The 112,675-nt window shown below is 43.3% G+C and overlaps 6 protein-coding genes across 10 annotated transcripts; 1 reads left to right on the top strand and 5 right to left on the bottom strand.

The window, feature by feature from the left end:
• Positions 1-35,010: 35,010 nt before the first annotated feature.
• Positions 35,011-36,623, bottom strand: gadd45ga (growth arrest and DNA-damage-inducible, gamma a). The gene is made up of 4 exons (XM_041936986.1): positions 36,502-36,623; positions 36,285-36,386; positions 35,970-36,180; positions 35,011-35,812 (listed from the first exon to the last, which is right to left on the bottom strand). Exons 1-4 carry the CDS (start codon positions 36,552-36,554, stop codon positions 35,699-35,701), a joined length of 480 nt encoding a protein of 159 aa, XP_041792920.1. The 5' UTR covers positions 36,555-36,623; the 3' UTR covers positions 35,011-35,698.
• A 2,656-nt stretch (positions 36,624-39,279) lies between these two features.
• Positions 39,280-45,629, bottom strand: creb3l3l (cAMP responsive element binding protein 3-like 3 like). The gene is made up of 10 exons (XM_041937312.1): positions 45,505-45,629; positions 44,322-44,462; positions 43,619-44,012; positions 43,295-43,407; positions 43,076-43,168; positions 42,540-42,646; positions 41,669-41,737; positions 41,471-41,555; positions 41,260-41,353; positions 39,280-40,990 (listed from the first exon to the last, which is right to left on the bottom strand). The coding sequence occupies exons 2-10, from the start codon at positions 44,460-44,462 to the stop codon at positions 40,584-40,586; spliced, it is 1,503 nt and encodes a 500-aa protein (XP_041793246.1). The 5' UTR covers positions 45,505-45,629; the 3' UTR covers positions 39,280-40,583.
• Positions 45,630-47,208: 1,579 nt separating this feature from the next.
• Positions 47,209-52,177, bottom strand: nim1ka (NIM1 serine/threonine protein kinase a). Its single transcript, XM_041937802.1, has 6 exons — positions 52,039-52,177; positions 51,186-51,554; positions 50,850-50,962; positions 49,304-49,425; positions 49,044-49,190; positions 47,209-47,967 (listed from the first exon to the last, which is right to left on the bottom strand). The coding sequence occupies exons 2-6, from the start codon at positions 51,494-51,496 to the stop codon at positions 47,209-47,211; spliced, it is 1,452 nt and encodes a 483-aa protein (XP_041793736.1). The 5' UTR covers positions 51,497-51,554; positions 52,039-52,177.
• Positions 52,178-58,836: 6,659 nt separating this feature from the next.
• znf131 (zinc finger protein 131) lies at positions 58,837-65,325 on the bottom strand. Of its 3 annotated transcripts, none has more exons than XM_041937149.1 (9): positions 65,211-65,325; positions 64,016-64,163; positions 63,822-63,923; positions 62,942-63,086; positions 62,653-62,761; positions 62,285-62,476; positions 61,768-62,143; positions 61,504-61,634; positions 58,837-61,257 (listed from the first exon to the last, which is right to left on the bottom strand). In XM_041937149.1, exons 2-9 carry the CDS (start codon positions 64,143-64,145, stop codon positions 60,730-60,732), a joined length of 1,713 nt encoding a protein of 570 aa, XP_041793083.1. In that variant the 5' UTR covers positions 64,146-64,163; positions 65,211-65,325; the 3' UTR covers positions 58,837-60,729. The 3 variants fall into 3 exon arrangements, with proteins under 3 accessions (XP_041793083.1, XP_041793081.1, XP_041793082.1); XM_041937147.1 differs by having other exon boundaries at positions 61,768-62,146; XM_041937148.1 differs by lacking the exon at positions 65,211-65,325 and adding an exon at positions 64,978-65,092 and having other exon boundaries at positions 61,768-62,146.
• A 2,907-nt stretch (positions 65,326-68,232) lies between these two features.
• On the top strand, positions 68,233-71,822 carry LOC121606567 (selenoprotein P). 3 transcript variants are annotated; one of them, XM_041936954.1, is made up of 5 exons: positions 68,233-68,338; positions 68,968-69,198; positions 69,558-69,770; positions 69,852-69,969; positions 70,100-71,822. In XM_041936954.1, exons 2-5 carry the CDS (start codon positions 68,996-68,998, stop codon positions 70,775-70,777), a joined length of 1,212 nt encoding a protein of 403 aa, XP_041792888.1. In that variant the 5' UTR covers positions 68,233-68,338; positions 68,968-68,995; the 3' UTR covers positions 70,778-71,822. The 3 variants fall into 3 exon arrangements, with proteins under 3 accessions (XP_041792888.1, XP_041792891.1, XP_041792889.1); XM_041936957.1 differs by having other exon boundaries at positions 70,100-70,753; XM_041936955.1 differs by having other exon boundaries at positions 68,242-68,338; positions 68,965-69,198.
• Positions 71,823-73,942: 2,120 nt separating this feature from the next.
• ghra (growth hormone receptor a) lies at positions 73,943-103,989 on the bottom strand. The gene is made up of 10 exons (XM_041936290.1): positions 103,754-103,989; positions 94,041-94,174; positions 83,690-83,819; positions 83,372-83,541; positions 82,076-82,254; positions 81,268-81,421; positions 81,015-81,105; positions 80,724-80,793; positions 79,428-79,663; positions 73,943-79,336 (listed from the first exon to the last, which is right to left on the bottom strand). The coding sequence occupies exons 2-10, from the start codon at positions 94,168-94,170 to the stop codon at positions 78,577-78,579; spliced, it is 1,920 nt and encodes a 639-aa protein (XP_041792224.1). The 5' UTR covers positions 94,171-94,174; positions 103,754-103,989; the 3' UTR covers positions 73,943-78,576.
• Between the last annotated feature and the right edge of the window lie 8,686 nt (positions 103,990-112,675).

Raw genomic sequence — 112,675 nt, forward strand, 5'->3', positions numbered from 1 at the left:
TCTCACTATCTCTTCTTTTTTCTTCTCTTTTTACCGTCGCTATACCTGCACCGCGTTGGCTTCTTTTCATCCCATTCTTTCCACCTCTCCTTTACAGTTTTCCTACTCTTGCCTCCCATATGCCGCCGTCATGTAGCCTAGGGGTGCGAACCTGCGTGCACTCCAAAGACGGGGTGGAAGGAAAGAAAGGAAGAGAGAAAAAAAAGAGAGTCAGGCTAGACCGGGTGAGTTGTTTTGAAGAACAAAGGTTGTCATTAGCTGCTTTGTAACGTGCAGAGAAACTCAGCAGCTGTGTGCAAAGCTGAATCAGAGTAAATCTCATCCGGACATGAACAGTGAAGCAGGTATGTAGTCACACAGGTCAGTTTCTGCTTTCTGCATCGGCTGTGAATCAACATATGCTAACATCAATGTTATATGAAGCAGTCACGACGCAATATATAAAGTCAAAGGGTTGTGTACATAGCAAGAATCATCTGAGCCCATCCTCTAATCAAGTATTGCAGAGGTCAAAGGATTACATTTTCCTCGAAGCAATACGTGTATCATTCATATGCAGTGAAACCAGGTCAGTGTGTCAAGCAGCATGTAGTGCCTCCTTTGTGAGCCAGAGCCACCCAGCTTATTGTGGCCTCACTCTAAAAGGCACCCCTGTTTTTGGGTTTTTTTTTTTTAGCCAGTCAGTTAGCAGCATCTCAGGTCTCATTAACTCTCAGCCAACAGGTGAGAGCACAGCTGCAAAAATCTGCATACATCTGTCACCGCAGAGCGGCCAGTCAGAGGCAGAGGGAGGGGAGAGCAGAGAGGGAGGGAGTCATAAGTGACACAGCTGTCCTCATAAACACGAACTGTTTATACGTACGGCAGATAGATAAATGTTTGACAAGTCGTGTCATTTGTGAAAAGCGGCATGCAGTAGCCCTGGTGTCCATGTTGACGGACTGAGCTCAAGGTGTAGGTTTAAGTTTGAGTAAATAAGTAAACAATTATGTGCAAGTTGTTGTTTTTTCTGGTCTGTTTCTAGAATGTGACAAATTAGAGCACATGTCATGATCAAAAGATCAGCATTACAGTTTTTGTTATAAAGGAGACAGTAAAGTCACTTCCACATCATGCTAATGCGACTTGTTGTCATTACCTATTGGTGTTACACAGCACACACAGTTGCACACACAAAACACGAACGCACACATTATAAAACCCCCCCCGCGGTTGCCGCTCTCCTCACCCTCAACCAACACCGTTTCTGGGGTCCCCGGTGTTTCGGCTGATAAGTGAGGCCTAATCGTACCACTTCCTCCTTCACCTTGATTGATGGCTCACTATCAGGCCCTGGGACCAACCACAGCTGAGCATGCAGGTCATGGGTCAAAACAAGGGAGATAACCACCTGCCGGAGCAGTTCAGTGCCCCTGCATATATCACATGCTCTGTATGGCGTGGGCGTGGCCAGGTAAGCGTGTTGACGTGTGCGTGTTCGTCGTCAGGAAGTTCCTTGAAGGTTGCCTTTGTTCTAGTGGTGGAAAACAAGCCAACAGATGTTTCAGTTTAGTACGATGACCAGTAACTGCTTTTAAACATAATGAGAACAAAAGCGAGCATTGAAATATGATGTGAGCAGAACAGAGTTGTGTTACCAAAGAGTCAACAAGTGCTTTACCCCACTGTGGATGATGTGGACGGGGCAAACAGCACAGAAAAACAGCCACTCCTTTAAGACGTTTGCAGAGTAATTAGCAGCCATTGTGTTAACTAGGTATGATTTTCAGTGCGTTTTTGCTAAAGCCTGTTGGATGGTTTCATTAGGGATCCCAGACGCGCTACATCTGTGTTAATCACCACCTTTGCCTTCGTCAGCTCCACCCATTCAGTCAGCATTACAGCACAAGTGACACCTTTCTAACAGTGATCATGGATCACCCGCCCAGATAAACACAGGAAGTGGGTGTAACAGAGAAGATAGAAGGCTCCAGGACGGGAGGCCGTTTTAAAGGAACTCCTGCGGTGAGCTGACAAAAGAGGACAGCTTCCACCTTGTTAATACAAATGACCAAAAGCAAACCCACCCTGCTTAAATTCAAACAAATAGCCTAACTGTTAATCTGCTTCACATAATTAAATTGTCAAGTCTGGTGCTCCTGCAAAGCAAAGGATGAAACGCACGCAGGACTTTTGTAGTCTTTCTATTGTGCCTCTCTGGAGCAATAATTATATAGCACTAAAGTGTTTTCAGCTCTGCACCTCTGCACACCTGCGTTCTGTGCAGACACATTATGTACAGGCCGCAAATCACTGGCTGTGTAACAGTGTGAGGAGGGAAGGTAATTTCACAGTGATTTGAAGGTGGTGACAATCCCTCTCATTAGATGTTCAAAATATCTTATGAAATCTTGTGAGTGATAAAGTCGAATTGAAAAATCAATTTTAGGGTGAAATCGCACAGAGTAAAGACAACTTACCTCTTTAATGCTTTAATGAGAAGAGTTCAGCCATATTAAATAAACTGATTCCAGGGAGATTATTGTCTGTACTTCCTAGTCTTGCATAATTTTAAAGTTTGAACCGACCATGTGACCAGGTGACAGAGCACCCATTAGCACTGCCATTAGGTGGGTTAACGATACTGAAGGAATATTCAAGAATCTGCTCTGATTTATCCTCATTCTGTCTGTGGGATTATTTCTCTGCAAAGAGATCAGTTCATTGCATAAATTATAAAAAAGACAACCTGAAAGACCTGCACGCTCTTCTGAAATCCTTATAATCATGGAATTTTGCTCTTTTTCCCTTGAATGCCAAATAAAAATCCAGCGTCTGTTCATCAAAATTGAGCAAACTTGAGTGACCTTTTCTCACTATCTGCTATTAAACTCACATGTCCATGCGACCGTATTCACTCGCGTTAATCCTCCGGGGTGTGTGTGTTAACAAAGATAATGAGCTACTTATCAGATGGTTAGTTCTGGGATTAATTGCCTGGTCAGTGTTATTCAAACACGACACCCTGAAGACACCCTGAGGGCTGGCTGCACAACTAACTCATCTGTAATGCAGAGCAAGCTGTTATGAAGCTCATTACTGTGAGTGGGAGCACAGAGATAGAGTGCACACACACACAATCTGACATACACACTGAGCCCGTGATACACAGAAATGTTTCAGTCTTCATAGTTAAGGAGATTTACTGTAGAAAGGATTTTGCTGCTGTGACCAAAAACGCATCCAAACGAAAGAAGTGTAGCTGGAATTACTGTAAACTGTGACCCTCTGTGAGTGGTAAGTGCTGAAATTGCAGTTTGAGCCTCTTCTCTCCTGCAATATTAATAACTCTACACACACACACAGACATGACTCACAACACTTTCGGTCCTGCTGCTTTATGCAGCCTGTTACACAGCTGTCACTGTAGTTAGCAGGCAAATGTCTTTTTGAGAAAAATCTTTGTCTAAATCTGAAGATCTGACCCTGCTGTAGTCACTCTGTAGTCACTCTGCTCTGCTCACTGTACAAGTTGCTTCTCTCAGTCTCCCCCACCAACAAGCTCTTTGATTATGGAGGAGTCTCCACAGGAATGTTATGCTAAACTCCCCACTGCAGACGTCAGGCTTTCGGGGCTGAGGACGCATACCACTGATTCCATTCATTTTACACTGCACACATGCCCAGAGAGAGAGGGAGAGGGAGAGCGAGCGCTGAGGGAATCCCCATGGGGCCGTCTCTTTCGGTGCACACTAAATGCTTACAGCGACAGCTGCACACACAAGTGTGTGATGTTGGGGAAACCTGCTGCTGAACATCAAACCACCCAAAAAGCCCATTAGATCTGCATTTCACCAAGGTGGCGTGAACTCCCTCTGTACTTCAATGGAACTTGTGTCGGCTTTTTGTCCTGCGCACGTTTGAAGATGGAAATTCAAAAGTTTTTTGAAGGCCATGATCAGACCTGCATGAGATACTGGAGCTGAGTTGTACAGACAGTGCAGACGGGGGTGAAAAGCAACTGAGAACGATGACTCAGGCACAGTGCTCATGTAAAAAAAGTATGGAATTCAAGTATAGTACTTTTTACTCCACTACATTTATTTGACAGCTTTAGTAAAAAAAAAATACTTTTCAGACTGAAAATGTACATATTCACGTACAAAAAATGTGATTATCTTACAAAACATTTGTTAAAATTCGCACTACCTCAGCCAACTACAATGGTAAAACACTACTTAAAAGTTAATGTGTTCATAATAATTATTCAATAATTAAGTGTGTAATAAATTTAGAGTAATCCTAGCCATTCTTCTGCATATTTGGTGGTTCATGTTTTATACTACACATTTGACTAAAATGTCTGTACTTTCACTTAAAATACAGGATTTATACTTACAGTGGAGTATTTTCACATTGATTAATGGCTACTTGAATAGAGAATCTTAATACTTCTTTCACCAGTGAGTATAGATTATACAATCCCTTTGAATTTGTATTTGCTCTTGAAATTTGTGTGTTGCACTTCACACAACAAATAAAAACTGAACAGGGCCACCCTCGGGCTCACTCGCCTGCAGGTTTGTGGCTGGTGGGCATTGTTAATTTTAAGCTCCTGCGTGCGCTAATCTCCATACATTCATTATCTCTTCCTCTTTGGTTCAGCGAAAGATTACAACTCGAAAAAACAAAGGGGCGGTTCAGCTGCTGTTACAACCCAGCCTCGTTTCCAAACATCTCTCTGATGCAGAGACGCTGGCTCCGCTACGATGTGATTCCTCACGCAGCTGATTTTCCTGTGTTTTGGCTGTGTGTGGGGACAGAAAACTGTCTGCAAACACAGAAAGCAACAAAAGCAATCCTATTGTTCTGCCTTCAGATGTTTACCGTGACATGATCTGTTGCTTCCATATGGTTATCTATAAATGGCGACTCCCCCTCAAAGAGAAGGGATTGTAATCCCTCAATGTCAGATTAGTAAACACTTAAATTCCTTCTGCTATATATTACTATCATATTCCTGGTTGAAGGATGCAGAGATTGGGATGGGGTGGATGGGCAAGAAAAATGAGAGCAAGAAGGAAGAAAAGATGAGACAAGGAGACAAGGAAAAATAAAAGTTATGGCAGAGTAATGGAATCAATGTGGAAAAATAAAGGATAACAGCAGAGAAAAGGAGGAAGACAGACTGAACAACAGGGGAAGGTTCAATATGTTTGAGCAGACTTTTATAGAAACTTGACTGATGCGTAATGGTTCTGTTGAAGCGCAGAAGTGCAGAAGCAGCTCAACTGGCCTGTTCTTGGATTGGCCTCCTGGCCTTCGCTGGGACAATTTTGAATTGGGTGAAAAGGGACAATAAGGGAGACAAACGAGGTCACGTGATGTTCAAAAGAAAGACAGACTCCCTCCTACAAGACTGACAGAAAGTCAAAAAGAAGCTCTCATCATCTGCAAGTAGCATCAAACATTTTGATCTCCTCACCCATATTTATGCATGTTAAAACTAACCCCTCCAAACACACACTTCTGTCTATTCCAAACTCCGTCCCTCACACACACACACACATGCAAATCCTCAGGGGGCCGTTCAGCCGCTGGCTCTCGCTGTGAAAAACATCCCAGGGGGATTTTAGAGCACTGATCCTCTGAGATTGCGTATGTGTCAATATGTAAACATGTGTATCTGGATGCATTGCTCTGTTTTTGTTTTCAGGGATGTACTGTATTCTGACATGTGGCCTTTGATGTGGCGGCCGAGTTGTTGACGTCCACATGGTTACACCGTGGCCTTTTGGGGGCTGAATTTATTAAAGGATTGTTTGACTATGCAGAGCAGCGCGGGAGGATTATGACAAAGTCCAGTGTGTTTAAAAAAAAAACTACAATAATAACCATGTGTGATGTTTGCACAGTCTGATGTGTGGCATGTGCCAGCTGAACTTGGCACCAGCCTCTCAAAATGTACTTTAGCTGTTGTTATTGTATTAAGTGTAAGCAATAATTATTTCAGTAATTTCATGACAACGCTCAAGAAAACATAATCTTGCTGGCAATTAATCACATCAAATAATGTGTCTTAAACTCTTCATCTGATTAAACGTGAATGCTTAAACTGCTTAAAGTTTAGTTTTAATGAAGGCAAACTGTGCTTTTTTTCCCGACACGTCCTCATACCTGAACGGCTGAACAGTTTGAGTGCCAGTGACTCCTGAAACGACATACATGAACACCGGAGGATACCAGAGATACCACTCAATACCATCAACAGCCAGCTAGCTTAGCTTAGCATCAAGACTGGAAGCAGGGGGGAAACAGGTAGCTTTTCTTGTCTTTTTGTCCTCGTTGACGCTGCATGTCTGTTTTCCTAGCACGCTGAGTGCCGTGTTTAAAGAGTCAAATTCCTCGCATGTGCACACATACTCAGCCAATAAAGTTGATTATGATTCTGAATAACCAAAGCATAAAAAAAATGTTGTGGTTTTCCACTATTTCTTTTGGCTGAAGCACAATGACTTCCTGGAGTTTCCGCTGGTTCCCTCTCAAGTGCATCACAGAATAACTCTTGGCAAGAAAGAGAATAATCCTATTTCCCAAAACGAGGAGCTTTTCCCTTAATGTGTGGACAAATAAAGTATAAAGAGTTGGGGCTCATATATTTGCACGAGTTAGTAACACCACTTTTGACAGTTTTGTAAATCACTTTTAAAACTTGTTTCAGCGAATGTAATGTGAGTTTAGTCAAGGCGATTAGGGTCAGGTTACTCACTGTTTCCTGACACTACATGCATGTAGATTGAGCGCACGCGCCTGTTACTTTGTGCAGAATATTTTGAAGACACTCACATGCTGATCAGAAGGTGTGATCACAGACAGCCTGCCTCCTCTGCAGAAAGTAGCAAGTGACAGAATGTGTGGTTGCGTCCTGAATTTACCTCCACTAATCTCCTCATGTGACCCAGATTACATTACCCCACGTAGGCCTGTGGTCAGAAACGCTGCTGATCTTACAGTCCAGACTCCGCTGATACTGTGCAGCACTGTACACCCGGCATACAAAGACGGCTTTGTGCTGATGCAACAAAAGGCAATAGAGAACATCAAACACATCTGTAGAAGGAGCACCCCACTGGAGGCCAGAGGCAATTCCCCCTCCCTGGACCTAGCGTCCCTGTGTGGGCCCCACAGACAGATTGGCTGGGTCGTCCGGATAATCAGCTGGTGAAGGTCTTGATTAGCAGCGTAAACTTTGCCCGGCTTCAGCTGCCCAGTTATGGCCCTTTCTACGTCAGAGGACAGATACTCTGGACCCAGAACTGGTCCGACTACAAGGCCGTCTGGAGGGAGTCCAGAGCAATGAGTGGGCCTTGTTCACAGTTTGGTGTTTGCAGGGGGTATGAGTGACCCCCAAGAAGGAGAAATAATATCCCCCACACATACAGAGTTTGTTTGCTTTCAGGGTTCTCACAGTTCTGCCAGCTCTCTCCTCCTCCTCCTCCTCTTCCACCACCACCTCCTCCTCCTATTCTTCTTCTTACTCCCCCACCTCCTTTCTACTCTTCTAAATCTCCACAGTAAACAAAAGGCCTGTTGAAGAAGATTTCATTAGGATGGCAGATCCCACTTATACCATATAAACTGTATCGTTTTGTGCGCCTCAGTCAGGGGACCACCGGTATGAGCCCCAGCATTGCTGTCATGTGGGACCACAAGACAAAAGACAGCGTATGAGGGTGATGTTAGTCAGATGGTTCTGGAGAGGGACAGACACAGCGCTGAGAGGCTGAGCTGTCCTGTGGTGCTCACTGTGTGGTTCAGTGGTATGACAGCAAGATGAGGCAGCATGAAGTGGGCAGTGGTCACCACAAAGGATAAGAGGAGGGCAGTGGGAGGTTTAAGGGGGGATGAAGTAGGAGCAGCAGCACAGGTAGAAAAAGTTTGCAGTGTTGTGGATGTGTGTTTAAACATATCTGTGTTCTGTGATGTTTAAATGTAAAGCAGAGGGATAATGTGTGCATTTTAGCAGCCTGTTGTTTTTTGAGTTGCAGATTTTCAGCTTACCCAGAGAAAAACAAACGTATTGATAGATAGATCAATACACGTTTGTGTCTGAATGTATGTCAAATGGTGACATTATTATTCATTTGATTATCCATTTGCATGTTTAGGATCAGATATTATTAGAAAACACATTAGTCAGAAAAACAGGATTAAATAAACTCGAAATATGTTCTGAAACATGATGCAAATGTTTAGATTTCAGATGATAGTAAAAATAAGACAAACATTAATGCTCGCTGGTCGAATCTACTTTGTGTAGATTTCTTACATGATGAAATTAGTTTGATTGCTTATGTTTTTGGCGTGGCACGTCATGCATTGCTGTCAACGACGCTGTCTGTTTGATGGTGCCACTGGGGAAGCTGAGGTCAGAAGTTCCACCCTGGCTGGATGCTTCAACTCGATGCACCACTTCAAATTTGGTGCCGACATTCGGGCTAGTTTTTTCAGAATGGTCAGTCACAGTTTGCTGCACGAGCATTCCAATTTTCTTTTCCAGGATGGCAAATAAGCCTGCCTTACTCTGCCTCTGATTGGCCAGATTTGTTGCCGTCATTGGTTGTGTTGGTCAGGTTTAGGCATGAGGAGTGTGACTGGTTAGGTTTAGGGTAAGAATATCAGGGTAAGCCAATCAGAGGCAGTGTAGGGCGGGTCACGCCTTCGCCAACATCACGTAAAACACGACACTCCAGTTCATGTTCGCTTGTTGCAAGCTCATCGTTCACCAAAAACTGGAGCACATTCAATGATTGTGCACAATGCTGCATTCAAACTCCACAAAGAGGCATAAAAGCATCTATGACCTTATGTCACAAGTAGGAAAAATAACAAAACTCCCCTACAGCAAGCTGGTCTTTTATTAAACACATTTGTTTCCCCCTCCAGCAGAATCAGAGGAAATATCAAGAAGCAACACGCTGCCTTTATTCATAGCCAAAGCGTCCAAAAATAGACTCAGTATTTCGGGTGCTGATGAGTCACTGGAACTTCACACGTACCTGTTACATGTTCCCGTTTATTCCCTTTTTCCTGTATCAACAGCCACCATTTCAATCACAAATCTGCTTCTCACTTAGATTCACTCTAATTTTTTTATCACTTTTCAGTCAGCTAATTTCTCCCTGTGACTGGAGAAACACAGGAGAATATCTGTGTTATGTTATTGTTATCGTGTTCATGTGGCGCTGGTGCTATTTGCCCTCTGAATCAACATGAAGCGGATGCTTTGAATCAGAAGTTTACTGGCAACACACATGCATCTACAAATACAGCTGGGACTGCTGAATTTTGCATGCAGTTGTGATTTATGAATGTCAAGACTTAAAAAATACTCATACGTTTAAATGGTGCTTTAATATTTGCTCAGCCAACATCATGCAAATTGCGTGCTTCAGTAGTCTGATAAATATTAATGTAAAATGCTTTGAACACAAATCTTATATTTAAAAATGTTAATTTTTATATTTTCTTCAACCCACTGTTGCAGCTATGCAACCAAACTGTGAACAAAACTGAATTAGAGCTTGAACGCGGTCAGGTCATGTGAGTGCTACTCATTTTTCTGTGGTTTCTCTCTGCTTATGACAGGACGGGGACAATTGCTGGCCTCGATCTGCAGAACTATTTGCTTGGAGACAGATTGTTTTGCCCCACATTCTGTTTCCGGGACTATTTCAAGGCCGAAAAAAAAAACACATTTCATACAAACAAACAAACCGACCAGCCAACAAACACACGGAGCATTTGTCTAAAAAGCGAGTTGCCTAATATGGAAAACTTGCCCTGTAATAATGGAAGCAAAATGTATTGGATTTTTAAATATTCAGGAGGGAGTGTTGTTGGATTTAGTGAGGTAGCAAAGCATCCTGTCATGCTCTATATTGTCCATTTGTATCATCGCCAATGTCCAATGTACTTAATAGCTCCTGTGAGCTAGATTAATACACATTGCTGTCAGGGTATGTCATTAGGAGACATTTGAAAACAGAGCAGTCAGATGGACGTGGAAGCATAAATGTGAAGTGTGACTGTTTTTTGGAAGTGATGCAGCGTTTTCAAGGAAAAGAACAAAGCTTTTATGAGTAGAGCTGCCACACTCAGGCAAGAAAACAAAGGATTCATTGTCAATCAATGTGACTTAAGTGTGACATGTAACACTTAAGTCAAAGGCATATATTAAATATATGTTTATACAGCATGACAGGGTCGAGGTTAGGCCATCCTTAAGATAGAGAAACAGCTCATACTGTGAACAGCTGATGCAGATATTCATCAGCAGGGGATTTTTCTGCACATGTTGCAGGCAGGAGAGTCAGCAGCAGCACAGGGACTTTTGCTCAACATTGTTTTAACTTAGATCTTAACTACACGTACGGATGCACAAACATTTTCTCCCGTGTTTAGGTGTCTTGTTCGTATGCAAATTATGTTTAAGGTCACAAAAACTTTTTTTTTTATGCAGACTATTCGAAACTTGTGCATCTGTACTTAAAACAGAGCGTTTGGGAAATGGCAGTGTTGTCACCTTAATTCGCTTATGCCCATTGTTGTTTTGTGTGATGAGCATGCATCTGAAACAACAGGCTGGCTAGTTTCCATGCAGTTAGCGCTGCTGGGCCGTGTGCCAGAATGGTGTTCAATAATACAAATAAATAAATAAATAGCTAATGTTGTCTGTACCCTTGGTATTTGACGTATCGATGTAGACTCTATCGCCACCTACTGGCACGGCATGCTCAAATCATTCTTGCATTCCCATGTGTACAGAGATATTTTGAAACATGAAGTTCGTGTGGACAGAATGTTTTTTTGTAGTGGAAGGGGGAAAATATCTGTTTTTTTTATATATACATATATATCCGTGAGGTCAAGGCTTTAATATCAGAGGACATTATCACCAGTTTTCCTGATGTAATTCATGGTGAGCCTATGAGTGGCTACTGTTTCAGAAGATGATCATATCAAAAACACACCAACATAAACGCAAACAAAAACAGCACTGCATGCATGTAAGCTCGACCGAAGCCCACGCCACACACTTCTCCCTCTTTCTTTCCTCCTGTTGATGTGTGAATGAGCACATCAGGGAAGTTGTTACATGCGACAATGGAGCAGTGTTGCCCAGTGCAGATGCCATGTGACAGTTCAGGTTTCCTCTCTGTTGCCTCTACATGCGAGCATGCACAAACAGAGACTGCAGCACCCTCCCAAACAAACAGCATGATGTGTCCCTGTGCTCCCATAAAGTTACACAACCCTGGATCACACAGTGAAACGGTACACTGTGAACAGACAACAGCAAAACATGTGCTCTGCGCTGTGGTCATCAGAGCTGCAGGACCGGTGCCTTCTTATCCAAGCAGTTAGTTAATTGCATTCACCTGCCGTTCCAGGTGTAAATCAGTGCATGATCAGAAAGTCAGAACACAAGATAACCCAGCTGTAATGCACGCACAAAGCAGGGTTTATGGTGTTTCATAAGACAAACTGAGGGACAGCGCTCATAATGTTATGTAAGATTTAACGTGCTTTTACATGTTATGGAAGCACTTGGTACACCGCTCTTAAGATACAATGTCCTGAAAAGTGCATGCACGCGCGTACATTTACACTTATTTTCTCTCAGACTCACATAAAAACCACCCCAAACCGCATACAAATACCACGCTGCTCTTGAGCATATAATCTGACTGTCTTGTTTCAAATTGCAGTCACATGTGCAACCTCTTCGCCATGAATATGAAAAAATGTTGGGTTTGGAGCTTTCTTAAATGCCACCTTTGAACCTTATAGTGAGGCTTTACGTAACATTTAGCAAATCTTCCATATCAAAAACGTAAATTTTACAATTAAACACACACTTGCTCATTACAGTTCTTGCTGCTACAGCCTTCATTGGTCTGTCCTAACTTGTTACCTATGGTGGCTAATGTTTAGTAATGTTAGCAAACTTTATATATATTGCTGTGTAACTGACATTACAAAGTCATCTCACCATTTGTATTACTTGAATTTGCTTGTGATATTGTCACACAACATTTTGACATGTCACAAATAATCTGTATAAACTTTATGTTGAGATAACTTCATGCGCATAAAAAGCTTTCCAAGGCTCTGGGAAATAAGTTTTACCAATATTAATCCTTAATGCTTTAAAATGCATTTGTTGTCAAATACAAAGAGAAGTCCGGTCAAACCAGAAAGTGGTGAAGTGAAATCAGTCTGTCTAGAAGCTTGGTGACACTGACTGCTTGCAGAGCTGGTTGGCAATAGCTGGGGAGCTAATTGCTAACACACTAGCTAGATGTGGACACAGTTGCTCCCCAACCTGGCTAACTTTCAGACAGTTTAAGACCTATTTTTGCCAACTACTGTCTTGGCTGCAAAGTCTTTGGTGAAGCCGCTGACAAAGGAGGGTTAAATAAAAGCTCATTAGCCATGGTAGCCTGCCGTGCTACGTAGAGCTTGGGCTAGCGGCACGCAAGGATCAGCGACATAGTGTGATTGTTTACTACTGATCAGCGATTCACATAGATTCACACCCATAAGTGAATCCACTGATCACATCAGTTGTACTGAAATAAATTGATTCTGTTATTAGACATTTTAAATGCTGGTGTGACTGGGCCTTGATATGTCTGTGGGGAAAATGCTTTGTTTTTTGTTGAAGCACCATGGCTGCCCACAGGGACACAAGCGGTTGACCGTCCACTTGTGGCCACAGTGGTTGCTGTTCGGCTGGAATTACATAGTCTTGCTCTCAGGCTCAATATGCAAAAATTTGATTTTTGTGTCTTATTGTACAGTAAATTGTGTTATTTCCGTGGCATACAGTAAAGGATCCTCCCCCATGCATGTGTTACACCTTACATCATTAGCATGTAGCCTGATGATGAAACACATTCCTGTATGATGAACACATGCAACACAGAGACAATAAAGTCAACCTGTAGCTTTGCCTCTGATTCATAAGATAAAAATACTTTCCCTTACATACATCTGGAGGGTTTTTATATGTTTATTCCCATTTGATACAAAGCCCCGTGTGTGATACATGCTGTTGAGCATCACTCTTTATCTGAGAGACCATCCCAGATACAAGCATTCCTCTTCCCTTGACAATACTCTGCCCTGAGATAAATCTCAGAGTATAATATCCAATTCATGAGTGCAAATGGAGAAAAACAGGGAAACATGACATCATCTTCCTTTGGCAGCATCTGTTATCGCCCTCAACAGTAAACAGGAGATACAGAACAAACAGACAGGTCTTTCTTCAGAGATAGGTACTGTACAGCAGTCAGAGACAGCAGCTCTCCTTACATAAACCCTCACAGCTCGTCATCTCCCCATATGAATCAGCCACTATCTCACAACCAGACCAGTATTCTTAGACAAGAGCCTATTCTCCATGCGTCTTAGAGCGTGCTTATTGTTAAAGAAAAGGCCAGGCACTCACAGTCTGTGCAGACACTCAGTCTGTCTCGTGGAGGAGAGCAGATTAAGCTGCATGTGTGTATTGTGTTCATATCAGATGAGAATAATTGTGACAGCGACGAGCTCATGAGTTTGGTATGTTCAGCATCACCAGGAAGGCTCACCTCTTCTAACGCGTTTATAAACCATATCCTGTTTGACAGCAACTCCTTTTTTCTCCTTTATCACATCTGGGTCTAATCTTACAGACATAAAACATACATATATAGTGCAAAACATGATAATATGTGCAACAAACATAAAACATTGCAAACATGTTGAACTTTTTGCACATTCTCAACAAACCACGGTGTGTGAGCGTTACAGCATCATTACTGTTCTTTGGTGCCATATGTTTTTCTCTCTAAAGACCATGTTATTGAGTTCATAGAGGTTAGATAATGCTCCTCCTGTCCCTGACAGTCAAACTGCCCTTTCCTTGCTAGGGGGGCTGTGGAGGGGGTTAACAATTCCTGCTTTTTGCTGCACATCTATCATCAGCTGTACAAAAACCACCAGAAACCAGATCCTTTTTCAGGCAGCTGTCGCGTGCAGCTGGTAACCCGAGACCTGGCTCTCCAACAGGCTTTTAATTCCACACATGTGGCACTACCTGTCCAGTGTGGACTTGAAGATTTTATGCGCGTGGGGCAGCTGCTGTGGCTTGTAAGACTTGATAAGAAGGGGGAGCGAGAGACTGTAAAAGTGCCCCTCTTAGATCTTAACCGTATATCTCCATTCATATAGTACCGCTCTCCAACCGTTCATTTATCCCTCCATCCATTTCTGGTGAGTAGCCACATGTGTCTGCACATGTCAGGAAAAGGGAGAATGAGGAAAGTGGAAATCTGTCACCCCGAGTGTGTCTGTGTTTATGAAACTTTACCACCGACTGCTGCCACACAGTAGGCCCTCCAGAGACTGTGCACAGAAGGCTTAGTGAGCTGATGGCTGTGCACATGGGGGAGGAGGACAGAGAGGAGGGATAGCACAACACTGCAGATAGCTACTACAGTGCTAGTAAAAGAATGCATTGTTCAGTGCGACTACTGCGTGTACACTGTACAGCCTGTATGCGCATTACACGTATGAACATAGAAATCAGTCAGAGACAGATTGCACTTGGCTCTCTGAGATATCACCCTTTCTCTTTTGACTGTCTCTGCAGTGAGTTCTTGCAGTGAGTCGGAACATTCTGCTCTAAATGCTTTGGACACTCCACTTTCTTGAGGTTTATTCTGTGCTGCTGCTGTTAAATGCTTTGTACCAAATATGTCTGTTTCCTTCCCTTGAGTGCAGAGAGCGAGGGAAGTTGTTATGCACTCTCACACTGCAGAGTGGATGCACTGGACCTTTGTTGGCAGTAAATAACTGTGTAAACAGTCAAATAAAAAGAACTGAACAGCAGCTGAACTTGCATGGTTTTTTTATTTGACAGGAACATGCTGCTTATTTTGTTCCTCTACCACTGGAGGAAGGAGCCATGGAGTACTACTTGGAAAGCAAGAGACACTACCCAGAAAGAAACTGTATCCTCTTTGGGGCAGTGCTGGCTGTGAGTTCCCCTCTGTTTACAGGAATGAGGGCAACACTGCTGCACTGAACAGGTTTTCTCAGTAACACTGACATTGAATTCACCTCCTCTTATCTCTGACTACCTCTACTTACTGTAATTATTCTGTTTGGGAGGCCATGCATAATAGGCTACTTACCTCGTATTTGTTAGGGAGCACATAAAGTTTATGTGAGGAGGCCGGTTAAGACGCAGAGAGGCTGAGTGAATTTATGGAGCTACTGTGCAATTTCTGCTTCCGACCTCATTTTCTCAGCAGAACACTCACTCCGCGGCTGGGTGAAGGCTTCACTGTGCTGTATGTACTCAGCTGGACTCAACTTCCCCTGTCCTCCTTCTTCTTCAGCCCAGTTTACCACCAGGTCTGGCAGCCACTTCAAACAAACACTCCTGTCCACGTGCCAGTGAGGAGGTGAACGCAGGTGACTGAGGAAAAGATGCTTGATGCAGTTCTATCTCACTCGAGCGTTGCTCTTTAACGTGTTTGCCTGTGGTCACGGAACTCAGGTTGCACTGTGTAACCTTTGCTCACTTCAACACACTTCCTATATTCAACCTCTCTGACCTGATTCTCCTTTGTTGTTCACGTTCCCTTCTTCTTCTTTTTTTTTTTTTGCTTCATCAATTTGCTGTTCAAAGATGCTTTTTGGCATCAGATGTGAATGCTGTTGTCAATCTCTCCTCAGCCCTCCACTGTCTCCACATCAAAGACTTTGATTTAATGTAGACTTGCAGCATCACTGCAGTGAGGTCTTCATGAGTCCACCTGAGAACCTGGGACCTGTATGGGTTCAAATCCACGTTGTATAGCCCTGGTCGAGGTAGGGTCCCATTACTCATACTGTTATATAGCCACAGGTCCTGTCTGTATCACATTATGAGTAATACCCGAGAGAGCTGATCATGATGAAACTGGTGTGTGTGTGTGTGTGTGTCACCTGAGGGTAAGAAAGCATGGCTGGGAAACAAGGTGAAAAAAGCACATGTTATAACAAATTAGCAATGCTAATGTCAACCACCGTGGCAATGAACAAGCAGTCGTTATTATTGTTCGAAAGGGCAAACAAAGTTATCTTTATTATGCCACAGTAGATGCAGCTAAACTGCAAAGCTGACTCTAAATGAGTTGCGTTTGTCATCCGTCACCATGACAGCAATCAGACTTTAAAGATGAAATAACGAGTGCATTAGTCATGCTGTTTCGGTCAGCAAAAGAAGAATAACAGAAAGCCTGGATATATTTTACCAACATGCTTGGAAAGGAGCATGGATTGTGTGCGTCGTGGCCAGGCACAGAGGAGAAGACAACTAATGTTACATTGGAAAAGGCACAAAGCTTTGTTTTGTCAACTTGCAAATGAACATTAACTTATTAATAGCAATCAGCTGTGAAATCAGTGCTGATCAGGTCTGCGAGTGCCAGTGGAGGAGAACAGGATGTAGGTGAGTTCTGCTCTGCTGAGAACAGGGATGCCTGGCTCACATTAGGTGGTGCTTGAGTTCAGCGTGCACACTGCCGACGATCACATCAAAGTGATTTCGCATTAGCCAGAGCAATAAAAAAAACCCTTCAGTGACTTGTCTGGTTTTAAAGTGTTTATATTAGGATGCTGGGTGTTTTATTTTAAAGCAACACAGAATGAAATAATAACATGTGATGTCTTAAACTCACTAAAAGGAGGCTCATAATGTGTGATGATGTTCCAGCAACAGCGCCTCAAGATTATTTTGCTTTGTGAAGTGGGAGGGCATTTAGGGAGGTTAAGCTTATCTGCCCTTCTTATGTGATTAATCCTGCAGTAAATGTATCATTTGATAAAGGATTACTCTCTATCTCTTTGTTGTCTTTTCACTCAGGGAAGATCTTCCAAAGCTCAAATGCATCAACTAATCTATATCCAAAAGTGATCTGATGACAGAGCTGACTTTAGACAAAAGCACTGTATGCTACCGGTGCGCACTCAGATGACACCAGATCACTAAAGTTATTTTAACTCACTCATCTCTTTAACAAAGACCAAAACTCCCTGACACATGATCAAAGGATTTGTTCATCTTAAGATCCTTTTTTTCTCTCTCTGCGTCCCAGACTTCAAAGCCCTCGAACATCTTACACCCCTCTGCTGAACAAAAAAAGGAAAGGCTGTTTGGCCGAATGGTGAAAGCTGGCAGCTAACATGAACGCGACTCATAATACCTCAGCTGGATTGTCAGACTGTGTGCATGCAGCCGGTGTGCTTATTTCTGTCTGTCTTCCTGTCTGTCTGTCTTTCTCTTTCCCTTTCTCTCTCTCTCTCTCTCCCGCTGGGTCTCTGTTTTTGCAAAGGTGACAGCATGGTGAGTCAGCATGGACTTTCCAGCCTCTCCTCTGATCTCTCTAGACCTCATCTCTCAGTGCCTTTCCTGGTATCTGGTGCAAACACACACACATACACATACACACACGCACACGCACACACGCTCACACACGCGCGCGCACACACACACACACACACACACACACACACACACACATTTGTGTTTCCATCACTTTTGGGGCTATTGCATGGACTCACATTATCCTAACCCTAACTATAACCACCTAACCCTCAGCCAATACCTTAAACCAAGTCTTTACCATAAAATGTAATGATTTACATTATGGCGACCTACGTTTTGTCCCCAAAAGGAAGGCGAGTCCCCACAATGTGACAGTGAAAACAGATTTATGTCCTCACAACATGAGTAATGCACGTCCACACACACACACAGACACACACACACGACCAGTTCTCTCTTTTTCGCGAAAGGCCAAATTTCACACAGGTATTTAACATCTCACCTTCTCTCTTCTCCTCAACCTCGACTTCTTCCCTGAAGCAGGGGCTGCTTACCGGTCTAAAGGGTAAAGACCGCTGGAATCCCCCCTGGGTTGAGGATTAGGGCGCCTCCGAGACAGCCTCACGTCACAGAAGAGTGTGAGGCTGATCTTTCACCTTTTCTCTCCTCTGTCTCAGTTTCCATCACTGGGCTCTGGGTCTAGCCTGGGCCGGTTGAGTGTACTGTTACCTTGGTGTGAGAGTGTGCCAGTGCAGAGTCCGGTTTCACACATTAACCTGAACCCTATCCGAGAAATACTGAGTGTTTCTTAGATATGGCAGAGTAAACAAAACACCCGTACCTGAGTTGCAAGAAGTCAGCTCTTGGGGTTAACGAGAGGGTGTTGAATCCTTTGATGCACGTGTGCTGTGGTGCACACTTGCTAGAAACAAGTGCACAAGCAGATTGAAGCAGGAGCATGGTCGTGCAGATCTGAGGTACGCATCAAATGTTAAAAACAAAGAAAAAGCAAAGCAGTTCCGAGGAAGGTTGTGTTCAGATCATGTTACCTTAACGGCAACTGCTCTCACATTCCATGCAGAAAGTATTTTAATCTTTCCTGCTTCCAAAAACATATACAGGAATTCATATTTCACCAGGACTGATTGTGTAGATGTGCTAACCAGGACAGATGCAAGCTATTGCTCATTGCTCATTGCTCATTGCTGCTATATACACACTCGAGTCTCAGAGTGTTTATGCTGCTTCAGCCAGAGAAAGTTAAACTTGCACTTAGAATTTAGGTGAAGCAGTTCTTGTGATCAATATTTGCTTTTGAAACCATCCATCCCGACTGGCCCATAGAGTATTTTCAGTAAACTGTTAAAGGGCCACTGTCCATCTTACTCCTTATCTCCGCAGTGTGTTTAAAATGCAGCAGTGTATTGATTTTAGAGCAAGGTTCAGTATATGCACAGCTGGGTATTCTGTTCAGTGTTTGCACCAAGCATTCATACACCCATGACACACACACATGCAAACACGCACCTGTCTTTGTTGCAGCAAACTTACGGTAAAGAGTTTTATCACAAGACTCAATTGCTGCCTCAGGCCACTGTAAACTTGATAGCATTTCGGCTTTGTGTTTGTGCATCTTTGCGTGCATCTGCCTGTGCTCTGTTTTGCCTCCTTTTGTGATGCCTGCGAGCCTCGGAAAACAGCTGAACACATTAAGAACGTTTTTCAATGTATAATATATAAAGGTGCCAAGAACAACTTGAGGCTATATCTAGTGGGAAAAAATTACAGAGTGGGAGGTTTTTGTTGCAGGTTTTTTCAGGGTTATTGGGATTTTGTCAAGGGTGCAAACACGGCACAACACAAAGACACACATCACACATCATTAAGTGCATGTTTTGGTAAGTCTTAAGTAAAAGTCACTGCAGTCTATAAGTGCTCAGAATTTTCCATAGTAAGTTTCAAATCTGAAAAATGCTTTGTGTGTTCACAATAGGTATTTTTAGCTCATACACACCTTTGCAGACACGGTGGTTTGGACAGTGCTTCTGCACTCACAAAGCCATGAATTATATCAGAAGTGAGACAGTTGGATCAGATTAGATCAGCCAATCAGCGCACAGAGTCGACGGTGGATTGACGGGATCACAGACACAGGGACATACAGGAAAGGCATGTTCCCCTCCAAAAGCAATTACCCAATGTGTTGCTGTAAACATAAGGATGTGGTCTTAATAAACTTGTCTGGTTAAATCAGGGCTTTAGGAGTTGCAGACAGGTAGGATGACGATGGGGGGTGAAGCGGGGGGGTTGACAGGTAGATGCAGGTACGAGGTTAGATGGCGAGGTAGACAGATTGTTATCAGCCGTGCAGCAACGTGCGCTGTTGTAAGTGCAAACAGTCAAGATAGGGGAGAAAATTATACTCCTGGAAGTACAGTATATTCTCCTTGTTTTTACGCACATGCAAGACTCTGCATCCATATGTGTGTGTTTACATACACAACAGCAACAGCAGAAGCATGCCTTTTATTTGATGTGAACAGGTGTGTATCTGTGTGTGTGTGTGTTTTGCAGTATTTTTCCAATCTGTCATCTGGGTCAGATAACAATCTGACAAAGTATAGTAGAAACAGACAGAGAAGTGTGTCAGGAAAGCAGACCAGGTGCCCAAGTTCCTCTGTGTCAAAGGTCATCACAATCAGCTAATTGTTGATAATCATTCTGTGGTAAATAATGGCGTCCCAGGGATCTGCAGGGATCCTTTTCATCAGCATGCTGATGGAAATTTACTGAAAGTGTAAGCTAGCAAGGGTTTGCAGAGGGCTTATATTGTTATCAGCCATTTAGTGATTGATCATCAAGCAATTCATTGTGTGTTACATTAGCGGTTCTCACCATCTTTGGCTTGTAACGCCTTAAAAAAAGGAGTAAGTACTTGCAGCCGCCAGCTGAGGCGTGCATGTGGTCAACAGCAGAGTGATTTCTACTTTCAGCTTGTTTCAACAGATTATCAGAGGATGACTGAGGGTGAGAAAGCACAGGGTAAAAAGCCTGAAAAAGCTTTAGTAAAAACTGCATCGTACATAATATGCCATGGATTAATGAGTGCCAAAGTAAAGTGCTTTGACGTAAGACATGAGAGAGTATAACAAGTTCCAAAACTGTTGCATTACTGTTACATGGGTAAAAACAACATAATTAAATGATTAAAAATGAATGAAACTGAAAAATATTGCAACATTTCTGCTTGAGATCTTTGATCTCTCATGAATTGGCCTGTTAATGTAAATACAGCATAAGTGTCCTGTTAGAAGTATGAAGTGTTTATTTTAATACGATTCATCATGCAGCCCCAGCAAACACTCACTGAAACGTACAGCAACTTTTCATTCAGGTCCATGTGACTGAAGAGTGCTCACCTAAACCTCTTTTTTCCCTCTAGCTGTATCGAATAGCGTACTTCCTTGCTTTCAAATTTACCGATACACGTTATACACGCTGTGTTCTGTTTACTTTGTAATTACCTGCTGAATAGTTTCCGACTATATCTGCCAAATACGCAGAAGCTTCCCTGGCAGCTGAGGGTGGAATTACTCTCTGTTTACTAGTGTGTTTTCTGAGATTAACAGCAGTGGATGCAGCTGTTTATAAAATAAGAGTCATGGATTCAAAACCTCGATGTAGTCAAGGTCCAAACGTTTAAAACATTAAGCCCACGGTAAACTGTAATGTGATGACTCATAACTCATATCACCCAGGCGATTGAAAAAATGGATCCCTGTGCATTTTGTTGCGTAATATACTGTACAATATGTTACACTATGTAAGAGTAATGCATGAAATAATATTCACAGGATATGTGTCTTTATTTAGGTCACATCCCTTTGTTACATCAAGATGATGGATAAGTCATTAGATTTTTGGATTTTAAGTGCCACTTCCTGTAAATGCAGTCTTGCATCTGATCCCAGTCATCTTGTTTCTCCTCTGCTGGAGGTTTCCTTTCAGCTGATTGGCTCTCTGCTTGCAGGGAGACTTCAGATCTGATCAGGCACCCCAGGCAGTTGCTGCTGTTAAAATAACTTTGAACGCGTTCTCTGGCATCCTCTGAGTGAGCCATTCAGCCGGTCATTATCCTGATCTCACTGAGATCTAATACCCTGGTGTAACACATTTTCAAAATTAAAAAAAAAAAAAAAAAAAAAGAAGCATTGTTCTCTGTTTGCTTTTCCTGGCGAAGTTATGTTTTGAGACAAACGACTTTTTCGTTACGGCCAATAACAATGTGTGTAACAAACAAAGAGCTGACAAAGGCTCTGTAATTGAATCAACCGTCGTTCTAATTTCTGGGGCATCCCTCACCCTAATTAAGCGTTGCTCATTGGTTGTCATGGGTGACAATGACAACCTGAATAGAGCTGTCACTCTGGATCAGACTGACATGTTGCCTTGGCAACAAGGGTCAGTGGGTTTGCAATGCATGTGGATGTAAGATGGGAGGAGGGGGAGGAGGAGGACAGAAGTGTGGAGGGTGTAAAGAGAATCTAGATCCAAGAATCAGCTGGGAGTCAGTCTTGCATTAGCATTTGATGAAAGCAGTTAAACAAAGCACGGAGGCAGACTTTGCACAATTCTCTCTGAAGGTCAGTGTTGCATTAGATGTGTCATATATTTTCTTTCAGGTTAGACTTCACCTCATTTATCTTTTCTCCATAATTTATCTCCATTACCTGGATTTTGCAAACACATGACTCAACGCTCTTAGCGGCTTTTAACCTTCTGTTCTGTGTACCTTTCATGATGTTTCAAGGTAAAGGCTGGACCACACCAGAACGGGGCTTTTTGCTGAACGCATTTGCATGAGTTTCAGAGGCCTACGTCACTGTGCAAATATCATGTTGTTGTGGAGCTCTGAATGACTCCTCTGTGTCAACAAACTGCAGCCCCGTCCCGGGGATGCCATTGTGTCTAAATAAATCATCGCGGATGAAAACAAGGCTATAAACGGCTCTTTAGGTGGTGAAAGTCTGTCTGCCTCCCTCCCTCCTATCAGTCCAGCCAGAATGCTCTTTTTATTTGCAGAGAAATTTGGGTGAAGTGTGCCACTCTTTATGTCTTGGCAAAAGTCCACACCCATCTATTTCAAAAGCTCTTTATTTCTGCTCCTTCACACACACACTGCAGAAAAGTGGCCCCTCCATTCTTCATCACAGCCTTGTCTTCTGAAAGGGCCTGGCTCAGATATCCTATAGGCAGGAGTAACAGCTGTCGCTAAGCCACCATAGCTGGCCCCCACTCAGCACCCAGTGGGGACCCAAAACTCTCCATGTCTGTCGCTGTCTCCATCCCGCTGTCTAGCCTTTGGACTGGCTGTCGCTGGCTACTTTCACTGTCTCTGCCGCTGTCTCCCCTTCTCTGTCTGCTCCTTCTTTCCCTATAATTACATTGCATCCTAATTTTCCATTTAGGAAAAATGCACTTCCTTTAGTTTTTTGGGATTACACGAAACAGAAAAAGAAATGGAGAGGCTATGAAAAAGAAAATGACACAGGAGGTGGGACAAAGAAGGGGTGAGGTCCTCTCCTCCATTCATTGGGTTTGAGGCCACAGGCTGGGCCACACACACCCACACACACACACGCACGCACTCCACCCCACCTCAGCCACCCTCTAATCTGCACTGTTCCACCCTGAGGGCCTGAGGCTGGGGCAGCTGCTACTGATGGAGCCAGAGAGCCAGCTGTCCTCACACACACACACACACACACACCCCTCCACTCATTCATTTGGGACAATGGAGCCAGGACAGGAGTGTGCATGGCTCATGATTTTGGAGTGTGCCGTGGTCATGGGGAGGGGGGCCTTCACAGTCAGTAAAGTGGTTTTTATGTTCGCTTTGTGTCTCAGCAACAGTTGGCAGCACGTGTGACAATGACACGCCTCTCTGCTTTATTGTCCATGAAGTCTGAGGGTTTAGGGCGACCTGGGACAAACACACTGACACACTTATACAAACATAAAAGACATGCATATGCACAAACAAAGGAGCATGTGCAGATAGACAGTCAAGTACAGTCTCTTTTTTTTAAGTGTCAATCTGTCAAAAACAGAAAAAAACAGCTGTTTGCTCTGCCTATTTCTGCGATTTCATCATCTTGCAACATCTGCAACAGATCTCTGTTTTCCGTTTTTCAGTGTCCTTGAAAAAACATGGAAGGATTTGTTCTGTAACATGACAATCTGGTGTAAGTTTGGATTTCCCTGAGTATTAATAGCTACAAAGTTAGGATTACAAAATAAGGGCATTAACATCTTGCATGTTTGAGTGTAAAGGAAAAGTTTGGAGCAGAGCTTCAAAAACAACACTTCAATGGAATTAATTTCCAGGTTCTGATTGGTTTATCTCTATCTCTAACTGCTTCGGTCTCTGGCTCCTGCTGCTATTGGCTAGCCCTCTCTCTTTCCCCGATTGGCTCAGCGGCTGATTGCATTCAGCCACAGGCGTCTGATTGGTGGAATATCAGCCTAGGAATTGCTGTGATTTGCCCTCGGTTGCGAGTTTGCCAGTCGGGAGTGTTTTCTAAGTACTGCAGCTGCTTTGGAGACAGGGTGAAAGCGAGTGTGTGTTTGAACGGAGGTTGATTTGCTTGAGTGGGTGCATGAGGTGGGTTAGGTGTGTAGTTAGCAACTAAAAGGCCATATGGCTGATGACACATATACACACACACCTGATTGCTGCCTCACACCTGCTGCACTGTGTATGGTTGAGTAAGATCCAGATCAAAGGAAACAAGCCCCCGGGGACTTGTATGTGCGTGCATTTATGCGTGTGTGTGTTTCAAGAGACATTCACTGCTTCTGAATCAATGCCAACAAAGAGGATTTGTATTTGAATGAGAGACGACTCATGTCTGGCTTTGCTAAGATAGAGAGCTGAAAGGGTATGGCACGAACTCTCTGTGCTGCAGACTGCGCACACACACGCACACTTAATATAGACCACAGCACACTTACCTTGACAGGAACAGGAGGAGGATGGCAGTATGGGAGGAAAGTGGCAGGAGGGAGTGAAATTGCAAACTGCACTGTGTGTTGTGTGGGGGTATTGTTCACTTTAAAGTGTGTTGGAGATAGTGTGAAAAGGAGCCATGTGCGCTGAAGAAAGAAAGAAAAATCAGGGTTTATCATCATCTTAAATCAGGCAGTGGATCTCGGCATTATGACCTCATTAATAAGGCTGGAGATACCCTTTAATTTGCTGTAGGAATTACAGTTCCCTTACGTTGATACACACACCCACCCACCAACCTACACACAAACGCATTCGTGCGCAATCAAAGGCTGGGTTCTTTCGCTTCGCCCACAGAGGCAACAAAGTCCGTCTTTGTCACTTTCCGAGTCAGACGTCAGCGAGAGTTTGCCTTGCTCTGGGGCTGTGGATAAAGCTTGCCCACACGGAGCCCCCATGCACATCTGCATTTTGTTATGACCACCCACACGCACTTCTGCGCACAGTACAACGTACTGTACAAGAAATTATTAAAGGCGAACAGCAGATGCAGAACTTCCTAATTCCTCCTCCTCGTGAACACACAGCACATGCAGGCATGTGTGCAAAGGGCAGGCGCACGCTTTGATGCACAGAAAAGTCTCACACATTCATGCAAAAAACTGCAAAACTACAGATCCTTTTTCTCTCACCAAGAGAGAGCTTTTGTCTGTGGTCTGCGTCCATGTCTGTGAGCACACATGCATGTCTGTGTTTGTCTGCAGCGTAAACAGACTGGTTCCGTGTCGGTGTACAGTAGTTGCTGGGTAGAGTTGAGGAGTCTGCAGAAGATGTTGTGGTTGGCTAGCCCCTTTCTTTGTTTCATAAACTGTCTGTCTGGCAGTCTGTTGTTAGAACAGGGACAAAGGAGCCACTTTAGATGCAGACTAGGCTCAAGGAAGAAAAGGTTTGTCTGAGAAAAATGAATGTTTTCTAACTATGTCAGTGTGCTTTATGCTATAATGTTTTCTTCCACTTTATTTGTCTCACTCCTACAGATGCCATCCAACATGCTGGACCGGGGCTCAATCTCTCTGTCAGCCACCAGCTTTACTCCAGTATTACATTTAACTGTCCATGTTGCTGCTTTGGATGAACTGTCGCTCAATTACTACATCCCTGTTTTCCAGTGATTAGGCAAACATGATTGCACTCACATGCTTTGTGGGTTGTCCTGGAACAAAAAGGAAAAAAAATCATGGATTACTGATTAGATTCCCTCTCTCCTGCCCTGAGGGCAGATTCATCTGAGGAGCTGGCTGCGGATTTAAGACAGAGGGAACAAAGGACTGACAGGGACGACAGAAAAGAAGCTTTTTTAAGGAAATAAACAGTAAAAGACACACTCAGATACAGATGAACTCACTCACACACAATGAAACTACTGTTTACTTGCTGCAGCTGCATCCTGTGTGGCAGGTAACAGACATGCACATACTCACACACACAGAAACACAGACCACACTTACACTCTTTTCAATCTTTACACCTCTGCAAATAGAGGAAAGTGTTTGCAGCTCTCTGGTGCCATTAAACAATGACAAAAATCTTAAAGAGAAAAAGAGAAAACACTTAATGCAACTTACATAAAACTATAAAAAACTCAGAACGAATTGTAGGAAACGTGCAGGAAAATCGTAGCATCTATGTGTTTCTTGCATCAGTCCACATATAGCTTGAATTTAGCTTGTGTTCTAGTATGTGTGAAATTACCATATTTTATTATCGTCGAGAGTGATAAAGTGACTGTTAACTGGAACTGCAATGAGATCCTGACGGTAAACGGACCTAAAACAGGTGACAGAACCAGCAATCAGCCTCTGTCATAACATTAACAGCTGTATAAGTAAAATGTACACATGAGCACATGTACCCTCATGTGCGCAAACACAAAAACACACACTCAGGATACTACTTTTGGAGTGTCGGTTGCTCATACACAAAAACACGCATGGCCTCTAGACGACCCCGAGACCGAGAAATGAAAATGATGAAAACTGTGTCTGTCATATTGACAAAAAGAAGAGCATTCTTTATGAGCGCTTTCAGCATTTATCACGAACAAACCTGGCACACACTCAAACTCTCAGGCAGATGCACGCACATACACTCCTCACAGCCCTTCATCGGGAGATTAGACTGTTGATTTTTAATTGGCTTAGCAGCGTGTGCTTATTTGATCCTGGTATTATTGCCCAGTGTGTTTTCTTCCTTGAGTGAGCTGATTAAAAAATCTCCCCCTGTCAACACGCTGCCGGATAGATACCACTGTTTGATTAATTCACACACACAAACACACATGTCATAATCCCCGCCCTCCCATTGGCTGCTGTGGGAGCCCTGTTTCCAAAGCAACATTGGAATGCCGGGTGTGTGGCCCCGCCCCTTTCAGGAAGGAACCGCATGTAAACAAACCCGGCATGTGCAGCACTGGGTGCTCCGTCTGATTCTGTGGTAAACAGAGTGTGACTGGGTGCAGGCAGGTTGAGGCTGACCTCTAGGATTACATGTTTTTCTGTCGCCTGACTCTGCAGGCCTGGACATGTTGTTTGTGTCTGACTTCATGGCACGGAATCGAATCGGAACCAAAATTTGCACATAGAGAAAATACACATGAAAACAGGCGATGAAAATGTGTGTTAAACTGTATATTTGTATCTGTGCTTGGAAGCCAGAAGGTGTGCTGCAAGTCACCAACAGTCCCGCATCGGTGTGGGAAGCAGGTGCAGGTGCATCATGCACAACAACAGGGTCAGTGACCTGTCCTCCAGCGTCACATCTTTCCCCTGCACAAGTCATTTTTACGGGATGTGCAGCCCTTTGTGCTGCTCTGTGTGTTTACTTCTGCAGCCAAGATAGCACAGTATGGCCTTTCCTCCACAGGCCAGCAGCTAAAGGTAACCACAGTTCAGGAGGATTTAGCACTGAGCGGTGCATAACAGCTCAGACATTTCACTATGGTATGGCCTGAGCGGCTGGACCAAGTCCTCCTCTGTGAGTGGAAACAGAAGGGGGAAGAATAACAAGGTTATTAAAGAACACAACAGCAGATAAACAGATTCATAACAGTGATCAAAATACCCACACGCAGAGACACCTATCCCATTGAGCAAGAGCTCCCTACGACCAATCAAATTTCTGTTACCAACAGCAACAACCCGTGTTTATGCCTGCCTCTAGCTAATCCTGCCTTCTGATTGGCTGGTGCCCGGACCTTGGAGCGCAGCCCCTTCTTCCCCTCCCCCGTTCTCCCTCTGCCTGTCCCTCCATCCCTGCAGATTAAGTAACACCGGCAAAACAAAAAGAGCTTATTTTTGTTTTTCATCAATGACAGTGCACCCACACAAACACAGGGCTTGTTTAGATGCAAAGGTATCTGCTGCATGGTGGCAGAGAGAGATGTAGAGGTGCAGAGACAGGAGAGAGGGAGAGGAGGCGGGATAAACTGAACCACTGTTGCCATGCACCCTCAGTGTGTTACTAGGTTAAGTATGGTATGTTGCTATGAAAAAAAGCCAAGTGCAAGGAAGAGGGGCAATTGCATCATTCCCTTGAAAAGTCCTTGAAAAACATGTCTCCCTCTTTTTGTACCCTGTGCAAAATTCTAATTGCACTTTCAAATCATCCTCTGGGAGGAATTTCAAATTGAAATGCTGCACATGGTGCTGCAGTGTGCAAACTTAGAAATGTTGTCTCGTGCATGGAAGAGCCTCAAACTCTCCACAGTGATTTTGCTCATGACTTTAGCTCATTGTTCCTGGCTGATGTGTCCATCAGCTGTGCTAATTCTCATTGTTGCTTGTTGCTGCTGGCAGTTTTAATCTGTCAGTGCCTGTTCAGAGGCTGCTGTCGGAGTGGCGGCAGCATGAGATAAGATATGTTGCCAAGAACATGGTCAGTCAGTCCGGATCCTGATGTTATTATGCAATACCTTAGTGGTTCAAGGAGTATGTTTTTAGCTCATAACAAAACATGTTAGACCCACACAGGAAAACTGAAAACATGTTGTGGTCAATGTAATATGTAACCCTGTCACAAAGGTTATCACATGCCTTCGTCGTGGTGTGTACTTATATAACGTGTGTGTGTGTGCATGTGCGCAGTTTGAGATTCATAATCTACCGTTACACATTTACATGCACGCACACACTCTTTCAAAGAAAATCAACTTGTTTGTGTCTGTGCACGAGCTCCTGCATCATCATTCCCCTAATAACCCTGACCTGTAATCGAGTGACGACACAGCGCAGGCAAACAAGGCCATCGCCAGGGATCCTCCTCTCCCCCTTTCCTTTACTTCTCTATCTGTTCCTTCGTCACCTGACATCTTCCCTCACTCGTTGTCTCTTGTTCTCCCTGTGTCAAGGCAGGCCATGTCCCCAACTGACTGCTCAACCTCTCTCAAGGTTTCTAATTAGCATGTGCGCTGAAAGCAGAGAGACAGTCTGGCAGTCTCCCTGTTTGCTCTGTGCTAGTGCTCTCTCTCTCTGTGTATCTCTCTCTCTATCTGTTTCTGTCACCCTCTCTCTAAAAAAAATGTCATGCTGCCTTGACACCTTTCCACTGTGAATGTCCCTAAAAGCAAGAACATGGAGCTTGTTACTTGTATTGCCATGTTTTTCTTTCTTTCTTTGTACTGTTTGTTTCAGGCTTGCACAGAGTCATGAAAAAAACAATGAATGCTCAGCAGACAGTGTGTTCCTGTTTCTCTCCTTGTTTCTGTGTGTGTGTGTGTCTGCGGCACATGTGTTTATGCTCCAGCGCTGCTCTTGACTTCCCCATGAGTAAGAATGAGTGCTGCTATTTCAGATACTACTTTGTTTAGCCTGCAACAGTCTTACACATCAGCGTGATGGAATTTGGAATTTACGCCATCCATGCTATGTGTCTATCTCTTTCTACGCTCTTTCTATCTATCCTTCAATCAGCCCGGTCATCCAGTTTGCCGCCTCCGTCTGCACGCCAGGACAGAGCAGAGACTCTATTATCAGATGAGCAAATATCTTGCAACTTCCCTACATTTTGTTGGTGTGTGTGTATGTCTGTCTGTATCTCCACCCGTTCTCCAGGCTGCACTACTATGGTCATGCCTTCCGGCCCGCTGCTCTACATGAGGATTGCAGGCTATGAGAGGGAATTCCTGGCACGGCTTTGAGTACATGTGCTTCTGGAAGGATAAGCTCAGCTATGTCAGTAATGTGTCAGCCCCGCCGAGGTTGCAGGCTGCTCCCCATATTTGGCAAATCAGTTAGCATTGCCCCACCTCAGCCAGACTTGCAGCCACAGCAAACCAGAAAATATGAACAGAATCCAAAGGCAGACTGGCTCTGAGAAAAAAAGCATGGGTGAGGAATGTGATGCATTCATTTAATAATGTAGACTTTGGTGAATGACAACTCACTTGGAGGCCTACTTTTAAGATGTTTGGCTCGTTTTCTACTATCATTTTCTTCCCTCTTCTGTTCTTTACTGTGCCAGGACAAACCAGGTGAGACTGTAAGACTCTGAGGCTCTCTGAGCTGTTTCAGTTGTCCTGAAATAGCCTTTGCCTTTTACAGTCATCTCATTACAGCTCATGTAAAGAGGCAAGCCCAAAGGCTGTGCCTCATTTGCATCATATCGCTCTTTGTGGACGCTTCTTGTTGACTCATCTCAGGGTGTTTCTTGTTTTAAAGTATTTTGCATGTTTGAGGCGAGATCAAATGAGAAATCTGGCACTGGGACCATGTGATCAAACTTTAGCCTGCTGAGGTTCATATGAGGTCACTGCTATCATGGCTAATATACTATTTTTGATAACCCCACTGACCAGAGTTTCATTACATTAAGGCAATAAGGGCACACACATAATCGTGTTTGTGCGGCTGATACAGATATTGCGCTCGGAAATCACACAATTCATCCAGTCAGTCCATTCAGTTGCTACAGAACAAACACCCTGATGCAATCCCAGGGCAATTTTGCAGATGGACCAATTTGAAAACAAACATCCAAATGATTGCATCCTGCACAAATAGTGGAGGGAATTAAATCCATTCTCTCTGCCCAGCTCTTATATTACTAATATAACATATAATTGATATAATATTACTCATTATATTTAAGAAAACTGTCTCATTGGTTTTAACCGGAGAAGCAGAGAGTAGTATTTCACATTAACAGCAGTTAAGTGTGTGTCATGACCTCATCTGCAGGTGACCTGCTGTGTGTGTGTGTGTGTGTGTGTCACTGTACCCCCCGCAAGGGGACACAGTGGATCTCTAAGTGTAGGTCAGGTGTTTGTGTGTGAGTGTGTTTGTAACCTGGCCACCCTCCCCTTGGCTCACACACACACACAGCTGTTTTACTCAGATTGATTATAGGCTCTGTAGAAAGTCGACCGCGATCATTACTTCTGAACTGAGAGGTTTAAATCATGTGATCTCATCCCTCAGCGTGGTGCGGTCATCCCAGGTGCCCAGGTGTATGTGTGTGTTTGTGTGTGTGTGTGTGTGTGTGTGTGTATGCTTTAACATTTACAGCTACCTCAGCCCTAACCGCAACCACGGAACTCAAAAACCACCGTGTCAGGTCATACTGACAGACTCCTCACAGGCAGCAGCCTCAGTGTGTGTACATGTTGTTGTACAGGAATCACCTTGGCCACCGCAGCGATGAGAAATTCCCTGCCCCGTAAATGTGAGAGCTTCTGAAAGTTGTATATTGTGCTGGCTCACCACACGGCCTCCGACGAGTGAGCTCACTGTAAGCTGAGCAACAGCAGGGGCAGAAGCAGCAAGGGTGCAGCTCATTTCTCCAGTGAGTGACACATACTTAGATTAAAGACACCCAACACCGTCCATCCATCTATCTATCTGGCTCTGCTGCCTGCCAGAGCCAGCTGGGCCTTGAGCTCATGGTACCAATTTGGCCACACGAGAGAGAGAGAGCAAGAGAGAGCTGGGTGGGGTGAGAGGGGATGTTGCCTGCCAGCTCATGGTGTAATCTCATCTTGCTGTGGTTACTGTAAGTGAGATGGAGAAGGGGAATGGGAAGAAGGGACCACAGTTCCCCATGAAAGTAATGGCTCTGGGAAGGGCGGAGTATTACTCTACCAAACTCCCTTCAGCATTTACAGTTGAACCACAAGTCTGGGAATCACATCCCAATCTGGACACACATACTGTAACATTTCTCCAGGGTTTAAATAGTCAAATTATGCGGTATTATAACACCACGGGACACATTTTGTAGACGTTACCATTACCAGTGTCAGGCTTTTTATACAAAATATTCCTGACTTTGTTGTTTCCTCATTTTCTTTTTCTGGCGGGCTTGTTCAAGTGTTTTTCCTCCAACAAAGGGAGGGTGGGGAGGGGAGAAGTGTTTGGAAATTTCAGTGAAATTGTTTAAAACAAACCTGACAGTATAAGCGAGGAGGGGGGCATCTGCTTCAGTAGACCAGACAATGGACGAAAGCATTGCTCAGTTGCAAAATCGTGGACCTAAGTGACAGTGGCATTAATTCTGGGACTTTATTTCATTCATTTCAGTCTCTAAACTATAGACTAAAGTCTGATCAATATGAAGCTGTAGCAGCTTGAGTAAATGGTAAAACTTTGCATTTATATGGTGCTTTTCTAGCCTACTTTGACCACTTGAAGCTCTTTACAACACATGCCACATTCACGCACAGCATCAGGAGTAGTTCGGGGTTCAGTAACTTGCCCAAGGACCCCTCGACATGCAGACTGGAGGAGCTAGTAGCCAAGAATCGAACCACCAACCCTCTGATTGGTGGACAACCTCCTGAGCCACAGTCGCCCTGGTAGTCACGTTGTCACAGTGATGATTACTTTGTCTTTTTGAATAAATGGTGGATTTTGTCACCTCTGGGCAGAGCCAGCCTGCTTGCCTCTGTTACCAGTCTGTATGCTTAGATTAGATAATTGGCTGCAGGGTTCGTCTATTGACAGATATGAGTGTGATATCAGCCCTTTCATCTCTGCTGTGAATGAAAGTTATTTCCCAAATTGCTGGGCATTCCCTTGAAGAAGGTAAGTCATCATTTGAATACCCTTTAATCATCTTAAGTACTTTTTGTGTCTGTAGTCGAAGATCAATCAGGTATAAACTGGATATTTTGTTCTGGGGTTGTGGTCAGTGTGAAACAAAGCACCAGCACTTCAAGAAAACAGTCTGGAGAGCACCCTGGAGTAAACTACCGCTTGATGTTTACCATCTTTTTGTGCCACAGTTGAAAACACTAATGTTTCTAAGTCAGAGCACACATCTGTCTGGTCTTGCTCCCTCCCTTTCAGTCTATCATAGATCTCTGGCTCAGACCTCATGCAGACAGTCGGGCTGCCTCGACAGTCTGGAGAGTTGCTCCAGGCTTTGGCACCACAGCCAACACGGAGAGAAGATGTTTGTTAACTTCGTACAAATAGCAGCAGAGGCAAGAGGCAGCCCTTCCCACTTGTCTTTTTTGTTTTCTGCTGGCCCATATACACCTGAAGCCAAAAGGAACACAGCGTGAAAAACAGCCATGTTGTTTTGTAGTCTTGCACAGGGCTTGCATGAGTTGATGCTACAGAAATTAGAGCTGAGATGTGAGACTGAGGGATGCAGCCGTGGAGAGCACAAAGTAAAACATGATCTATTTGAAGACCACCAATCTATCTATCTATCTATCTATCTATCTATCTATCTATCTATCTATCTCTCTCTCTCTATATATATATATATATATACAAAGTAGGTCAAGGATTTAGTTGATAATACACTTAATTGTAACTGCCATACACTTAGCCAACGCTACTTTGTTTACTCAGAACAAATAACAAAATGGTCAGCATTTATATTCTTGAGAAAATGGGTCTTATCTAGGGCATTAAATATTGCCTTTTTCCAAAAACAGGTCAAGATTAGACACGATTGCCTCTGCTTTTGTCGCTGGTAGTGGGTTTTTTTTTCATGGTAGAAAAGAGAAAAGGCTGCCCGGAGAAAGCTGACCTGCATTGACAAAAATCCCTGAATGTTTTGGGTGCTTTTAAAAACATGTGCAAAATAGAAATAATGACCATAATATAAAAAAAAAAACTCTTCTCTTTTCTATCTGAATTTTTTGTCCCAGTCTATCCTCTGAGTTAGCTGGGACTTTCATAGGTAATTCTGACAAGATATTATTGAGTATACCAACCACAGACAAACAGTCATCACAAGCCACAATGGTCTTCACATCAGTGTCTCACAACACCCTTTAAATGCAATCTCGCTATAGTTTTGAGAGTGCAGGTAAGAAAATGACTAGTTTGTCAGCATTTATGATAATTTATTTGTGTCTCACATATGCCTTCCAGTGCAGTAATGCCCATGGAAAGTCCCTTTATTGCTTCTCTACAACTTGTTTTCTGTAGTTCTTTCTGAGTAAAGCTTCCTCTGTTCTTAGAACACTGACAATTACTTGCCATCAATCATTCAGCAGAGAGGAGCTGCCTCCTTTGCTGGTGTGTGGTTGCGAGCGCATAGTGTGTGAGCGTGCACATACGGTGTCCGCTCATGCTTGCGTGCACCCGTGCGTCCAGACGTGCACGCATGTCTATGCCGGCGGTTTGGCCGGAGGCAGAGGTGTTGCAGAGAAAAGCGAGGTGAGTTCCTTTGAAACCTGCTATCTCTTTGATGTGGGCCACCCTTTACTGACAGCTTCAGCTCACACCTGACCACAACACACTCACACACTTTCCCTTACCTGCCACTGATGATCTGTCTGACCCCCATCCTGCTACAGCTCAGCTCCAATTCCAGTCCATTTTCTATGGTATGATTGCATGTGTGTGTGTGCATGTGTGTACAGGAATACAAAATGCAAAACTTTCATCACTTTCCCCATGTGTGTTGCCTAATGGCTTGCATGAATTTTGTAAGCCATTGCAGGATTTATTAACCTGGACTTCCACACATTTATATGCAACAGTGCAGATTTCCCAACTGTGCATCTCTGATATATAGAGTTTAACCTCAGTGCTCTACAGCAGAGCATAGTTGGATTATTAATTGCATGCAGTGTCCCATTTCCACTTGGATGCACAAAACTTCAAACTTAACGGACTACTCACTGACATAAATACCTCTCTAGCCTCAGCTGCCTGTGCACAGAAAACAAAAGAAAGCTCCTTCCCTGCAAGCCCCCCGGCCTCGGCCTCGATTCTGGCTGCAGCGATTGTGCAAGCTGTCGCACAAGGCAGCTGGTCTACGAGCAGGAAAGTATCAGTGCCTGGAAAGAGCACATGTCACAAGTATCATTATGTTGCAACTACTCCACTCTCTCTTAATCCCTCACTCACAACCACCCAGCTTTTCATCTACCACCTACACGTTTCTTTTTCTTCTCTTTTCCTCGGTAGCTGATGTCATGCAACACTTCCTGATACTTCTATATCTGTGCAATCTGCTGTAATTTCCCACACTCTGCTGCAACTTCTCTAACCTAAGGCTTGGCGAGTGCCGGCGGTCTGCGAAGCTTACTGCGGGGAAAAGAGAAATGACATTTCTGACAAAGGAGGAGGAGTTTGATTTCAAACGTTTATTCACAAAGCATTAAAAATGAGTACAGTTCAGATGAATATTGCATTGCTTTGTCTGCATATTTGAAAAGTAAAAATAATAGTCCATGAATAAGTGTCACAGGTGCAGACACAGCTCAAATCAGGATTTGCAAGCAAAGTCTGTGCTTATTCCAAGAACTTCCTGATAGCTGCGCTAGGAAAAAAAAAAAAGTCCACTTAGACATTTTCAGACACCCTCTTCCAGACTTCTACATCTTCCTTGATCCTTTCTGATGCGATTCAGTCCAGCCTCCCCACTTTCATATGTCCATTTCCTGCACAGTCTCCATCTCTGTGACCCTCTCTGCTCAGTTCCCCACTGCCTTTTATCTAGGGCAATAACTGGGCCAAAACTTAGCATCTGTTCATGCACTATGCAGCGCAGTCCAAAATCCTTCTCAGTGTCCATCAGGCTTTCTGTCCACTCCACCTACACCCGACCTCTGAACTCGAACCCTTCCTCAGGGTAATCCAGAACCAACGTGCTGACCCAGAATGCACCGGAAGGTCGTGCAGGGGGGGGGGGGTTACAGCCATAGCCTCTTAATCCAGACATGTGAGGCAGAAAGGCTTTTGACACCCCCATCTGAAGCTCAGCTCCTTTACTTTCTTTTCATCATCTTCATCATCATGAAGCATCGTTGGTGGAGAGTCACTTCAGCGCTCTGGGAGTGTGATAGTGGGCACCCAGTCGTACATGCTGCGGCTCTCCTCGCAGAACAGACTCAGTTTATCCAGAGCAGGGTCTTTCCATGGGTTTGCACTGGGGCTCTGAAATAAAAAGGAATGACATGTTTAGAGTCAGAGCACTTGCCACAGCTACAGAGCATGCAGACATGTGGGAACTGGGTAGCGTGTGCAGAGGATTCAGACAGAGGAGTGATGCATGCATGATTCACTGGCTGAGTGGGTGCTCCCGGGGACGTACCGTGACAAGAATGCAGTGCGCGTCCTTAGGCTCGCCGGTCTCGTCTGCACCCACGAGGTCGGCCAGACGCTCGATGTCATTGATGCGCACCACGTTGATGTCGTTGTCGAAGCAGAAAGCCTGGATGAGGGTGAAGTGGATCTGAAGAGCGATGTCACACTCGTACTCCTCATCGGTGGCGAGGACGCAGAACGCCACGCTGTCTGGGTCACTGTGGAACAGACACGAAAGGCGGTCAGAACATATTCTCTCACGCGTATGCTTTTTTTTAAAAAGGCAACTGTAGTTAAACGTTAGATTAATTATAATACTTACACATTCATGACTTTAGCAGATTCATAAACTCCGACTGTCAGGTAGTCCTGCTTCTTAGCAGCGACCAGCAGCTCCTCCAGGGCTGCGCCTGCACTTTGCACCCTTTTCAAAGAAAAACACGCATCATCAGGTCACCGGGCACATTTCAGTTCACAGCAGTTGTACAGCATTAACCCAACAGCTTGAATAATGTCGAATCCGCTCGTGAAATATTTACCTATCTGCGTTTTCCATTGTGTTGTCTTGTCCGCGGATCTCTTCCAGAGTCATAGTTATAATCCAAGCGCGATCGGGATTTTGCAGTGAACAGAATCGGCTGCGTGCTTCTCCGTACGGTCTCTTGCGTTATTCTGAGCTCGGAACAGGCTGTGGGTGGATTTATAGCAGGTCAGCGTAGTTTCTCGGCAAGGGGCGGTCTTTTCCGCTCCTGCCTCCTACCATTGGCTCAGAGCAGCCGGGGGAAAGCAAAAGTCCCCGGGCAGTTACGCAGTGCGTGTTGACAACCCCACGTGGGGCAAGATTACAACCTTTCAAGAAATCCCCCCCACCCACCACCAGTTCTTACTTACCTTGTCAACATCCAGCATCACCACAATGAACACAAACTAAAAGTCCTGTTTACGATGGACTTTCGCAGTGACTGTACAACCGACGCGACAAAGCTTGAACCCACTGTGGCTTCAACCGGCCACCTAAATGCCACACAGTAAATAATATTTTGGCATGTGCTGACACTGACCTACATTTATAACGCGGACATGTAAACCGAATGACAGTACGCGCTTCTGAGGAATAAACAGATGCATGTGAAATCATTTTCAGCATCCTGTTTTTCGGATGCTGATCTGTCCTCTGATTGGTCACAGGTGGAGGTCATAGTTTATTCACCGTGTTATTTACCACTTCATCAGTGAGTACCAGGAAGCCTGCCTTGTGTTTTCTAGGTTATATAATTGTCATGCAACAAGCGGTGTTTTCTCAAGGCAGTTATAAAACCAGTGGGCATGGCGGCCTGCATCCCTACAGGTGACAATGGAACCGAGCGCGCGGATCCGTTTAAGGAAAACTGTGGCTGAAACAGCAGTGGAACCGGTAATGAAATGAATATCTATTCCATGATCGACTCCGGAACAATCTTCTAAGAAGTGGACTTCCCCAGCGTGGGGAATCACTGCTGCGTTAAATATAGCGCGTCCAAACTTTCCCTGAAGTCTGCCTGTGCCCTCGATAAACAGCTTGCTGAAGGCACACCTGCGTGCGCGTGCGGCCGATCAACCTGTTACCCAAGGTGCTGCTGTGTTCACGGTCTTCCCGGTAGTTACAGATCTGTCCCGGCGAGCGAGATCTGAAAGCCTGCCCTGACCCAAATACTGCGAGACTTTCTTGACGGCGTTTTTTCGGAGGGGCGGCCAGGACAGCTTGTGGCCGGCACACGCCAGTTTTTTTTTTTTTTTTTTGTTGCTCCCTCATTGAAAAGGAAGCTTATAATTGCCAGGCTGACTTGACGCGTGTCGCTTAAAAAAGGCGACTCTGTGTCACAACAATAATCACGTCCTCCACCTGCCCCCGGCCCTTTCATGGGGCTTGGGGGGATGTGAGCGTGTGTGTGCGTGTGTCCCGCATGCGCCCCGCACTCTTAATTGCCCCCCTCCTTCATTCAGTGCAGATGCCCAACAGATGCGCGTGGGCCCCTCACTCCCGCAAAGCGCCACGTGCTTTGCAGGAGTGTTTTCAGGCCAATTTATCTCATCAGCATGTTTACATTCAACATCGTTCGCGTTTCAGACAGATGCCGAAGGCTGTGCAGGTTTTCTTGTCTAAACTAAACGACAATAAGCATCCATTTGGAGCAGGCACGCGCATGAGTAAGTCAGGCAAATTCTAAAACCTCAAAGGCAATCATGCAGAAAATGTGCAGCCCCTAACAGACATTAATACCACAAAATAGCGATACAATTACCACTGGGCCCAATTACAGGAATAATGCACTTACTTATTCACTTGTAAATGATGAGTCAAACAGGCTGATAATACACTCTGACATTTGTTTGAATGCAAAGGACGGTGCCTGCATGATAAGTTGATGACCTTTAACCTAATCAACAGCGTCTACAGAGCTGCCCTGCACACAGCAGAGCGCTCAGTGTCACACATGTGGGCCGACATCGCCCTCTGGTGGTCATTCAGAGAGACTGACCTTTGCCCTTTGCGCGACTAGCCTCGACATGTTGAATAAGCTCATGACTCATGATTCCAGCCTTACGCTTGTGACTCACCAGCCAGTCCCTCTGTTGTTATTCCCCGACAGCTGAGGTTACGTCTAAAGTCAGACAAGTGTTGTTTTGCAGCCGTGGGCCATGGATGTGACCAGGGGAATACAAAACCAGACAGAAATTTGTTTATGAGAAAAGCAGCAAATCTGCTGTTTGAACTGAATTTAAAGCCCACACCTATTGAGAAATCCTGCATCATCACAATGTCCCTGTAGGATCCACACAGGTGCACTTACGTGTCTTTCATGTTAGTAAATCTAAACGCACTCTCTGACACGCTGGACAGATAAACAGCATTAAATAATCTTTTTATATCTGGAAGCTGTTGGAATTTTGTGGCTTTTATAACTCTGATTGCAGTCAGCAGTTTGGCTAAGAGGATGGGGGAAATCCCAGACTGGCTGTGAAAATCCCAATGCAGGATAAATTAGAAACAGTCACCCTACATGACCTTGTGCAAAGCACCTAACTCCCACAAACTGTAGCTGTTAAAAGCTGTGACAAACACTTCCAGATTGGGGTGGCAGCTCCTGAACGCTAATTCATCTGTGAAAAAAGGCTCTGCTGGATGGTTAAAGAAGACTTTTTATGTAAAGATTAGGGAAACTAATACAAACACACAAAACTTCTGGCCAATTGCATCTTTTGTAATGTTTCCCTTCAATGTAGGTCAACAGCCTCAAATTGAAAGATGCTCAAGGAAAAACTCTGAGTCATTCTGATTTATAAAAAGTTTATTATCATAGAGGTCCAGACATGTCTTATACATAAAGAGTTCAAATGTACAGAAGAGCTACAATCATTTAAGCCTATTTACATTCCCTTCTTGGACTACGTCAAATGTCAGTGCATTTGTTCAACATCATCAACATTTAAAATCTCACTGACGGTCGATTATAACAAAAAGCAGTTCCATTACCATTTAGATTTTATTTATTACTAACAGTAACATAAGAAATACACAAAAGATAACAAAAATGCCTCACTGACAAAACAGGTCATTACATTTTTGAGTATATTTTACTGCGACACGGTTTAAGGAGCAAATAATCAAACCCCTTATTCAGTGCACACTGGTGCGTCGGTAGTTCAGACAAGTTAAGAAAGGTAAGGACTGTCCCATGAAGTCTAAAAAGAGGAGACAGAGGGGTAGACTGGGGTTGGCAATCAATGAAAAAGTCAGGGGTTAATTGTTCGGCTCTATATTTTGCAGACATTTTTTCTTGCTTTACTGTACAACGTAAAAACGAAGCATTCCAAAATTAAAAGGAGCATGGATACCCTTGTTACAAGGGAAATACTAACAAACTTTACAAGTCTTCTAAATGGCCAAATGTCCTGCAATGGCTTAAGCATTACGGTGGTCAACCACTTTGATCAAGCTTAATGAGAAACAAGCAGCCTATCTTCTACTATGCAGTGGAGCTCTCTGGCTAGTTTGCCGTGGACTACTTCTTTTCACAATAATTTACTATGGCAGAGTCTTCAATGAGCAGCTTATGTGAACATCTAGTTCTGCTGGAGGTGAACAGATAGACTGGAGTCAGACAAAGCTCTCCCAATTATTTTAGCACTAAATAATCAAGTAATACTCCTCTTGGAGTAATGTAGTTCATTAGAAATTTTCCAGTGCCGGGGCCCACAAATTTCAGTCATTAGCACCACTTTGTTCGATAAGGTGAGAGCCCGCAGTGCTAAGGAGCATGTGGCCTCCAGCAATGCAATCATGTGTATTATCACTGTGGTGTCCCACTATTTAGGTAGTTTACACCGCAGGAATATGGAAATCTCTCTCCAGTTCTTTATGCCCGCTGGAACAAGGAAATTAGAACAAAGTGCAAATAAAGTAACAGTAGTACATCAGAGGGCTGTTAGAGGGGAAAAGAAGGGACAGACAGACTGATCATATATCTTGATAATCACTGGATAATCAGTTCCTCCTTGTTTAGGTTTAAGCTTCCCTCTGCAACCTAAAACAATGGGAATATGGCTCCCTCTGCTGGTTATACTGATCAACATCTCCATACTACATCTCATCTGAGCGGTGCTGCTGTAATATGACAGACGGGGGGTTCCGGTCTATCCAGTTATCCTTGGATCCTGTGACCTCATACGCCACAGCAGACGCCACTGCAGCATCAATGGATCCTTCCTTTAAGGCCCCTACCCCGCCAGGAGGCCCCGGTGCCATCTCTGCAGCCTGAGCGGGACTGGGGAAGTCTGCCGAGGAGTTGCTGTTGACTCCCGTTTCCGAGTCTGGCTGCTCCACCCTCTGGTAGTCGGGGGTGTGATTCTTCTGGCCGCCGGCGAAGATGGCTTTAACGTTCTCCACCTCTACTTGGGGCATCAGGTGGAACTCCTCCTCTTCATGCTCAGGGTAGGATATGGCATCAGTGCTCTCTGGTGGCACTGAGCGCAGGGTCCGGGAGATGACTGCAATAATGAAGGACAAACGGAAGCTGAGCCAACAAAGCCGAGTTGATAAAAAAAAAAAAGAAATTCCAGAAAACTGACAACTAAGATACAATAAAAAAAAAAAAAAAAACAGCGGTCCAGGAAGCTTTTCACAAGGATATTAAGGTGTTGTGATGCAGTCTGCTAGTACATGAGCAGACATGCTAAACCAACATATGTGTATCAAAAAGACACGGCAAGAAAGGCTGAAATATAACAGAGAGACTTTTTTTTTTCTAGTAACTTACTGGAAGAGGGTGTGTACAGTTCCTTCTGTTCTGTGTTTCTGCCAAATGGATTGACTGACGGGAAGATGATGAGGCAGAAAGAGAGCAGGAACACCTGGAGGATAAAGCCAAGGAGAGAGTGAGGATAAAATACTGCAGCATGACAAAGACCTTGCCACTCGACCTGAGAAGAATAATCCAGAGAGAAAAAGAAGTCAGTGAACAGATTTACCATAACACAAGTGCTGGTTGTGCTCGCCTTCATGGTCGACATCTTCAGCATTGCCTGGAGTTTCCTCAGCTGCTCTATCAAGGACCTGTGAGAACGAAGGGAACAGATTTACTGTGACAGCTGTCAGCAGATTCAGACACACTTTCACGATGCATGTTATAACGTAGGAGCGCAGATGCGATATGTCAGAGCTCTTACATGTTCTGTTTCTGAAGCATCTGGACTTTCTTCTGTAGTTCCAGGTTGTGTGCAGTGCAGATGGCAACCCTGCGATAGACATTCGGGAGTTAGCATATTTGTCTATATGTGCATAAGAGTATTTGACCAACCACAAAAACACATAAAATAAATCACTGCTGGTATGACTAGTCACAGAAAACTAAGGAGGCACTATTGTTGCTCAGTTCTTTAGATCTGTGTCCACCAAAGTGTTTTTTCCTGAGGTCAGCGTATTTTTTCAATTGTTTGCAATGGGAGTGTATTTACAGTATGGTACAAACGTCAGCGGCGTGCTTAGCTTCTATTCTGCGCTGAGCGTTAGGCATTTGTTTCTGGTTGACGAGAGTTCAAAAACGTTCAGCTTTGGGTAAAATGCTGCACTCGTCACTTTTCATCCAGTCATCCAAACACAGCGGAGGAGGGGCGGGACAAATAGAGCAACACTTCAAACCGCTGAAGTACTCCTTAAACCGGGCTCCATCCAGCTTCAGCTCCTGAACCAAATGACTGTGCTCACCGATACTGTTACTTCCACAGATGTTCAACCAAAACTAACCGGTGTTCCAGCTGAAAAAGGCTTTGGTGGACACAGTCCTTAAATCCTCCCTGCAGTGTGTGTTCTTGAGCTTGATTGAGTAACTACAACTCTTCATCTGAATAACTATCTGTTGACCGTAGCGCTGCAAAAATTAACAACGGAACTGGTCCCTGGAGTGAGTGGTTACACAGAGTAGTGTCGAGAAAGATCGCTATCCTACAAACAGATGTAGAAATTTCTCTGTATATGTTTAAGAATTTACAAGAGAGATTTCATCTCTCATTTGTAGAAATGCTGGTCTCTTCATCTCACCTGTTTTCCAGTCCATCAACATACACCTTCTTCTTCTTGCGGCTCTCCTGAGCAGACTGCTTGTTGCGGATCTTCCTCCTGACCCTCTTTAAGGTCCTCTCCTCTGCCTGTTAAACAGAGGGGAGGCTTTCACCAGAATGTTGACATGACAGATGACGATGTGTATATAACAGCCCTGCACAGCTGTGCGGAGGGCTGTTATATACACAAGACTAAACAAATCCATTTGACTGTTTGAGGGTAAGAAAAGCAAAATACAAAATAGCTATCATACCAGGATATAATACAAAAACATTCACATATGACCAAACAATAGCAATAAAAATATTCACACCGTTCAGGATTATTGTACGATAATTGCTACGAGAATGAACAATAATTCTGTTGAGTCAGCAGCATGCTGTTTGATTATTCTCATTATTATATAAACATTTCCAACACGGCAAATGTTCTTATCCAGAGCAGCTTACAGCGCCGCTAAGCATCGTGACAAGGCTGTCAGCTCACGTAAAAAAACATTTTTCAGCATCAATTACCTTTGTGAGAGGCATGTGTGTGGGAATAGTTGCTCCCTCTTTCGACAAAAGCCGCTTCTCCTCCTCGGTGAGGATGATCTCTTTAAACTGGAACTGCAGGGAGAAAAGATGAAGATGTTCAATCACCTGTTTCATCGGCGGTTGTAAGATGGAGAAGCAGCTCGCCAATCATGTCACAAACTGATATGAAGCATACCAAACTGAAACTTTGAGTCTGACCTGGTCTGTTTTCTTTGGTTCGGCTGAATTCTGTGTCGAGTCCTCTATGGCCAAAGTGCACGGCAGCTCGCTGATGATGTCGTCCTCCTCCATTTCCTCGCTCACCAAGTCGTCTGGCACAAGAGAAATGCATTTGAAATAAACTGAATCTGTCATTCCTATCTGCTAGGTAAGCAAGTGATCCTATTAGATTATGTATGCAGAAGTCCCTCCCACAAAATCTGAAGGGATTTAAGAGGATGTCAAGGGGTTGACTGGGTAACTTATAAAGCACATAAGGCTATAGAACTCATAAATGAAAGAGAGTTCTTGGACTACACATACCGAGATCAATGAAGACATCTGTATCGAGCTTCTCCGCCCTCACACTCTGCAGGACATCCATGTCACTGTCTCTGGTCTGCACCATGGAGTAGCTGTGATCCGCCTGGACTGTCAAGGCCTCCAGGCTCTCTGTCTGCACCTCACCAGGGGCCAGGGCAGGGTCAGAGGGCACCGGGCTGGGCTGGGAGTAGCCTGGACTGGGCACAACATCACTGTCACTGCCCTGCGGACTCAGGCATCCCTGAAGGTTGTTGTTTCCAGCTCCGGTGCTGCTGTCGTCAGAAATGCCGCTGTCGCTGCCCAAGGGAGAATGAGAGGGACAGAAAGCCCCCATGTTGTCCTCTCCCTCTAACAAGCTGGACAGAAAGTCTTCAGTATCCATACCTGTCAGCATCTGGGGAGAAAAAAAAAACTGTGTTACACTACAAAATTAGCTGCTCTATGGTGTTGATGTTATTGTGTCCAAACCATGAAAATCACAATAACAGTTTGTAGTTAGTCATATAACCATGTAAACAAATGAGGGAAAGTCCACTTCAAGCAAGAGCTTCACCACCAAGGTTACATAAAGGTTGAAAAGTCACAGTAGTAGCATTTTAAGTCATCCAAAAATAAAGAGGAACAATGTGGTTAAATGTTGTGTTTGACAGCAACGTAACCAGCTTCACGAGTTCATCTTTCTTTTCTGTAAATGAAGTCTTACATCTTGTTCGGAGAGCCAGGATTCGATGAGGCCGGTCTCATCGGGAAAAAAGGGCTCAGTGGACCCGTCCTCTCTACCGTGCAACAGCAGCCCTAACAGGTCTGCTCCATCCATGTCTGGAAGGTCCTCAGTGACGGACATCTGGAGCGGCACAGCATAAAATTAGTACAATGTTGAGATGACAAAAGCATGATGTCAGATTAAACATTGGTTGAGATGTTGAAATTTTGTGATATAGCTTTAATGTTATTTATTGCTCTAAAAAGGCTCTGCACATCAACCAACTATTTATTTATATGTATTAGGACATTAATCTGGCAAAAATATGTGGCTGCCGGAGCTCTTCTCTGTTTTATAACATGCTAAATTTACAGGGATATCTTTGTATTTTGCAATGTTGATTAGACAAAACAATTTAAAAGACGACCCCTTATGAAGTTGTGATGAAAATTTAAAAAAGCACTATTTGTGATGGTGTAGTGATAACTGAACAGAGAGGTACAACAAACACCACTTAGAGGTCTGACTTCATTCATGTGGAGGCTGCAGGTGCACGTGGACACTGTTCAGACTGTGAGGAGTTCAGTGACAGTCTGACTGGGATGGGTTAATAACACGTATACTAAAGTCCCATGTAAACAGCTCAATATTGCATCATTGCCACACTCCCATCATGACCTCATCTTATACCGAGCCCCGCCCCCGCGTGCCTTTGTCACGAGATCTGAATGCAATATCAAGTGTCAAAACAAAGATTTTTAACCTTCACTTAATTCCAGAAAAGGACGATTTCTGAGATGCATACCGTGCCGAGATAAAAAGGAAAAGACATGACTTCAGTCCGGGTGCAGAGTGTCTTTATTGTCTTGCATAATAAGAGTATTGTCTTGCATTATATCCATTTCAGTCAATCGACCTAGTTAACGTTGCAGCGAACACTATGAGCACTGTGATTCATGGGATTTGGTGTTAACAGGATGATGAACTCACTGCATTATGTAGTCCGACGGCAGAAAGAAAGAAATGTCTTAGGCCAACACCGACGAGCCAACCAGCTAAGCTAGTTAATGCTATTTTAATAATCCTGTCATGATTTCTAATGTCAAGAGGGCGTGGTCCCTCGTGACATTAAACCCACTGAAAAACATTCCATAACAGTCACTGTCGACATTAATGTTCTTACCGTTTGATGACAGGAGACAAAAGACCATTCAAGTGAGTGGCTCCAGTTGTCTTCTGGTTTTTCTACTCGGCGTTTCTTCTCTACTACCGTCTACGAGCTCAGCACTTCCTCCCGCAACCACCTTCCAACGAGGCAAAAAATGCGTCATCACGTAAAGCGGACATGAAAACGTGGCCTTCTGGGGGGTTCTGGGAAATGTAGTACAGTACCCCGCTATGTACGGTGCTCATGATTGTCCTGTTTTCAAGCACTTTAAGTGGCAGCAGTAAAATACGGAAATTACAATACAAGATGAAGCTGATCTTAAATTATTATCTTTACCATTATTACCATGTACATGGGTACTGTTGTGTAATACTTTGCTGTACAACACAATAAAAAAGCAATTAATGCAATGATTGCTCACAAAATAAAATGAATGCATATTTAAAGTGTATTTAGTTTTAACCCTCTACTGCACATGCTATGGTAGATTAGATGGGAGATTGGAGTTAATAATGGGGTCTGGCAATATATCATACATTACAACAACATCTACCAAGACCTTCATGTTAAATCACATGTAAACGTCAAGGTGTCCCTTCACTTGTCTTCCTGAGAGAAGCCCCCCCCCCCCCTCTTAATCCATCATACTCACTCCTGCACCTCCTTGGGTTGTTTACAAAGATATCATAACACATTGTCATGCATTGGAATGACAAAAAAAAAATGTTGAGGGACAGGTGAGGGTCAAAAATGTTTTCTGTTGCCTGAGGGCAATGCTATGCAGTACAGGGTAAAGATTATAAAACACACACAAACACAAAAACATGACCTGCTTCATAAAAAAGACTGATGTATTTCCATTTGAAATTTATTTTAATCAACACATGAGCATTAACATGGCATCAGGTAATTAAAAAAAACTAATTACTGAAACTCATACCGAGTCCAAACTGAAAATTGATTTTGCCACATGAGCAACTCCAACTTCAGTGGTATGTATGTTTGTATTTGTAGCTTAATCACATTTATTGGCTTTTTTCAGGCCACAAGGAAAATACATAGAGTGAGGTCATTCGGGTCAATCAGTCCAACATCTCACAGAGATACATCACATATGAAGGTGACGTGTGAAATCTCTATACCATCACAAACTTGAAACAGTATAATGAAACCGTCCTGTTAGATTTCATAACAAACTAAGGCATAAAAGAAAAGTGCAACTTAACATGAAAGACACACATGTCTTGACTGCATGTTTCACCACTTTATCACATCAGCAGAATGTAGTGGTTTTACTCTTTTCCATAATTTATGCTACATTGATTTCTCATAGGCTTATTGGTGTTCCAGCCTGCATGGCCCAAATAAACAAATATGTTATGTATGCCATCTAATCATCATTATGTTTACTGAAATAAATTATATTGTATCACATTTCCCAAATCTCATGAGGACTACAGGTCTCTGTCCCTGTCAAAAGAGGAGACAATAATGATTCACTGGCAACAACATTCTCACAGAGACTAATTGTACTTACTAGAAGAAAGATACTAAAGTAAGAAATCCCAGATTTCAGGAGCTGAGTGCGGTTATATGCCATGGTTTCAATTTAAACTGCTGGATTGAAAAGCAATTTTTATTTTATTTCTAATGAAATCCATGCAATCTCATCCCAGACTATAAAGTCACTTAATTTCCAGAACAAAGGAAAGCATTTCGTCACAGAATCACACAGAGTTTAGATGTGTGCCTTAAACTGCGGTACACTTTTAGTCGTTCCTTTTTACTCGATGTCGTTGGTCCGGCTACCTTTGTGACCGCAGGCAGACTCTCGACAGCCCGTCTCTTGTGAGCGCGGTGCAGCAGGATCCTATAGACCCCTGTGATGGAGCTCCTGCAGTCTTTCCCCTGGTTGTTAAGGATGTGTTCTGAGGTGATTCCTAGTGTCTCCAGTGCTGCCTTTACCTCCATCTCTTCCTCCCCGAGTTCAGATGGTTCGCTCTCCGCTAGGTAGGATGGGTCTAGTTTAAAGGGCTCCATGGCACGCGGGAAGTCCACAGGCAGCAGCCACTCGCAGCCCATCATCTGCTCCACCGTGCAGCGGTCCGATGGTATCGGCTGGAGGATTCCCCTGATCAGCCTCTGGCATGCCTCCGGCACCCACGAGGGCAGGACGTAGGCCCCCTCCAGGATGCATCGCTTCAGTTTGGCCACAGTGTCCGCCCTGAACGGCATGGTGCCCGTCACCATAAAGAACAGCATCACCCCCAGGGCCCAGATGTCTACAAAGATGCCGACATAATGCTCATCCCGAAAGAGCTCAGGCGCGGCGTAAGGCGGAGAGCCGCAGAATGTGTTGAGGGTCTCACTGCGGCGGCTCAGCGTGCTAAAGCCAAAGTCCCCCACCTTGACGCAAGAGCTGCTGGTGTAGAAGACGTTTTCTGCCTTCAGGTCGCGGTGGATGATGTTGTTTTCATGCTGTGGTAGAACAAGGACAAACTGCATTATGGAAGTGCCACCTACAGTCACGTTAATTCACTGCTGAGAGATGATCCAAACCATGCTTATATTAATAGGGGACCGTAACTGTGGCACATGTATTTGACACAATAAGGTTTAACAATAATACACACACAATAAGACTTTGGATACTGTGAAACTGGCACCCTTTCACTCAAACTGTTGTGTTTACTGTCATTTTATTCGCATGTTTGAGCTTCACTGTGCAGAGCATTGTTTATATTTGCCACTAGAAGGCTGTTTTCACATCCATCTGCTGAAGTTTGTCTGCTCATGACCTCATGACGTGTGTGTACAAGCAGGATTTTGTGACATCACAATGAGTTTGGAGGCCAATCATGATCCAGTATGCAACTTACACAAGTGTGATGTGGAAACCTGAAGCCTCCAACACTGAGAATGGACTTTTTAGAGAAGTGGGAGACATCTTGCGTGGAGCATTTTCATGTGTCTTAAAATATGCCCGGCTTTAAGGCTCACACGTGCAACCGTGTGACTACAGTAGATACGCAGTAGGTGCAGTAGAAATTAATGAGACATTCGGAATATTTGGGATTCCAAGAAGAATCAGTATGCTTTGCCCTTGTACTCCTCACAGTTGCTTTGTTTTGTGAGTTTGAAGTCTCGTCTATTGTACGTACTGTAAATTGGTCTTGATAAAGGGTGAATGTCTAAAAAGTAAATGTTGCATACACAGTTTAGATGTAAGGAATGACGAGTTCCACATGTGATGCATGAAAATCAGCATCGGGCTAATAGTCTGTGCTAACAGAAATTGTCCTATGTGATTAATGAGATTAGAAAATGGTAGCAGCAGAGAACAGGTGATAGATGATAGCTATATAGATATAGAGAGTAGTATGGGCTGTCATCTTAATGATCAATACTGAACTTATTTGACAATGAAGACCTGAATTAAATCTTTTTTTAATGAAGATTTTTATAAATCTTATATTTGTTACATTCCGATTGAGATTTTGCTTTCTCTTTTTTTACTAAAACCACCACTTCAATTTAAAGGTACATGCACTGACCATGTGTTTAACAGCAGAGAGGATCTGAGCGAAGACAATCTTGCTTTCGGTATCAGAGAGTTTCCCCTCTGTAGTAATCTTGGTGTAGAGCTCTCCTCCTCCTGCGTACTCCATCACCAAATGCAACCGCGACAGCGTCTCCACCACCTGAAGAAGATAGCGTACCGGATGTCACCTGGATGTTGCGATCACTGAGAAAGCCCCTTGGGCTCAGATGATGTTCGCGTATAAATCAATACGAGAGTGTGCACGAGTCAAACCTCATAGAGGCGTATGATGTTGGGATGGTGCAGTTTCTCCATGCTGGAGATCTCTCTGGACAGCAGCCTCTGGGTCTTCTGATCCAGCTTGGTTTTGTCGAGGATCTTTATGGCCACTTTGTCTGGTGATGCAGAGGAAGAAGATTACAGTCAGTGATAGCTGAGAAATGGCACATTTCTTCAGAGGAGTCAGTTGTACAGATCATTAAAAAGCGTGCACTGTTGTTAATTTTTTAAAAACCAAAGTGTTTCCATTGTGTCTATCATCATGAAGATATTACTGTTAGATAAATCTTATGTAAGCAAAGGATGTGAGCCTGGTTACAAACACAGAATTGCCCCTGAAGTGACCAAGCCTGATGCTCTGATGTAGATAATCTGATGGAGGATTAACTGTCCTCAGAAACCAATTTTGTTGATTATGTTCTCCCAGGGGGTCAATTCTCACTTTCAGCCCAATGATACAAGGACATTTGCTTTTGTAAATAAAGGAAAATGGCTCTTTTGCTGTCATACTGCGGTGCATTCAGGTCTGGGCAGTATGGAAGGGCAAGTCAGGGTGGAGGTTAAATATGACACAAAGTGCGGAGTTAGCAACATCGTTCTGGAGTCAAATCTAACTCATCACCTCTGAAAACGCATTGAGAGGAAAATACACTGCACATTTCAAAACGTACACAATTTAATAGCCAGTAAAGATCAAAATACTTTGCATATATCAAGTTCAAACAACTGATATCTTTACTGTATATCTGTTAAATGATTCATAAAGCCAAGTAAAATAGGCCTCATGTAACTGAATACAGAAAAGTTCTTAAGCAGCAAAATGGTGTTGAGATATCTGATTGTGCGTCAGTATGCATTATTCAGGCGGGCATTGGGCTCCCTTTCAACTGTGACAGCTCTCAATAGGAGCATTCAAAATGCATCGCAGCTCATACTGTTTTTGGAGGACTAAATGATACCACTTACATGCACGAACACACACAGCGTGGCACACAGGCATAGGGTAAAGTACATATTGCCCTAAAAACATTGCGCACGCACTCACACACACACACACACAGAGCTACACACTCATTCTCCTCCCTCTCTTTAGCCTTTGATGAGGCATGCAGCAATCTTAGCCGTTGCTAAGGAAACTGGAGATCTCTAATCAATCCATCTGTTCAAGGGCAGCAGACAGTCTGTCTCTCTGTGGCTGAATCAGCCCCCTGGCCAGGCACACATCACCTTGTTAGTGAATTGCTACATAAGGACACACTTGTTAGTGTTGCAGGCCATTGATGGAAACAGCTCATCAGCCAAATTATCACTTAAATCTAATAAAAAGGCAGAGCAGAGAGCAAATGGGATCTTACCTAAGATTTTTATCTTTAAAGATGGATGTGTTTAGACTTCTAGTCGTGGCAAATAAGTCAAACTGTTGATCGCTATCTAAAAGCTCTACAGTCAGTGTGACTGCCACTCCTCAGTTGATGTTGTCCTTTGCTCGATTGCAGGCGTTTCAACAGCTGCATTTCGCTGATGTCTTGTAGATTCGTACCTTTGGTGAGGGCATGAATTCCGAGCTTGACATGGGAGAAGTTCCCACAGCCGATCTCTCCTCGAATTTTGTAGAAGCCGATCCTTCGGCCCACCGTTAGCTCACGGACCACCCTGTGACCAGATTACATAATGGAAGATGAAGCACTAGATATTCTTTATGAATACGACACCACAGCGGAGTCACCATAGCAAGAATTTCACCTCCTGATAGGAAAAAATAGAAACACCAGAAATCTTGATAAAATAATGATTATTGCTTCATCTTCCCTGCTGTGGGATTAATTAAAGATTATCCTATTTTATCTCTTATCTTAATTTATCTCTTGACCCCCACCTTTCATCCTGGCACATATCCAGGTTCAGCCTTTCCAGCGGGGTGAGGCGGCGGATGGTGGCTCCCTCGTCGTCTGTGTTGATGTCTGAGCTGTCCTGTTGGCTCCAGCGGATATACCGCTGGCCACCACTGACCACAGCTGTGCCTACGACGGAACCTCCGACAGAATCTACATTAGACTCCGCGGTCTCTGCCCCAGAAACAGCGATGCTCCCAGCGGTGCCCGCTGCCCCCGACCCCCTGGAGCCTGCCGTCCCGGCCCCAGCTTCAGCCCCTTCTGGGCTGCTCTCGGAGGGGCAGACAGCAGTCATCCTGCAAGGGATGCCCAGGTTGGCATGGGCTTAGCTCATGACTGGGAGCAGCAGAGGGCTGGGTGTACAATAAATAAAAAACTGTATTATCTTTATAGTTCATTCCTAGCTACATTTTTTCAGGCAGATTATTTCTTGACAGCATTTCGTAAAAGGTAAAAAATGGTGCTCCTACATTATGTGAGTGACTGTCTCATAAAACTAAAATTAATAGGCATGATCAAAAGAAATCAAATTGCTTTAGTCATATATTTGGTGCTGCTTCTATTTAACTACAATATCATATCTTATCTTATCTTATCATTTATTTTCTTCATATCAGATTAACTATATCTTCACTGTGTTATAAAATAAGCAATTAGCCCCCATTTTTACAATGTGCACACAGTGGCTACAGTATTAACCCGCACACACATACAGAGACACAATCCACATGATGTGAAATAAAGATGCAGCTAAAGAGCTAGCAGCAAGACATTCATGGCACATTACTGTGGTACTATCATAGATCTGGTTTAAAATTTGACAAAACCTCGACTTACCTTCAGATGTGTGAGCCATTTAGAGGTCTAAATTCTTTCAGTGTCATTGTCCACATCACATAACTATTTAGACAAGTGAGTCAACGAACAAATGTTATGAATGAAGGTTTTCCTGTGTTTCAGTGTGAGAGCACAGAACCTCCTGTCCATGGACCAAAGCGCACGCCCCATCCAAAATTTCCCAAATCCGCTGCAGTTGCAAACCGTCCTTGCCACAGCGGAAGATCAGGGGCAATTTGTCACCTGGGGCTTAATGTTGTTGTTGTCTTGTTGCATCTCAAGAATTTCCAGTGGTCGAAGCCTTAGCTCTCCTTATTTGTGGCTGCTGAAGGAAAGGTGAAGAGGCTGGAGATCAGATGGACCACATGCTATCGGATTCATGCTCACTGCTCTCCCTTGCTGAAGAGGTCTGCGGAGCTTTAATGGGCTCTTTTGAGTCTCCCGGGTATAAATAGGCCACAGGTTGAGGAGGAGGGGAAGAGGAGCTGGATGGGGGGGTTGGAGGAAAGAGGTTGAACAGATGATAGTGTCAGGGTACATCCATGGGGCGTTTCACGACACCAACCTGGAATGAAGCACAAGAGAGAGACAAAAATAGTGTCATTTAGGTTTTGGTGCACATGGCAGCCCTCCATTTCATTTTAATTGTCTAATTCTTGTATTTTAATCTGTTTTCTTCTCATCAGTTTTCACCAACTTGCAGCACATTTTCTAGGTGTTTTTATGAGTCAAGCATCTGTGCAAAACCATGGTAAACAGTACACGTGTTTACACCCTGCATGGGAGTTTGTGAGCAAAGCAAGTGTGCCTATCCACTTGAGTTTCCGTTAATGCGTATTGTAATCCGTACTTAATTTAGTGCTCGAGTCCTGCTCCAAGGACGATGCCGGCTGAGGTTGCCATGAGAGCCAAAATAAACAAATCAGAGATAGTAAGCACTTTCTACTAAGAAGATACTTCCAAGCAGGCAAACCTTTTTCATTTGTAGTGAGAATATGAGTGATATTACTCCCTTATGTGTGTGTGTGTGTGTGTGTGTGGTGCAGTGCGTGCGGGTGGACAAATCTGTAATTAAGTGATAATTGCATGCTGCTCACAAAACAAAGCTCTAACAATGTCCCGTGAGCGGCAACAGAAAAGGTGAATCTGAGGTTAATGTGAACCCTGATTTTTACAGAAATGTCTTACATTTCAAATCAGATGAGCAAAATCAACAAATTATGGTGTTTAAGTTCTTAGAATACTTTTTCATCGCCACAGTTTCTGGCAAAAGCTGAGCCCACATTTGACTTGATGGTTTTGTCTCTGGCAGTGATTTGTTTTATTGTACAACCTGTTATCTGAACACAACTGGACTGGCTTGGAATGGATTGACTGGTTCTCCATCAGCTCCACATAGTAGTGTTTGACACAGTAATAAGAGCGCACACTTAATACTTTAAGTCAGCTGCTCTTCATTCATCTGCCAAGCGTTGCCATGCTCACACTTTGAACACATGTGGCTACTGAGCTGTCTGATGTTGCATTAAAGGATAACATTCTATATTGTTATTCTTAATCAACAGAACCCATGCAAAGCTCAAAACCAATACAAATGAATTGATCCTACCAATAAGAATTACTTGTGTTGCTATAGCCTGATAAAGCTCTTTCCTTTATTTTTGTCCAAAATTTTTTAAAAGCACATAAATCAGGTGATGTGAAAGCAAATACATTGTTTTCTGAGGTGATTATGTCAAATGGCCATAGTGACATAAATACTGATCTTGGATTTAAATTCAAAATTTAATTTGGAAAAGCAGATAGTACAGAGCTTCACTTCTCGATACAATTTATTGTCCACATCAGCGTTGTGGATGCAGGATCGTTAAATGCTAATCCAGGTTTTTAATAACGTAACAGAACAAATATAACATGTGGGCGGGAGTGAGGGAAACCAATCGCGCTTGGATTTTTAAGTATTAATTAATTAAAAAAAGAAATTACACTTTATTTTCTACACACTGCCATTTGCTGTAGATAGAGTACTCATGGTTTCAGAGTTTGGGTGTTCAGAGGAACACATGGCAACTCATGGCAAACACGGTGTGTGTGTGTGTGTGTGTGTGTGTGTGTGTGTGTGTGTGTGTGTGTGTGTGTGTGTGTGTGTGTGTGTGTAAAGCAGAAGCAGAAAGGGGTAACGTAGTGGAACATGCTGCTTTGGAAGGTTTTCTCTCATCCATGTCTATATTAAGATGAATGAATCTATGTTCAAGCCTCGCTGGCAAATCAAAGCAATTCTCCTTTGTGAGGACTTCCGTCTCCCAGCCTTCAAACACCTTCCTGCCATCGCGCCATGAATATCTAAGCATTGATCTCAGGTGGCCTAAAAGGACTCGCTAAGAGAGGAAAGGCCTCTACTTTACAGCACAAAGCAACGAGCCCTCAATACCAGCCTTTTATTTCTGTAAATAAAAAGAGAACAACCATGCATGAGATAAACACATCAATGGTAAGAGGAGAGCAATAAGAGTTTGGGATCTTATATCATCTTATAGCAAGTTAAATAAGCAGCTGGATGTACTGATAATTACGTCAACTGGAGACCCCCGCAGTGGGTCTATAGATGAGCGATAGTCACGCAGATTGCTTTATGCTTTGCTTCCACTCGAAAACAGATCACCTGGTTGCTTGGCGATGGACACTGACCGAGCGTGTTTGTTCATCTTTGTTTCAGGCTGAGGATTATGCATTAACTGGCGCTGAGTGCCAAGCAAGAGAGCACACAAGGCCATGTTTACATTTAGACGGTGCTGCATTGAGCCTCAGGGTGACCATGTTAATTACACGCGTGAATATGTGAAGAAAGAGATTAAATGAGTTTCCTCTCCTGGGTGGCTGGGCTCACCCTTACAGAGGGGGTAAAGAGCTCAGACATCTGGAGGGAGCCGCTGCTCCTTCACGTCAAAGGGAGACAGTCGAGGTGGTTCAGGCATCTGGTCTGGATGCCTCCTGGTTTCCTTCCGTTGGAGGTTTCTGAGGCATGTACAACTGGGAGGAGGCCCCCGGGGTAGATTCAGACCACGCTGCAGAGCTCATATATCTCATCTGGCTTAGAAAGGCCTTGGGATCCCCCAGGAGAAGCTGAAAAAGGTTGCTGGGGAGAGAGATGTATGAGCTACCTTGCTTTGCCTGCCACTGCGACCCGGCCCCATGTTAAGAGGCAGAAAATGGATGGGTGGAAGGTTGCATCCAGTCCGGTGAACTTTGTTGTTACAAAGACAAACGTACCATTCAAACTCTCAATTATTACAGTACACTGCTTAACCCAAACAGGTTTATGAGTCTGCAATCAGCCAGCCCTTCATCAGAAAACACAATCGACTCTGCCACGGGTCCTTACTCACCGGACTCTCAATCATTTGTCTGAGGATCCCGAGAGAGAAGGAGGAGGGTTTGCCCGCTAGCATCAGCAGCCTCTTCACACACTCCAACAACGGAAAAACACGAGAGCCCATCCACAGCAGCTGTGGATCAAGAATTAGACACTCTTTCTCAAACGCCCATCTGTTCCTGTAGTGAGACAAGCAAACAGAACAGCTTCCCCCGTCACGAGCTGTGAAATCTGGGAAAGAGTTCCTCCTCTCTGTTTCGCCTCCACACTCTGCCTCCCGTTCACTTTACGTCCACTCCCTCATTCAGCCGGGGCTTGTGTCCCATTCTCTCTTTTTCACCGCCGTTATGCATTCAGGCGCAACGCAACGCGCCGACGCACACACACATTCACGCACCCGTTCCTCGGGCGGACGCGAGCTCACACACACACACAGACTCTACACAAAGCTCCCCAGTGTGTTAACTGAGACGCACGGCTGACAAGAATAAAGAGCTCAGCAGTGAAAGAGCTGCGACAATGAAGACTATGGGCCCTAGGAACAGAGAGGCAGGCCTCTCTGGGATCTATGGGGCAAATATTTCACATTTCCAAAAAAACAGACTGACCTCTAAATCCCTTCCCCCTGACACACGTCCACACAGAGTCCAAAGCAAAGCTGCACAGGCCTCTATGGATGCACTGAAGGTAAAGCACCTGGAAATAATTCACATACAATACATGGCTTTGCAAGTGGTCAGCTGAACAGGAGTGGGACACTCTCTCAACTATATTTTACTATCTTAACGACTGTAGTTGTGAAAAAATGTACAGTGCACACTGTTATTCCCTCCGCCTGACAACACACAACATGTACTGCTCTATAGCTCCCAATACATCTTGAGGAGAGAGAGAGAGTCTCTGAGGCCTTAACAAAAGTTACCATGGCACTGTGTGCAGGGAGCACAGTAACATAATGCAGAAGACGCTGTCAATCCTGCATCAAGTGGCTCAGATCATAATCCATTTGTTCAATCATTTCTTCTTTAAAGCGCCGTCTGCTTTCGCATGTTCTTCGCTGTCAGCACTTCAAACAGGCGCGCATCAAAGAAAGAACACACCAAGCACAGTGTTTCATGTGCTCTGACTGATTGACCATCAAAAGAATAGAAATCAGGAACAGATTTCAATCAGGTGGATGCGGACCCCAAAAAAGGAGCTATTTTTGCTTCAGAACTATGGAGATATATTCAGCTTGTAATCCTTCACTGAGAAGAATGTTTAAGGCAGGTTTGACAAGACTGCTTTTTGACACATTACAACAAAGATTGCCATCTTAATGCAGCTGAACTTCATCACACAGGCCAGACAACACATGTCCTGACAGACAGGATACGGGACATTCTGGTGGCTCAGTTTGATCAGACATGTATTATAAAGTAATGTAGGGAATCCAAAATGTGGCTGCTGAGTCATTCAAATCTCTCCTCTCTCTTTTGCTACCAGAAAAACACTGAGAGAGTACAACACATCGTCCATTGTGTGCAACCACAATAAACAACTCCAGTTCCAGGCTGCTGCCTTTCATTTCCTCTTTCCTTTGAATGATTTGACAAAGGATTGCTTTTAATTCACAGACACATCTTTCATCTGTGCCTGCGCGAATCTTTGCTGAGTTTGCGTTTTGTGCCTTCACTTCAGAGCAGGGTGGCAGGGACCAACCCATCAGCCAGCTGTCCTTTAAAGGAACAAAACCAGCCCGTCCTGCGATGGACGCAGGTAGACCCCCATCGGAGTGCAACAGGTGCTACGGCCCAACTCCTCCGTCCATGCAGCCTGCGCGCGTTGAAACAGTCCAGGAGGTTCATCGGTGTGTCACATCCCCAAAGTTGACATCTTAAATAGCGCGTGCGCGTGCGTCACGTGCGTGCGTAACTGCCAAGCGATGCATTATGAGCCTTTTCAGAAGTGCTGCATTCAACTCACCGGCAACGATCATTGCGGAATAGGACCGAATCACAGTGAAAACAGACCGCGAGATCATGAGAGATGAGTTATGAGCCTAATTCTCGGTCCTTACGATACGAGCTCCGCCACCTTCACAGATTATTGTCATGGTGGGCCACTGCTGAGTCAACCGGGATGTTAGAATTTACACATCATTTTTCTTGCAAGCTATGAGACCACAAACCTGCTTTGGAGTCAGTAAATCTCGCAGTGTATCAATGAAGTCCCTTGTCTATCGGTGTTCAATGACAGTCAACAGTTAACATCGCAGCAGGCCACTGTCTATGAGGCAGCGCTTTCTCACTATAATCCCATAAGCACAAAAACAGCGCAAATGTTGTTTCTATCAGTCTTACTTGGGTGAGTATCTTCAGTGGGGCCCGTGGCGACAAGCTTCACCGACCTCGCCGTCAGATCATCTCCCCCGGTGCACGGTGACATTGAGCGCACTGGCTCTGCTGCAGCTGCTCCCCCGGCTCAGTCTGTTGTGGAGGAAATCCGCTTGAGTGGCGGGTGAAATAACCAATGGGCGGCGGACTCCTGCAGCTCTTATCCAATGAGAAGCAAGAATTTACACCTTTGCTTCTGAGTTCAGTACCACAGGAGCTGTCCGGAGTGTGAGGCGGCGGGACTCTCCAGGTAACCTGACCTGTGTGTGTCACGCACCATGGCCACCGGCCACGCTATTAGCACAGCAGAGGTTCAAGGTGGGGTCAGGGGACCAGCAGGAGGTCTGAACAGGATTTCAAGACGGGTCTCAATTCCACTATTCACTTGTGTGTGTGTGATCGTTTTTTGTTTTGTTTTTTTTTAAATGAGCTTACTGATGGAGCTACCCGGGTCAAAACATCACCAAAATGAATAAAACATATTAAGGTCCACCACTAGCTTTTTCTGATACTTGCATCTGCATCTCAAGGTCTTCTTCATCAGATAGTTTCCTCCGTTATCATGCATCTACCTTAGGACGCTTTTAACTGATCAAATTAGGATCATAATGGTATTTTCTGAACAATTACACGTAAATAATCTGCTGTGGCTGTATACGCATATGCTGTATACATAGCTGGCAGGTTTATAATGTGGAAAATGTTGTGGCTTGACTGCTTTAGTGTGTACTTATTCAATGTAATACAGTCTGTTGTCTTTGCCTTGGGCAGGGGGATATTTGAGGTGGTGTTATACCACCTAATAACTAACACTTAGGATACAATGTTTTTTGGTTGATATTCTCTAATTGTAATTAAATTGAAAAAATAATTGTAGATTCCCAAAATGTAAGATTCATGAGCACACATTTTCTCAAACCTACACTTGGGGGCAGTAGAAACAAGCTAAAAACAACATTGACATGAAGTGAAAAGGGTCCATTAGTAAACATATGCCCGTTTAAAAATCCAGCAGATACAGAGCAATTTTAGCATTTATTTTGAGTCGTGTTTGTGGCCTCCTGATGAATCCAAGTAACATATTCACCTTTCCTTCAGCTCTGGTGTGGTTTCCACAAACTCCTGAGGGAAATCTGACACGCTGCTCATAAGAGCAGTGAGACTGAATCAAAACAGTAAGGTTAGGGCTGTGAAACCAAAACACTGAGCTGAAAGACACAAAAATCTGTTGAGCTAAAGGAAACTGTAGCGTTGGGTGACAACTGTTTGTAAATTTATCATTATTAGCAACTTTCACAATTCAGTCATTTAATCAGTTGCAAATATAAAAATACTGATTACAATAGCTCTCTGGAAGGAAAAACGAAACATTCTGAAGGTATAATAAACTCAACAGAATTTCTAAATGCATCTATACCTTCACTAATCTGAGTCTAAAATTACTAAATCTCAGCAGATGTATGCAAGACGCAAGGCCCATTCTGGAAACCGATTTTATTCCACGTCTGAGTTTTTCCTACAAAAACACCAAAAGGCAATATGAAAATTAGCTTGAACAAATCTGTAGCATTAGCACTGATGGACATCGGCACCGACCATCAGCTGCTGAATGAGCTGCAACAAGAACCTTTCATTCACTGTCAAACTGTCTTGGCAAGCAACTCAAACTAAAAGAACACGATGTAAGTTTGAGGTAAAATAAGGACACAGAAAATAAAAAACATGACAATTGATTGATGAAACACTGAAGAGTCACCAAGAATACATGATATGATGGCAGACAGCTTTAAAATAAATACAGGATCGTTAGCAGGAGATGATATATCTCCATAACTCTGTCCATTGACTCAGAGTTCAAAGAGTGAGGGTGGTGGGAACCGAGTGATTCAATGTGATGGCACACAGTAGGACATATTGAGGTGGCATGCCTTTTCCCACATTCAGTGTTCTTCATGGAAAATAAGTTGTCAGGTACAGGATAATGCAGCAGCCCAGGACTGCAGGAGCGTCCTGCAGGTCATTTAAGGGTGTATTCACACATCTCATTTGAAGCAGTTGGATTAAAACCAGGAGTGTTTGCCCTCCAAAGACGGGTTAGTTTGGGCACATGCGAGCAGTTACTGAACTCGATATGGGACAAAACACGTGGCTGAGATCCAAGGAAAGGGTGGTTTTTGGCTCGCTTCCAGTCGAACCCTGGAGCAGTTTGTTTGTGGCATGAAAGAAAATTAACCAAACACCAGTATTTGCGATGGATGGAGTTGAGCACACTTCCAAAAGCTTAACTAGGCTACTAATAAATCCATCTGCTGATTGTGTAATTTGTTCAGGAAGCCATCTTATCATAATTGATCTGTATTTGTGTATGCAAATCATTTGATAACCATGGCAACATGTATGCACATCAGTGTGGGTACTTTCCCTGATTAATAGCTCAAAAGCTGTTAAAGACAGCTGAGCTGGTACTCTGCACAGCAATCCCACAGAAATAAGCCCCGAATCATTACTGTAGCCTACAAGACACCTCCTTTTGTCCTGTTACTACCCGTTCAACCAGTCAAATTTCAGTGCAATTCACCAATAATGCTTCTATTATTTCTTCGTGAGCTCTTTGCAAAAAACATAAATATACACATCTTCAGTAGCATTAAAGTGCTGCATAAACCTCTGTCAGTCACCAGAATTTCATTTCCCCACATGGGTCTTGATGACCCACTGATGACATGCAGGATGACAATGGCCAAAACTGTCCAATCAACAAGTAACCTCTCAGTCGGTAAAACTTAATGTTTACTCCTCTTGGTTTGTTTGTAAAAAGTCAGTGTGAACAAGAGCTGGACCAGAACTGAAATGCAACAAGATATCATTAAAGCCCCTGAATCAGAGCAACGCAAACAAGCTACATGTGTGAATACACCCCAAGACACAGTCCGTCTCACATTCTCATACGACCACTGCTTGTTCTGCCTCCTCAACGTTCACCATTTCACCCTCCATCTCTACTTCCACTTGAGAGTTCACCACCTGCTGCCCGTCTACTTCAGTCGTGGTCACGTGTACCACCTGGATCTGCACCCCGGCCTGCTTTAACCTCTCCACGTCCTCCTCGCACATTTCTGTCACACCTCCGTCCTCCACCACTACTGTCGCAGTCTCCTCCATCTCCATCACATCCACAGGCTCCACTGTGACATGCTCCACCTGGATTCCATCATCCAGCAGGACTGTTTCAGCTCCTTCTATGCTCTGTGTGGCGATGGCGAGGGCTGCGGCGGCGGCAGAGTCAGTGATGACCACTTCCTCAGTAGACTTGTCGTCCTCAGTGGAATGGACGTGCTTGAGGTGGGCCTTTAGGTCTTTTGGGTGGGTGAACCACATGTCACACATGGTGCAGTGGTTGGGCTTGACTCCTGTGTGGCTCACGAGATGGTCTTTGAACTGGTCCCAGCTGTTGAATACACTGCTGCAGACCTGATGGAGGGGGTGGAGGAGGAGATAGCAATTCACAGTCATTTTCAATCCTTCAGCTCTACTCCATTAATGGTAAAATGAAGGAATGTGATGATGAAAACTAAAGTTTCTTAATACAGGAATACATGTTTCACATATAGAATACATTTACATAATGTGACAAAAAATATTTGGATAGTCTTTTCTATCGTCGACACTGCACTGGCAGGGGAGTGCTTGATGGCCCTGATTCTGGACAAACTGTACCTGGCATTCATAGAGCTTTTTCCGTCCTTTCTTGGCTCCGGCCCCATTCTGACAGGCTGCCATATGGCACTTCAGTGTGCTGTTCCTCGCAAATCGCTCATGGCAATCTGGACACTCATAAGGTTTTTCACCTACAGAGAGACGTACAAAGCCGGGCTTGTGTTTCAGTGCAAGGTGTGTAACAAGACAATGATACCCAATTATGAATGTAATAAGTAAAACTGAATATTAAGAAACTTAAAAGCTTTATTTTTCCATTCTCACCAGTGTGTTTCCGCAAGTGCTCCTTAAAGTGGCCGAAGTGGTCAAAGTGCTTTTTACAGTATTCACAAACATGCACTTTTTTCTGCGGCTTCTGGTTTCGAGACAGTTCTTCTGCATCGAAATGAAACGTGCTGATGTGCTGTTTTAGGGCGCCCTCCCGTGTGTAGGCTTTACCGCAGTGGCTGCACACATGGGGTTTTTCCAGCAAGCCCAGGTGTGTTTTCAAATGCTGCTTGAGGTGGTAGTACAACTTGAAGCTACGGTCACACTTGCTGCAGCGGAACATGTTGTCCACTTGGGAAATCTGAACCTCTACAACCTCGACATTCTCCAGCACCTTGGAGGCAGTCACCGTTTCCTCCTGATACACCACCTCCTGCTGTGCACAAACACAGGCAAGGCAGGGTTAATACTTTCACATCTAGAACCCCTAGTGTATACCCATATTTTGCCAATTCATAAAAATAACATGACACTCATCTTAAATGAAGGCTTGTACAAATGCAACTCAATATACCTCTTCCATTTCTCCTTTTTTAATGACCTGTAATGTAGATTCCCCTTGCTGATACTTGCTGGTTATGTCAGCAAGAAGCGCCAAAGCAGAGTCATCTGACGCCGCCTGAGCGTTCTTTGCTTCGTCGACCACTTCTTCCAGTCCAGTCTCCTCCACCTCAATGGCCCCCTCCCCTATCACCTCAATTTCCACCTGGAGAACATTGAAAACATTCAGTCTTATCAGTTAAATGTGTGGACAAAGTAAGGGTTGCCTGTGTTGTAATAGCAGAAAATGTAGCCAGTCAGTGGAATTTCAGTCAATCTTACTGTCCACTGCTTTGCAAGACAGCATATCTTTATGAGTGTGACCACCATGAACATACAGACCTGTTCCCCTTCCACTGAAGGTAGGGTTTCTGTAATCACATTAGATGTCTCAGCAATCTTCCTCTTTTTTCCTTTGCTCTTTGCTGTCAGCGAGGGACTGTCATTTATCCTGTAAGAAGAGATGAGCTCTTGTTGAGAGAGTGCAGTTTGTATACTGAGGAGTCATGAGACTAATTAATTTCTAGCTCACAGAACACTTCATTGCTACGACTTTGTACATTACATCATTTAAATTCTGATAGTGACACAAGCAGAGATAGGTGACAGGTCAAGTGTATGCAAGTCTCACTTGTTGTTGAGCGCTTTGATGGCTTCCTGCATCTGGAGGTATTCAGCAGCTTTCCAGACATCAAAGGCCTCCTCTTGTCCAGCTACAGCTAGTGTTGCAGTGTAAGTGAACTCCATCAGCTGGCGAAAGGCTGTATTACTCACTCCTGTCAAGAGCATGACAGAGCAGCAGCGTGAGTAAAAGCTGTTTCACGTAACACAGGAAAATATATCTGCAGCTGCAAATTCTTGGCAGGAACATAGAGCACATTTATTATGTGGCACAGCAATTACTAGTAGACTAAGGACGTTTGGTAACGCATACTGATCTAATATATAATACCACATTGTGATTTTTCAAATAATGGTCTTACTATAAAATTATGATGAAAAATGTAAAATTTGTTTCTAATGCTGCCTTAATTTTATAAATATATATTAAAATGGATTGACATTTTTCAATCTGGGTCACATTTTCAAAGCTCTGGTCATTGTTCTCATCATTACGATTACATTTTACTCAGTATCATTGCTAGGAGCTGGAGAATATGATAATTCTTTTGGAAATAGCAACAGTATGGCAAGTAAATATCAGACAACCAAGCAACACATGCGTTCAGACAGTTAGGTATGCTCTAAACAAAACATGTTTTAATCCAAATGTATTTAAACCAAGCAAAAACTACAGGAAAAGATTAGTTAATGGCTTTGTAAAACTCTAGGTGCACACTAATAAAGTCATTAGTGCAATCATGGAACTCTCTCTCTAGTGGATGTTGACAGTTTGGGAAGTAGCCTTAAAAACAACGCTTTCACTTGCAAATAAGAGGTAGCCTGTATTTCCTCTAATTTAAGAGCTCTCAGACTACCTTCTTTCTTAATTTATCTGAAACACAGAATACCTTCTATCTCCACCAGTGGCTCCTGGGTGAAATCCTGGAAGAACTTATGGAAAAACTGGCTGCATGCTGCCAACACTGCTTTATGGGCTCTGAACTGGTGTCCTGCAAGAGACAAGAGACACGCAAGTAAGAAGCATTGCTTAGGAATTTGACAGAGACATCTTAAAGATGACCAATAACGTTCGTCGACTTACCATCCACAATCAAGGTAATGTCTGTGAACTGGTCCAGCTGTCGCTGTTCATTGAGTTTATCCATCATGACTTTGTAATGTGCTGGGTATTCATTGCCTCCGTCCACATCGACCTCCACCTCAGCCGCCATTACTGTCCTTATCCCTCTCTGAATGGAAAAGAGGAAGACGGAAATACAAGTCTAAATATTGTTTGAGTCACTCTGATTAACCTGGACTCCTGGTTATAAATGTCTGTTATTGTTAGAAACAAATGATGAGGTTTTGAGATTAGCTGAGAAAGACCACCAACCACCTTTTTAAGTTCACGCCTGCAGTCATTCTGTGGTAATAAACAAACTTTTCGTTGTCACACTGCAAAATAGTTCTAACTCAGCTGAGGAGGAGAAACCTATGAATGGTTTCTCCATTCTCTTGACTGGGCTGGAAACCAGACCTCAACCGCTGCACGCCAGTCTGATTGAACCTCACGTTGTCCAACAAGACACAGTGAGACAACAGCTGCTCCTCCATATATATATAGTCATTGCATGACTGAATTTGAATTTTAAGAGTAGACCTGCATATGACAAATGCAGGAAGGCTGTAATTAAGTTGTGTTGTGTTGAAGGAAAGTGAAATTATCTGTTGTTGCACAGAACGAGGAAGTCAAGATGAGGGCCCATGAGAACAGCATCATTACTAACCCGAGTAAACGTTATATTTTCCAGAAAGTCTGACAGAAATAAAGTGCACAAACAATGGAAACACACCTTGCTAAATATTCCTGACGTGCCACACGAGAGGACAAGCGTATAACTGAACGAATGACCCGACACATGGTTGCTCATTCGGCTAACGTCAACAGCTCTGCTACTATAGCTAGAAGTTAGCTTAACTAGCAAACATACAATCCTGTCCCTCACAGAAGAACAAAATAAGTTATTTATCATAGCCGACAAATGTAACCAAAGCCCAACTTACCGGGACTAGATACACCTGTATAATCGTTTCGATACAGGAACATGAAGGAAATGAACACTTTACAACCCCCGACTGTGGCAGGTAACGGGCCTCTTAGCACACTCGCCATTTCGCGTTTGACAATCAACATTACGTCATCAAACCGCGCATTAAAATACACTTTTTCCAGACAGATTTCCAGATTTCAACCGTCGTGGGTCAAAATACACGTTAAAAACCGTCGGAATACGTACCTCAAGTTTGGTTACACTGCTTCAGAAAGTTGTATTGCGATATTTTTTTCCTCGACGCATGTACCGCAGTTCTACTCTCGTTGCTCCAAAAAGGGCGGTCGTTCCACCCTCCGGCCTCGGATTCCCAGAAGCCCTTGCAAAGTCAAGGACGCTGAAGAGCGTTGCTTAGTGACAGCGGTGAGTGACAAGTGCCATAACTGCTATGGGTCAAGTCGAGTCTGCTATCAAAACGGATAAAAGTGTGGTACAGATTCAATTTTAATCACATCATATACAACTATGCATTTAATAGTAAAAAGAATGCTAATGCTTCCTCCCTGTCAAAATCAAACCAATTTTAGTAGGTCTGTAAAGTAGGACTAGTTTTATAATGTTCCGGCCTCACTAATGCAGATGTAGGTCACAGTATAGGTATCACTGTTACTGGTAAACTGAGATCTTTACGTAAGTAAAGGGAGTAATACTAGACTATTAAAAGATCACATAATACAAGAAAAAGTCCTGCGTTCAAATATTACTAAAAAAGAGGCCCAAACATCTTGTCAGTAAAATATACTTAAAGTATCAAAAGTAAGTTGTCATTAGACAACAGAATTATCATCACTGCGCAATGTGTGAATATTTAGAAAAAATAAATTCCTGCCTCTGCATGCATCATCCTTACACAAGGCTGAAGTTTGAAAAAGATAAGAGTAGACATAAATTAAAACTTGAAAAAAATATATATGTGGAATAAATAGAGGTGCAAAGTGCAAATGATGATGCAATGAATGAATGAAAATGCAGGTTCGTCATTACAGTGTTCCAAGATAAGATGAGATAGATAAGATAAAAACTTTATCAATCCAATTGTTGCAGACAGTAACAATAATAATAAAAGAATAAAAGAGAGATATGGGAAGATGAAAAAGTTCACATACTGGTGCATCTGTGTTACTTATATGTTATATAACTATATGACAAATGTTACAGTTCACAAGTGCAGAAAGAGAGAGGATGTGATGTAACAAGAAATAATGAGAGATGGAGTTAATAACAGCAGATTGACTGTGAGTGCAGTATGGTGCATGATTATAATATTTGTCAGTACCAGTTGCACCAAACTAGCAACACTGTGTCATCTCTGACAATTTATAATGTTGACCAAGGTTTTGAAGATATTGTGCCACCCGTATCTCCTTTTAGCGTTTCATTTGGTTAAGTTTAGCGTGGCTGAATACTACCAGTTCAAATCTCTTGAGACTTAGGCCTACTGATATGCATTCTTATAAGCAGGTCAGTGTGCCCTGACAAAGAACGTAATGTCATAGTGTCATATGCTATAAATGAGTAACACTGTAATAAACTTGGCCTGGCCGGCCACTCTGAGTAACATATCATCCTCTGCTGTATCAGCTGACGCAACCCCACAGTCACACCTCACAGTACCGAGCAGGTGGTGTTTATAGACACTGATAACCTGCATTTATTCTGCTGCAACTGCTACACGACAGCCTCCGTGTGTTTTTGTTCTACTCCATTTATAGGCTATGTGTCCTTGTAGATCTTCAATTTTAATTCAGTTTCTACTTTATCATTATTTGCAGTGCTCCCTCCATGTTGGTATGTATGTAATGCTGCTCGTGTAGTCTGGCAGAAAGGTGCATTCCCAAATGTTAGAGGATACTCTACCATCAAGTCAGCTGTCTTTGCTACAGTGTATGGCTCCTGCTATCGGGACAAGCAGCAGGAAATTAACTGTTCGTCTTGTCTTGACTTGACTACTATCTCGGATATTGGACTTACAGAAATGACTCCTGTAGAGACATACTGGTGGTGGACACAGTGCAGGAACATGTTTGACACTGGCAAACCCAAGCCAACAACATTGCGAAATACACCCTAAAAAAAAAAACACTAAAGAAAAACAAACATCTCCCTAACACAATTATAACATCAACCTGCAAATATTGCAGGGCTTTTGTATTAGGTTCTCTGATATTGTGCATGTGTTACATTTATTGTAAAATTACTGCTCAGCATAGTTTCAAATAATAGTTTATGTTCACATTTGTAACGGTGTGTTTAAATGCATCTTATTCCTTGTTAAAGTGTCACTGACATTTGCTGGGCTTGTTAAAACTGGCCTTTGACCTTAGTAATTTCATAACAGTGCTCTCAACACCTGAACTGCATGGCCTGTATTTGCAGACAGACTGGACTTTGAGGCTGTTTACAGCTTTTTATATACTTTTTATGTGCTAAACTGTTGTTAATCTGGAAAAGTGTCTGAGGCTGTAAATCAGCTTTGAAGTTACTGTCTTTCGTTCTTCGTCCTTCCGAAATCACTGCAGTGTGAAACTAATTTTTTCATTTTCCCCTGTTCCTTGGGTGAGCTAAATTCCTCTTTTCTAATTAGTTACATATTTTTTGGCCTGCCCTGAACTATGAGAATATCATTTACTCACTTATAATCTCCTGTGTTCAGCACTATACACTACCCTGGTCAGATTTAGCTACTTTTACTGTCTGATTGTGTTAAACTGCAGGATACTTCCCCAAGAATGCTTAAACTATTTCACTTGTGTATATTGAATCCTCTCTAGCTGTGTTTGTGTGGGCCTTGCAGAAACATGCTGGACACCGACCAGAGTCCCGCCCTCTGTCTTTTTTCACTTCCCTTCTCTGCACTGAAAGTAAAAAACAAAATTGCACAATGCCCCTCCATGCTCTTTGAAACTCATAATATACTTCTTTAATATAGTTGACACAATGTAAAAGCATTCTATTTGATTTACAAGGCAAATGCATGCACTCCAGAGCTGACATATCTTGCAGCAATAAAGAGATAACTTCTCCTCCTCACACTATTCTTTTGAAGGAATTTGTCAAACTGCCGGTTGCTATGAAACATTTTCCATTAAAAAGTCTTTGTATCTAGTCAACAAGTGGAATTCATGCACTGTTTAACTGAAGAAAAGTGTAGACATCAGCATACAGCTGGGGCTGAACTTTGTCCTCCATCCAGACAGAAAAACAACAGGCAGAGTATAAAAGGGGGGAGCAGGGAAGGAAGAGACTTGTTTTTGTTCGAGGAGTTGCAGCAAAGCAGAGCCGAGCAGAGAGAAGGAAGCTTTTTTAACCAAAGGGTAAGAAAGAGACTTTGTTACGTTTTACCGCAAATGCCCACAAAGCAGAATTAATTGATAAGTGTTCCCTTTTACAGCTGTTGTAAATAAATGGGTAAATGCTAAGAGGCAGGAACTCAGGGTATTTCGCAATGTAGTTAATTGTGAGCCTCTCTTAAATGCAAATGTTTTAATTTTAGATGCATTATATCAGTGTATACCACTTCAACCAGCCACTGAACCATTTTGTCCATTATTTAACATTTCTGCCTGTCATGCAAATGGTGATATGTTGGAGAAATTTTTACACTTTATGCTTTCAACATTCGAGCATGTTTCCTGTGCAACTAAATGCTCTTTCTTTACTGTGTTTCCATGTGCTTAAATGTGTATAGAAACATGAGCGCAAGAGAAACTGAGAAACTGCTTTGCTCACTCAGCTAGTTGCACAGTTTCCCTTTTATAGCGATATCAAGTCCAACAAGCGGGGGGGAGGATATTTAGGTCAATTTGGAGAATTTAAAACTTATAAAACTTCTCTGACATTTTGTACAATCCAAATCTCTGATGTTCCCTCCTCCCTCTGTCCTCCCTGCCCCCTTCCCCAACTTTTCCCTCTTCCTCACCACTATCTCCTTCCTCTCCAGCAGACTGGGGCAGTGAGGAGGCACAGCAGGGATGTGGGCGTGCCTCAGCCTGCTCGTCACTCTCTGCCTGCTCCACGGGGGCGGTGCAGAGAATGATGGGGGTGGGCCCCGCTGTCAGCTGCCGCCAGCCTGGAATATAGGGGAGGTGGAGCCAATGAAGGGGGCGATGGGCCAGGTGACGGTGGTGGCCCTTTTCCAGGCCAGCTGATTGTTCTGCTTGGTGCAGGCTTCCAGGTATGTGTGTAAATCGGTGTGACCTCTTCTTATGCACTTCTGTCCATCTAAGAAGAAACATGACATTCAATTACAAAACTGCAAGTCCTAAATCTGTGGGAAAGCATGACATTCACACTGGAAGAAGATAAAAATAAAAATATGGATATTCAGCAGTTTCATTTACATTTTATTGCCCACTCTGCAAGGCTTGCCAAGTTGGCAACAAAGTATAGCAAGCTTGGACTTGTCCTTCCCATGCAGCTGTTCACTGTCAAAGAAGTGCATCGTGTTCATGCTTGTTAGTTAGACAGTCTATCCAGCAATACTTGGTTTCTTGGCAACTGATTTTTAAACTCCTTGTCTCTGTTTTCCCTCAGAATGGACGGCCTGCGCCAGAAGCTGGAGAGTCAGGGTCTGAAGGATGTGGTCTACATGGTCATTAACCACCAGGGGGAGCAATCACAGCGCCTGCACCCATTGCTGGCACAGAAGCTATCAGAGAACATCACGCTGTACAAACAGGATGAGCAACAGCCTGATGTCTGGCAGACACTGAGCGGAGAGAAAGATGACTTTCTCATTTACGACAGGTTGGTTTGTTGTCTGCAGGGGAAATCAAGCAAATGTTTTTTATTATTTACTCAGCATGCTTTCTATCCCTTTGCGATCAGGTGTGGCCGTCTCACTCACCACATTTCACTTCCATACACCATCATTGGACAAGGCCACGTTGAGACTGCCATCAAAGATACCTACTGCAAACGCATCTGTGGCGAGTGCACACATGAGGTATAGACCAAACATGAGTGCAAGAAAAGAATTAAATGAAACATAAACCCTTTAGATAATATGTTGCACGTCAAAGATAAGCTTTTACACTGAAATCTCTTTGCTTCTGATCCCATTTGTTTCTCCACAGAGTGCTGAGAGCCCAGAGGAGTGCAAAGAGAAACCACCTGCACAGCCTGACGCAGATGGGATCCCACCTGTAGAGGAAGACACTGGACATGGTCACCATCATGGACATCACCACGGTCATCACCATGGTCATCACCACCAAGGGGATAATCATGGTTTTCACCCCCATGGCTTTGGCCATGGCCATGGTCACAACCATGGTCATCACCATGGAAATCACAATGGCCATGGCAGTGACCATGGGCAAAGTCAAATTCAGCCAGGGCACGGGCAAGATGGTAGTGTATCTCAAAGGCAAGATCATTTAGATTTAAGCCAGGTGCAGCAAGCAGTTCACATGCACCAGGAGGCCCATGGAGCCCCTGTGAGGCCGTGAGCACCAGAGAAGTCCAGGTGAAAGTCAAAGTACAGCTGACAGTGGGCAGCAGGCTCTGACAATGAAGCCTCTCCCAAGGCCAGCTGATGCTGACACTGACGCAGGCTGTTTGGCGATGCAGGGAGCGAGCAGCCGGTCGGTCTCTGACACTGTGATGAGGCGCTGCCCGCCTCCTGACAGTGACACGGACTGATAGGCGAAGCAGCCAGTAATGTTAGGGAGACCTGACAGTGACGCTTGCCTCCTGCTGACTGACAGCAGCCTCGGCCAGCCCAATGAGCCTGACCCCAAGGTGAAAGCTGAGGATGAGAGCAGCTGTAAGCTGGCTCTGATACCAGCCTCATGTTAATATCAGCCACAAACACCAGGGGCCAAGCGCTCTTTTTACCAACAAGTATTACCCTGGGAGAGGGCAGGGCAATCCCTGACAGCATGGGATATATGAAGAGGTCCAACATCTCGGTGACAAAGACAAAATGAGGTAGAAAAACAAACCAACCATGAATTAGCAGCTTGTTAACCTGTTACATTTGGCACAGATATGCAAATAATTTGTCACCTTTCACCTGCCTCTGTCAGAGGGTTGCTCTCACTCTCTCTCAGGAGTGTATGTGGTTGTCATGTTCATAAACTGCCTCCTCCACTTTGCTCTCTCCAACCTTTATGAAACCAGGCGCAGAAACTATGTTCTAGTGGTGTCTGTTTGAAGTCAGGCAGGAGAGGGAGGAGAGGGTAGTTCAGGAGCATGACAAACACTTAAAACATTTCAAAGTCCAGTATCAAAGGATATTGGAGGGAACATCAAAAACAAGACAGAATCTGCAAATACTGCAACAAACAAATGATTTATTACCTGAAATCAGTTTTTGGGGAAACCTGAAAAGCACAGGCCCATTACTGGGGAAGTTGAAAAAGCACATGTAAAAGCAGTAACTGCCACAAATGACTTTATTTTTTTTGTTTTGCACTGAAAGTCCACAAGCTTAAACATATATCAGGTGTGTCTTTTACCACTTTCGCATTTTAAATGTATTTGGCATTCCTATATATGCTTTTCTTTGCATTCTCTGGACTCACTATGTAGGTTGTAAATTGCACACATTTATAAGTCTTGCTTACAAAAAAAATCACACAAGGCTCTATTGTTCAGAAAAAGGTTGGAGGGGAAAAGAGAGCGAATCAATGAAGGACTGTTGGAATACACTCTGTACTTAATGATGGCTTCTGCGGGAAGATAACAGTCACCCTGAAAGCCTGATGCTTGCACACAGAACTGTATTGTGTTCAGGTTGTCAAACATGCAAAGTGAGAGTTGAATAAAGATGGTGGAGTTGCTTTTTTTAGTTTATGTGTGTGTGTTCTTGTCAGAGTCAAAACAGAAAAGTTGACAGTCAGTGTATATATCCAAGCAGACTGACTCAAATGTGCTGTGTAAGAGGTATCATGGGGTCTGCCAGGGATTGTATGTCTGAGCGGAGATACTCTTGGCGGTATTTAGCAACTAGCCTGCACGTGCCTGAGAGGTTGGATGCATGTGACTTCCACAAAGCAGAGGGATCGTATTTCCCATGATTGCCTACTTATACATTTAAGATCTTTATAAGAGTCTGTAGTATGCCATTAAAGTCCAGCAATACACAGATCTTACATCTTTTTGCCCCTTAAGTAGATAAAACAGTTTTCTCGAATACATTTTGGAGTACACTTATGTAAAGGGTGCTGGTGTTTTGCCCAATATTTGTCAGCAGATGGCGCTAAAGGTCTGCGCAATAAAACCCAACCACACTCTCAACAGCTGACTGGTGAGTTCACTGATGGAGCCTGTCCTCCTCACTGATCTCATACAAGCTCACCACATTCTTTGACAACTCCACCCAAATGAGCTTTGAACAGAATGCCTCTTCACTTCAAATCATTAATCAATTAATTTACATGAATTGCTCAAGCGTGCTCACCGTCTCCCTGCTTTTTCCTCTGTCACACATGTGCAAAAACATGCAACTTCAACAGCTGTCCTGATTTTGCATGCACATGAGCAACGCAAATGGCACATGTCCAGGGCCAGCTTAAAATATTTGCAGGAGTAGTCTATAGAGGACAGAAGTGAGCTCTCACCAGTTAAGAAAAATGTTTTTGTCTTCATAGTAGTATTTAAAAAGGAAAAAAATAAATCCATCCATCACGTTTTTTTAGTTGTGGTTTGACATATTTTGGTTCCTCAACTATAGTTTTATACACTTGTTCTATCTTTTCTCGTAGTAGTTATACTGATGATAGACTCTAGAGCAACAGAATACAGGAAGAAAATGAAAAAAAATAGCTTTCCTTCTATTTCAATAAAATCTGTCCATTGATCTGCTGTTTGTGACTTGTGTATAGAGTGGCCTTGGATGCATGTAGCTTTAACAAATGTGCCACCACCGAGAGAAGCATTTTAAGCTCATTTTTCTGTGCAAACACTTACATAATGATGTCAATGCACAGCTCAAAACCTGCGAGACCGTCCTCAAGACTCAAAGCGCATCACCTTCTGCTCAGTGTAATGCATCTGAATTGCCTGTCGGACGGTGTGTCTGAAAAGGTCAACAAGCAACCGGAGGTAATAAATGAGGCCGAGGTGGACTGCTTGCGTGGGCGTAATTGGACTGAAGATCCAATACAGGGGAACAGTGACTTATGGGTAATTACCTGCAATGTCCTGAGACGAAGAGCTGTGAGTGGCTGTCTCTCTGATTCAATCAGCCCCACACAGAGCAGTGCAATACACAGCCTCTGTCTTAATTGTCCAATATGCTTTCCCCACGATGCACAACTCTTTCTGCAGCCGCTTCCTCTTCACTTACCCCAGCAGTGCCAGAGAGAGAGAGAGAACCACACACTTGTGAACTCATTCACACACACAGAGTGCCTCTGTGTTGCTCACAAACAAGTACCCACTCTCCACCCTGCGAGCGCCACACAATTCCTGTTTTCCCCTCTCTCAGACACACACATCCACAAAACTCATTTGCATTTGAACTGTCCCGCAGTTGGGCTGTACGTTTTGTGCATTAACATCCTTTTTTGCGACTGAGTGCTGATCTGAGCTGACCTTTACTGTGCAGTGTTCCGCTTGTGTGCTTTTAATGACACAGTTAGCGGTGAGTTGGGGAGGTTTCGTGAACAGTTTGGCGAGTTGCATTTAAAATTGAATTGAAACTGTAATCAGTAACGTGATCTTGATAACCCAGTGAAATCTAATTTGTTTAATTTACTGGTGCATTTGCAACACCAACGTTATACTCTTAATTTAAATCAAATACTGGATCCAATTTAAGGCGCACCAAGTTTGGAAGGAGGCTTCGGAAACATGAGAAGGCATAAATAACAAAAAAAACATACCAGCTAAATGTTTTATTTCATTTTTGTGGACAAGGGATGACAAAAAAAAAAAAAAAACTTGGACAAGATGATTGAGATGCTGTACATACATTTATTGTGTAACTTGTTGAAAGCTTATTGATCACACATACAACACCAGAAAGGCTCAACTGGTAAGAGAACAATATCGAATCATCAAATATCAACACAGTTCTTGGCCTTGAGTAAAACAGCAGCCAGCAGACAAGAACAGTGACTCCAAGGTCAAGAAGGTCTGAAAATAAGATCGAGGCACGTAAAAATGGAGCAAAGTCGTATCAATTAATGACGCCGATGCAAAATGATTATGTTGTTGAGTTTTTCGGCACTTGCAACCACAATGCAGCTGTTTCCAATTCTGACAGATGCTGTTTTATAAGCTTGGATGACACATGTCAGAGAATAACAGTGCACACACTACTCATGCTGCCCTGTCTACTGATGGTGATCAGAGGGCTCTAAGACAAATAAATAAGAGGTGAATAGAAATATCGAGTGGAGCCACTGAACTAAGCTGACGCTGTAGTCAAGACAAGAATTAAACTACTTTATTTCCCCAACAAGCTGAAAAAAGGCCTGGTTGAACGCTCTTTGAGTTACAACCGCCCCAAATTCCAGCACTCAAGATTACTTCCAGGCTTAACACAGCGACAAAAACGACCCTTGAACTGACAAAAACCAAGAAGCTGAAGGCCAGAATACATCATTAGAAAACACTATAGCCCCTTCAAATGCACTTTTCAATAATGAAATGCTAAAATCACATAGTGGGAGAAATATGAGAGTGTAAAGTTACAGCATAACTATTTCACTCTGCCAAATATTTGGATATGACTTCGTAAAAGACTATATCTATCTGTTCGATCTATAAATCTTAAAGCAAACATTAAATACTCCATTACAGTACATCATTCTATCCGTCTGGTAGTGTAAAATATGTCCTATAAACATAAACTCTGTAGAACAAAATTGAAGCTTATTGATATTGAAGGATCCCCATTGTCTGGTTATTGAGTTGGATAAAAAACATAATGCTGTTTTATAATAAATTCTTAGACTTGATTTAGTCCAAAATACAAAATCTGACTACTATTTTAAACATCAGATATATATATATATATATATATATATATATATATATATGTGTGTGTGTACAAAGTGCTTGCTCTAAAGTGTCTGTAACATTTGTAAGCTTGGAATAACAGTTGCAAACCTTTGCACTACATTAAGAATGAGCTCATTGTGAACAGGAAAAAAAAATGCAGACACAATGTCGTAAACACCTGTACAGCAGGCTTGAACAAAAAAAAAAAAGCACCTCCCAATTTCTCTTCCTTGCCACAACCTGAAAAACACTTTCAGTGATTTACCTGTTCTCATTTTTACAACTTTTCCTCAATATCATGAATGCACCGCATATTCCAGTTTGTACACATTCACAATCACCACGGTGCAACTGAAGCGGAGCCTTAACAGCGCTTTTTCCATTACCTGATCTTCCTTCATGTACGCAGAGAGCCTTCTGGGGATCTTTGGATGGACGTAAACACTGTGAATGTTGAATGAGCATCACAAGGTGAATGCACTGCAGCTCGACTTTGTGGCAAAACTGCCCTATTGTTGCTTCTGATAACTGAACTAAATCACCCCTTCCAATTTCTCACATTTTCAGGTATCAGGAGCATCTCATTTGAATTTACATTTACACTTGCACAGAGTAGTGATCGTCTTGAATGACCCCTTCCCACCACAGTAAGGCTGAATGCAGGAAAAAATACATGTACCGAGCAGCAATACATTGTGATTAGTAACATTAATGACATAAAAAATATACTATACTTGTAATCTTACAGCACTAGTAAATATATTAAGACATTTCTGCAACAGCATTGACTTGCTGGTATCATCGGCACCAGGCAACAACAACAGAACACTGAGCTTTTTTCGAAATAAAAAAAAGAGAAAGAGAGAGAGAGACAAAAAGAGAGAAATGGCACATATTTATCATATTCACATTTTTCAAAATTGTCATTTTATGGCTCTTGCTTTGTCTCGCTTCGTTACGGGATTGTCTGATACAAAAGATCTTTCCTGTCTATTCGCCTGCTTATCTCAAGGATGATTCCCAAAGAACATTATTCAAAGGCAGGATGTGTTTTTTCTTTAGTATTCTGAAGGATGTTTTGTTTATGCTGTGATGTGACTATTCAGAGGCTGCGCTGATGTTACACGATAGTAATGCTGATCATTCATGAACTCGTTGAAATGAAAATTCATTGTGTTGTATCACAAAACCATGCACATCCTCTATTGACCTATGCTTAGATAGCTTCTTGTATGCAGTATATGCTATGCTTCTGTGTCACAGGCATATTGTCAAAGCCTTTATGATAGAATTGAACACATAGGAGCGCAAAACCTTTACAAAAGAGCTTCTCTGCTATCCATTCACCCACACAGGCTATTATTACACAGATTATTACAAAATTACACTGTCAGTGAATCAAGGGCAAGGTTACACTACAAGCTTATGTGACTATATAACTGATTAAGCAACATATTCTGTTTGAATAATGTCCTTAATTTGGTTATTCCAAAAAAGTATGGGGTCAAAGTAACCGGGAAAACATGCCTAATTACACAAATATTGCCCACTGCATCTGACTCAGGTTTTTTTGGGGGGAAAATACTCACTCTATCAAATCATAATTCGAGGGCTTTCAGCGTTTACCCCCGTGAACATTTTTGGCTTGGAGACTGTGGTCAGCTTTACGAGGATGATTGGAAATGTGTGAATTACGGTTGCAATTTTGCAACTAGTTCTCAGCTCGTAATTTTTAAGGCTATGTCAGGAAGGCCAAATGAAAAATGTCAATTAAGGCAAATGTTTTTGATGTAGTGTGTGTGTGTGTGTGTGCGTGTGTGTGTGTACACATGCATGCTATTGTGTTAGTGCATGTGCAGGTTTTTTGCAGTGAATCTTTGCACAGAGAGGCTTTACACCAGTTCACCTATACACAGGAGCCTGTACGCAGCGATGCAAAAATGCATGAATCCTACTTAGGATGCATACTTTAGCACGGAAATGGCAAGCCAATAACACAATCATAGGCACAGGTTGTTAACACGGTGTACTTGGCGGATAATAAGTGTAAATTGTTAGATAATTACAGCTATTACATACTTTTACAGTCTTCCAACTAGTTCCAGTTGCTGCCCCTGCAATAACAATGCAACATGAGAAGAATACAACTCCCAAGTCGAAAGCTTACCCATTGAAATTTCAGTTTAAGTGACAGATTATGAGTGAGTGCTGGTTGCAAAGGTGAGACTTGGCTGCTGTTACAAGACGAAATGCAATATCTGGTTTCTCGGACCTGTTGGACGTGCGTCCTTTCCCTTCTTCAATATAACTATAGCAACGTGCCCTTGGACAAGGCACTTGGTGGTGCTCTGTGTACCACACTACACTGTTAGTACTGAGGGTCTCTGTGAAGATGTGCATGAATCAGAATAAGTCCTTCTACTAATGTAAGAACTGTTGTTAAGCTTTGTGACTTGTTCTCGATATGCATGTCAGAATAAAACTCCAGTTAAAAGAATATTCCATGCTGGGACATGCAGAATGACGACTGATGATGAAATGTTGCAATGTCCCTTTAATTCGTCACTTCTGCTTCTACTTCAATGAGTGATTTCCTTCAGTTCCAAGAATACCTTTAAAAATCTCCCAAGGAAGGAAAGAGATATAATAGCATTAATATGTCTTAACATTTATATGGTATTTTGTCCCAATTCCGCATGTCTGTGTGCATTTATACTGCATGTTTTTTTAGTTAAAGAATTTCTTTCGTGTTGTGGCTGTAGAGAAAAAAAATGTCTTGACATCATATAATCTATGTTTGGCTACTTATTCATGAAAATATGAACAGTATTAAACAAAACGAAGCCAGGAATGCAAGGTAAAACTGCATAGTTGTGTTTTCAACTGCATCTTATTGTGGATTTCTTTCTTTCGCTAATGCCTTTTTGTATAAAAATATATCTCTAGTGAAGTACTAATAAGATGACGTACTGAGATAAGAAATTTAAGAGTATAAAATAAGCCACAATTGAGCGGCAAAACACCTCTGCCAGCAAGAGGAACCAAGACAGCAATCACTTCTTCTCGGCCTGGTGTGACGTACATGACTAGAATGTGCTTGTCTCCTCCCAGTCAATCATATACTGACATCTAAGATTAAGACTTCAACAATCATCAGTCATGACTGACTTCAATCAATCAGTCATTGCTCTAAACAGAATTAGCCAGAGGTGTAATGCGATCCAAGGCAGTTTAGCAGTGAGCAAATGCTTTTTGACTCATTACAGTCACAGTCAGCCTATCATCTGTGTGTGTCTTGTGCATGGATGTCAACAAATAGAGCAAGCTGTGCATTTGGTATGTGATGTTTACATTTGGCTGCCTCTGCATCAAATCAATTGATGGAGCAAATGTACAAGAGTCTAGAAAGCAGCTTGTGGCTTTTTCACGGCTCCCTTTCATCCCCCTCTGAAAACAAACACCTGTACACGCTCGTCCATACCGTGTGCTGCAAGTTATTTGGTTTCCAGCAGGAATCAGGTAGAAACAGGTTTTCGTGACTGCAGAGGACTTCCTGGTCAATCAACCTTACATCTAAGGGCCGAACGACAGTGTCATTTCACGGTGAGAGGTTCCCCAGCAGGTCTGGGGTGATGTACCCTATGGGCATAGCCGGTAGGGCCTTGAGGGGGGGCTGGGGCAGGCAGGGAGGGGGAGACTGGCGGGAAGGCGGGTTGAGGAGCAGACTGTGTTGACTGTCCACCTCCTGTACCACTGTGTAGTCTGCGACAGGGGCAAATAACTGGGTTTGGGGAGAGTCAGGAAGAATGTAAGGTGATTGATTATCCTCTGCTGTAGCTGCGGGTTTGGTCTCCACTGGCTGAGGGTGTATGGTTTGGTACCCATCACCAGGCATGGGGGAGCTTGGGGGAGTGCTGATCTTCCGGGCGTTGCTCTCCGTGGTGTAGCCGCTTCCTTCAGGATCCACTACCAGCAGCTGGAACCGCAGCTCCTTCAGCTTCTTTTCCTCTGTGTCCTCGCCGCCTTTGGGCTCTTTTACGTTCTGTTGTGTTTCTTCCTCTGTGGCTGAGGTGCTCTCCTGGATTCTGAGTTGCTGGCCAGGAGACAGCACCACGCCTCCGGAGGGCATCACATTGCTGACCTGGGCATAGAAGTCTGTGTTGATCCAAGTCTGGGGTCCTCCAGTTTGGGTTTGGACGAGGGGCCTCTCTGGGGCTGGGGGTCTTTCTACAAGATCGAAGGCGGCTTCTTCGTCCTCGGGTTGGCCTGGCAGCAGGGTGGCCATCAACATGAGGGTGTCTTGGTTGGGCAGATCTGGGTCATAACAGCTGGCCCGGCCTGAATCATTATCTGGGAAGCTGGGAAACGGGTGGAGATGGAGAAAAACAACGTGGAGTCATATTTGTGGCAGCGTGAAAACACAGCTTTACATGAGAATCTGTGCAGTACCTGATAGCATTGGAGCACCCGATGTTCATGTGGTGGCTGACAGGTTGGGGCAGACCTAGGAGCCTCTGGGTGTCTGAGCTCTGGTTGTCCTCCTTTTCTCCAGCATCCGCATCCTCAGCATCCACCTCGATGAACTCCACCCACGGCTCGTCTTGGTAGAAATCTGGCGCATAAGTCGACAGGCCACCCATACCTCCACCGCTCAGGATAAAATTCAGCTCATCCAGCTTCCCCTTCTGCATGCGCACAAATGTGTATGGCAATCAGAATGCAGGAAGCTAGGTCATCATAAAAGTCCTACCTTTTCCCAGTCTCTGCACATTATTGTGACTCATGTGTAAATTGCAGCAGCAAACACGCTTTGTGTTTCACATGTGTCTGAGTGCGAAACAGCAGCATTATTATTCTATTTATTCCTATCAGGACTGTTTTCCGGAGGTCCGGGGGTAAGGTCGTTTTGTAAAGAGCACACAGGCTGCCTGTAAAATGCATCCCACATCATCTGGCAACAATACACCCACAACACAACCAAGACCCCTCCTCACATCTTATTATCCTTCAGCAGACCTCCTGTCCTTGTTTGCTTACAAAGAGTGCCTGTTTGCTTTCAAATTATTTGTGAGCTTTTTTTGCTTTATTCGATAGTTGACACAAATGATAAACAGGCTGTGATTGCGAGATGGACGGTGGGTGATGTGATGATTGCGTGGCCTGTAGTGTCTCCGCCAACTGAGCCACATGGCCACCCAGCAGTGTCTGTTTTTAATCAAAATTACAATAGAAATGTCATAAAAAGGCTGTGGTTACACAACACTTTATATAATAACTTTTACTGAGTAAACAATGCTCATTACCATGTGTTCGCTGCTGTGTATTATTGAAGTTTACAATTTTACTGTGTACACAGACAATACACAATAAGCAATAATATATACTATATATATATATATATCTACTGTGTGTATTAGAGTCTGACATGATTTATGAGAGTGAAAAATAACAATATATAAGACAATATTTGTTTTGCAAAATAAATACATAATATAAATCTGAATTTTAACTACTAAGATATGTACTAAGTGGGACATTTTACAGCTGAAGAATAACTTGGCCGTGCTCTCTGGCATCTTTAGTAATGTGATTTCTTATTACATATCAGCAAATAGGCACATCGATAACAACACATCTGTGACAAGCTAAACCAGGTAAGCCATCGTATAGGTGGGGCTCGAGTACGAATTTTTACGGAAGAAAAATCACAGCGAAGGCAGAATAACAACACAGGCAGAAATGTACCTTTAACAGCTCTGGATCGATGCCTTTAATTTTGGGTGCAGGAACTGGCGGCAACAGAATCATCATTAATCTGCAACAGCAGGGCAGAGAGGATAAAGATAATATGTTCACAGTTGACAGTATTTGTGTGTGTGTGTGTGTGTGCAGCATAGCAAATGACGGCACACAGAAAGCTGCGCTGCACAGTCTCGTCTCATTGTAAGTGCCATCATTAATTCATCGGAGGCTAAACATGTTTTTTTGGACACTTCTTTTGCGCACGTGTGAAAGAGTGAGGGAGCCCGTTCCTACCTGTGCTGCTGAGAGACGACAATTAGAACGATGAGTATCAGGATGCCCACGGCCCCAAAAACAAGAACCAGCGTGAGAAGGAAAGTAGACTCTGAAAGACACCATGAAACAGAACCCACTATCATCACTATTACAATGGTCCTGGTTGTTCAAGGTGGTGCCCCCTGTCTGTCTTGACCTGAACCAGCCATATTTATTTACCGCATCTAAACAAAAGACTGGCTGCTCCACCCATGACCCACCATGATCTCACCTTTGCTGGGAATCTCAGTCACTTGAATGAATATGGAGTCGCTGAACTCGCCAAACTTTGTGAAGGCCAGCATCCTGCAGCGGATGTGCACCTCATACTCTTTTCCTATGTTCAGACCGTAGATGGTCTGCTGGGTGTGTGGCTGCATCTCTAACTGAAATACAAAAACACGAGGACAGAGGGAGAGAGAGAACAAAGACACAGAGACAAATTAAAAAAAAGAACAGAAAGATCAAAAAAGGATTTGTTTATCGTGACAGAAACAGCTAAAACTGACAGGGTGTCATGAGGTCTGTGTTTATTTTTGGTACCTGTAACGATGACCTTTCCAAAGGTGCAATTGTTGAGGCATTTCAGATCACACATTAGATTGAAGACACACTGTTAATGGAAGCCTCTAAAACTGTTTCCAAGGCTACATCTGTCAGACTGCCTGGCCAGGCGGTAATGAATATGAGCCTGTTCAAGGTCCCATGGCCTCTGACCTACAGATCCCTCCCTTCACTTCCTTCAGAGAGGCAGTGTTTTCCCAGAGGGCCTTGCTCTGGCTTCCACTGCCTTGCCAACAAAGCTACACTGCATTTTAGCCACGAGAGCCCAGGGGGGAGGGGGAAGGAAACACGACACTGTGCCTGTATGACCTGACTACAATTTACTTTAAAGAGGGAGCATGAGTGTTTGCGTTTGTGTGAGCTTGCTCGTGTGCACGGAGGCGTTGTAAGGCGTGTGTTTACATGTGTCAGAACAGGCAAGCATGTGTGTGCACAAAAGCAAAGGAGGAAGACACAGAATTAGAGAGTAGACTTACTGCTTCCCAGTTTGTGGTATTTCTCTCTCTGTACTGGATCTCATACTCGATGCGCATCCAGCCCGCCTCGACGTCTGCAGAGGGCGGGGGCTCCCAGTTGACCATGACGTCATAACTTAGCCCAGAAGGGCTTATATTTAGCAGGGTCCAGTTTAGAGACACTGGTGGGTCAGGACGTACTGTCAGGAAAAGGGCAAAAGTTCAGTTTGAACAGAATGAAAACATGTAGAGCTGACCTATAGATTACCTATACTGTTTGTTTGTGTGCTCGCATGATGTGCAAGTTTCACTCGCCTCTTCTGACAGTACTTCAGTGTTTAATGACATGACCAGCAGGTTTAATGACTAGCCTTACCAGCTGTGGAGCTAAACGCATAAAGAAGCTGAAAAGATTGCCATGAAATTTGGTGTGTCCCTGAATTTCATGGCAATTTGCCCACTCAGATTACAAGATATTTTCAGGGAGTGTAAGCAAAGGGTTCATCCCTTGGGGAATGTGGTCAGTGAATTTAACGAAACGTTGCTGATTACAAATTGGTATTTCATGCGTACAAGCCGAACTTTTAGCGTGATGGTGGCATTGGTCAGCGAGGTCACCAAAAACATTAATATTGATCATCTGGGGAATAAATTTTCCTGGAAATCAGCCAATAGTTGTTGATGCATTTTGCTCTGGCTGCATAGTACTGCATAAAAAGACGGACCAATAGCCTCTTTACTCTACCCCAGTACTATGAGTTCAGTGGTAAAGAGAACAACATCCAAATGTTATTAATAAAAACATGCTGAATGAATTTGCATTCATGAGGAAAGCTAATAAACAAAGGTTTCTCTGTGGAAGAGATATCTGCAAACACATGACGTTGCCATGTGATAACACAGTATATCAGCAACTTCCACAGTCCTGGTTAGATAAAGACTAAGAGATAAAGACCAGACATCAAAACATTTAGCACGTAAACACTACGTATCTGACACTTGCTGCGATATTGACAAGCATGTGACATTTGCTGGTTTAGCTGATATGCGGCACCAAGTGCCATTTATCAGGAGCCATGCAGGTGATCTATCGGATTTTCCACAATCTGACAGTGCACGATTCTCTCTGAATAGATTTAGTCAGCAATTATTGAATATCCTCCATCATCAGTCCAGCTACGTCCACATGTTGAGGAAGCAATTGTGCTAGAACATGTTTCACAATGTCAAGCACACTGGAAACGCAATGTAGAAATTCCCTAATTCATCAGACGAGTGGCAAAAATCAGGATATATGCACAAATGTTCGTTACCAACCGATATTCTCCACAGTGAAGCAGTCATCCTCATTGAAATAGGTGACGTTGTTTTTGCTGCGTAGCTGCATGCAGTAGGGGATCCAAACGGATGTGTGGTTTACGTCAAAGAAGCACTCCCTGTTTGAATGGATATACTCTGGACACTCTTTCCATTTACTGGTGGGCGAGCTGATGGAGGGAAATAGTGAAGGAAGAAAGAGAAGAAGAAGAAGCAAAGGAAGAAAGGGAGGTTGCAGCATTTTAAAATGCACACAAATCACACAGGTGCAAAACAATTACTTGAGCTCCCCCTGGTAAAGTAGGCTATCACGCTCACTCTTTCTTAAGGTAGAAGACTCTGAGTGCTCCAGGGGAGGACAGGTTGTGGAAGCTGCCTGGACTCCACCAACATCGGAATGTCTCCTGGTCCCTCGATATGCACTCTGTGAAATGAGGTTCAAGGGGAGCTGAAAGACAGCAAGAGACAGACAAAGACAGGTAACGATCAGGAGCAGGGCAAACACAAGAATCTGGATCACATCAGGATGATCAATCACCTTTATTGAAGTCTTTAAACTCTATGGGGGGTTGGATTTTTCAGTGCAACAATACAGATAAAACCCCACATTATCCCCACTCCTCTTTAAAGTTTGACTTCTACTAATGGACACAAACAACAGTCACTTCTTCACAGCAGATGCGAGTGAGGTACTGTAGCTGTAATTCAGTCTAAACAAGTGGTTCTCAACTGGTATCCGTGGTTGCCAGTGTCGCTCTGTGCAAAAAGTAGCTCTACGCCACATTTGTTGCCCTCTCAGAAAGTCTCTTCCCCACCCTGAATGCCAGTGGACACGTCTTCAATGCTCCTACTTGCAGTGTCAGCTTATGCCAATTGCCGTCATCCTGGAGTCATTTTTGCTGGAACTCCACCAGTTTGTGTTTGCAGGTGGGGCGTTTCTATTGTAAATAACAGAGCACCTCATTACATATCACATACTGGGGTTTCAGTTCCCAACCTTAGTGTAAACTTAGCCGGTCACCTTTCAGTCAAATGTTGCCGTTACCAAGGCAACTGCTAGCCTACTGCACATGTTTCACGCATGTCTGTCAAACTAAAAATCTGACATCAGATAGCTAAGCATTTAAAATTCTTTTTTTTTTTCAGCGACCCTTTCAGACAGCGTGATGTTTGAAGTATCTCACCAACACAAGCTGCCAAATGTGTCAGTGCACATTGCATACATGCATACATAGCAACACGTAGGCTATTTTCAGCATTCACAGAGATTATGACCTACCTGTAGCTGCCAGCAGCCATGAGAAAAACACACAAGCCTGATGAAAGCCATGTAATCTGTAGCAGGTGTAACACTTTCTGCTGGCACGAGACAAGGCTAATTTTCAGTCTGCAGTTTATGTTAATCTGAACTTGACTTCTGCTACCTGTGAACCTGTGACGCACATGTGAGCAGGAAAACTGCTCATTGAAAGATGGAATTACATTGCATCAGATTTCAGTCACCATGCCTTTATAACCTTTACTTCTACCCACACACGCGCATTTCATGCAGTTTCTCCTCTGCCCCACCCTGAGGCCCTGACTCAGCCTTTTCCACCTCTCCGTCGGCACCCTGTCACTCCTCTTCACCATTCCCCCGCCACCTCCCTCCCCCGTCGGAGGCCGGTTTCTCATCCAGCTGAGAGTCCCATGGTTTGGTGCAACCATAAATAAGCAACTGAAGGTATCATTGATTTCTGCTCTAGCTGTTCTCCTCCAGCTCTGGCTGCAGCATAAATCACACACAGACCCAGAACATAAACATGGGTCACAGCACAAGGGAAGGAATTAAAGACAGACTCTGCAATACTCTGCAAATGCAGCAAGACACGGTCATAATATGAGTTTAGAAACATGCAACAAGAACTAACTCCACATAGACTCACTGAGTGCTTCTTAATCTCACTTAAAAACAATGACATACTTCAACAGTATATACAGCATGTGCATGTGTACAACATTTGCACACAGACACACATCCGGCCAGCATGTATCCCCAGTTATCATAAACACACTTCTGTCCCCCACCAAAAAACCCACCCTAACAAACAAACCCAACTCCCTGCAGACCGGACTGAAAATACTCCTTCATTCACACAGACTATGCACCATTACTTTAATTACGCTGCTTACTTTCTATTTGATGCCAGTGTAACCTCATAATTCATTGCATTCCTACACCATTGTGCCCCTAGCTCTCAAACGTCCCTCCCCCTTTCCCACCTTCCCTCCCTTCATCTTGTGAACAGTGTCGTGGTTCCCAGAGCTTTGCTATTTCAATTCGGCCTCCCTCCCCCATCCAACAAATTCCAGCTGCCACCATCAAAGACGTTCCTGCAGACACTGGATGCAAAGGAGAGCTTAAAAGTACAGCAGAACAGAATGCATAAGAGGTAAAAAAAAAAAAAAAAAACTCTGGAAATATCTCTCGAAGCCTGACGATCCTCACAACTCAATCATGTTTTTCTTTTTCATCTAATTTTTTTTCCTCATGTACAATGTTGGTTGTTCATTTTGACTCTTTCAATCATAGGCTACCGTTTGTTTTGCTGCTTTCAAATACTGCAAATATGCAATTATTTATGAAATAAGACGTGTTTGAATGTCATCTCACAGCTGTTGTTCTATTCTGGGTGGAGAAGACTCGAAAGCTCACAGGCAATGTTTTGACACTTAACCTCCCCATAAAGAATGGAGCTCTGCTGGCAAAGGTCAGAAGGCATTTTTAAAGAAGCTGTTTGCATTTCTGAACACGGCTCTGGATGGTAGTCAAATCTGAAGTGTGTCAGAGGTGAGAGGTTGCACATAAACACCTGGAGAGTCTCAAATTCTCACCTTACATCTCAGACTTCTTTTCTTACTCTTCTTCTCTGATATCAAAAGGCTCAATCCAATTAATTGCTTAAAAAAATATATATTCTTCTTGTCTTTTCCAGAAGATAAAAACAGCAGAGAGAACTGTAACTACCTCACAAACCGGGGGGCAGCGTCTTGATGAGAGATGATTGCCTCCCATGCATGGGCTGGTATTACTTTTGCAGGGCCATACTCCCTATTTTCCACATGTACATACTATTATACAGTATAACCAGTTTAAGCCATGGGAAGCGCAATCCTGCCTGTACCTGCCAGCTGCCATTAAACAATCTGCAGCTGAGAGCCTTCAACTGGAAGACGGAACCTAATTCTGCATGTGTGTGTGTGTGCATGTGTTCGTATGTGCACCTTCATCCTGGCTGTCCATATGTATCTGTCGGTCCCTGTGGGCTGTGTGTGCAGCTGAGACTGATAAACAGCTCTTAGCTATGTCCTGTCTTCATCAGTCCATACAGAGGAGCTAGGAAACCACTTATCTACCTTGATGTCAGCTTTAGCCATTAAGGTTTAAAATCCACTAAAAAGCCTAAATAAAGCACTCTTCTCCCAGCTCTTACGCCAGCTGGCAAACAGCGCTAAAAAGGTGGTGAGAAAGGTGCGACCAGGCTTTATCAGTTCCCGCGTTGCGAAATGCTTGAATGTTATGAGGAGCATGCGGAAAATGAGCCTATGACGCTATGAATTACCACCTTTTCCAGCTCATTTGCAGATTTAAGTTAGTGCAGAGGTTAATAACGCTTCAAAAGGCTGCAACAGGGGGGTGTGAGGTAAGAAGGAGGACGAACAGGGAGACACAGATAACTGGCAACAGGATGGATTACGGTGCAACATCAGCAAAACTGTAAACCATAACAGACAAATAGAAAGTTCTCCGTGTACTAATATTCTCCTGACTACTCACTGAATTTTGTAATTTCCCAGACTGGTATTTCCCGCCTACAGTTAGCGCAGAATGCTGCTGCTGAAGTGCTGTCAGGACATAGAGAAAAGCCTTTACGTTTGGTTTGATTTTCTTAAGCGTAAAGCACTTTGGCACAAATTTGATTTATTTTTAAAGCATCACATAAATTAACTTGATCATCTATTACTTTGGGACGACATGTCCACTTCTTGAGAGTGTTTTTATGTGTTTCTCACTTATGCTACCATACTGTCAAAAATAACACAACAACACAGACACATACGCACTAGAAACATGGACGCTGAATGTCTCTTCATCCTGGTATTAGCACATAATTGATTTGATTGCCCTGTGCTTGAGAAGAACACACACACACACACGGCTGCTGAGCAGTAGAACCTGTTGTCCCCGGTTACTTCACTCACTCGGCTGTCCACTGACAGCGTAAACACAATAACAAGACGCTCAAACCACAACTGTCGCTGCAAGTCTCCACTCAACCCCAACAGCAAGGGTGAAATATAACATTTTTTTAGGGTAAAACTATCAACTATCAAGTGCTAATTTTACATTATTTTACCACAATTTATTGCAGTAATAGGCAGTATTCACTTGCTTCATGCCTCTAGACTAGACAGACACCACCTTTGAACAGTTAAGTAAACTTATTCACAGTTCAGCACCAACCAAGCACCACTATGTCTGTTTGTGTGTGTGTGTGTGTGTGTGTGTGTGTGTGTGTGTGCGTGTGTGTGCGTGTTTCTGTCAACCAGATGGAGAAAGCAGCAGCACAAACTGACGCTGTGCTAAGAGTAAAAGTGTCAGTCTGCACATGCCAAATCCTACATTATGTCCCTGCTCCTCAGCCCATACACACACACACAAACACATGCACACAGACGCATGCGCACGCACACACACACACACACAAGCTGTAACACAGACCCTTAGATGTGTTCATGCGCGTGCATCAGACGGCATCGTTTGTCTTCCACAGGGAACATGTCTTGGATGATGGGGAAAAAGAAGGAACGAGCAGACGAGAAGAGAGAAAAAACGGGAAGAGGAGAGGGACAAAATCTGGAAAACTTGAACAGGAATTTCCTTTATTTCACAGTTTTCCTGCATACTTCCTCCATGTGTTTAATCTCTTGTCTGAAAAGAACATTTCAACCCTTCAAACTGAGCTTAATAGCAGAGGCGAAAGCCAGGAAGCCATGTGGCATTCGAGAGAGCCAGAGCGGGCGAGAAGTGGGCCAGAAGAGACGGGGAGAAAGGTGAGATACTGCAACAAGATACAAACAAGGGAATGTAAACAGGTGATATAAATAACTGTCAACATGCACACAGTCACACACACAAGTGCACGGACGCACACAAGCGCACAGGCATTGAACTTGGACCTTCAAAACAAAATCCCACAGAGAAAATCAAAGTGCCATTGTCCAGTTCCTTGAACATGTTCTGCCTTTCCTCCCAGTTACACAACAGCACCTATGGCTTTTCTTCCCCAGTCAAGTTTGGGAGCGCGGAATGACAATTCCTGGCAACGTCTGATCCTCATGACTCCCATCAGCGTTTCAGCTTTGAAGTCTAACAGACACAATCTGGTGCGTGTTAACCATTCAGTGACCCAGTTAGCTTTTTCTGGTTGCAGCGATTTATTAGCCAGAACTAATGATGATAATCTCCTCTAATGCCATTACAGGCCACAGTATTGGCTTAGTTATGTCATATTACGTCCAACTGAGAGTAAATATAGATGAGCAGGGGTGTCTGGCTTACAGCATGGACACATGCACACATTTTCTCCTCTCATCAGTCTTTTTTCTGGCTTATTCCACCCTGCCACCCTCTGAACTTCAGAAAGGTGTCAGACATTCTCACATGGGACAAAGCAAGTATTTAAATTCAGCCGGTGTGTGTGTGTGTGTGTGTGTGTGTGTGTGTGTCTCACACGGAGGTGCGCGATCCCTGTTTCTCAAATGAGTCACAATGGCTCCATAGTTGTTTGTAATCAGTGACACACGGACTAAACAAACAGCCTGAACTGAGCTCCTATAGAGAGCTGAAATCCTGACATCCCATCAGTTCTTCACTTCTTTTCTGAAAAAAATTAAGCCTGTTTCTGGTGTCCAGCTTTTATGTTCTAATAAAGTTTGACAGCACTTGCTAAGTGATTTTAAATTAAAAGCTTCTATAAAGGCTTGTTTTATGTGATTGTAACCATTTTATCCTTATCGCCACCTTTTTCTATGATTTTCTGAAGGCTTGGGATGGATGCTTTTATAAAACAGTGATTGCTTAAACCATCATCAAAATGCAAACATTTCCATTTAATAATACCTTTCAAAATAATTGCAATATGCTTTTGTCTTGCAATGGTTCAGCCCCACTCAGCAGGCGATCACATCGTACATCTGCTTTGTGGTAACCCATCACAGAAGATTGCCACGGTGTCCAAAGAAAAACTGAGATTTTTAGGCTGGGAAAAGTAGACACGTATAGCCCAATCAGTCACTATCAGGTGCTGATGGGTGAGAAAAAACTCGCTGCCGCACTGCAGGTCAGAGACCAAGCTGAAGTTCGTCTGATAAACGGCAGTCTGCCACACACAGAAAAACATTTTTTAATTTACCATGCCTGTCTAGACAAATGCAGAGCACCACAGGACATACTGTTGAACCAGGTTATGCTGTAGTGATGGTTTTTTATTTATTTATTTATTTTTTGTGATTGCAAATGTGTGATTTTGAATTAAGTCTTCTTAATGGAGAAAGTCCTGGTTTCAGTTTGGCTCTCTTTATTGGTGCTCCTCAGTCTGCCCTGCTGCTGCTTATCTTGCCTCGCCCCTTAACTCACGCGTGAATGTCGCCTTTGGACCTTCTTCGCAGCTATCTTTCCATTACCGAGCATCCTCCCTCCGCCCTATCTACAGTATGCATTTCTCACTCCTGCTTCTGATGTTCCCAGCTTTGTGTTTAACTTTAGACACCACACTGTAGCCCACACAAGGCCCCAACTTCGCCGCTCAGAGCAAACACTCCCACTGCTTGTCTTTGAGGCAGATGTAGCTGCCAGATGGAAACCAAACCTCTGCACTACACCGGTTACCACCTCTGTGGCCAAGAACACAGCCTCACTCAGCAGGATCAATCTACGGGCCCGAGGAGCGAGTCCTCATGAGGCACACAGGCTCAGGAAATGTTGGGGGAGAGAAAAAGAGAGTGTGTATGTGTGCGAGGACAGATCGAGACAAATGACTACCACTGGCTGTAATCACTCTGGTTAGCCTTTAAATATATAGGAGCATCTCCAAATGTCTACTCTAGGCTTGTTATGCGGCCGGCTCTACAACAGACATAAAAATGCTGCAGAAACAGAAAACCCGCAGAATTTCAGGAGAGCTCTATTAGGTCCCCACGCGGAACAACAAAACGGCTTTAAGCAACCCCAAAAGCACAATGTTTACTCACCTACTCAGCAAGACTGAATGATTTCTGCAGCCTATTAGATGTGTCTGAGTGAAAGAGTGGACAGTAAAAGGTCAAATATAGACGTTTTAAGTGCAAACCCCGAAGCAGAAAGCAGGTGTCAGGATTTGAGTTTATACAGCGGTAATCTTGAGAAAGGCACAGGCCGCGTGTGTTTGCTCATGCTATCAGTGGCTGCTTTGTGTTTACAGTGGTTTTAACGATTGTTGAGGAAGACCAGGGCTAGATTTCTGCAGTGTAGACCGTTTTAACGGCCGAAGGAGGTGGTCCTGTCAGGATGTCTGATGGTTTGACCTCACCAGCCTATCAGCGGTTTGTCTGAGAGCTTATCAGAAAGGTAATATAAAGAACCAGAGATAAAGACATTTGCTACAGCTTGTGGCCAAATACAAAGTCAAAAAGCCTGAGGGCAAAGACATAGAGCTCAAAACCTTGTGCAGTTTTCGAATAAATTCACAGTACACTGCAGACAACTGTTAGATGGTGTAAAACACATCTGTTCTACGCTGCTTTTGATGTAACGTGGCATCATAGGAATAAAATCCGGTGTGTTGATATCAGCCTACAACTGACTAACTGAACACATCATGTAAGTGATGGAGATGTTCCTGTTTTCACATGCTATCACACGTCTGTGGCTGTATATTCAGTACACTCTGATTCTGAGGAGGGATTCTCACTGAGCTACATCAAACCTAACAACAAAACCACTTACCTTAGCCCAACTGCTTCCTCACCTCTCCCCAACACATGCTGCAACAAAACCAGGACTGGAAGGCAAAGCAATAACCAATAATTTATGACACATGGCCAAACAATTATGGTAATGAATTTCTAATCAGAATGCCAACATGGCCGTAAACCACGACTGCTTAATCCAAATGGGAATGCTTGAATGTGTTCGCGCTGATATACTTTAGGCCAAAAGGCTCTCTAAAAGAAAACATGCTGGGCTGATTCACAAATAATCCGCGAAATAAAACATTTTTGCCACTTTGGTAGCAGCACTGGCACAAGACTTATTTTTTGCTTGGAAAAGCCAAAATGAACTTCAACGCTAAAAAACAGCCGAGCAGACAGAAAAAATATGTTTACAGCGCGTGGAAATTGAACCAATGTTCTCAAACTTCTGTGCCACGTCCGCCCACCGAATCCTTCATTCTCCTCAAAACTCGATTTAACCAGCTAATAGCTGGTGAAGCTTTGACTGATTATTCCCTGATCAGAGCGTTTTAGAAAGCGGCAGAGTGCGCAGTGGACCATGCTGACCAAAACAAGAGAAAGCCCCCTCAAAAAAACAGGAAAGAAGAAGGGTGTGCACTTGGCCTTGGCTTGACAAAGGAAGATGAGATGAGTTGGCATTCTCCAGTGGATGCCAGTGGTAATATTTCCAGCTGTTCCATTCAAACACGCACTAATAAAAGACGTCACATTATTATATGTAGTCTAACATAGTCAGTTTGCACAAATTCACACACTTCTAAGGTTAAACCCCCAAACCTGAAAAATCTGCATTAAATGTCACATTAAATGCATTGTGAAAGTTTAAGTAGCACAAAAAATAAAGGAAAAATATTTTCCAGTGCCGTTAGTAGTATAAATAGATGAAATGGCATTTAAATCCTGTAACAGCTTTCCGTAACTGCACAAACAAAAGGAGGGCACTGAGAAATCATTTACATGTGCTGACTACATGTGCAGGTACCACTTGGACAGGGGCGATCAGAGTGCAGATCACACAGCCAAAATTTCCCCCGTGCTTCTACAGGTAACACACGTACTTTCCATTCTTGCCAACAGGTGCTGCAGCAGCCAGACAGGCGGAGATGGTTTCTCAGGTCTCTGTCTAAAGCCGTCTGGCTCAATGAGCAGATGCACCTAAGAATACACTGGCAAGACAGTGGCTCGTCAAAATGCACATTCAAGGACGGCTTTTCATTGTGCTGCCAAATGTTTTCAGTGCCATTAATTTCATGCACATTTGACTTCCCTTTAACTGGAAGAGAGTGAAGCTTCGCCAGCAATCACAAAAGAAAATGACAGAAAGAATTTTTAAAAAATTTAGAGCAACATCTAACTAATCAACAAATTCAATATGTTGATGTGTTTAATACTGTTACTTGACAAATTATCAATTATCACAGTACTCGTTGATTTTATGCCTATCAAATAATATATAAATGACTGCAGCACTATTTTATGTGATATTTTATGTAAACAATGTTCCAAGGGCATATGGATTAGATGCAAATTATTTTTATTGATTTGTTTTGCACTGTAATCCTCACCAAAATGTCTCAACCAGGACAAAACATCCATAGCCTGATATTCCACAAATTAAACTGGAGGAAAGATCACATCAGGGTGTGCACAAGTGTACACATTCAGTATTTTGAACAAGAGTCGATTCACATATGAAAACCAGGCCCATGAACAACAAAGTTTTCTTTTTTCCAGAAAATGGTTGCCTATCCAGCTTCCAGAAGAAGAATCCCTCACAATGTAAAAGGCAGGAATGCTGACACAGCAGACAGCTGCAGTTTCTTTACAAAAAGTTTAGAGACACGTTTTGACAAAGTCAACAGCAGGACTCATTTGCTCCCGGGAGTTGCTGTATCTTGGCTGTGAGGATATCTCTAAATCATACGCTGTTCTAGCATAGGTAGACTTTCAATAAACAAGAGCCTTTTGGCTAAGGGGCTGCGCTCTTTCACCTAATTCCAGCTGCAGTGGCCTCAGCCATTAGAGGAAGTTGCCAAATCATCATTTTTAACCAATTTTGCGACTGTGAGTTCTGAGCATCAATTGTGGATTATGCGGGAAAAGACAGCCTGGTTGATTTTAAAGTTCCTCTCTGGGCCACCCATTTCTTTAAGGACCTAGAATGATGAATTATACCAAAATTAAAGTTTGGCCTGCTTTCTCAGCCGCAGCATTCTTTCACCTAATTATTTCAAATGGTTCAGCGACAGCAGGATAAGATGGCTGAACATTCTGCATCGTCCTGTCCCTGGACTTTGACAAAGAAGCCCCAACCATATATTTACCCGAGCTCTATTGATCACCAGCCTGTTTGACGAGCCAAACCAGTAAAGTGTGGCGTTTGCTCAACAGTGAACATTTCCACATGCATCTGAGCAAACACAGCATTCTGCAACTGATGTCTGACATAAGACGTGATAACAAGTGTCAACAGCATGATGTGCACAGAACCTGAATCACATTAGTTAATGTTTGATGAGCTCCATGTACTGTAGACAGATTGATAAACTGCCTGAGGAATAATTTGTCTCACATCAATCTATTTCTCCTGCTCATTTGTCCTGACACAAAGCAATGCAAAACACAGGCGACCTACCTGATGATGTCATGTGGTCCCGGGCCATCAGAAATGCAAATCCTGGGGTGGACAGCCAATCCAGGGATGAAATTAGAAGAAGGAGCAGGAGGTTGGAGGAGGAGGAGGAGGATGAGGACGAGGCCGCCATGATGCTGGGGAGAGAGGCAGTGGGGAGAATGAGAGAGGGGAAAGAGACACAGTGAATATAATTATCAGCTGGCCTCCATGATGACATGCCCATGTGAAAAACCCTCCTTCCCTCACTCCTCTCTGCCTCCCTCGCTCTTTCTCTCTTTCTTTCTCTCTGGCCTGTGAGCACAAAATGTGGATGCCATGGCTCTTCAGCTGTTGCACGTGAAACCTGACTCGCAACGGGCCATAGTTAATTATCATGCCAGGTTGCTGCTACAACACTTGTAAGTTGAATGTATGAAGCATATTTTTATGTGTATATATGAGTTTACACCCATTTGAAATTATGTTGTCATTGACCATGATTTTATACAGATATATATCATCTGCAGGTTTAAAGCTGAGAGCAGGAAGAGTCATTTGAAACATACACAGACGCATTCATACATTTGGTCACCTGTCATTGGCGTCATTGGAAGTTGGCATAACTTCCTGGGAAACACCAGATGATTCGTCAGAGAGTGAGGAAGGAAGTCGGTGAACTAGCTAGCTGGCCGCCCTGTTGTTTACTACTGTTTGTATTGCTCGCTCTTGATGGAGCACAATTATTAATTTTCATCGGTAATGGTGGTTGTTTAGCAGCGAAATCAACTCCCATGATCCCATGCTACTCCATGATGTCATCAAACTCCATATTGTGTTATTGTTTGACTGAGAGACCCCTAGTGGCAGAAATGACACACTGTGCATTTAAACTGGCATTGACTGATTATTTTGGCCATCTGGGGGCAGCAGAAACAAGCTGTAAACACATTATTAACACATTATCAAATTAGCCTTCATTTGGAGTCAAGTCATGTCTCACTCTCCTTTTAGATCCGTTTTGGTCTTTACCAACTCTTGAGGGAAATCTGTGGCTCTTTAGCTGCTAAATACTCCACCGTGTTCACCAGCTGGTAGTCCCTGCCTTTGTCTACCTTTTGGTGCTGGGCAGTGTACACATGGGTAGTGTACACACTCTGGAAAAAAAGCTGCCAAAACAGCTGCCGGCCGCATCTGAAAATGAGGTGGATGAGAGCGATGAACCAATAAAGTTGCAGGTTGTAGAATCAAATCAAAATGCTAAAATGCTCCATAGAGCTGAGAGGACGAGCAGGCTCCCTTTGGCTGATCTGTACGTTAATCACTAAGAGCTACACCTCATGCACACTAATCTTTTAGAATCTAAAAAGACTTCTTAGCAAAATTTGCACCACCCCAACACAGCAACATTTCCCCTGAGCTTGACTCCCCTTCTAAAAAGCAGAATTTCCCAACTAAACCCTTTAACACAGAAATGTGCTGACCATCTCTCTCATCCAGGCCTTTCTACTATACCTACAATCTTAAAATAAGTTTTTTTTTTTAACACTATATAATGTGCATTATAGAAAAAGCAACTTCCTGTTCAATAAGCTGGTGTTGGCCGACATGTTCTACCAGGCAAGTCCAGCCTCTAAATATAGGCCCAGCTTTCTGTCCGCACCCTTGGCTATTTACAGCTGTGTCTCCACAACCTTGCTGTGCTGCCAGCAACCCCAAATGCGGAGGCTATGTTTCTGAGGGCAACGCTGCCAGTATTTTCCCCAGTTCTGGTGGAGTCTGCGGACAGGGGATCTTCAAACTGTTCAGAACCACAGTGAGCTATACAGCATGTCAAATTGTCCCGTATGTTTTACGGGAAAAGAGGGTTGGGCTCCGTGCCGAGAAATAGTGAGCCAAAAGATTGCTTCCCAGCATTTGTGACAACTCCTGAGCTACCATGTGGCCACCTCAGGCACGTTTTCAAGACTGACGAGTTTGGATCGAGCATCGCAAGACCTAGTGGTAAGAAAATGCCTGGGGAAAGTTCATGTGTGTTTGTATAACAGCACATATCAAACACTGGCACCTATATACAGCATGAACGCCAGCCATCCATTTACTGCAGATTAGATTTACTGCAGATAAGAAAAAACAATCTTTTTAAAGTGCAGCAACTGCACAAACACACGCACATACCAAAACCTTCCCTGTCAGGGGCCATATAAGACCAAGTTAAACAATGCAAAGATTTTTGGCAGAGAGCTGTCAAGCAGCAGGCTCATCTGGCCTGACTAATATGCCTCATTTACATTCAATTATTGCTCATTTTCTGCATTTGACATCTTGCCCAAGTTTGTCCTCGGATCCTCTCAGACCCTCTCTGTCTCAGTCTCCCTTCACTTTTGATGGTCTGTCATTCTAAAATCATTAAAAGGATCATCAAAGTGAACTTAAGAGGCCTCTGATGAGCACTTTCAAACAAGTTTTATGACTCTGGGAGGATTTAAGCTGTTTGCTCTTCTTTTCCTTCAGAGTCTAACATTCTTCAATCAGCTGTGGAACCAAAGTACCATAGGCGAGGGCCAAACAGCCCCCCAGCACTCCAACATGTTAACCCTAACGCTAGCCTCCCCCTCTCACATGTGAAAGCCTCTGTGAAAGCCCTGACAAGGCTTGAGCTTCATCTCCATCTTATGCATGTTTCTCCCCCATTCATGTCCTCCTCTCAGCCAACTACTGGCTCTTAGACTCGCAGGAAGGCTGCCTAAGCCAATCAGAAAAGAGGGAGGCTCAGCCCAGGCCTCCTGGGGTCCCTTGGTAAACATTTAAGGCCTCTGTGGTCAACCTTCCTCCAGTACCTCTGGCCTTAAACGCACACACACATGCATGCAACATCTTGACTTGGCACCCCACTGCCAGCACCATGCCTCTCCCATGTTTCCTCAAATCTCTATTAATCATCTGTGTTTGTTCAAAAGGAGCTGACAAGTGAGGGAGGGGGAGGTTTGGACTAGATGGGGTGATGGTGTAAGGGTGCAGCCAAAGAAAAAGAAAGGTTAGGGGGTGAGAGGTCACATAATCTCTGTGTTAGTCCCTTTTGTAGCTGCAGGAGAAAAGCATGGACACAAGCAGAGCGATGTTGCAAGCTCGAGTTTAGCTGGAGGTTTCTCCAAACGCAGAGCAGAAAGACTGCGGGCAGAGAGGTAAATGTTCAGTTTTGTGAGGTGTGGTCATTCTGACACACATACTTTACAGATTCAGTGCTGAATACATACATATCTAAACTTGCTCGGGCGGTGGTTCTCAAGCTGGCATGTGGGGTCATTGCAGGGGGTGGGGTGCACACGACCCTGGGGGGAAATGTGGAGAGCTAGAGAAATCTGATTTATGAAGCAAGTGTGCTCTCATGTTTGCAAGATTTATTCTACTCTGATAGGGAAGAAAAGAAATGATGCTCATTAAGGCAACACATCTTATCTTACTCCTGAGTTCACTGTAAATATGGTGGGAGACATTCAGCTCCTTTGAGAGTAAAAATGCAGTTTTGTTATTGGTTGATGGGGCATGACAGAAGAGTTTGACAACCATGGCGTAAATGTTCATGGGCAAAAAAACAGCACATGTTTCTTCAAAGTTAAGATTCAGTGCTGAAGTACAGGAATGTTTGGATCCTCTTGTTTTGTATTGGATACATAATGGATGCATTTTAAGTATAGATGAGTCTTCGGGAGTTTTCTTCGTATCACAGTATCATAACAAACAGCAGAGGTGCTCGATTTTGGATCTTGGTGATAAATTATCCAGAGCCTGGATGCATTTGTTGAACAAAGAGACAGGATTGGGCTAGTCCAGTATTTCATGATTATCTATAACAACATTACTTGTTTCTCTAAACATACAATTATACAGATTTTGTGATGACATCATGGAGCAGTTGTAGCACTATGGAGCAACGCTTTAACGAGTGGGTTCCTGCTACATTTGCTTCGTGCACGAAGACCAATATTCACGCACGCAAGCGACGCCATACACAGTCCTGCAATTTCATGGTATTCCAGGAAGTGTAGCAACGTGCCAGTAATGGCAGTGAAGAAGAACAACTAGCATGAAAACTTGGATGCACCGAGCTGTTTACAGTTTGCACATCAGTGTTGTGGTTTATGACACTATTGCTTCTCTTCTTACTCCTATTGTGCTGCAATGTAAATATCTGAGATTAACATATATAGTAATCTATAAATATATCACCATGGTTATTGACATCTTGAAAAACCTGTGCAGATACTTAGTTTGAGGTAGAAAGTTGCCACTGACATCATATATTCATTAACAGGATTATATAATTACATCCATGGACAAGCGTATATGCACAATTCTCAAAATATGAAAAACGAGGTCGGCCTTAAATGGGATTATGACCGCATGTTGTGATGGACTCTCTCTACATTCACAACCCGCAATGAGTTGTCGACCTCAATCTGTGTGAGACACTCATGTTAAACAGGTCCACACACACACATGCTCTCGTTAAGAGAGAAGACAGGGGTGTTTTGCTGAGTCTTAGGGTTAGGACAATTAACATCAGCCTTCACACCTTATCTTTCTTTGTTGCTTTTTGTCTCTGTCAACATTGTGGTGATATCAGACCGTCGTGGTGATTGAGTGGAGTCAAGTGCTCAAGGTCCAGAGGAAATGAAGTGTAAAATGGACAGAGTGTGTGAGAGAGGTGCTTCAGTCTGCTTCAAGCCATGTCTAAAACAAGCGAACAAGTGGGAGACAGCATTATTCATTTTTAACACCATTTTTCAAAAAGCATATGAGCTATGGTCAAAGCTTATTTTTTGTTTTGATGCATTTTAGATGGATAGCATGAGTTGATGATGTGTCTCTGCTGCTTATGCATAAGATCATTTGCAAAAACGGATACATACCATTCTTAAAATCAATACACCAACCGCAGTTGGATTGATATTAACTGCAGAGTAGAAAAAAACACGATTTAAGAAAATAAATCAGAACGCTGATATCTATTTTTGCAAACGAACCATTCATATACTGTACATGCAAGTGTAGCACGAGGATTCATTGATTTCATTCAGCCATGACTCATTCAGAGTCATGAGTCAAGATGTTACTAGACCCATCTCGTATGTGTGTGACACGCAAGGTCACTGCTATTGCCAAGCGTATCTGAAAGGCCTTGAAACATGGAACCCCGGCATGCTCAGGCATGTGTAATTCCAAAAAAGTTGGGGCACTGTGTAAAATGGATATATCATAAAAACAGAACACTGTCATTTGCAGCAAGCTGTGTTTGCCGACAATGATGTTACAAAGTGTTCCTGAGCCCATGTAGTAACATCCTTCATACAATCATGTGTTCACAAAGTGGTGAACCTCGCTCCATCCTTGCTTGTGAACGACTGAGCCTTTCCAGGATGCTCCTTTCATACCCAATCATGATACTATCACCTGTTACCAATCGACCTGTTTACCTGTGGAATGATCCAAACAGGTGTTTTTGGAGCATTCCACATCTTTCCCAGTCTTTTGTTGCTCCTGTCCCAACTTGTTTGAAACGTGTTGCTGCATCAAATTCAGAATAAGCAGATATTTACAAAAATCAATGAAACTGATGAGGTCAGACATTAAAAATATTGTCTCTGTGCTGTTTTCAAATGAGTATATGTCAAAAAGGATTAGCAAGCAATATATGAGCTCTATCAAAAAAAAAAAAAAATCAGTGAATCTAATCTTTCAGGTGACAGGTGTGTGGTGAGAAGGTCGCCTGCACTGGCACGAAACTGCGATGGAATGTTCTGAACCCAACACCTGATTCCCTATAGACACACGGCTGTTCATACTTTTTACTCAGCTTTGTTCCACTACATTTCTCATGGCTTTTCCAGTTAGTTGGGGCCTCTGAAGTGAGGACGGAGTGATGGTGGGGTTGTAAATGCAGCATCTGAACTCTAAAGGGACTTCTTGAATCTTTGAATGCAGTGTGACTGTAATACCTCCCATTAGTGCCACCTCGCCACTTCTCTATCCACTCTTCCCCATGTTTTTTAGTCTTTTCTTTAGTCCCTCTCTCTCATTCATTGCAGTCTATGTATAACTGCACATACACGGATGTGCCAAGCTCAAAGTGCTTGTCTCATTGGGCTGATTGAGGGCTATAAGAGAATTAAATGAAGAATCAATTTAGTGTGACCTCTCTGATTACTTTGGTACCAGTCAATGAATTACCACCAGGCCAACATTATAAAATCACTCGCTATTCAAGCTCTCATTTTTCAAGCCAGAAAAATTCCAACCAAAGGCAATCAACTATAATTATGGAAGAAAGACCATATGAATAAAGCATGAGTGTGACTCTTCAATGGCTGTAAAACTGCAAAGATGAACAAAGGCTTTGCACAAAATGTGCTAAGGTTAGCTAGCCAGTGGTGCAGCCATCTTAACACTCCCGCAGGAAAACACACAAAACTTACCAACATAATGTCCAGCCATTGTGCTTTCTTACATAACGCGGCTTCAAACTGCTACCTCCTCTGATGTCACTGTCCATTTGGGAAAAGTGGCATTGCTAAGTGCAGCACTTTTGACAAGCTGGACTCTGTAATTTTACTTGAAAATGGCCACATAAAACGGGCTGAGTGCTCTGAAAAAGTCAGGTGTTTGGAGGCAGCCTGGTGGAAACAAAGCTCATACAGCCACACTGATTTCCCTGATTGGTTTAAAATGAAATAAAAGAGTTTGAGGAATTAAAGTAGTCCAAAAATGCAAACAGTTATGTTACTATTAACTTTATTAATTTCATGGAGCATTGTTTATCACTCCATCTCAACAAGATAAGGTTATACTTCATGACCGTATGACAACTAATATTGTGGTAAAAATTATTATATTTCAACATGATCATTTCAAAACAGTCATGTTTGTGAGTGCACATACACAAAGTTGTCCAAGGTCCACTGGTGGGTCTCACAATAATTACACAAGAATCATGCAAATAGATTTTCTGCCCACAACCCTCCCCTTCACCTGCAGCTTCTTTCTTTAAAATAAACAAAATGTAAGTAAACACAGCACAGACTTCAACATGAGCCTGCATGTTACAGCAGCCACCGGTGAGGAAGAGTCCACAGTGGCAGAGCCCCTCAGACAAGAGGTGGGGCCCAAAAACTGCAGCTCAACCAGGCGCTCCTAATGGGCCTTCAACTGTTGGAAGTATTTACATGAATTCATTAACCAGTGGTCAGGCTCTGTGCATGTGTGTGTGCATGCATTTGTAAAGAGGGTATACATGCAGGCACAGGATGCATTTTTAACCTGTGTGCATGTCTGTGCTCTTGGGCAGTCAGATCTGGCTATTGGATGGCTGTATGTCTCCTACTCTTATTTCATAAGAGAGAGTGGAAAACTCAGAGTCAGCACACTGGCATGAGAAGAGCCTGTGCTGGAAGCAGATCAGGACACACATCTGCAAACCCAGCTCTAGTCTGTGTGTGTGTGTGTGTGTGTGTGTGTGTGTGTGTGTGTGTAGGGGGGAGGCGAGTGAAAGAACGAGTGGGTGCCTGTGTGTGCACGCGCGTGCATGTGTGTACTGTATGTACAAAATCAAGTGTGTGTATCGGAGCGGGAATGAGAAAGGTAAAGAGTGCAAAGCAAGAGACGGAGTCCAGCAGAAACAGAGAAAGTGTGTGCTGCACAGATCTGAAAATTGATCTTGGTGGAAAATCTCTGCTTTGCAGCATTCCACGCGGTGTGCGTGCACGCACGGGCATGCAGCACTTTGTCTAATATGTTAAAACCAAAGCTGTAAAGTAAAATATTGCTCCCGAATCCAAATTTTTCATCTGTTGCAGCTGCTTGACATCGGTAAAATAACTGGTTGGTCATTTCAGAAACAATTAAGTCTAATCAGAATTGAGCGGGTTTGGATAATCTGGATTTTGGTTTTAATGATTTATCACATTTTGAAGGGTATACATTCAGTGCTTAAGGTTGCAGAGTTCAATCCTATTTAAAAGAATAAAAAAAAGTGTTTATCAACCCACTTGTTGTTTTAGAGGGCTAAGTATAGATGTGCAGCATGTACCTGAATGCTGAAGACCAAGGGCACATAGATGTGGGTAAAATCTAATGGTTTCCAGAGTGCTGCTGAGCTGTCAATGTGTATAGAACATTACAGCTGTGTTTAATGTTGTATGTGGGAGTGTGGCGAGCACTGAGACAGAAACCGATGGAAATAACATCTCTTAAAAACTCCTCGCCCCGTCTATTAAAACATCTCTTACTTGAGCGACCTGCTGGATGCTATAATAGCTGCCATTAGTTGTATCCTTCATCAGGCTTTTTTTCTGCATTAGTACTTACTGAGCAGAGGTTGGACCACCAACCCCATTAAACATGGTTCAGCTATATTCAGGTGAGAATTAGCAAACTAACCAGTCTTAAAGAAGGGTTTGGATGATATCACACACATGCAGTGGATGAAATGAACGTGCAGTATTTCATACAGCCATGTGATACGATTTAGATGAAAAAAGAACGATCTGACGCCATTACAGAGGGAGACTGTGAGGAAAACCCTGTTGTCAAGTTAACAAAGCAAATCACAACTCAATATATGAGACTCAACCGTGCAGTAAAACATTTTTCTCAAGGAGGAAATTACCCCAATATAGCGTGTGCCTTCTATAGTGACCAAGTGTGCACACTGCACCTCGCCACAGTGGCGAGCTTTCTAATAAACAGCAGAGGAGCAAAGGTGCTCTCCTGTACAACAGTCTGCAGATCACTGATGAAGAGCAAACAAACTGAGAGCAGGAGCTGACTGGAGAAGCTCACATTTTTTAAACATATATTTGCCATCGTTGGTCATTTGTCCAGTAAGAGTCGTAAACATTAGCTGGTCCCAGTCCCTCCCAGAAAAAAATAGGAAAAAGAAAGAGAAAACTGCTGCTTTCCGATGTTTCATATTCCTATAAGTTAAATTCATTTCAGGTTTTGGATTGTTGATGAAACCAAACGAGTAGTTTGAAAGCCTCATCTGGAACTCTGCCACTGCTCGTTTGTGGATTAATAGATTAAAACAGTCAAAAAGAAAATCATATTATGGTTATGGGCCCAACTGACAAACTGATTTCATGCACAGATCAATACATGAGGCTGTGTCAACAGTGAACGCAACACTGTCGGATACTTTAGAGCATTCCGGGTTCAGCAGTCTCCTCTATCATTTAAACGACTGATGCACGTTCAAATGAACCAACGTTTCCATCTCACTCCAATCAGATGTTTCTATTCCTCCCTCAGGATTTGGTATTTGTCAATATGCTGCATAACACGCAGCGGAGAGCACCAAATCAAACTCCCCATGAGATAACTTACCAGGTGACGAGGCTACATCCGTCAAGAGCGACCATGTCCGTCACCTCATCCCTGCTCCCGGGCGTCCAACTGCTTTGGCAACACCAAGTTGCAGCGGAATTTAAGACAACCCCAAATTTGTGCGGTTTTCATGTAAAGCGCATTATATCAAGCAGTAGCCTTATCATGCTAAGTGTTTATAATTTGGCCAGAAGCAATTTGCAATGAGCAACATGCAATGTTTAAAAAAATGTACTGAAATTTCAGCAAAGTTTCCCGAGTTGTGCGCAAGTCGCCCAAAACGTGGAGTTTTGGAGACATGGATGAAGACAAAAAAAAGATGCACTGCACGCTTTAAAGAGCACAATCGCACTTACTTAATGCGAAGTCTCGAGGTGGAAAACTGCAAGGACAGCGCAGATCGACTTTTCACAACTTGGTCATCTGATGGCCAGCGTGAGCACCGACGGGCAGAGAAAAGTCCTGCTTCTTCACTTCAGCCCGCCCGGCCCAGAAGGATCTCCCCGATCGGGATCTCTCGCATCACCCGATCATTGAAATCGGGTCTCGTTCGGCTTTGCTGTAGAAGATTTTGGTCTTATCTGCAGCTCAGTTCATCCTCCAGCTCACTCTCAGGGCTACACACAGTCAGTAGCTCGGGCAGAGCCAGTATGTGTGTGTTTCAAATGGCGGTGAAGCGCCCTCATCCGCCAACAGTCCAATCTACTCCATTACGGCCATAGAGACGACAGCCAGAGAGAAAGACTGCCGGGCCAGACCTCCAAAATAAAACCTCCTAGTAAGGAGCTGCTGCGCTTTCTGGTAAGAGAAAGTTTTATGAGGTAGCAAATAATCATTTAATTAGACTATTTATTATAGGAGAGTAGCCCCACAGTACAGCTAAAACATTTTCTTAACAGCATATTTTAAACCAATGAGTCTGATATTGAATGTTTTGATAGGCAAAGACATACAGAAAACACAAAAACGCAGAAAAAAACATCATAAGGTGTCGCTTTCTGGACGCCCTCGCGAATATATATCCTTAGGATCAATAAGTATTACCATAATGACAAAGGATGTGATGCTTATCATTTAGGTTACAGGCCCACGTTTTCATACAGTCAAGTGTTGAATTGCATTTGGAACCAAATACATTTTCCATGATTATATTTTCCTTCAGTGTGGGAGCAACTCGTGAATTTGTCCATTTCTCTAAAAGGTTAGATACAACTTTACATGCAGCCTGCACGTGTGTTTCAAAGCGCACCACGATTCTTTGTTTTCTTCTTATTTTCTGCTTGCAAATCAAATTCTTTAACGACCATGCGCGCGAGAACGTCTTTTCAGTAGGAGGGGTTGTACTGGGTACGTGCGTGCGCGCGACCGCTTGCGTGCACGTGCATATTAATGTGTCTAATAAACTTTGCTTGGAAATAATACAACAACGGGATCAAGATTTTGCTCCGTGTGATCGAGGAATGCAGCCAGCTGCTGCTGACTCGGTCAAAAGTGCAAAACTGGGGAAAAATATCTCAAACATGCAGGTTTAACAAGCTTTGTGGTGTTTTATTCAACATGTTATTAATGAGGTCGGACTGTTTGTACGCAGAGCGTCTGTTTTTTGAACTCCTTACCTCCACAGGTCGATGGTGGGTTAGTTGCTGCTGTGTGCGCACAAGCTGACATCAAGAGCTCTATTTTGGCGAACCCTGCGGCGCGGCGCAGATCAAAGTAAAGTGCGCCCTGCCCAGTGTGTCCGGAGCGTGCCAAACGCACTTCATTATGTGGTCAGGATTGCCTGGCGCACCTGTGGCGCATCGAGACACCGCGTGGGACCCGAAAGAATACTTCATCATATTAAAGCTGGGTGTTGTAGAGGCTGTGACAAGCATAGGTCTCTGCGCATGGCGCACTGGCGGTTTGGATGTTATGTGGAGAGTTTTCTTCAGAGGAAACTTGTTAATTGGTGGCCTGTCTGGGATATAAAAAGTTTCAAATAAACAAGTATTCTTTCAATAACACAGTTTTGTTTCTGGGAGCACTACTGTGAAACTGAAGCCGAACAATCTCTGACACATCCTGTTACTCATCACAGCCATACAACTACTTGTATTGTAATTAAAAGTGCGGGGGCGCCAAGAGATACTGTGGCCAGATATTACAAGGAAGATACGCGCTGCCGTTGCCATGGTTGCCCGGTGTTTGGATGGAGGCACCGAGGACCATAGGTGTGAATGGACGGTTATGAATGGAGAGAGAAGTTTTAAGTCATTCGCAATTTTTCACGGAAATGTGTGAATGCTTTCAGCGTGCCGGTGTCCAACGCGGTTGTTGGTGTACAGCAGAAACGTTGTAGAATAATTAACTAGTTTCATGTGTACATCGCAGGGATGTTTCGGTGGTTATTTTGCAACGGTCTGGTGCCTGTTGCACAAAACTTAACCAGCGGATCCGCCGTGCGTAATGGTGCTCAATTCAATTTGACCGCACATAGCACAGATAGGCTACCTGCTGCCCTCAGATGGCTGTCAAGAGTGGAGGAAAGGCCGTCAGTATATTATATCGGTGGTGGATTACAGAGCTGGTAAGAATCGCTCATTAAGATGTCATCAACACCATCAGAAAAAAAAAACTGTGATCACATGTCATGATGGATGAGGAAATGAAAGTAAAATTAAAGTGGAGAGATGGACAGAACATGAATAAAGGGCTTTACATGATTTTTGAAAGACATGTATTGGTGTGACATGACCGAATAAAGTGAAATATTCTGGAACACTGGCAAGATGACTCGTCGACCTGCTCGGGCAATGATCTGGACAAGCGCAGTCACCGCTGGACACCGCTGGATTATCATGTTTTTCGTACTTGAACCACAACATAATAATACATCCACAAGCACTCGAACAGAAACTGCTAAAGTGACATTTATCATGTATTATAATAACCGGTAAAGGTTTCACTCTGCAGCAGGGGGGATTGCAGCCCCCACAGATCCCCCTGGTGTTGGGAGCTATAAGCTGCTCGCTGCTGTGAACGCCCGCGCCTGTCTGAATGCTATAGCCTGTGTGGGCTCACGTGGAGGGTCCACTGGAGGAGTGACGCCACGAGAGGCTCGCCCAGAATTTCAGCTGTCAATGGATATACACCCCCGACCCAAGAGCCAACAATTAGACGGCCCCGCCCAAACACGTGAGAGAAAAACACACCCATGCGCCCTGCTCTCGCTGCTGGCTTGCAGGTTTTCAGAGTCAAACAGAGTGCAGTGGATCAAAAAGCAAAAGATCAACTCCCAGCGATTTCAATTAAGCAAGCTCTCAATCCAACAGAAACGTTGTTCAGTTACAATTGCTGCAGGCGTTTAATACAGTGTGCGGATATTTGTTTTTTTCTGCGCACACACCGCATGTATGAGTCTGCCTGCGTGGACCCTGTGATTGTTTTTTATTCTCAGGGTTTGATTTCCAGTGATCATCCCAAGGCAAACATCCATCGGAGCAAAATCAACTGCAGTATTAAAGCCAAAGCAGCAGAAGTATCATTTGCATGAATGCATGCTGCTCTGTCACAGATGGTGGAGTTAGAGCCTGTAAAAATGAGCTTACCCATGTTCACTACTATAACACACCATCTTAATAGCCTTTAGGCCCCAACACACCCCAGTTCACAAAGTGAGCTGATAGTAGGACAGAAAGTAGACTACTACCCATATTATTCAACAGGATCACCAGACAAACGTACTGACAGACATGAGGCCTGTGGGCTTGTGTTTGCTTGATCCAGTGCCTTTTTTCTCTCTGGCAATCCACTGAGGCACCATTGACATAATTTGTGATGCAAGGCGAAATAAACGGAATTGGCCTGTCTGTACTGAGCAGAGCTATCCTTGTATTTTTATATCCTGTCCCGTTCTGGTTTACAAGGTCCACAAGTTATGGCTTGGCTTTTCTGAGTCCTCCAGTTGCAGTGCACATAAAAACACTCAATGAGACACCAAGTCTGCCCGCTGTAAATCGTGACTTGTAGCCCAGAGGAAAAGGCTATAACTGAGATGTATTTAATGGGGCTTACAAGTTTTTTGTACCATCTTTCAATATGCACACTTGTTCCATATTTAAACAAAAGTTAAATTCAGGCCATATTATTACTCTCGTCTGCTGATCTTTCAGCAGACTTGGGGCACTGTGCCACATTAATTACCAAACAGAAAAAAACACTTACAAACAATTTGTATTTATTAAATGACCCCTGAACACGTCTATGTAGCGGTCAGCTATGGGACAGAGAGCTCTGATTGGAGGAGAGCGGAGGCGTCCATTGAATTAGTTCCTTTGTTATGGAATACTCATTCCTGTGATTGTCTGCTCTGAGTGATCATGCGGACTTACGCTGTATTGAATGTGACAACAGAACAATGCATCCAGTCCACAGTCTGATGCCACTTGGCCTGCACTGGAGGGCTGGAGCTGGCTTCCCTCCGCAGCTACTCCCTCTGTGGGATGTTTGGTGAACACTCTGGTGTTAGTTGCTGCAGACATCAAAGTGTTGTTGCTTTTCATTACCGACATTTGTCATTACAACAGATGTCGTCCTTGGGGCTTTTTAACTTGACACCACCAGCTATTAAAATACACGCATGCAGTGGAAACACAGAGCAAGTGCTTTTGTTGTGCTTGTCATTAGTGTTATTATAGTGATAGTCTACAGTTTTCTGAATTTGAGAAGACCATAACAACAATGCAATAGTCTGTCTCCAAAAACTTTCCAGCTTCCCCAGCTTGTCATGGCTCTCAGCCTCAAGCTCATGGTTTTCTACTGAAGCTGTAAAATTTCTAAAAACAGGTCCAACACGGTTTCTTTTTAAAAAAAAAAAAAAAAAAAAAAGGCTGAATCTTTTCCTGAAACACCAGGGCACTGTAGCTTTTATCAAACAGACGTCATACTGAAGTAAACAGTTATTTCTTGGGGACTATTTTCAGCTGCCGATTTAGTGTGACAGTGAGTATTTACACTAAGAAAAATGAAACTACAGTCTACAGTGCCGAAGTTCAGTGTAAGAAAGAACCATCTGTAATGCTGTGGCTCAAATAAGCCCAGTCTCATTCCTAGAGCGTCAAATACTGACACTTTGTCACACTCCTCGGCCGTGGTTGGATTTACATTGGAGTTAGCTGAGAGCTCAGCGCGCCTCATACGGAGGCTGAAGGGTACCTTGTGTGTCTGTGTGAGATGCCAAGGAGTGTGACAAAGTGGTGGCATCTGATGCTTTGGGAATGAGAATGGGCTGCTCTTTTATATATTTTCAATAGGTTTTGGACAGCAAAGAAGAGAAGAGAAGCTATCAGGCTTCAGCTACACAGGGAATAGATATTAGCCAGATCAAATACAAATATCAATATGTAACCAGACTTTTTTTTTGCATTTTCATCACACAATGAATCAGAAAACAACATCTTTAGTGGCTGTTTCATGAGACTGTTTGGCTTTCAGTTTCCGGGCTGCCGAGCAGTGCCCACTAGCTTCAGGCAATGTTAAGTCACAGCCGCATTCTCATGATTGGATTTCTGCAATAGCAAGCCTTTCAATAGTCAAGTAACATCCATTTGTGTTTGGCTGTTTCTTTTTATTATCACTTAATGAAAGAGTGCCCTTTGTGTCATCCCCTTCAAGTCACCTGTAATGCATTTAGTGCAGTTTCACGTCGCAAGTGCGGCCTTTCACAGCTAGGTCAGCACCCTGGTGCCTATTGGATTAAGATAGGAGAGAGTAGATGGCTACACGGTGAACACACACACACAAACACACAGCCGTGTTTTCATCACTTCAGAGAGCATTACATTGACTTACATTAATTTCCTGGAGACGTACTCTAACCATGTCCAATACTTGCCTAACCCTAAACTTAACCCAAGTTTTCACCCAAAAATGTAGTGATTTACATTATGGAGACTTGCATTTTGTCCCCATAAGGAAGGCAGAGCCCCCATAAAGTGACTGTGTAAACAGATTTATGTCACTAAATTATGAGTGATACACACACGCACGCACGCACGCACGCACGCACGCATAGAAATAACAACACCAGAAATAACAGCATCAAAATAAAAGGACGGATCACTCCGCTCCTTGTTTCATATCTTCTCTATTATGGAATTGTCGATAGACTGAAAGTAATTCACAAATAATTCACTATTAACACTTCTGAACCCTAATCTAGTATTACAACTCCCTATACTGCCATATATATGACAGCAGGAGGTAGGTGGGGCGGACGCAGTGAAGTGGGGAGGAAATTGAAGTGAATTGGTGAGATTGCAAGGGATGAGTAAGATCCACAGAGTATCAGCATGAGAGCCCCGCCATGTGCAAAACAACACAATTAAGAGGGACGCTTAGCCTAATCAGTGAATGCATCATGCAAATGATGTTTTTTTTCAGTGCCTACTTTAATCTTGGCTGTTATCGTAGAATACAAATCAGGGACTTAACTCTAATGAAAGGAGGATAGAATGAGAAGAGTGGGATGAGACAAAGGTGACGACGAAGAAGAGGATGTTTACATACTTGCATGTTTACTCAAACTGTTGCATTCACTCTACTTCTGCAACATCTTTGCACTAATAAATCATTAATGGGGCTTGATCAGTGTGGCTCGAACTGATATGAATGCATTTTAATACACAATTCGCCACTGCAAACTACAGCCTGGGAAAGATATGTTTTTAACCAAAACTTAATATTAGAAGCTATGGTAGTACTCATTGCAGAATTTTAGATTTAGATTGCACAGGCCTTGCTTTGAGTGTGACCAACCCATCTATTTTTTATGTAGGTGCACAGAAATAGTGTTTTCAATAATATGTACTCAACAGAAAGCACATTTCCTCTTAATGTCTGTGTAAATGTTAGTAAAAAAGACCTACTTATTTTGCAAGTACAGTACCTGGTAAATATGGTTCTCCAAATTCAATATTTGACTTAAATGCTGAAAAGCTGTAGACCAACTTAAATAAGGTCATTGCTGGCATAAAATGATATTTTATACACCTCCAGTAGCAAGAAAGCAGTTTCATTGAGTAGGGAGAAGCTGCTGGAATATATGGGAAATACCTCTAGCAAAACATTCTTCATATTACATAAGTACTGTTTACTTATGGTGGCTGTGAAATACTGCTGATCAGTTTTTTTTTCTATTGGCTTAGGCTGTGGAAAGAAGGCTCCAAACTGATGTGCATTAAAATCTGCTTCACACACCTCTCTTGACATTAAATCTGATAATTTGACTACAGAATTGATTAAAATGAGGTGGTGAAGAGTGTTTTTCACTTGTAATAAGGTCACATTTTTAAATCGGAGCCACATGCAAAGAGCTTTTTCTTCTGTCCCTGACTTTTATCCCTTTTATACACATAGTGCACACCCTGCATCCTGGTGTCTCCACACACATTTTACATGCATGGTATGCTTCAACTGTCCTCATAATGTTGCGGACTTATTGCGTCTGTAAAGTGTCTTGGGTCAGTAAATAGCGGTTTCTTCCTAATGACATCATATCCCAGAGGCCCCTCTTGATTGTGGAAGACAAGAGGCAGCTGGAGGCCTGGTCCTCATTCACCCTCCCAAAGCATGGCCCAGGAAACTCCCCCACCAACCCCCACCCCCTAGCCACCATTATGTAGGGATGTGTGTAATGGTTCACAGTCTTAATGCACAGACCTTGAAAATATCCCATTTAAGTAAGCTCCAGCCGTAGAGCCAACACATCCTGGCTGAAAATCCACGGATGCTTCGTTAACGCAGCTAATTTTCTTTAGCCTGCGTTCACACATAAGTGGTTCACCTCATTCACTCCTTCACTGATTCATGCCGTGACCACAACCTTACATATTCATCATATTCAGTCTCTGCCTCCTCTGGCTCTGTCAGGATCACAAAGTAATAACGAAGGATTAAGCAATGTTTTCCCCTGCATACCTGCCCTAACAACTGGCTCCCATGGTTTCTGTATATATATTTTTAATGTGGTCCACCATCATTGTTTGTCTGTATGAGCATGAGCATGAGCATGCATACACACATGCTCACACACACACACACACACACACACACACACACACACAGAGTTGTGTTTCCATCAGTTATGGGGACATTACAACGACTTACATTCATTTCCTGCAGCCTTACCTTAACTCTTACCTTAACCCTTTTGTTACAGGGACTTGCATTTTGTCCCCATAAGGAAGGCAAGTTCCCACAGTGTGACTGTAATACAAACACACACACACGCACATAAAAATACAATGTAGGTAAATACTGTGGATTGAGGACCATCAAGAGATGGACCTCCTATTTACAGAGAGCAGAGAGGTGTGTTGAGATGAAAAGTCAGATTCTGTCCGTCTTTCTCTCTCTCAGCAAAACACACACGGTCGACTCCTCCATCATTTCTCATGAAAATTTCGCCAGGGGAAAAAGAATCTCGGCTTCAGCAGTATTCAGCTAAGCTTAATGCACCTAAATTGCACCAATCAGGGTCCTATTCTAAACCTCTATGTCTATGAAAATGATTGTTGAGACTGAGGAACCTTTTAATAGAACCACTGTTTAATAGTTACCTAGGGGACTAGAACAAAAGCACATCAGTGGAGCACATTATCTTGTCATCCTTACACCACCAGGGCATGTGAACATTGTCGCCAGGGACAATGAATACAAAACAGGTGGTAATTTTCAGTGGACAAGCACAATTGAAACACAGGAACAAGATCACTTAAGTGCTGCAAGTCAAGAATTCAGTTTCAGAAAATCATGCTATGTGCTGATGTTATTAAGAGAGGGATAAAAAAAGCTTTAATAAAAAAATCTTGTGGTGTGGAAATGAATTATTTCAGAACTGTGCTTGAAGATTTTTGCATTTCAAATGTCCATGGTCATAAAAGCCTTTCACATGCTCGTCATTTAAAATGTACCTTTCTAAAGAGGCAACTTGTGTTTTTTTTTTTAGAACATTTTGTTGCATTACTGAAACTTGCTTGTGCTTTTTTGTTATAAGAACATTTAGTGACGATATTTTCTGACAACATCAGGATTTTCCTATTTGGCGAACACGTTAGCTACTTTCAACTTCTATAAAATTTCAAATAAAAGAAAAAAAAGGCAGCGCTTTCATTAACTGAGCACTGACTCCCACACCTACTAGAAGCACTCCCTGGTGGCCAAAACTGGATATTCTTCCACGCGCGCTGTCATGCAGATGTGGTTTCAACTTTTCATTCCAAGGCTGACGTAAGAGGAAA

This window comes from Chelmon rostratus, chromosome 5 (assembly GCF_017976325.1).
Source record: "Chelmon rostratus isolate fCheRos1 chromosome 5, fCheRos1.pri, whole genome shotgun sequence".
Lineage (NCBI taxonomy): Eukaryota > Metazoa > Chordata > Actinopteri > Chaetodontiformes > Chaetodontidae > Chelmon > Chelmon rostratus.

What these genes read in the sequence shown, in the direction of transcription:
- nim1ka (XM_041937802.1), bottom strand. Translation starts at nt 51,496, where the DNA reads ATGACTGCTGTCTGCCCCTCCGAGAGCAGCCCAGAAGGGGCTGAAGCT. An exon ending in AATTCATGCCCTCACCAAAG is followed by an intron (nt 49,426 to 50,849) that starts GTACGAATCTAC and finishes CTGCATCACCAG; the next exon opens with ACAAAGTGGCCATAAAGATC. An exon ending in ACATCATACGCCTCTATGAG is followed by an intron (nt 49,191 to 49,303) that starts GTTTGACTCGTG and finishes TATCTTCTTCAG; the next exon opens with GTGGTGGAGACGCTGTCGCG.
- gadd45ga (XM_041936986.1), bottom strand. Translation starts at nt 36,554, where the DNA reads ATGACTCTGGAAGAGATCCGCGGACAAGACAACACAATGGAAAACGCA. An exon ending in ACAATGGAAAACGCAGATAG is followed by an intron (nt 36,387 to 36,501) that starts GTAAATATTTCA and finishes TTCTTTGAAAAG; the next exon opens with GGTGCAAAGTGCAGGCGCAG. An exon ending in CGCACTGCATTCTTGTCACG is followed by an intron (nt 35,813 to 35,969) that starts GTACGTCCCCGG and finishes TTTTTATTTCAG; the next exon opens with AGCCCCAGTGCAAACCCATG.
- znf131 (XM_041937147.1), bottom strand. Translation starts at nt 64,145, where the DNA reads ATGGCGGCTGAGGTGGAGGTCGATGTGGACGGAGGCAATGAATACCCA. An exon ending in CATTACCTTGATTGTGGATG is followed by an intron (nt 63,924 to 64,015) that starts GTAAGTCGACGA and finishes TGTCTCTTGCAG; the next exon opens with GACACCAGTTCAGAGCCCAT. An exon ending in GCACTTGCGGAAACACACTG is followed by an intron (nt 61,635 to 61,767) that starts GTGAGAATGGAA and finishes GTCTCTCTGTAG; the next exon opens with GTGAAAAACCTTATGAGTGT.
- ghra (XM_041936290.1), bottom strand. Translation starts at nt 94,170, where the DNA reads ATGGCGGCCTCGTCCTCATCCTCCTCCTCCTCCTCCAACCTCCTGCTC. An exon ending in ATACCACAAACTGGGAAGCA is followed by an intron (nt 81,422 to 82,075) that starts GTAAGTCTACTC and finishes TTTGTATTTCAG; the next exon opens with TTAGAGATGCAGCCACACAC. An exon ending in GTCGTCTCTCAGCAGCACAG is followed by an intron (nt 80,794 to 81,014) that starts GTAGGAACGGGC and finishes CTGCTGTTGCAG; the next exon opens with ATTAATGATGATTCTGTTGC.
- creb3l3l (XM_041937312.1), bottom strand. Translation starts at nt 44,462, where the DNA reads ATGTCCGTCACTGAGGACCTTCCAGACATGGATGGAGCAGACCTGTTA. An exon ending in CCTGGCTCTCCGAACAAGAT is followed by an intron (nt 44,013 to 44,321) that starts GTAAGACTTCAT and finishes TTTTCTCCCCAG; the next exon opens with ATGCTGACAGGTATGGATAC. An exon ending in ATGCTTCAGAAACAGAACAT is followed by an intron (nt 41,556 to 41,668) that starts GTAAGAGCTCTG and finishes TCGTTCTCACAG; the next exon opens with GTCCTTGATAGAGCAGCTGA.